A 142,056-nucleotide genomic window follows, 5' to 3' on the forward strand; every position below is an offset into this window, starting at 1 on the left:
GAGGCCTCCTGTCGCGATGAGGTGGGGAACTAGGTCTTTCTCTGTGGTCTCCACAGGGGATTCAGACATCCTTTCGTCCTGGGAGATGCAAGACGAGCCTGCATTGAAGTCACTGCAGGGATATCCGGCCTTATTTCGAGTCAGGGCATCGTGGTGTCCATTCCACTTGAGGCCGCAAACTCAGGGTCCCTCTCACATACCTAGAGCTGAGAGAAGCCTCCTCTTGAGGTGCTTGTGGTAAGGTGGTATTCCTCTGGAGTCGAAGCCAGGGACTAACCTCTCATCTCGAGTTGATTTTTAGTCCACGGAGCTCTTTTGTGTTGCTACAGTGACCTCAGGATCCCTCTAGCCTTGAAACAGTGTTCTTGGGGTTTCTCTGGAGTGCCATCAAGGAAATCAAGGCTCCTTTCATGTGTGATGTGCAACACGGAAATGCTCTGCACGCAGTGCAGGGCAATCGGGACTCATCTCGCGGCGAGGGGGAAGTCTCATGGTTTTTCTCGAGTTGCGGCGGGAACCTGGGGTATATTCTCGAGTTACGACGGGGATGGCCCTTCCACCCACGTGTTTCTTCAGCGACGTCAGGACTCCTGCCTAGTTGCGAGGGACAACTCTGGATTCTCCTCGAGGCTTGGCAGCGCAATTGGGACGCCTCTCCAGCTGAGGCGGGAGACCAAGTGTCCCTTTCCAAGTGCCACAGGAATCCTGGGACTCCTATCAAGTTTCACGAGGAGTCAGGCATCGCCTCCTTTGGAGGCACTGATCTCCGCGTACCTCTGGAGTTTTCAAAGGATGGGAGGCTATCGGTCGCGATGAGGTGGGGAACTAAGTCTTTCTCTGTGCTTTCCACAGGGGATTCAGACATCCTTTCGTCCTGGGAGATGCAAGACGAGCCTGCATTGAAGTCACTGCAGGGATATCCAGCCTTATTTCGAGTCAGGGCATCGCGGTGTCCATTCCACTTGAGGCCGCAAACTCAGGGTCCCTCTCACATACCTAGAGCTGAGAGAAGCCTCCTCTTGAGGTGCTTGTGGTAAGGTGGTATTCCTCAGGAGTCGAAGCCAGGGACTAACCTCTCATCTCGTGTTGATTCTTGGTCCACGGAGCTCTTTCTTGTTGCTACAATGACCTCAGGATCCCTCTAGCCTTGAAACAGTGTTCTTGGGGTTTCTCTGGAGTGCCATCAAGGAAATCAAGGCTCCTTTCATGTGTGATGTGCAACACGGAATTGCTCTGCACGCAGTGCAGGGGAATCGGGCCTCATCTCGCGGCGAGGGGGAAGTCTCATGGTTTTTTTCGAGATGCGGCGGGAACCTGGGGTATATTCTCGAGTTACGACGGGGATGGCCCTTCCACACACGTGTTTGTTCAGCCACGTCAGGACTCTTGCCTAGTTGCGAGACAAAACTCGGGATTCTCCTCGAGGCTTGGCAAGGCAATTGGGACGCCTCTCCAGCTGAGGCGGGAGACCAAGGGTCCCTTTCCACGTGCCACAGGAATCCTGGGACTCCTATCAAGTTTCACGAGGAGTCAGGCATCGTCTCCTTTGGAGGCACTGATCTCCGCGTACCTCTGGAGTTTTCAAAGGATGTGAGGCCTCCGGTCGCGATGAGGTGGGGAACTAGGTCTTTCTCTGTGGTCTCCACAGGGGATTCAGACATCCTTTCATCTTGGGAGATGCAAGACGAGCCTGCATTCAAGTCACTGCAGGGATATCCAGCCTTATTTCGAGTCAGGGCATCGCGGTGTCCATTCCACTTGAGGCCGCAAACTCAGGGTCCCTCTCACATACCTAGAGCTGAGAGAAGCCTCCTCTTGAGGTGCTTGGGGTAAGGTGGTATTCCTCTGGAGTCGAAGCCAGGGACTAACCTCTCATCTCGAGTTGATTTTTGGCCCACGGAGCTCTTTCGTGTTGCTACAGTGACCTCAGGATCCCTCTAGCCTTGAAAGAGTGTTCTTGGGGTTTCCCTGGATTGCCATGAAGGAAATCAAGGCTCCTTTCATGTGTGATGTGCAACACGGAATTGCTCTGCACGCAGTGCAGGGGAATCGGGTCTCATCTCGCGGCGAGGGGGAAGTCTCATGGTTTTTCTCGAGTTGCGGCGGGAACCTGGGGTATATTCTCGAGTTACGACGGGGATGGCCCTTCCACCCACGTGTTTGTTCAGCCACGTCAGGACTCCTGCCTAGTTGCGAGGGACAACTCTGGATTCTCCTCGAGGCTTGGCAGGGCAATTGGGACGCCTCTCCAGCTGAGGCGGGAGACCAAGTGTCCCTTTCCAAGTGCCACAGGAATCCTGGGACTCCTATCAAGTTTCACGAGGAGTCAGGCATTGTCTCCTTTGGAGGCACTGATCTCCGCGTACCTCTGGAGTTTTCAAAGGATGTGAGGCTATCGGTCGCGATGAGGTGGGGAACTAAGTCTTTCTCTGTGCTTTCCACAGGGGATTCAGACATCCTTTCGTCCTGGGAGATGCAAGACGAGCCTGCATTGAAGTCACTGCAGGGATATCCGGCCTTATTTCGAGTCAGGGCATCGCGGTGTCCATTCCACTTGAGACCGCAAACTCAGGGTCCCTCTCACATACCTAGAGCTGAGAGAAGCCTCCTCTTGAGGTGCTTGTGGTAAGGTGGTATTCCTCTGGAGACGAATCCAGGGACTAACCTCTCTTTTCGAGTTGATTTTTGGTCCACAGAGTTCTTTCGTGTTGCTACAGTGACCTCAGGATCCCTCTATCCTTGAAACAGTGTTCTTGGGGTTTCTCTGGAGTGCCATCAAGGAAATCAAGGCTCCTTTCATGTGTGATGTGCAAGACGGAATTGCTCTGCACGCAGTACAGGGGAATCGGGCCTCATCTCGCATCGAGGGGGAAGTCTCATGGTTTTTCTCGAGTTGCGGCGGGAACCTGGGGTATATTCTCGAGTTACGACGGGGATGGCCCTTCCACCCACGTGTTTGTTCAGCCACGTCAGGACTCCTGCCTAGTTGCGAGGGACAACTCTGGATTCTCCTCGAGGCTTGGCAGGGCAATTGGAACGCCTCTCCATCTGAGGCGGGAGACCAAGGGTCCCTTTCCACGGGCCACAAGAATCCTGGGACTCCTATCAAGTTTCACGAGGAGTCAGGCATCGTCTCCTTTGGAGGCACTGATCTCCGCGTACCTCTGGAGTTTTCAAAGGATGTGAGGCCTCCGGTCGCGATGAGGTGGGGAACTAGGTGTTTCTCTGTGGTCTCCACAGGGGATTCAGACATCCTTTCTTCTTGGGAGATGCAAGACGAGCCTGCATTGAAGTCACTGCAGGGATATCCGGCCTTATTTCGAGTCAGGGCATCGCGGTGTCCATTCCTCTTGAGGCCGCAAACTCAGGATCCCTCTCACATACCTAGGCTGAGAGAAGCCTCCTCTTGAGGTGCTTGTGGTAAGGTGGTATTCCTCTGGAGTCGAAGCCAGGGACTAACCTCTCATCTCGAGTTGATTTTTGGTCCACGGAGCTCTTTCGTGTTGCTACAGTGACCTCAGGATCCCTCTAGCCTTGAAACAGTGTTCTTGGGGTTTCTCTGGAGTGCCATCAAGGAAATCAAGGCTCCTTTCATGTGTGATGTGCAACACAAAATTGCTCTGCACGCAGTGCAGGGGAATCGGGCCTCATCTCGCGGCGAGGGGGAAGTCTCATGGTTTTTCTCGACTTGCGGCGGGAACCTGGGGTATATTCTCGAGTTACGACGGGGATGGCCCTTCCACACACGTGTTTGTTCAGCCACGTCAGGACTCTTGCCTAGTTGCGAGACACAACTCGGGATTCTCCTCGAGGCTTGGCAAGGCAATTGGGACGCCTCTCCAGCTGAGGCGGGAGACCAAGGGTCCCTTTCCACGTGCCACAGGAATCCTGGGACTCCTATCAAGTTTCACGAGGAGTCAGGCATCGTCTCCTTTGGAGGCACTGATCTCCGCGTACCTCTGGAGTTTTCAAAGGATGTGAGGCCTCCGGTCGCGATGAGGTGGGGAACTAGGTCTTTCTCTGTGGTCTCCACAGGGGATTCAGACATCCTTTCATCTTGGGAGATGCAAGACGAGCCTGCATTCAAGTCACTGCAGGGATATCCAGCCTTATTTCGCGTCAGGGCATCGCGGTGTCCATTGCACTTGAGGCCGCAAACTCAGGGTCCCTCTCACATACCTAGAGCTGAGAGAAGCCTCCTCTTGAGGTGCTTGTGGTAAGGTGGTATTCCTCTGGAGTCGAAGCCAGGGACTAACCTCTCATCTCGAGTTGATTTTTGGCCCACGGAGCTCTTTCGTGTTGCTACAGTGACCTCAGGATCCCTCTAGCCTTGAAACAGTGTTCTTGGGGTTTCTCTGGAGTGCCATGAAGGAAATCAAGGCTCCTTTCATGTGTGATGTGCAACACAGAATTGCTCTGCACGCAGTGCAGGGGAATCGGGCCTCATCTCGCGGCGAGGGGGAAGTCTCATGGTTTTTCTCGACTTGCGGCGGGAACCTGGGGTATATTCTCGAGTTACGACGGGGATGGCCCTTCCACACACGTGTTTGTTCAGCCACGTCAGGACTCTTGCCTAGTTGCGAGACACAACTCGGGATTCTCCTCGAGGCTTGGCAGGGCAATTGGAACGCCTCTCCAGCTGAGGCGGGAGACCAAGGGTCCCTTTCCACGTGCCACAGGAATCCTGGGACTCCTATCAAGTTTCACGAGGAGTCAGGCATCGTCTCCTTTGGAGGCACTGATCTCCGCGTACCTCTGGAGTTTTCAAAGGATGTGAGGCTATCGGTCGCGATGAGGTGGGGAACTAAGTCTTTCTCTGTGCTTTCCACAGGGGATTCAGACATCCTTTCGTCCTGGGAGATGCAAGACGAGCCTGCATTGAAGTCACTGCAGGGATATCCGGCCTTATTTCGAGTCAGGGCATCGCGGTGTCCATTCCACTTGGGGCCGCAAACTCAGGGTCCCTCTCACATACCTAGAGCTGAGAGAAGCCTCCTCTTGAGGTGCTTGTGGTAAGGTGGTATTCCTCTGGAGACGAATCCAGGGACTAACCTCTCTTTTCGAGTTGATTTTTGGTCCACAGAGTTCTTTCGTGTTGCTACAGTGACCTCAGGATCCCTCTATCCTTGAAACAGTGTTCTTGGTGTTTCTCTGGAGTGCCATCAAGGAAATCAAGGCTCCTTTCATGTGTGATGTGCAACACGGAATTGCTCTGCACGCAGTACAGGGGAATCGGGCCTCATCTCGCATCGAGGGGGAAGTCTCATGGTTTTTCTCGAGTTGCGGCGGGAACCTGGGGTATATTCTCGAGTTACGACGGGGATGGCCCTTCCACCCACGTGTTTGTTCAGCCACGTCAGGACTCCTGCCTAGTTGCGACGGACAACTCGGGATTCTCCTCGAGGCTTGGCAGGGCAATTGGAACGCCTCTCCAGCTGAGGCGGGAGACCATGGGTCCCTTTCCACGGGCCACAAGAATCCTGGGACTCCTATCATGTTTCACGAGGAGTCAGGCATCGTCTCCTTTGGAGGCACTGATCTCCGCGTACCTCTGGAGTTTTCAAAGGATGTGAGGCCTCCGGTCGCGATGAGGTGGGGAACTAGGTCTTTCTCTGTGGTCTCCACAGGGGATTCAGACATCCTTTCGTCCTGGGAGATGCAAGACGAGCCTGCATTGACGTCACTGCAGGGATATCCGGCCTTATTTCGAGTCAGGGCATCGCGGTGTCCATTCCACTTGAGGCCGCAAACTCAGGGTCCCTCTCACATACCTAGAGCTGAGAGAAGCCTCCTCTTGAGGTGCTTGTGTAAGGTGGTATTCCTCAGGAGTCGAAGCCAGGGACTAACCTCTCATCTCGTGTTGATTCTTGGTCCACGGAGCTCTTTCGTGTTGCTACAGTGACCTCAGGATCCCTCTAGCCTTGAAACAGTGTTCTTGGGGTTTCTCTGGAGTGCCATCAAGGAAATCAAGGCTCCTTTCATGTGTGATGTGCAAGACGGAATTGCTCTGCACGCAGTACAGGGGAATCGGGCCTCATCTCGCATCGAGGGGGAAGTCTCATGGTTTTTCTCGAGTTGCGGCAGTAACCTGGGGTATATTCTCGAGTTACGACGGGGATGGCCCTTCCATCCACGTGTTTGTTCAGCCACGTCAGGACTCCTGCCTAGTTCCGAGGGACAACTCGGGATTCTCCTTGAGGCTTGGCAGGGCAATTGGAACGCCTCTCCAGCTGAGTCGGGAGACCAAGTGTCCCTTTCCACGTGCCACAAGAATCCTGGGACTCCTATCAAGTTTCACGAGGAGTCAGGCATCGTCTCCTTTGGAGGCACTGATCTCCGCGTACCTCTGGAGTTTTCAAAGGATGTGAGGCCTCCGGTCGCGATGAGGTGGGGAACTAAGTGTTTCTCTGTGATCTCCACAGGGGATTCAGACATCCTTTCTTCTTGGGAGATGCAAGACGAGCCTGCATTGAAGTCACTGCAGGGATATCCGGCCTTATTTCGAGTCAGGGCATCGCGGTGTCCATTCCACTTGAGGCCGCAAACTCAGGATCCCTCTCACATACCTAGAGCTGAGAGAAGCCTCCTCTTGAGGTGCTTGTGGTAAGATGTTATTCCTCAGGAGTCGAAGCCAGGGACTAACCTCTCATCTCGTGTTGATTCTTGGTCCACGGAGCTCTTTCGTGTTGCTACAGTGACCTCAGGATCCCTCTAGCCTTGAAACAGTGTTCTTCGGGTTTCTCTGGAGTGCCATCAAGGAAATCAAGGCTCCTTTCATGTGTGATGTGCAACACGGAATTGCTCTGCACGCAGTGCAGGGGAATCGGGCCTCATCTCGCGGCGAGGGGGAAGTCTCATGGTTTTTCTCGAGTTGCGGCGGGAACCTGGGGTATATTCTCGAGTTACGACGGGGATGGCCCTTCCACCCACGTGTTTCTTCAGCGACGTCAGGACTCCTGCCTAGTTGCGAGGGACAACTCTGGATTCTCCTCGAGGCTTTGCAGGGCAATTGGGACGCCTCTCCAGCTGAGGCGGGAGACCAAGTGTCCCTTTCCACGTGCCACAGGAATCCTGGGTCTCGTATCAAGTTTCACGAGGAGTCAGGCATCGTCTCCTTTGGAGGCACTGATCTCCGCATACCTCTGGAGATTTTAAAGGATTTGAGGCCTCCTGTCGCGATGAGGTGGGGAACTAGGTCTTTCTCTGTGGTCTCCACAGGGGATTCAGACACCCTTTCGTCTTGGGAGATGCAAGACGAGCCTGCATTCCAGTCACTGCAGGGATATCCGGCCTTATTTCGAGTCAGGGAATCGCGGTGTCCATTCCACTTGAGGCCGCAAACTCAGGGTCCCTCTCACATACCTAGAGCTGAGAGAAGCCTCCTCTTGAGGTGCTTGTGGTAAGGTGGTATTCCTCTGGAGTCGAAGCCAGGGACTAACCTCTCATCTCGAGTTGATTTTTGGTCCACGGAGCTCTATCGTGTTGCTACAGTGACCTCAGGATCCCTCTAGCCTTGAAACAGTGTTCTTGGAGTTTCTCTGGAGTGCCATCAAGGAAATCAAGGCTCCTTTCATGTGTGATGTGCAACACAGAATTGCTCTGCACGCAGTGCAGGGGAATCGGGCCTCATCTCGCGGCGAGGGGGAAGTCTCATGGTTTTTCTCGAGTTGCGGCGGGAACCTGGGGTATATTCTCGAGTTACGACGGGGATGGCCCTTCCACCCACGTGTTTCTTCAGCGACGTCAGGACTCCTGCCTAGTTGCGAGGGACAACTCGGGATTCTCCTTGAGGCTTAGCAGGGCAATTGGGACGCCTCTCCAGCTGAGGCGGGAGACCAAGTGTCCCTTTCCAAGTGCCACAGGAATCCTGGGACTCCTATCAAGTTTCACGAGGAGTCAGGCATCGTCTCCTTTGGAGGCACTGATCTCCGCGTACCTCTGGAGTTTTCAAAGGATGTGAGGCCTCCGGTCGCGATGAGGTGGGGAACTAAGTGTTTCTCTGTGATCTCCACAGGGGATTCAGACATCCTTTCTTCTTGGGAGATGCAAGACGAGCCTGCATTGAAGTCACTGCAGGGATATCCGGCCTTATTTCGAGTCAGGGCATCGCGGTGTCCATTCCACTTGAGGCCGCAAACTCAGGATCCCTCTCACATACCTAGAGCTGAGAGAAGCCTCCTCTTGAGGTGCTTGTGGTAAGATGTTATTCCTCAGGAGTCGAAGCCAGGGACTAACCTCTCATCTCGTGTTGATTCTTGGTCCACGGAGCTCTTTCGTGTTGCTACAGTGACCTCAGGATCCCTCTAGCCTTGAAACAGTGTTCTTCGGGTTTCTCTGGAGTGCCATCAAGGAAATCAAGGCTCCTTTCATGTGTGATGTGCAACACGGAATTGCTCTGCACGCAGTGCAGGGGAATCGGGCCTCATCTCGCGGCGAGGGGGAAGTCTCATGGTTTTTCTCGAGTTGCGGCGGGAACCTGGGGTATATTCTCGAGTTACGACGGGGATGGCCCTTCCACCCACGTGTTTCTTCAGCGACGTCAGGACTCCTGCCTAGTTGCGAGGGACAACTCTGGATTCTCCTCGAGGCTTTGCAGGGCAATTGGGACGCCTCTCCAGCTGAGGCGGGAGACCAAGTGTCCCTTTCCACGTGCCACAGGAATCCTGGGTCTCGTATCAAGTTTCACGAGGAGTCAGGCATCGTCTCCTTTGGAGGCACTGATCTCCGCATACCTCTGGAGATTTTAAAGGATTTGAGGCCTCCTGTCGCGATGAGGTGGGGAACTAGGTCTTTCTCTGTGGTCTCCACAGGGGATTCAGACACCCTTTCGTCTTGGGAGATGCAAGACGAGCCTGCATTCCAGTCACTGCAGGGATATCCGGCCTTATTTCGAGTCAGGGAATCGCGGTGTCCATTCCACTTGAGGCCGCAAACTCAGGGTCCCTCTCACATACCTAGAGCTGAGAGAAGCCTCCTCTTGAGGTGCTTGTGGTAAGGTGGTATTCCTCTGGAGTCGAAGCCAGGGACTAACCTCTCATCTCGAGTTGATTTTTGGTCCACGGAACTCTATCGTGTTGCTACAGTGACCTCAGGATCCCTCTAGCCTTGAAACAGTGTTCTTGGAGTTTCTCTGGAGTGCCATCAAGGAAATCAAGGCTCCTTTCATGTGTGATGTGCAACACAGAATTGCTCTGCACGCAGTGCAGGGGAATCGGGCCTCATCTCGCGGCGAGGGGGAAGTCTCATGGTTTTTCTCGAGTTGCGGCGGGAACCTGGGGTATATTCTCGAGTTACGACGGGGATGGCCCTTCCACACACGTGTTTGTTCAGCCACGTCAGGACTCTTGCCTAGTTGCGAGACACAACTCGGGATTCTCCTCGAGGCTTGGCAGGGCAATTGTGACGCCTCTCCAGCTGACGCGGGAGACCAAGGGTCCCTTTCCACGTGCCACAGGAATCCTGGGACTCCTATTAAGTTTCACGAGGAGTCAGGCATCGTCTCCTTTGGAGGCACTGATCTCCGCGTACCTCTGGAGTTTTCAAAGGATGTGAGGCCTCCGGTCGCGATGAGGTGGGGAACTAGGTCTTTCTCTGTGGTCTCCACAGGGGATTCAGACATCCTTTCATCTTGGGAGATGCACGACGAGCCTGCATTCAAGTCACTGCAGGGATATCCAGCCTTATTTCGCGTCAGGGCATCGCGGTGTCCATTCCACTTGAGGCCGCAAACTCAGGGTCCCTCTCACATACATAGAGCTGAGAGAAGCCTCCTCTTGAGGTGCTTGTGGTAAGGTGGTATTCCTCAGGAGTCGAAGCCAGGGACTAACCTCTCATCTCGAGTTAATTTTTGGCCCACGGAGCTGTTTCGTGTTGCTACAGTGACCTCAGGATCCCTCTAGCCTTGAAACAGTGTTCTTGGGGTTTCTCTGGAGTGCCATCAAGGAAATCAAGGCTCCTTTCATGTGTGATGTGCAACACGGAATTGCTCTGCACGCAGTGCAGGGGAATCGGGCCTCATCTCGCGGCGAGGGGGAAGTCTCATGGTTTTTCTCGAGTTGCGGCGGGAACCTGGGGTATATTCTCGAGTTACGACGGGGATGGCCCTTCCACCCACGTGTTTGTTCAGCCACGTCAGGACTCCTGCCTAGTTGCGAGGGACAACTCTGGATTCTCCTCGAGGCTTGGCAGGGCAATTGGGACGCCTCTCCAGCTGAGGCGGGAGACCAAGTGTCCCTTTCCAAGTGCCACAGGAATCCTGGGACTCCTATCAAGTTTCACGAGGAGTCAGGCATCGTCTCCTTTGGAGGCACTGATCTCCGCGTACCTCTGGAGTTTTCAAAGGATGTGAGGCTATCGGTCGCGAAGAGGTGGGGAACTAAGTCTTTCTCTGTGCTTTCCACAGGGGATTCAGACATCCTTTCGTCCTGGGAGATGCAAGACGAGCCTGCATTGAAGTCACTGCAGGGATATCCGGCCTTATTTCGAGTCAGGGCATCGCGGTGTCCATTCCACTTGAGGCCGCAAACTCAGGGTCCCTCTCACATACCTAGAGCTGAGAGAAACCTCCTCTTGAGGTGCTTGTGGTAAGGTGGTATTCCTCTGGAGACGAATCCAGGGACTAACCTCTCTTTTCGAGTTGATTTTTGGTCCACAGAGTTCTTTCGTGTTGCTACAGTGACCTCAGGATCCCTCTATCCTTGAAACAGTGTTCTTGGGGTTTCTCTGGAGTGCCATCAAGGAAATCAAGGCTCCTTTCATGTGTGATGTGCAAGACGGAATTGCTCTGCACACAGTACAGGGGAATCGGGCCTCATCTCGCATCGAGGGGGAAGTCTCATGGTTTTTCTCGAGTTGCGGCGGGAACCTGGGGTATATTCTCGAGTTATGACGGGGATGGCCCTTCTACCCACGTTTTTGTTCAGCCACGTCAGGACTCCTGCCTAGTTGCGAAGGACAACTCGGGATTCTCCTCGAGGCTTGGCAGGGCAATTGGAACGCCTCTCCAGCTGAGGCGGGAGACCAAGGGTCCCTTTCCACGTGCCACAAGAATCCTGGGACTCCTATCAAGTTTCACGAGGAGTCAGGCATCGTCTCCTTTGGAGGCACTGATCTCCGCGTACCTCTGGAGTTTTCAAAGGATGTGAGGCCTCCGGTCGCGATCAGGTGGGGAACTAGGTGTTTCTCTGTGGTCTCCACAGGGGATTCAGACATCCTTTCATCTTGGGAGATGCAAGACGAGCCTGCATTCAAGTCACTGCAGGGATATTCGGCCTTATTTCGAGTCAGGGCATCGCGGTGTCAAATCCACTTGAGGCCGCAAACTCAGGGTCCCTCTCACATACCTAGAGCTGAGAGAAGCCTCCTCTTGAGGTGCTTGTGGTAAGGTGGTATTCCTCTGGAGACGAATCCAGGGACTAACCTCTCATCTCGAGTTGATTTTTGGCCCTCGGAGCTCTTTAATGTTGCTACAGTGACCTCAGGATCCCTCTAGCCTTGAAACAGTGTTCTTGGGGTTTCTCTGTAGTGCCATCAAGGAAATCAAGGCTCCTTTCATGTGTGATGTGCAACACGGAATTGCTCTGCAGGCAGTGCAGGGGAATCGGGCCTCATCTCGCGGCGAGGGGGAAGTCTCATGGTTTTTCTCGAGTTGCGGCGGGAACCTGGGGTATATTCTCGAGTTACGACGGGGATGGCCCTTCCACCCACGTGTTTCTTCAGCGACGTCAGGACTCCTGCCTAGTTGCGAGGGACAACTCTGGATTCTCCTCGAGGCTTGGCAGGGCAATTGGGACGCCTCTCCAGCTGAGGCGGGAGACCAAGTGTCCCTTTCCAAGTGCCACAGGAATCCTGGGACTCCTATCAAGTTTCACGAGGAGTCAGGCATCGTCTCCTTTGGAGGCACTGATCTCCGCGTACCTCTGGAGTTTTCAAAGGATGTGAGGCTATCGGTCGCGATGAGGTGGGGAACTAAGTCTTTCTCTGTGCTTTCCACAGGGGATTCAGACATCCTTTCGTCCTTGGAGATGCAAGACGAGCCTGCATTCAAGTCACTGCAGGGATATCCAGCCTTATTTCGAGTCAGGGCATCGCGGTGTCCATTCCACTTGAGGCCGCAAACTCAGGGTCCCTCTCACATACCTAGAGCTGAGAGAAGCCTCCTCTTAAGGTGCTTGTGGTAAGGTGGTATTCCTCTGGAGACGAATCCAGGGACTAACCTCTCTTTTCGAGTTGATTTTTGGTCCACAGAGTTCTTTCGTGTTGCTACAGTGACCTCAGGATCCCTCTATCCTTGAAACAGTGTTCTTGGGGTTTCTCTGGAGTGCCATCAAGGAAATCAAGGCTCCTTTCATGTGTGATGTGCAACACGGAATTGCTCTGCACGCAGTGCACGGGAATCGGGCCTCATCTCGCGGCGAGGGGGAAGTCTCATGGTTTTTCTCGAGTTGCGGCGGGAACCTGGGGTATATTCTCGAGTTACGACGGGGATGGCCCTTCCACCCACGTGTTTGTTCAGCCACGTCAGGACTCCTGCCTAGTTGCGAGGGACAACTCGGGATTCTCCTCGAGGCTTGGCAGGGCAATTGGAACGCCTCTCCAGCTGAGGCGGGAGACCAAGGGTCCCTTTCCACGTGCCACAAGAATCCTGGGACTCCTATCAAGTTTCACGAGGAGTCAGGCATCGTCTCCTTTGGAGGCACTGATCTCCGCGTAACTCTGGAGTTTTCAAAGGATGTGAGGCCTCCGGTCGCGATGAGGTGGGGAACTAGGTGTTTCTCTGTGGTCTCCACAGGGGATTCAGACATCCTTTCTTCTTGGGAGATGCAAGACGAGCCTGCATTCAAGTCACTGCAGGGATATCCGGCCTTATTTCGAGTCAGGGCATCGCGGTGTCCATTTCACTTGAGGCCGCAAACTCAGGGTCCCTCTCACATACCTAGAGCTGAGAGAAGCCTCCTCTTGAGGTGCTTGTGGTAAGGTGGTATTCCTCCGGAGTCGAAGCCAGGGACTAACCTCTCATCTCGCGTTGATTTTTGGCCCACGGAGCTCTTTCGTGTTGCTACAGTGACCTCAGGATTCCTCTAGCCTTGAAACAGTGTTCTTGGGGTTTCTCTGGAATGCCATCAAGGAAATCAAGGCTCCTTTCATGTGTGATGTGCAACACGGAATTGCTCTGCACGCAGTGCAGGGGAATCGGGCCTCATCTCGCGGCGAGGGGGAAGTCTCATGGTTTTTCTCGAGTTGCGGCGGGAACCTGGGGTATATTCTCGAGTTACGACGGGGATGGCCCTTCCACCCACGTGTGTGTTCAGCGACGTCAGGACTCTTGCCTAGTTGCGAGACACAACTCGGGATTCTCCTCGAGGCTTGGCAAGGCAATTGGGACGCCTCTCCAGCTGAGGCGGGAGACCAAGGGTCCCTTTCCACGTGCCACAGGAATCCTGGGACTCCTATCAAGTTTCACGAGGAGTCAGGCATCGTCTCCTTTGGAGGCACTGATCTCCGCGTACCTCTGGAGTTTTCAAAGGATGTGAGGCCTCCGGTCGCGATGAGGTGGGGAACTAGGTCTTTCTCTGTGGTCTCCACAGGGGATTCAGACATCCTTTCATCTTGGGAGATGCAAGACGAGCCTGCATTCTAGTCACTGCAGGGATATCCAGCCTCATTTCGCGTCAGGGCATCGCGGTGTCCATTCCACTTGAGGCCGCAAACTCAGGGTCTCTCTCACATACCTAGAGCTGAGAGAAGCCTCCTCTTGAGGTGCTTGTGGTAAGGTGGTATTCCTCTGGAGTCGAAACCAGGGACTAACCTCTCATCTCGAGTTGATTTTTGGCCCACGGAGCTCTTTTGTGTTGCTACAGTGACCTCAGGATCCCTCTAGCCTTGAAACAGTGCTCTTGGGGTTTCTCTGGAGTGCCATCAAGGAAATCAAGGCTCCTTTCATGTGTGATGTGCAACACGGAATTGCTCTGCACGCAGTGCAGGGGAATCGGGCCTCATCTCGCGGCGAGGGGGAAGTCTCATGGTTTTTCTCGTGTTGCGGCGGGAACCTGGGGTATATTCTCGAGTTACGACGGGGATGGCCCTTCCACCCACGTGTTTCTTCAGCGACGTCAGGACTCCTGCCTAGTTGCGAGGGACAACTCTGGATTCTCCTCGAGGCTTGGCAGGGCAATTGGGACGCCTCTCCAGCTGAGGCGGGAGACCAAGTGTCCCTTTCCAAGTGCCACAGGAATCCTGGGACTCCTATAAAGTTTCACGAGGAGTCAGGCATCGTCCCCTTTGGAGGCACTGATCTCCGCGTACCTCTGGAGTTTTCAAAGGATGTGAGGCTATCGGTCGCGATGAGGTGGGGAACTAAGTCTTTCTGTGCTTTCCACAGGGGATTCAGACATCCTTTCGTCCTGGGAGATGCAAGACGAGCCTGCATTGAAGTCACTGCAGGGATATCCGGCCTTATTTCGAGTCAGGGCATCGCGGTGTCCATTCCACTTGAGGCCGCAAACTCAGGGTCCCTCTCACATACCTAGAGCTGAGAGAAGCCTCCTCTTGAGGTGCTTGTGGTAAGGTGGTATTCCTCAGGAGTCGAAGCCAGGGACTAACCTCTCATCTCGTGTTGATTCTTGGTCCACGGAGCTCTTTCGTGTTGCTACAGTGACCTCAGGTTCCCTCTAGCCTTGAAACAGTGTTCTTGGGGTTTCTCTGGAGTGCCATCAAGGAAATCAAGGCTCCTTTCATGTGTGATGTGCAACACGGAATTGCTCTGCACGCAGTGCAGGGGAATTGGGCCTCATCTCGCGGCGAGGGGGAAGTCTCATGGTTTTTCTCGAGTTGCGGCGGGTACCTGGGGTATATTCTCGAGTTAAGACGGGGATGGCCCTTCCACACACGTGTTTGTTCAGCCTCGTCAGGACTCTTGCCTAGTTGCGAGACACAACTCGGGATTCTCCTCGAGGCTTGGCAAGGCAATTGGGACGCCTCTCCAGCTGAGGCGGGAGACCAAGGGTCCCTTTCCACGTGCCACAGGAATCCTAGGACTCCTATCAAGTTTCACGAGGAGTCAGGCATCGTCTCCTTTGGAGGCACTGATCTCCGCGTACCTCTGGAGTTTTCAAAGGATGTGAGGCCTCCGGTCGCGATGATGTGGGGAACTAGGTCTTTCTCTGTGGTCTCCACAGGGGATTCAGACATCCTTTCATCTTAGGAGATGCAAGACGAGCCTGCATTCAAGTCACTGCAGGGATATCCATCCTTATTTCGCGTCAGGGCATCGCGGTGTCCATTCCACTTGAGGCCGCAAACTCAGGGTCCCTCTCACATACCTAGAGCTGAGAGAAGCCTCCTTTTGAGGTGCTTGTGGTAAGGTGGTATTCCTCTGGAGTCGAATCCAGGGACTAACCTCTCATCTCGAGTTGATTTTTGGCCCACGGAGCTCTTTCGTGTTGCTACAGTGACCTCAGGATCCCTCTAGCCTTGAAACAGTGTTCTTGGGGTTTCTCTGGAGTGCCATCAAGGAAATCAAGGCTCCTTTCATGTGTGATGTGCAACACGGAATTGCTCTGCACGCAGTGCAGGGGAATCGGGCCTCATCTCGCGGCGAGGGGGAAGTCTCATGGTTTTTCTCGAGTTGCGGCGGGAACCTGGGGTATATTCTCGAGTTACGACGGGGATGGCCCTTCCACCCACGTGTTTCTTCAGCGACGTCAGGACTCCTGCCTTGTTGCGAGGGACAACTCTGGATTCTCCTCGAGGCTTGGCAGGGCAATTGGGACGCCTCTCCAGCTGAGGCGGGAGACCAAGTGTCCCTTTCCAAGTGCCACAGGAATCCTGGGACTCCTATCAAGTTTCACGAGGAGTCAGGCATCGTCTCCTTTGGAGGCACTGATCTCCGCGTACCTCTGGAGTTTTCAAAGGATGTGAGGCTATCGGTCGCTATGAGGTGGGGAACTAAGTTTTTCTCTGTGCTTTCCACAGGGTATTCAGACATCCTTTCGTCCTGGGAGATGCAAGACGAGCCTGCATTGAAGTCACTGCAGGGATATCCGGCCTTATTTCGAGTCAGGGCATCGCGGTGTCCATTCCACTTGAGGCCGCAAACTCAGGGTCCCTCTCACATACCTAGAGCTGAGAGAAGCCTCCTCTTGAGGTGCTTGTGGTAAGGTGGTATTCCTCTGGAGACGAATCCAGGGACTAACCTCTCTTTTCGAGTTGATTTATGGTCCACAGAGTTCTTTCGTGTTGCTACAGTGACCTCAGGATCCCTCTATCCTTGAAACACTGTTCTTGGGGTTTCTCTGGAGTGCCATCAAGGAAATCAAGGCTCCTTTCATGTGTGATGTGCAAGACGGAATTGCTCTGCACGCAGTACAGGGGAATCGGGCCTCATCTCGCATCGAGGGGGAAGTCTCATGGTTTTTCTCGAGTTGCGGCGGGAACCTGGGGTATATTCTCGAGTTACGACGGGGATGGCCCTTCCACACACGTGTGTGTTCAGCCATGTCAGGACTCCTGCCTAGTTGCGAGGGACAACTCGGGATTCTCCTCGAGGCTTGGCGGGGCAATTGGGACGCCTCTCCAGCTGAGACGGGAGACCAAGGGTCCCTTTCCACGTGCCACAGGAATCCTGGGTCTCCTATCAAGTTTCACGAGGAGTCAGGCATCGTCTCCTTTGGAGGCACTGATCTCCGCATACCTCTGGAGTTTTCAAAGGATTTGAGGCCTCCTGTCGCGATGAGGTGGGGAACTAAGTCTTTCTCTGTGGTCTCCACAGGGGATTCAGACACCCTTTCGTCTTGGGAGATGCAAGACGAGCCTGCATTCCAGTCACTGCAGGGATATCCGGCCTTATTTCGAGTCAGGGCATCGCGGTGTCCATTCCACTTGAGGCCGCAAACTCAGGGTCCCTCTCACATACCTAGAGCTGAGAGAAGCCTCCTCTTGAGGTGCTTGTGGTAAGGTGGTATTCCTCTGGAGTCGAAGCCAGGGACTAACCTCTCATCTCGAGTTGATTTTTGGTCCACGGAGCTCTTTCTTGTTGCTACAGTGACCTCAGGATCCCTCTATCCTTGAAACAGTGTTCTTGGGGTTTCTCTGGAGTGCCATGAAGGAAATCAGGCTCCTTTCATGTGTGATGTGCAACACGGAATTGCTCTGCACGCAGTGCAGGGGAATCGGGCCTCATCTCGCGGCGAGGGGGAAGTCTCATGGTTTTTCTCGAGTTGCGGCGGGAACCTGGGGTATATTCTCGAGTTACGACGGGGATGGCACTTCCACCCACGTGTTTCTTCAGCGACGTCAGGACTCCTGCCTAGTTGTGAGGGACAACTCTGGATTCTCCTCGAGGCTTGGCAGGGCAATTGGGACGCCTCTCCAGCTGAGGCGGGAGACCAAGTGTCCCTTTCCAAGTGCCACAGGAATCCTGGGACTCCTATCAAGTTTCACGAGGAGTCAGGCATCGTCTCCTTTGGAGGCACTGATCTCCGCGTACCTCTGGAGTTTTCAAAGGATGTGAGGCTATCGGTCGCGATGAGGTGGGGAACTAAGTCTTTCTGTGCTTTCCACAGGGGATTCAGACATCCTTTCGTCCTGGGAGATGCAAGACGAGCCTGCATTGAAGTCACTGCAGGGATATCCGGCCTTATTTGGAGTCAGGGCATCGCGGTGTCCATTCCACTTGAGGCCGCAAACTCAGGGTCCCTCTCACATACCTAGAGCTGAGAGAAGCCTCCTCTTGAGGTGCTTGTGGTAAGTTGGTATTCCTCTGGAGACGAATCCAGGGACTAACCTCTCTTTTCAAGTTGATTTTTGGTCCACAGAGTTCTTTCGTGTTGCTACAGTGACCTCAGGATCCCTCTATCCTTGAAACAGTGTTCTTGGGGTTTCTCTGGAGTGCCATCAAGGAAATCAAGGCTCCTTTCATGTGTGATGTGCAAGAAGGAATTGCTCTGCTCGCAGTACAGGGGAATCGGGCCTCATCTCGCATCGAGGGGGAAGTCTCATGGTTTTTCTCGAGTTGCGGCGGGAACCTGGGGTATATTCTCGAGTTACGACGGGGATGGCCCTTCCACCCACGTGTTTGTTCAGCCACGTCAGGACTCCTGCCTGGTTGCGAGGGACAACTCGGGATTCTCCTCGAGGCTTGGCAGGGCAATTGGAACGCCTCTCCAGCTGAGGCGGGAGACCAAGTGTCCCTTTCCACGTGCCACAAGAATCCTGGGACTCCTATCAAGTTTCACGAGGAGTCAGGCATCGTCTCCTTTGGAGGCACTGATCTCCGCGTACCTCTGGAGTTTTCAAAGGATGTGAGGCCTCCGGTCGCGATGAGGTGGGGAACTAGGTGTTTCTCTGTGGTCTCCACAGGGGATTCAGACATCCTTTCTTCTTGGGAGATGAAAGACGAGCCTGCATTCAAGTCACTGCAGGGATATCCAGCCTTATTTCGAGTCAGGGCATCGCGGTGTCCATTCCACTTGAGGCCGCAAACTCAGGGTCCCTCTCACATACCTAGAGCTGAGAGAAGCCTCCTCTTGAGGTGCTTGTGGTAAGGTGGTATTCCTCAGGAGTCGAAGCCAGGGACTAACCTCTCATCTCGTGTTGATTCTTGGTCCACGGAGCTCTTTCGTGTTGCTACAGTGACCTCAGGATCCCTCTAGCCTTGAAACAGTTTTCTTGGGGTTTCTCTGGAGTGCCATCAAGGAAATCAAGGCTCCTTTCATGTGTGATGTGCAACACGGAATTGCTCTGCACGCAGTGCATGGGAATCGGGCCTCATCTCGCGGCGAGGGGGAAGTCTCATGGTTTTTCTCGAGTTGCGGCGGGAACCTGGGGTATATTCTCGAGTTACGACGGGGATGGCCCTTCCACCCACGTGTTTGTTCAGCGACGTCAGGACTCCTGCCTAGTTGCGAGGGACAACTCGGGATTCTCCTAGAGGCTTTGCAGGGCAATTGGGACGCCTCTCCAGCTGGGACGGGAGACCAAGGGTCCCTTTCCACGTGCCACAGGAATCCTGGGTCTCCTATCAAGTTTCACGAGGAGTCAGGCATCGTCTCCTTTGGAGGCACTGATCTCCGCATACCTCTGGAGTTTTCAAAGGATTTGAGGCCTCCTGTCGTGATGAGGTGGGGAACTAGGTTTTTCTCTGTGGTCTCCACAGGGGATTCAGACACCCTTTCGTCTTGGGAGATGCAAGACGAGCCTGCATTCCAGTCACTGCAGGGATATCCGGCCTTATTTGGAGTCAGGGTATCGCGGTGTCCATTCCACTTGAGGCCGCAAACTCAGGGTCCCTCTCACATACCTAGAGCTGAGAGAAGCCTCCTCTTGAGGTGCTTGTGGTAAGGTGGTATTGCTCAGGAGTCGAAGCCAGGGACTAACCTCTCATCTCGAGTTGATTCTTGGTCCACGGAGTTCTTTCGTGTTGCTACAGTGACCTCAGGATCCCTCTAGCCTTGAAACAGTGTTCTTGGGGTTTCTCTGGAGTGCCATCAAGGAAATCAAGGCTCCTTTCATGTGTGATGTGCAACACGGAATTGCTCTGCACGCAGTGCAGGGGAATCGGGCCTCATCTCACGGCGAGGGGGAAGTCTCATGGTTTTTCTCGAGTTGCGGCGGGAACCTGGGGTATATTCTCGAGTTACGACGGGGATGGCCTTTCCACACACATGTGTGTTCAGCCATGTCAGGACTCCTGCCTAGTTGCGAGGGACAACTCGGGATTCTCCTCGAGGCTTTACAGGGCAATTGGGACGCCTCTCCAGCTGGGACGGGAGACCAAGGGTCCCTTTTCACGTGCCACAGGAATCCTGGGTCTCCTATCAAGTTTCACGAGGAGTCAGGCATCGCCTCCTTTGGAGGCACTGATCTCCGCATACCTCTGGAATTTTCAAAGGATTTGAGGCCTCCTGTCGCGATGAGGTGGGGAACTAGGTCTTTCTCTGTGGTCTCCACAGGGGATTCAGACACCCTTTCGTCTTGGGAGATGCAAGACGAGCCTGCATTCCAGTCACTGCAGGGATATCCGGCCTTATTTGGAGTCAGGGCATCGCGGTGTCCATTCCACTTGAGGCCGCAAACTCAGGGTCCCTCTCACATACCTAGAGCTGAGAGAAGCCTCCTCTTGAGGTGCTTGTGGTAAGGTGGTATTGCTCAGGAGTCGAAGCCAGGGACTAACCTCTCATCTCGAGTTGATTCTTGGTCCACGGAGTTCTTTCGTGTTGCTACAGTGACCTCAGGATCCCTCTAGCCTTGAAACAGTGTTCTTGGGGTTTCTCTGGAGTGCCATCAAGGAAATCAAGGCTCCTTTCATGTGTGATGTGCAACACGGAATTGCTCTGCACGCAGTGCAGGGGAATCGGGCCTCATCTCACGGCGAGGGGGAAGTCTCATGGTTTTTCTCGAGTTGCGGCGGGAACCTGGGGTATATTCTCGAGTTACGACGGGGATGGCCCTTCCACACACGTGTTTGTTCAGCCACGTCAGGACTCTTGCCTAGTTGCGAGACACAACTCGGGATTCTCCTCGAGGCTTGGCAGGGCAATTGGAACGCCTCTCCAGCTGAGGCGGGAGACCAAGGGTCCCTTTCCATGTGCCACAGGAATCCTGGGTCTCCTATCAAGTTTCACGAGGAGTCAGGCATCGTCTCCTTTGGAGGCACTGATCTCCGCGTACCTCTGGAGTTTTCAAAGGATGTGAGGCTATCGGTCGCGATGAGGTGGGGAACTAAGTCTTTCTGTGCTTTCCACAGGGGATTCAGACATCCTTTCGTCCTGGGAGATGCAAGACGAGCCTGCATTGAAGTCACTGCAGGGATATCCGGCCTTATTTGGAGTCAGGGCATCGCGGTGTCCATTCCACTTGAGGCCGCAAACTCAGGGTCCCTCTCACATACCTAGAGCTGAGAGAAGCCTCCTCTTGAGGTGCTTGTGGTAAGTTGGTATTCCTCTGGAGACGAATCCAGGGACTAACCTCTCTTTTCAAGTTGATTTTTGGTCCACAGAGTTCTTTCGTGTTGCTACAGTGACCTCAGGATCCCTCTATCCTTGAAACAGTGTTCTTGGGGTTTCTCTGGAGTGCCATCAAGGGAATCAAGGCTCCTTTCATGTGTGATGTGCAAGAAGGAATTGCTCTGCTCGCAGTACAGGGGAATCGGGCCTCATCTCGCATCGAGGGGGAAGTCTCATGGTTTTTCTCGAGTTGCGGCGGGAACCTGGGGTATATTCTCGAGTTACGACGGGGATGGCCCTTCCACCCACGTGTTTGTTCAGCCACGTCAGGACTCCTGCCTGGTTGCGAGGGACAACTCGTGATTCTCCTCGAGGCTTGGCAGGGCAATTGGAACGCCTCTCCAGCTGAGGCGGGAGACCAAGTGTCCCTTTCCACGTGCCACAAGAATCCTGGGACTCCTATCAAGTTTCACGAGGAGTCAGGCATCGTCTCCTTTGGAGGCACTGATCTCCGCGTACCTCTGGAGTTTTCAAAGGATGTGAGGCCTCCGGTCGCGATGAGGTGGGGAACTAGGTCTTTCTCTGTGGTCTCCACAGGGGATTCAGACATCCTTTCTTCTTGGGAGATGAAAGACGAGCCTGCATTCAAGTCACTGCAGGGATATCCAGCCTTATTTCGAGTCAGGGCATCGCGGTGTCCATTCCACTTGAGGCCGCAAACTCAGGGTCCCTCTCACATACCTAGAGCTGAGAGAAGCCTCCTCTTGAGGTGCTTGTGGTAAGGTGGTATTCCTCAGGAGTCAAAGCCAGGGACTAACCTCTCATCTCGTGTTGATTCTTGGTCCACGGAGCTCTTTCGTGTTGCTACAGTGACCTCAGGATCCCTCTAGCCTTGAAACAGTGTTCTTGGGGTTTCTCTGGAGTGCCATCAAGGAAATCAAGGCTCCTTTCATGTGTGATGTGCAACACGGAATTGCTCTGCACGCAGTGCATGGGAATCGGGCCTCATCTCGCGGCGAGGGGGAAGTCTCATGGTTTTTCTCGAGTTGTGGCGGGAACCTGGGGTATATTCTCGAGTGACGACGGGGATGGCCCTTCCACCCACGTGTTTGTTCAGCGACGTCAGGACTCCTGCCTAGTTGCGAGGGACAACTCGGGATTCTCCTAGAGGCTTTGCAGGGCAATTGGGACGCCTCTCCAGCTGAGACGGGAGACCAAGGGTCCCTTTCCACGTGCCACAGGAATCCTGGGTCTCCTATCAAGTTTCACGAGGAGTCAGGCATCGTCTCCTTTGGAGGCACTGATCTCCGCATACCTCTGGAGTTTTCAAAGGATTTGAGGCCTCCTGTCGCGATGAGGTGGGGAACTAGGTCTTTCTCTGTGGTCTCCACAGGGGATTCAGACACCCTTTCGTCTTGGGAGATGCAAGAGGAGCCTGCATTCCAGTCACTGCAGGGATATCCGGCCTTATTTCGAGTCAGGGCATCCCGGTGTCCATTCCACTTGAGGCCGCAAACTCAGGGTCCCTCTCACATACCTAGAGCTGAGAGAAGCCTGCTTTTGAGGTGCTTGTGGTAAGGTGGTATTCCTCTGGAGTCGAAGCCAGGGACTAACCTCTCATCTCGAGTTGATTTTTGGCCCACGGAGATCTTTCGTGTTGCTACAGTGACCTCAGGATCCCTCTAGCCTTGAAACAGTGTTCTTGGGGTTTCTCTGGAATGCCATCAAGGAAATCAAGGCTCCTTTCATGTGTGATGTGCAAGACGGAATTGCTCTGCACGCAGTGCAGGGGAATAGGGCCTCATCTCGCGGCGAGGGGGAAGTCTCATGGTTTTTCTCGAGTTGCGGCGGGAACCTGGGGTATATTCTCGAGTTACGACGGGGATGGCCCTTCCACCCACGTGTGTGTTCAGCCACGTCAGGACTCTTGCCTAGTTGCGAGACACAACTCGGGATTCTCCTCGAGGCTTGGCAAGGCAAATGGGACGCCTCTCCAGCTGAGGCGGGAGACCAAGGGTCCCTTTCCACGTGCCACAGGAATCCTGGGACTCCTATCAAGTTTCACGAGGAGTCAGGCATCGTCTCCTTTGGAGGCACTGATCTCCGCGTACCTCTGGAGTTTTCAAAGGATGTGAGGCCTCCGGTCGCGATGAGGTGGGGAACTAGGTGTTTCTCTGTGGTCTCCACAGGGGATTCAGACATCCTTTCATGTTGGGAGATGCAAGACGAGCCTGCATTCAAGTCACTGCAGGGATATTGGGCCTTATTTCGAGTCAGGGCATCGCGGTGTCAAATCCACTTGAGGCCGCAAACTCAGGGTCCCTCTCACATACCTAGAGCTGAGAGAAGCCTCCTCTTGAGGTGCTTGTGGTAAGGTGGTATTCCTCTGGAGACGAAGCCAGGGACTAACCTCTCATCTCGAGTTGATTTTTGGCCCTCGGAGCTCTTTCATGTTGCTACAGTGACCTCAGGATCCTTCTAGCCTTGAAACAGTGTTCTTGGGGTTTCTCTGTAGTGCCATCAAGGAAATCAAGGCTCCTTTCATGTGTGATGTGCAACACGGAATTGCTCTGCAGGCAGTGCAGGAGAATCGGGCCTCATCTCGCGGCGAGGGGGAAGTCTCATGGTTTTTCTCGAGTTGCGGCGGGAACCTGGGGTATATTCTCGAGTTACGACGGGGATGGCCCTTCCACCCACGTGTTTCTTCAGCGACGTCAGGACTCCTGCCTAGTTGTGAGGGACAACTCGGGATTCTCCTCGAGGCTTGGCAGGGCAATTGGGACGCCTCTCCAGCTGAGGCGGTAGACCAAGTGTCCCTTTCCAAGTGCCACAGGAATCCTGGGACTCCTATCAAGTTTCACGAGGAGTCAGGCATCGTCTCCTTTGGAGGCACTGATCTCCGCGTACCTCTGGAGTTTTCAAAGGATGTGAGGCTATCGGTCGCGATGAGGTGGGGAACTAAGTCTTTCTCTGTGCTTTGCACAGGGGATTCAGACATCCTTTCGTCCTGGGAGATGCAAGACGAGCCTGCATTGAAGTCACTGCAGGGATATCCGGCCTTATTTCGAGTCAGGGCATCGCGGTGTCCATTCCACTTGAGGCCGCAAACTCAGGGTCCCTCTCACATACCTAGAGCTGAGAGAAGCCTCCTCTTGAGGTGCTTGTGGTAAGGTGGTATTCCTCTGGAGACGAATCCAGGGACTAACCTCTATTTTCGAGTTGATTTTTGGTCCACAGAGTTCTTTCGTGTTGCTACAGTGACCTCAGGATCCCTCTATCCTTGAAACAGTGTTCTTGGGGTTTCTCTGGAGTGCCATCAAGGAAATCAAGGCTCCTTTCATGTGTGATGTGCAACACGGAATTGCTCTGCACGCAGTGCATGGGAATCGGGCCTCATCTCGCGGCGAGGGGGAAGTCTCATGGTTTTTCTCGAGTTGCGGCGGGAACCTGGGGTATATTCTCGAGTTAAGACGGGTATGGCCCTTCCACCCACGTGTTTCTTCAGCGACGTCAGGACTCCTGCCTAATTGCGAGGGACAACTCGGGATTCTCCTCGAGGCTTTGCAGGGCAATTGGGACGCCTCTCCAGCTGAGACGGGAGACCAAGGGTCCCTTTCCACGTGCCACAGGAATCCTGGGTCTCCTATCAAGTTTCACGAGGAGTCAGGCATCGTCTCCTTTGGAGGCACTGATCTCCGCATACCTCTGGAGTTTTCAAAGGATTTGAGGCCTTCTGTCGCGATGAGGTGGGGAACTAGGTCTTTCTCTGTGGTCTCCACAGGGGATTCAGACACCCTTTCGTCTTGGGAGATGCAAGAGGAGCCTGCTTTCCAGTCACTGCAGGGATATCCGGCCTTATTTCGAGTCAGGGCATCGCGGTGTCCATTCCACTTGAGGCCGCAAACTCAGGGTCCCTCTCACATACCTAGAGCTGAGAGAAGCCTGCTTTTGAGGTGCTTGTGGTAAGGTGGTATTCCTCTGGAGACTAAGCCAGGGACTAACCTCTCATCTCGAGTTGATTTTTGGTCCACGGAGCTCTTTCGTGTTGCTACAGTGACCTCAGGATCCCTCTAGCCTTGAAACAGTGTTCTTGGGGTTTCTCTGGAGTGCCATGAAGGAAATCAAGGCTCCTTTCATGTGTGATGTGCAACACAGAATTGCTCTGCAGGCAGTGCAGGGGAATCGGGCCTCATCTCGCGGCGAGGGGTAAGTCTCATGGTTTTTCTCGAGTTGCGGCGGGAACCTGGGGTATATTCTCGAGTTACGACGGGGATGGCCCTTCCACACACGTGTGTGTTCAGCCACGTCAGGACTCTTGCCTAGTTGCGAGACACAACTCGGGATTCTCCTCGAGGCTTGGCAAGGCAATTGGGACGCCTCTCCAGCTGAGGCGGGAGACCAAGGGTCCTTTTCCACGTGCCACAGGAATCCTGGGACTCCTATCAAGTTTCACGAGGAGTCAGGCATCGTCTCCTTTGGAGGCACTGATCTCCGCGTACCTCTGGAGTTTTCAAAGGATGTGAGGCTATCGGTCGCGATGAGGTGGGGAACTAAGTCTTTCTCTGTGCTTTCCACAGGGGATTCAGACATCCTTTCGTCCTGGGAGATGCAAGACGAGCCTGCATTGAAGTCACTGCAGGGATATCCGGCCTTATTTCGAGTCAGGGCATCGCGGTGTCCATTCCACTTGAGGCCGCAAACTCAGGGTCCCTCTCACATACCTAGAGCTGAGAGAAGCCTCCTCTTGAGGTGCTTGTGGTAAGGTGGTATTCCTCTGGAGACGAATCCAGGGACTAACCTCTCTTTTCGAGTTGATTTTTGGTCCACAGAGTTCTTTCGTGTTGCTACAGTGACCTCAGGATCCCTCTATCCTTGAAACAGTGTTCTTGGGGTTTCTCTGGAGTGCCATCAAGGAAATCAAGGCTCCTTTCATGTGTGATGTGCAAGACGGAATTGCTCTGCACGCAGTACCGGGGAATCGGGCCTCATCTCGCATCGAGGGGGAAGTCTCATGGTTTTTCTCGAGTTGCGGCGGGAACCTGGGGTATATTCTCGAGTTACGACGGGGATGGCCCTTCCACCCACGTGTTTGTTCAGCCACGTCAGGACTCCTGCCTAGTTGCGAAGGACAACTCGGGATTCTCCTCGAGGCTTGGCAGGGCAATTGGAACGCCTCTCCAGCTGAGGCGGGAGACCAAGGGTCCCTTTCCACGTGCCACAAGAATCCTGGGACTCCTATCAAGTTTCACGAGGAGTCAGGCATCGTCTCCTTTGGAGGCACTGATCTCCGCGTACCTCTGGAGTTTTCAAAGGATGTGAGGCCTCCGGTCGCGATGAGGTGGGGAACTAGGTGTTTCTCTGTGGTCTCCACAGGGGATTCAGACATCCTTTCATCTTGGGAGATGCAAGACGAGCCTGCATTCAATCACTGCAGGGATATTCGGCCTTATTTCGAGTCAGGGCATCGCGGTGTCAAATCCACTTGAGGCCGCAAACTCAGGGTCCCTCTCACATACCTAGAGCTGAGAGAAGCCTCCTCTTGAGGTGCTTGTGGAAAGGTGGTATTCCTCTGGAGACGAAGCCAGGGACTAACCTCTCATCTCGAGTTGATTTTTGGCCCTCGGAGCTCTTTCATGTTGCTACAGTGACCTCAGGATCCCTCTAGCCTTGAAACAGTGTTCTTGGGGTTTCTCTGGAGTGCCATCAAGGAAATCAAGGCTCCTTTCATGTGTGATGTGCAACACGGAATTGCTCTGCAGGCAGAGCAGGGGAATCGGGCCTCATCTCGAGGCGAGGGGGAAGTCTCATGGTTTTTCTCGAGTTGCGGCGGGAACCTGGGGTATATTCTCGAGTTACGACGGGGATGGCCCTTCCACCCACGTGTTTCTTCAGCGACGTCAGGACTCCTGCCTAGTTGCGAGGGACAACTCTGGATTCTCCTCGAGGCTTGACAGGGCAATTGGGATGCCTCTCCAGCTGAGGCGGGAGACCAAGGGTCCCTTTCCAAATGCCACAGGAATCCTGGGACTCCTATCAAGTTTCACGAGGAGTCAGGCATCGTCTCCTTTGGGGGCACTGATCTCCGCGTACCTCTGGAGTTTTCAAAGGATGTGAGGCTATCGGTCCCGATGAGGTGGGGACCTAAGTCTTTCTCTGTGCTTTCCACAGGGGATTCAGACATCCTTTCGTCCTGGGAAATGCAAGACGAGCCTGCACTGAAGTCACTGCAGGGATATCCGGCCTTATTTCGAGTCAGGGCATCGCGGTGTCCATTCCACTTGAGGCCGCAAACTCAGGGTCCCTCTCACATACCTAGAGCTGAGAGAAGCCTCCTCTTGAGGTGCTTGTGGTAAGGTGGTATTCCTCTGGAGACGAATCCAGGGACTAACCTCTCTTTTCGAGTTGATTTGTGGTCCACAGAGTTCTTTCGTGTTGCTACAGTGACCTCAGGATCCCTCTAGCCTTGAAACAGTGTTCTTGGGGTTTCTCTGGAGTGCCATCAAGGAAATCAAGGCTCCTTTCATGTGTGATGTGCAACGCGGAATTGCTCTGCACGCAGTACAGGGGAATCGGGCCTCATCTCGCATCGAGGGGGAAGTCTCATGGTTTTTCTCGAGTTGCGGCGGGAACCTGGGGTATATTCTCGAGTTACGACGGGGATGGCCCTTCCACCCACGTGTTTCTTCAGCGACGTCAGGACTCCTGCCTAGTTGCGAGGGACAACTCGGGATTCTCCTCGAGGCTTTGCAGGGCAATTGGGACGCCTCTCCAGCTGAGACGGGAGACCAAGGGTCCCTTTCCACATGCCACAGGAATCCTGGGTCTCCTATCAAGTTTCACGAGGAGTCAGGCATCGTCTCCTTTGGAGGCACTGATCTCCGCATACCTCTGGAGTTTTCAAAGGATTTGAGGCCTCCTGTCGCGATGAGGTGGGGAACTAGGTCTTTCTCTGTGGTCTCCACAGGGGATTCAGACACTCTTTCGTCTTGGGAGATGCAAGAGGAGCCTGCATTCCAGTCACTGCAGGGATATCCGGCCTTATTTCGAGTCAGGGCATCGCGGTGTCCATTCCACTTGAGGCCGCAAACTCAGGGTCCCTCTCACATACCTAGAGCTGAGAGAAGCCTGCTTTTGAGGTGCTTGTGGTAAGGTGGTATTCCTCTGGAGTCGAAGCCAGGGACTAACCTCTCATCTCGAGTTGATTTTTGGTCCACGGAGCTCTTTCGTGTTGCTACAGTGACCTCAGGATCCCTCTAGCCTTGAAACAGTGTTCTTGGGGTTTCTCTGGAGTGCCATGAAGGAAATCAAGGCTCCTTTCATGTGTGATGTGCAACACAGAATTGCTCTGCACGCAGTGCAGGGGAATCGGGCCTCATCTCGCGGCGAGGGGGAAGTCTCATGGTTTTTCTCGAGTTGCGGCGGGAACCTGGGGTATATTCTCGAGTTACGACGGGGTTGGCCCTTCCACCCACGTGTGTGTTCAGCCACGTCAGGACTCTTGCCTAGTTGCGAGACACAACTCGGGATTCTCCTCGAGGCTTGGCAAGGCAATTGGGACGCCTCTCCAGCTGAGGCGGGAGACCAAGGGTCCCTTTCCACGTGCCACAGGAATCCTGGGACTCCTATCAAGTTTCACGAGGAGTCAGGCATCGTCTCCTTTGGAGGCACTGATCTCCGCGTACCTCTGGAGTTTTCAAAGGATGTGAGGCTATCGGTCGCGATGAGGTGGGGAACTAAGTCTTTCTCTGTGCTTTCCACAGGGGATTCAGACATCCTTTCGTTCTGGGAGATGCAAGACGAGCCTGCATTGAAGTCACTGCAGGGATATCCGGCCTTATTTCGAGTCAGGGCATCGCGGTGTCCATTCCACTTGAGGCCGCAAACTCAGGGTCCCTCTCACATACCTAGAGCTGAGAGAAGCCTCCTCTTGAGGTGCTTGTGGTAAGGTGTTATTCCTCTGGAGACGAATCCAGGGACTAACCTCTCTTTTCGAGTAGATTTTTGGTCCACAGAGTTCTTTCGTGTTGCTACAGTGACCTCAGGATCCCTCTATCCTTGAAACAGTGTTCTTGGGGTTTCTCTGGAGTGCCATCAAGGAAATCAAGGCTCCTTTCATGTGTGATGTGCAAGACGGAATTGCTCTGCACGCAGTACAGGGGAATCGGGCCTCATCTCGCATCGAGGGGGAAGTCTCATGGTTTTTCTCGAGTTGCGGCGGGAACCTGGGGTATATTCTCGAGTTACGACGAGGATGGCCCTTCCACCCACGTGTTTGTTCAGCCACGTCAGGACTCCTGCCTAGTTGCGAAGGACAACTCGGGATTCTCCTCGAGGCTTGGCAGGGCAATTGGAACGCCTCTCCAGCTGAGGCGGGAGACCAAGGGTCCCTTTCCACGTGCCACAAGAATCCTGGGACTCCTATCAAGTTTCACGAGGAGTCAGGCATCGTCTCCTTTGGAGGCACTGATCTCCGCGTACCTCTGGAGTTTTCAAAGGATGTGAGGCCTCCGGTCGCGATGAGGTGGGGAACTAGGTGTTTCTCTGTGGTCTCCACAGGGGATTCAGACATCCTTTCATCTTGGGAGATGCAAGACGAGCCTGCATTCAAGTCACTGCAGGGATATTCGGCCTTATTTCGAGTCAGGGCATCGCGGTGTCAAATCCACTTGAGGCCACAAACTCAGGGTCCCTCTCACATACCTAGAGCTGAGAGAAGCCTCCTCTTGAGGTGCTTGTGGAAAGGTGGTATTCCTCTGGAGACGAAGCCAGGGACTAACCTCTCATCTCGAGTTGATTTTTGGCCCTCGGAGCTCTTTCATGTTGCTACAGTGACCTCAGGATCCCTCTAGCCTTGAAACAGTGTTCTTGGGGTTTCTCTGTAGTGCCATCAAGGAAATCAAGGCTCCTTTCATGTGTGATGTGCAACACGGAATTGCTCTGCAGGCAGTGCAGGGGAATCGGGCCTCATCTCGCGGCGAGGGGGAAGTCTCATGGTTTTTCTCGAGTTGCGGCGGGAACCTGGGGTATATTCTCGAGTTACGACGGGGATGGCCCTTCCACCCACGTGTTTCTTCAGCGACGTCAGGACTCCTGCCTAGTTGCGAGGGACAACTCTGGATTCTCCTCGAGGCTTGGCAGGGCAATTGGGACGCCTCTCCAGCTGAGGCGGGAGACCAAGTGTCCCTTTCCAAGTGCCACAGGAATCCTGGGACTCCTATCAAGTTTCACGAGGAGTCAGGCATCGTCTCCTTTGGAGGCACTGATCTCCGCGTACCTCTGGAGTTTTCAAAGGATGTGAGGCCTCCGGTCGCGATGAGGTGGGGAACTAGGTGTTTCTCTGTGGTCTCCACAGGGGATTCAGACATCCTTTCTTCTTGGGAGATGCAAGACGAGCCTGCATTCAAGTCACTGCAGGGATATCCGGCCTTATTTCGAGTCAGGGCATCGCGGTGTCCATTCCACTTGAGGCCGCAAACTCAGGGTCCCTCTCACATACCTAGAGCTGAGAGAAGCCTCCTCTTGAGGTGCTTGTGGTAAGGTGGTATTCCTCTGGAGTCGAAGCCAGGGACTAACCTCTCATCTCGTGTTGATTCTTGGTCCACGGAGCTCTTTCGTGTTGCTACAGTGACCTCAGGATCCCTCTAGCCTTGAAACAGTTTTCTTGGGGTTTCTCTGGAGTGCCATCAAGGAAATCAAGGCTCCTTTCATGTGTGATGTGCAACACGGAATTGCTCTGCACGCAGTGCAGGGGAATCGGGCCTCATCTCGCGGCGAGGGGGAAGTCTCATGGTTTTTCTCGAGTTGCGGCGGGAACCTGGGGTATATTCTCGAGTTAAGACGGGTATGGCCCTTCCACCCACGTGTTTCTTCAGCGACGTCAGGACTCCTGCCTAATTGCGAGGGACAACTCGGGATTCTCCTCGAGGCTTTGCAGGGCAATTGGGACGCCTCTCCAGCTGAGACGGGAGACCAAGGGTCCCTTTCCACGTGCCACAGGAATCCTGGGTCTCCTATCAAGTTTCACGAGGAGTCAGGCATCGTCTCCTTTGGAGGCACTGATCTCCGCATACCTCTGGAGTTTTCAAAGGATTTGAGGCCTCCTGTCGCGATGAGGTGGGGAACTAGGTCTTTCTCTGTGGTCTCCACAGGGGATTCAGACACCCTTTCGTCTTGGGAGATGCAAGAGGAGCCTGCATTCCAGTCACTGCAGGGATATCCGGCCTTATTTCGAGTCAGGGCATCGCGGTGTCCATTCCACTTGAGGCCGCAAACTCAGGGTCCCTCTCACATACCTAGAGCTGAGAGAAGCCTGCTTTTGAGGTGCTTGTGGTAAGGTGGTATTCCTCTGGAGTCGAAGCCAGGGACTAACCTCTCATCTCGAGTTGATTTTTGGTCCACGGAGCTCTTTCGTGTTGCTACAGTGACCTCAGGATCCCTCTAGCCTTGAAACAGTGTTCTTGGGGTTTCTCTGGAGTGCCATGAAGGAAATCAAGGCTCCTTTCATGTGTGATGTGCAACACAGAATTGCTCTGCACGCAGTGCAGGGGAATCGGGCCTCATCTCGCGGCGAGGGGGAAGTCTCATGGTTTTTCTCGAGTTGCGGCGGGAACCTGGGGTATATTCTCGAGTTACGACGGGGATGGCCCTTCCACACACGTGTGTGTTCAGCCACGTCAGGACTCTTGCCTAGTTGCGAGACACAACTCGGGATTCTTCTCGAGGCTTGGCAAGGCAATTGGGACGCCTCTCCAGCTGAGGCGGGAGACCAAGCGTCCCTTTCCACGTGCCACAGGAATCCTGGGACTCCTATCAAGTTTCACGAGGAGTCAGGCATCGTCTCCTTTGGAGGCACTGATCTCCGCGTACCTCTGGAGTTTTCAAAGGATGTGAGGCCTCCGGTCGCGATGAGGTGGGGAACTAGGTCTTTGTCTGTGGTCTCCACAGGGGATTCAGACATCCTTTCATCTTGGGAGATGCAAGACGAGCCTGCATTCAAGTCACTGCAGGGATATCCAGCCTTATTTCGCGTCAGGGCATCGCGGTGTCCATTCCACTTGAGGCCGCAAACTCAGGGTCCCTCTCACATACCTAGAGCTGAGAGAAGCCTCCTCTTGAGGTGCTTGTGGTAAGGTGGTATTCCTCTGGAGTCGAAGCCAGGGACTAACCTCTCATCTCGAGTTGATTTTTGGCCCACGGAGCTCTTTAGTGTTGCTACAGTGACCTCAGGATCCCTCTAGCCTTGAAACAGTGTTCTTGGGGTTTCTCTGGAGTGCCATCAAGGAAATCAAGGCTCCTTTCATGTGTGATGTGCAACACAGAATTGCTCTGCACGCAGTGCAGGGGAATCGGGCCTCATCTCGCGGCGAGGGGGAAGTCTCATGGTTTTTCTCGAGTTGCGGCGGGAACCTGGGGTATATTCTCGAGTTACGACGGGGATGGCCCTTCCACCCACGTGTGTGTTCAGCCACGTCAGGACTCTTGCCTAGTTGCGAGACACAACTCGGGATTCTCCTCGAGGCTTGGCAAGGCAATTGGGACGCCTCTCCAGCTGAGGCGGGAGACCAAGGGTCCCTTTCCACGTGCCACAGGAATCCTGGGACTCCTATCAAGTTTCACGAGGAGTCAGGCATCGTCTCCTTTGGAGGCACTGATCTCCGCGTACCTCTGGAGTTTTCAAAGGATGTGAGGCTATCGGTCACGATGAGGTGGGGAACTAAGTCTTTCTCTGTGCTTTCCACAGGGGATTCAGACATCCTTTCGTCCTGGGAGATGCAAGACGAGCCTGCATTGAAGTCACTGCAGGGATATCCGGCCTTATTTCGAGTCAGGGCATCGCGGTGTCCATTCCACTTGAGGCCGCAAACTCAGGGTCCCTCTCACATACCTAGAGCTGAGAGAAGCCTCCTCTTGAGGTGCTTGTGGTAAGGTGTTATTCCTCTGGAGACGAATCCAGGGACTAACCTCTCTTTTCGAGTAGATTTTTGGTCCACAGAGTTCTTTCGTGTTGCTACAGTGACCTCAGGATCCCTCTATCCTTGAAAGAGTGTTCTTGGGGTTTCTCTGGAGTGCCATCAAGGAAATCAAGGCTCCTTTCATGTGTGATGTGCAAGACGGAATTGCTCTGCACGCAGTACAGGGGAATCAGGCCTCATCTCGCATCGAGGGGGAAGTCTCATGGTTTTTCTCGAGTTGCGGCGGGAACCTGGGGTATATTCTCGAGTTACGACGAGGATGGCCCTTCCACCCACGTGTTTGTTCAGCCACGTCAGGACTCCTGCCTAGTTGCGAAGGACAACTCGGGATTCTCCTCGAGGCTTGGCAGGGCAATTGGAACGCCTCTCCAGCTGAGGCGGGAGACCAAGGGTCCCTTTCCACGTGCCACAAGAATCCTGGGACTCCTATCAAGTTTCACGAGGAGTCAGGCATCGTCTCCTTTGGAGGCACTGATCTCCGCGTACCTCTGGAGTTTTCAAAGGATGTGAGGCCTCCGGTCGCGATGAGGTGGGGAACTAGGTGTTTCTCTGTGGTCTCCACAGGGGATTCAGACATCCTTTCATCTTGGGAGATGCAAGACGAGCCTGCATTCAAGTCACTGCAGGGATATTCGGCCTTATTTCGAGTCAGGGCATCGCGGTGTCAAATCCACTTGAGGCCACAAACTCAGGGTCCCTCTCACATACCTAGAGCTGAGAGAAGCCTCCTCTTGAGGTGCTTGTGGAAAGGTGGTATTCCTCTGGAGACGAAGCCAGGGACTAACCTCTCATCTCGAGTTGATTTTTGGCCCTCGGAGCTCTTTCATGTTGCTACAGTGACCTCAGGATCCCTCTAGCCTTGAAACAGTGTTCTTGGGGTTTCTCTGTAGTGCCATCAAGGAAATCAAGGCTCCTTTCATGTGTGATGTGCAACACGGAATTGCTCTGCAGGCAGTGCAGGGGAATCGGGCCTCATCTCGCGGCGAGGGGGAAGTCTCATGGTTTTTCTCGAGTTGCGGCGGGAACCTGGGGTATATTCTCGAGTTACGACGGGGATGGCCCTTCCACCCACGTGTTTCTTCAGCGACGTCAGGACTCCTGCCTAGTTGCGAGGGACAACTCTGGATTCTCCTCGAGGCTTGGCAGGGCAATTGGGACGCCTCTCCAGCTGAGGCGGGAGACCAAGTGTCCCTTTCCAAGTGCCACAGGAATCCTGGGACTCCTATCAAGTTTCACGAGGAGTCAGGCATCGTCTCCTTTGGAGGCACTGATCTCCGCGTACCTCTGGAGTTTTCAAAGGATGTGAGGCCTCCGGTCGCGATGAGGTGGGGAACTAGGTGTTTCTCTGTGGTCTCCACAGGGGATTCAGACATCCTTTCTTCTTGGGAGATGCAAGACGAGCCTGCATTCAAGTCACTGCAGGGATATCCGGCCTTATTTCGAGTCAGGGCATCGCGGTGTCCATTCCACTTGAGGCCGCAAACTCAGGGTCCCTCTCACATACCTAGAGCTGAGAGAAGCCTCCTCTTGAGGTGCTTGTGGTAAGGTGGTATTCCTCAGGAGTCGAAGCCAGGGACTAACCTCTCATCTCGTGTTGATTCTTGGTCCACGGAGCTCTTTCGTGTTGCTACAGTGACCTCAGGATCCCTCTAGCCTTGAAACAGTTTTCTTGGGGTTTCTCTGGAGTGCCATCAAGGAAATCAAGGCTCCTTTCATGTGTGATGTGCAACACGGAATTGCTCTGCACGCAGTGCAGGGGAATCGGGCCTCATCTCGCGGCGAGGGGGAAGTCTCATGGTTTTTCTCGAGTTGCGGCGGGAACCTGGGGTATATTCTCGAGTTAAGACGGGTATGGCCCTTCCACCCACGTGTTTCTTCAGCGACGTCAGGACTCCTGCCTAATTGCGAGGGACAACTCGGGATTCTCCTCGAGGCTTGGCAGGGCAATTGGGACGCCTCTCCAGCTGAGACGGGAGACCAAGGGTCCCTTTCCACGTGCCACAGGAATCCTGGGTCTCCTATCAAGTTTCACGAGGAGTCAGGCATCGTCTCCTTTGGAGGCACTGATCTCCGCATACCTCTGGAGTTTTCAAAGGATTTGAGGCCTCCTGTCGCGATGAGGTGGGGAACTAGGTCTTTCTCTGTGGTCTCCACAGGGGATTCAGACACCCTTTCGTCTTGGGAGATGCAAGAGGAGCCTGCATTCCAGTCACTGCAGGGATATCCGGCCTTATTTCGAGTCAGGGCATCGCGGTGTCCATTCCACTTGAGGCCGCAAACTCAGGGTCCCTCTCACATACCTAGAGCTGAGAGAAGCCTGCTTTTGAGGTGCTTGTGGTAAGGTGGTATTCCTCTGGAGTCGAAGCCAGGGACTAACCTCTCATCTCGAGTTGATTTTTGGTCCACGGAGCTCTTTCGTGTTGCTACAGTGACCTCAGGATCCCTCTAGCCTTGAAACAGTGTTCTTGGGGTTTCTCTGGAGTGCCATGAAGGAAATCAAGGCTCCTTTCATGTGTGATGTGCAACACAGAATTGCTCTGCACGCAGTGCAGGGGAATCGGGCCTCATCTCGCGGCGAGGGGGAAGTCTCATGGTTTTTCTCGAGTTGCGGCGGGAACCTGGGGTATATTCTCGAGTTACGACGGGGATGGCCCTTCCACCCACGTGTGTGTTCAGCCACGTCAGGACTCTTGCCTAGTTGCGAGACACAACTCGGGATTCTCCTCGAGGCTTGGCAAGGCAATTGGGACGCCTCTCCAGCTGAGGCGGGAGACCAAGGGTCCCTTTCCACGTGCCACAGGAATCCTGGGACTCCTATCAAGTTTCACGAGGAGTCAGGCATCGTCTCCTTTGGAGGCACTGATCTCCGCGTACCTCTGGAGTTTTCAAAGGATGTGAGGCTATCGGTCGCGATGAGGTGGGGAACTAAGTCTTTCTCTGTGCTTTCCACAGGGGATTCAGACATCCTTTCGTCCTGGGAGATGCAAGACGAGCCTGCATTGAAGTCACTGCAGGGATATCCGGCCTTATTTCGAGTCAGGGCATCGCGGTGTCCATTCCACTTGAGGCCGCAAACTCAGGGTCCCTCTCACATACCTAGAGCTGAGAGAAGCCTCCTCTTGAGGTGCTTGTGGTAAGGTGTTATTCCTCTGGAGACGAATCCAGGGACTAACCTCTCTTTTCGAGTAGATTTTTGGTCCACAGAGTTCTTTCGTGTTGCTACAGTGACCTCAGGATCCCTCTATCCTTGAAAGAGTGTTCTTGGGGTTTCTCTGGAGTGCCATCAAGGAAATCAAGGCTCCTTTCATGTGTGATGTGCAACACGGAATTGCTCTGCACGCAGTACAGGGGAATCAGGCCTCATCTCGCATCGAGGGGGAAGTCTCATGGTTTTTCTCGAGTTGCGGCGGGAACCTGGGGTATATTCTCGAGTTACGACGGGGATGGCTCTTCCACCCACGTGTTTGTTCAGCCACGTCAGGACTCCTGCCTAGTTGCGAAGGACAACTCGGGATTCTCCTCGAGGCTTGGCAGGGCAATTGGAACGCCTCTCCAGCTGAGGCGGGAGACCAAGGGTCCCTTTCCACGTGCCACAAGAATCCTGGGACTCCTATCAAGTTTCACGAGGAGTCAGGCATCGTCTCCTTTGGAGGCACTGATCTCCGCGTACCTCTGGAGTTTTCAAAGGATGTGAGGCCTCCGGTCGCGATGAGGTGGGGAACTAGGTGTTTCTCTGTGGTCTCCACAGGGGATTCAGACATCCTTTCATCTTGGGAGATGCAAGACGAGCCTGCATTCAAGTCACTGCAGGGATATTCGGCCTTATTTCGAGTCAGGGCATCGCGGTGTCAAATCCACTTGAGGCCGCAAACTCAGGGTCCCTCTCACATACCTAGAGCTGAGAGAAGCCTCCTCTTGAGGTGCTTGTGGTAAGGTGGTATTCCTCTGGAGACGAAGGCAGGGACTAACCTCTCATCTCGAGTTGATTTTTGGCCCTCGGAGCTCTTTCATGTTGCTACAGTGACCTCAGGATCCCTCTAGCCTTGAAACAGTGTTCTTGGGGTTTCTCTGTAGTGCCATCAAGGAAATCAAGGCTCCTTTCATGTGTGATGTGCAACACGGAATTGCTCTGCAGGCAGTGCTGGGGAATCGGGCCTCATCTCGCGACGAGGGGGAAGTCTCATGGTTTTTCTCGAGTTGCGGCGGGAACCTGGGGTATATTCTCGAGCTACGACGGGGATGGCCCTTCCACCCACGTGTTTCTTCAGCGACGTCAGGACTCCTGCCTAGTTGCGAGGGACAACTCTGGATTCTCCTCGAGGCTTGGCAGGGCAATTGGGACGCCTCTCCAGCTGAGGCGGGAGACCAAGTGTCCCTTTCCAAGTGCCACAGGAATCCTGGGACTCCTATCAAGTTTCACGAGGAGTCAGGCATCGTCTCCTTTGGAGGCACTGATCTCCGCGTACCTCTGGAGTTTTCAAAGGATGTGAGGCTATCGGTCGCGATGAGGTGGGGAACTAAGTCTTTCTCTGTGCTTTGCACAGGGGATTCAGACATCCTTTCGTCCTGGGAGATGCAAGACGAGCCTGCATTGAAGTCACTGCAGGGATATCCGGCCTTATTTTGAGTCAGGGCATCGCGGTGTCCATTCCACTTGAGGCCGCAAACTCAGGGTCCCTCTCACATACCTAGAGCTGAGAGAAGCCTCCTCTTGAGGTGCTTGTGGTAAGGTGGTATTCCTCTGGAGACGAATCCAGGGACTAACCTCTCTTTTCGAGTTGATTTTTGGTCCACAGAGTTCTTTCGTGTTGCTACAGTGACCTCAGGATCCCTCTATCCTTGAAACAGTGTTCTTGGGGTTTCTCTGGAGTGCCATCAAGGAAATCAAGGCTCCTTTCATGTGTGATGTGCAAGACGGAATTGCTCTGCACGCAGTACAGGGGAATCGGGCCTCATCTCGCATCGAGGGGGAAGTCTCATGGTTTTTCTCGAGTTGCGGCGGGAACCTGGGGTATATTCTCGAGTTACGACGGGGATGGCCCTTCCACCCACGTGTTTGTTCAGCCACGTCCGGACTCCTGCCTGGTTGCGAGGGACAACTCGGGATTCTCCTCGAGGCTTGGCAGGGCAATTGGAACGCCTCTCCAGCTGAGGCGGGAGACCAAGTGTCCCTTTCCACGTGCCACAAGAATCCTGGGACTCCTATCAAGTTTCACGAGGAGTCAGGCATCGTCTCCTTTGGAGGCACTGATCTCCGCGTACCTCTGGAGTTTTCAAAGGATGTGAGGCCTCCGGTCGCGATGAGGTGGGGAACTAGGTGTTTCTCTGTGGTCTCCACAGGGGATTCAGACATCCTTTCTTCTTGGGAGATGCAAGACGAGCCTGCATTGAAGTCACTGCAGGGATATCCGGCCTTATTTCGAGTCAGGGCATCGCGGTGTCCATTCCACTTGAGGCCGCAAACTCAGGGTCCCTCTCACATACCTAGAGCTGAGAGAAGCCTCCTCTTGAGGTGCTTGTGGTAAGGTGGTATTCCTCAGGAGTCGAAGCCAGGGACTAACCTCTCATCTCGTGTTGATTCTTGGTCCACGGAGCTCTTTCGTGTTGCTACAGTGACCTCAGGATCCCTCTAGCCTTGAAACAGTTTTCTTGGGGTTTCTCTGGAGTGCCATGAAGGAAATCAAGGCTCCTTTCATGTGTGATGTGCAACACGGAATTGCTCTGCACGCAGTGCATCGGAATCGGGCCTCATCTCGCGGCGAGGGGGAAGTCTCATGGTTTTTCTCGAGTTGCGGCGGGAACCTGGGGTATATTCTCGAGTTAAGACGGGTATGGCCCTTCCACCCACGTGTTTCTTCAGCGACGTCAGGACTCCTGCCTAATTGCGAGGGACAACTCGGGATTCTCCTCGAGGCTTTGCAGGGCAATTGGGATGCCTCTCCAGCTGAGACGGGAGACCAAGGGTCCCTTGCCACATGCCACAGGAATCCTGGGTCTCCTATCAAGTTTCACGAGGAGTCAGGCATCGTCTCCTTTGGAGGCACTGATCTCCGCATACCTCTGGAGTTTTCAAAGGATTTGAGGCCTCCTGTCGCGATGAGGTGGGGAACTAGGTCTTTCTCTGTGGTCTCCACAGGGGATTCAGACACCCTTTCGTCTTGGGAGATGCAAGAGGAGCCTGCATTCCAGTCACTGCAGGGATATCCGGCCTTATTTCGAGTCAGGGCATCGCGGTGTCCATTCCACTTGAGGCCGCAAACTCAGGGTCCCTCTCACATACCTAGAGCTGAGAGAAGCCTGCTTTTGAGGTGCTTGTGGTAAGGTGGTATTCCTCTGGAGTCGAAGCCAGGGACTAACCTCTCATCTCGAGTTGATTTTTGGTCCACGGAGCTCTTTCGTGTTGCTACAGTGACCTCAGGATCCCTCTAGCCTTGAAACAGTGTTCTTGGGGTTTCTCTGGAGTGCCATGAAGGAAATCAAGGCTCCTTTCATGTGTGATGTGCAACACAGAATTGCTCTGCACGCAGTGCAGGGGAATCGGGCCTCATCTCGCGGCGAGGGGGAAGTCTCATGGTTTTTCTCGAGTTGCGGCGGGAACCTGGGGTATATTCTCGAGTTACGACGGGGATGGCCCTTCCACACACGTGTGTGTTCAGCCACGTCAGGACTCTTGCCTAGTTGCGAGACACAACTCGGGATTCTCCTCGAGGCTTGGCAAGGCAATTGTGACGCCTCTCCAGCTGAGGCGGGAGACCAAGGGTCCCTTTCCACGTGCCACAGGAATCCTGGGACTCCTATCAAGTTTCACGAGGAGTCAGGCATCGTCTCCTTTGGAGGCACTGATCTCCGCGTACCTCTGGAGTTTTCAAAGGATGTGAGGCCTCCGGTCGCGATGAGGTGGGGAACTAGGTCTTTGTCTGTGGTCTCCACAGGGGATTCAGACATCCTTTCATCTTGGGAGATGCAAGACGAGCCTGCCTTCAAGTCACTGCAGGGATATCCAGCCTTATTTCGCGTCAGGGCATCGCGGTGTCCATTCCACTTGAGGCCGCAAACTCAGGGTCCCTCTCACATACCTAGAGCTGAGAGAAGCCTCCTCTTGAGGTGCTTGTGGTAAGGTGGTATTCCTCTGGAGTCGAAGCCAGGGACTAACCTCTCATCTCGAGTTGATTTTTGGTCCACGGAGCTCTTTAGTGTTGCTACAGTGACCTCAGGATCCCTCTAGCCTTGAAACAGTGTTCTTGGGGTTTCTCTGGAGTGCCATGAAGGAAATCAAGGCTCCTTTCATGTGTGATGTGCAACACGGAATTGCTCTGCACGCAGTGCAGGGGAATCGGGCCTCATCTCGCGGCGAGGGGGAAGTCTCATGGTTTTTCTCGAGTTGCGGCGGGAACCTGGGGTATATTCTCGAGTTACGACGGGGATGGCCCTTCCACCCACGTGTTTGTTCAGCCACGTCAGGACTCCTGCCTAGTTGCGAGGGACAACTCGGGATTCTCCTCGAGGCTTTATAGGGCAATTGGGACGCCTCTCCAGCTGGGACGGGAGACCAAGGGTCCCTTTCCACGTGCCACAGGAATCCTGGGTCTCCTATCAAGTTTCACGAGGAGTCAGGCATCGTCTCCTTTGGAGGCACTGATCTCCGCATACCTCTGGAGTTTTCAAAGGATTTGAGGTCTCCTGTCGCGATGAGGTGGGGAACTAGGTATTTCTCTGTGGTCTCCACAGGGGATTCAGACACCCTTTCGTCTTGGGAGATGCAAGACGAGCCTGCATTCCAGTCACTGCAGGGATATCCGGCGTTATTTGGAGTCAGGGCATCGCGGTGTCCATTCCACTTGAGGCCGCAAACTCAGGGTCCCTCTCACATACCTAGAGCTGAGAGAAGCCTCCTCTTGAGGTGCTTGTGGTAAGGTGGTATTGCTCAGGAGTCGAAGCCAGGGACTAACCTCTCATCTCGAGTTGATTCTTGGTCCACGGAGTTCTTTCGTGTTGCTACAGTGACCTCAGGATCCCTCTAGCCTTGAAACAGTGTTCTTGGGGTTTCTCTGGAGTGCCATCAAGGAAATCAAGGCTCCTTTCATGTGTGATGTGCAACACGGAATTGCTCTGCACGCAGTGCAGGGGAATCGGGCCTCATCTCACGGCGAGGGGGAAGTCTCATGGTTTTTCTCGAGTGGCGGCGGGAACCTGGGGTATATTCTCGAGTTACGACGGGGATGGCCCTTCCACACACGTGTTTGTTCAGTCACGTCAGGACTCTTGCCTAGTTGCGAGACACAACTCGGGATTCTCCTCGAGGCTTGGCAAGGCAATTGGGACGCCTCTCCAGCTGAGGCGGGAGACCAAGGGTCCCTTTCCACGTGCCACAGGAATCCTGGGACTCCTATCAAGTTTCACGAGGAGTCAGGCATCGTCTCCTTTGGAGGCACTGATCTCCGCGTACCTCTGGAGTTTTCAAAGGATGTGAGGCCTCCGGTCGCGATGATGTGGGGAACTAGGTCTTTCTCTGTGGTCTCCACAGGGGATTCAGACATCCTTTCATCTTGGGAGATGCAAGACGAGCATGCATTCAAGTCACTGCAGGGATATCCAGCCTTATTTCACGTCAGGGCATCGCGGTGTCCATTCCACTTGAGGCCGCAAACTCAGGGTCCCTCTCACATACCTAGAGCTGAGAGAAGCCTCCTCTTGAGGTGCTTGTGGTAAGGTGGTATTCCTCTGGAGTCGAAGCCAGGGACTAACCTCTCATCTCGAGTTGATTTTTGGCCCACGGAGCTCTTTCGTGTTGCTACAGTGACCTCAGGATCCCTCTAGCCTTGAAACAGTGTTCTTGGGGTTTCTCTGGAGTGCCATCAAGGAAATCAAGGATCCTTTCATGTGTGATGTGCAACACGAAATTGCTCTGCACGCAGTGCAGGGGAATCGGGCCTCATCTCGCGGCGAGGGGGAAGTCTCATGGTTTTTCTCGAGTTGCGGCGGGAACCTGGGGTATATTCTCGAGTTACGACGGGGATGGCCCTTCCACCCACGTGTTTGTTCAGCCACGTCAGGACTCCTGCCTAGTTGCGAGGGACAACTCGGGATTCTCCTCGAGGCTTGGCAGGGCAATTGGGACGCCTCTCCAGCTGAGGCGGGAGACCAAGTGTCCCTTTCCAAGTGCCACAGGAATCCTGGGACTCCTATCAAGTTTCACGAGGAGTCAGGCATCGTCTCCTTTGGAGGCACTGATCTCCGCGTACCTCTGGAGTTTTCAAAGGATGTGAGGCTATCGGTCGCGATGAGGTGGGGAACTAAGTTTTTCTCTGTGCTTTCCACAGGGGATTCAGACATCCTTTCGTCCTTGGAGATGCAAGACGAGCCTGCATTGAAGTCACTGCAGGGATATCCGGCCTTATTTCGAGTCAGGGCATCGCGGTGTCCATTCCACTTGAGGCCGCAAACTCAGGGTCCCTCTCACATACCTAGAGCTGAGAGAAGCCTCCTCTTGAGGTGCTTGTGGTAAGGTGGTATTCCTCTGGAGACGAATCCAGGGACTAACCTCTCTTTTCGAGTTGATTTTTGGTCCACAGAGTTCTTTCGTGTTGCTACAGTGACCTCAGGATCCCTCTAGCCTTGAAACAGTGTTCTTGGGGTTTCTCTGGAGTGCCATCAAGGAAATCAAGGCTCCTTTCATGTGTGATGTGCAAGACGGAATTGCTCTGCACGCAGTACAGGGGAATCGGGCCTCATCTCGCATCGAGAGGGAAGTCTCATGGTTTTTCTCGAGTTGCGGCGGGAACCTGGAGTATATTCTCGAGTTACAACGGGGATGACCCTTCCACACACGTGTGTGTTCAGCCATGTCAGGACTCCTGCCTAGTTGCGAGGGACAACTCGGGATTCTCCTCGAGGCTTGGCAGGGCAATTGGGACGCCTCTCCAGCTGAGACGGGAGACCCAGGGTCCCTTTCCACGTGCCACAGGAATCCTGGGTCTCCTATCAAGTTTCACGAGGAGTCAGGCATCGTCTCCTTTGGAGGCACTGATCTCCGCATACCTCTGGAGTTTTCAAAGGATTTGAGGCCTCCTGTCGCGATGAGGTGGGGAACTAGGTCTTTCTCTGTGGTCTCCACAGGGGATTCAGACACCCTTTCGTCTTGGGAGATGCAAGACGAGCCTGAATTCCAGTCACTGCAGGGATATCCGGCCTTATTTCGAGTCAGGGCATCGCGGTGTCCATTCCACTTGAGGCCGCAAACTCAGGGTCCCTCTCACATACCTAGAGTTGAGAGAAGCCTCCTCTTGAGGTGCTTGTGGTAAGGTGGTATTCCTCTGGAGTCGAAGCCAGGGACTATCCTCTCATCTCGAGTTGATTTTTGGTCCACGGAGCTCTTTCGTGTTGCTACAGTGACCTCAGGATCCCTCTATCCTTGAAACAGTGTTCTTGGGGTTTCTCTGGAGTGCCATGAAGGAAATCAAGGCTCCTTTCATGTGTGATGTGCAACACAGAATTGCTCTGCACGCAGTGCAGGGGAATCGGGCCTGATCTCGCGGCGAGGGGGAAGTCTCATGGTTTTTCTCGAGTTGCGGCGGGAACCTGGGGTATATTCTCGAGTTACGACGGGGATGGCCCTTCCACACACGTGTCTGTTCAGCCATGTCAGGACTCCTGCCTAGTTGCGAGGGACAACTCGGGATTCTCCTCGAGGCTTGGCAGGGCAATTGGGACGCCTCTCCAGCTGAGACGGGAGACCAAGGGTCCCTTTCCACGTGCCACAGGAATCCTGGGTCTCCTATCAAGTTTCACGAGGAGTCAGGCATCGCCTCCTTTGGAGGCACTGATCTCCGCATACCTCTGGAGTTTTCAAAGGATTTGAGGCCTCCTGTCGCGATGAGGTGGGGAACTAGGTCTTTCTCTGTGGTCTCCACAGGGGATTCAGACACCCTTTCGTCTTGGGAGATGCAAGACGAGCCTGCATTCCAGTCACTGCAGGGATATCCGGCCTTATTTCGAGTCAGGGCATCGCGGTGTCCATTCCACTTGAGGCCGCAAACTCAGGGTCCCTCTCACATACCTAGAGCTGAGAGAAGCCTCCTCTTGAGGTGCTTGTGGTAAGGTGGTATTCCTCTGGAGTCGAAGCCAGGGACTATCCTCTCATCTCGAGTTGATTTTTGGTCCACGGAGCTCTTTCGTGTTGCTACAGTGACCTCAGGATCCCTCTAGCCTTGAAACAGTGTTCTTGGGGTTTCTCTGGAGTGCCATGAAGGAAATCAAGGCTCCTTTCATGTGTGATGTGCAACACAGAATTGCTCTGCACGCAGTGCAGGGGAATCGGGCCTCATCTCGCGGCGAGGGGGAAGTCTCATGGTTTTTCTCGAGTTGCGGCGGGAACCTGGGGTATATTCTCGAGTTACGACAGGGATGGCCCTTCCACACACGTGTTTGTTCAGCCACGTCAGGACTCTTGCCTAGTTGCGAGACACAACTCGGTATTCTCCTCGAGGCTTGGCAAGGCAATTGGGACGCCTCTCCAGCTGAGGCGGGAGACCAAGTGTCCCTTTCCAAGTGCCACAGGAAACCTGGGACTCCTATCAAGTTTCACGAGGAGTCAGGCATCGTCTCCTTTGGAGGCACTGATCTCCGCATACCGCTGGAGTTTTCAAAGGATGTGAGGCCTCCGGTCGCGATGAGGTGGGGAACTAGGTCTTTCTCTGTGGTCTCCACAGGGGATTCAGACATCCTTTCATCTTGGGAGATGCAAGACGAGCCTGAATTCAAGTCACTGCAGGGATATCCAGCCTTATTTCGCGTCAGGGCATCGCGGTGTCCATTCCACTTGAGGCCGCAAACTCAGGGTCCCTCTCACATACCTAGAGCTGAGAGAAGCCTCCTCTTGAGGTGCTTGTGGTAAGGTGGTATTCCTCTGGAGTCGAAGCCAGGGACTAACCTCTCATCTCGAGTTGATTTTTGGCAAACGGAGCTCTTTCATGTTGCTACAGTGACCTCAGGATCCCTCTAGCCTTGAAACAGTGTTCTTGGGGTTTCTCTGGAGTGCCATGAAGGAAATCAAGGCTCCTTTCATGTGTGATGTGCAACACGGAATTGCTCTGCAGGCAGTGCAGGGGAATCGGGCCTCATCTCCCGGCGAGGGGGAAGTCTCATGGTTTTTCTCGAGTTGCGGCGGGAACCTGGGGTATATTCTCGAGTTACGACGGGGATGGCACTTCCACCCACGTGTTTCTTCAGCGACGTCAGGACTCCTGCCTAGTTGTGAGGGACAACTCTGGATTCTCCTCGAGGCTTGGCAGGGCAATTGGGACGCCTCTCCAGCTGAGGCGGGAGACCAAGTGTCCCTTTCCAAGTGCCACAGGAAACCTGGGACTCCTATCAAGTTTCACGAGGAGTCAGGCATCGTTTCCTTTGGAGGCACTGATCTCCGCATACCTCTGGAGTTTTCAAAGGATGTGAGGCTATCGGTCGCGATGAGGTGGGGAACTAAGTCTTTCTCTGTGCTTTCCACAGGGGATTCAGACATCCTTTCGTCCTGGGAGATGCAAGACGAGCCTGCATTGAAGTCACTGCAGGGTTATCCGGCCTTATTTCGAGTCAGGGCATCGCAGTGTCCATTCCACTTAAGGCTGCAAACTCAGGGTCCCTCTCACATACCTAGAGCTGAGAGAAGCCTCCTCTTGAGGTGCTTGTGGTAAGGTGGTATTCCTCTGGAGACGAATCCAGGGACTAACCTCTCTTTTCGAGTTGATTTGTGGTCCACAGAGTTCTTTCGTGTTGCTACAGTGACCTCAGGATCCCTCTATCCTTGAAACAGTGTTGTTGGGGTTTCTCTGGAGTGCCATCAAGGAAATCAAGGCTCCTTTCATGTGTGATGTGCAAGACGGAATTGCTCTGCACGCAGTACAGGGGAATCGGGCCTCATCTCGCATCGAGGGGGAAGTCTCATGGTTTTTCTCGAGTTGCGGCGGGAACCTGGGGTATATTCTCGAGTTACGACGGGGATGGCCCTTCCACCCACGTGTTTGTTCAGCCACGTCAGGACTCCTGCCTAGTTGCGAGGGACAACTCGGGATTCTCCTCGAGGCTTTACAGGGCAATTGGGACGCCTCTCCAGCTGGGACGGGAGACCAAGGGTCCCTTTCCACGTGCCACAGGAATCCTGGGTCTCCTATCAAGTTTCACGAGGAGTCAGGCATCGTCTCCTTTGGAGGCACTGATCTCCGCATACCTCTGGAGTTTTCAAAGGATTTGAGGCCTCCTGTCGCGATGAGGTGGGGAACTAGGTCTTTCTCTGTGGTCTCCACAGGGGATTCAGACACTCTTTCGTCTTGGGAGATGCAAGACGAGCCTGCATTCCAGTCACTGCAGGGATATCCGGCCTTATTTGGAGTCAGGGCATCGCGGTGTCCATTCCACTTGAGGCCGCAAACTCAGGGTCCCTCTCACATACCTAGAGCTGAGAGAAGCCTCCTCTTGAGGTGCTTGTGGTAAGGTGGTATTGCTCAGGAGTCGAAGCCAGGGACTAACCTCTCATCTCGACTTGATTCTTGGTCCACGGAGTTCTTTCGTGTTGCTACAGTGACCTCAGGATCCCTCTAGCCTTGAAACAGTGTTCTTGGGGTTTCTCTGGAGTGCCATCAAGGAAATCAAGGCTCCTTTCATGTGTGATGTGCAACACGGAATTGCTCTGCACGCAGTGCAGGGGAATCGGGCCTCATCTCACGGCGAGGGGGAAGTCTCATGGTTTTTCTCGAGTTGCGGCGGGAACCTGGGGTATATTCTCGAGTTACGACGGGGATGGCCCTTCCACACACGTGTTTGTTCAGCCACGTCAGGACTCTTGCCTAGTTGCGAGACACAACTCGGGATTCTCCTCGAGGCTTGGCAAGGCAATTGGGACGCCTCTCCAGCTGAGGCGGGAGACCAAGGGTCCCTTTCCACGTGCCACAGGAATCCTGGGACTCCTATCAAGTTTCACGAGGAGTCAGGCATCGTCTCCTTTGGAGGCACTGATCTCCGCGTACCTCTGGAGTTTTCAAAGGATGTGAGGCCTCCGGTCGCGATGATGTGGGGAACTAGGTCTTTCTCTGTGGTCTCCACAGGGGATTCAGACATCCTTTCATCTTGGGAGATGCAAGACGAGCATGCATTCAAGTCACTGCAGGGATATCCAGCCTTATTTCGCGTCAGGGCATCGCGGTGTCCATTCCACTTGAGGCCGCAAACTCAGGGTCCCTCTCACATACCTAGAGCTGAGAGAAGCCTCCTCTTGAGGTGCTTGTGGTAAGGTGGTATTCCTCTGGAGTCGAAGCCAGGGACTAACCTCTCATCTCGAGTTGATTTTTGGCAAACGGAGCTCTTTCATGTTGCTACAGTGACCTCAGGATCCCTCTAGCCTTGAAACAGTGTTCTTGGGGTTTCTCTGGAGTGCCATCAAGGAAATCAAGGATCCTTTCATGTGTGATGTGCAACACGGAATTTCTCTGCACGCAGTGCAGGGGAATCGGGCCTCATCTCGCGGCGAGGGGGAAGTCTCATGGTTTTTCTCGAGTTGCGGCGGGAACCTGGGGTATATTCTCGAGTTACGACGGGGATGGCCCTTCCACCCACGTGTTTCTTCAGCGACGTCAGGACTCCTGCCTTGTTGCGAGGGACAACTCTGGATTCTCCTCGAGGCTTGGCAGGGCAATTGGGACGCCTCTCCAGCTGAGGCGGGAGACCAAGTGTCCCTTTCCAAGTGCCACAGGAATCCTGGGACTCCTATCAAGTTTCACGAGGAGTCAGGCATCGTCTCCTTTGGAGGCACTGATCTCCGCGTACCTCTGGAGTTTTCAAAGGATGTGAGGCTATCGGTCGCGATGAGGTGGGGAACTAAGTTTTTCTCTGTGCTTTCCACAGGGGATTCAGACATCCTTTCGTCCTGGGAGATGCAAGACGAGCCTGCATTGAAGTCACTGCAGGGATATCCGGCCTTATTTCGAGTCAGGGCATCGCGGTGTCCATTCCACTTGAGGCCGCAAACTCAGGGTCCCTCTCACATACCTAGAGCTGAGAGAAGCCTCCTCTTGAGGTGCTTGTGGTAAGGTGGTATTCCTCTGGAGACGAATCCAGGGACTAACCTCTCTTTTCGAGTTGATTTTTGGTCCACAGAGTTCTTTCGTGTTGCTACAGTGACCTCAGGATCCCTCTAGCCTTGAAACAGTGTTCTTGGGGTTTCTCTGGAGTGCCATCAAGGAAATCAAGGCTCCTTTCATGTGTGATGTGCAAGACGGAATTGCTCTGCACGCAGTACAGGGGAATCGGGCCTCATCTCGCATCGAGAGGGAAGTCTCATGGTTTTTCTCGAGTTGCGGCGGGAACCTGGGGTATATTCTCGAGTTACGACGGGGATGACCCTTCCACACACGTGTGTGTTCAGCCATGTCAGGACTCCTGCCTAGTTGCGAGGGACAACTCGGGATTCTCCTCGAGGCTTGGCAGGGCAATTGGGACGCCTCTCCAGCTGAGACGGGAGACCCAGGGTCCCTTTCCACGTGCCACAGGAATCCTGGGTCTCCTATCAAGTTTCACGAGGAGTCAGGCATCGTCTCCTTTGGAGGCACTGATCTCCGCATACCTCTGGAGTTTTCAAAGGATTTGACGCCTCCTGTCGCGATGAGGTGGGGAACTAGGTCTTTCTCTGTGGTCTCCACAGGGGATTCAGACACCCTTTCGTCTTGGGAGATGCAAGACGAGCCTGCATTCCAGTCACTGCAGGGATATCCGGCCTTATTTCGAGTCAGGGCATCGCGGTGTCCATTCCACTTGAGGCCGCAAACTCAGGGTCCCTCTCACATACCTAGAGCTGAGAGAAGCCTCCTCTTGAGGTGCTTGTGGTAAGGTGGTATTCCTCTGGAGTCGAAGCCAGGGACTATCCTCTCATCTCGAGTTGATTTTTGGTCCAAGGAGCTCTTTCGTGTTGCTACAGTGACCTCAGGATCCCTCTAGCCTTGAAACAGTGTTCTTGGGGTTTCTCTGGAGTGCCATGAAGGAAATCAAGGCTCCTTTCATGTGTGATGTGCAACACAGAATTGCTCTGCACGCAGTGCAGGGGAATCGGGCCTCATCTCGCGGCGAGGGGGAAGTCTCATGGTTTTTCTCGAGTTGCGGCGGGAACCTGGGGTATATTCTCGAGTTACGACGGGGATGGCCCTTCCACCCACGTGTTTCTTCAGCCACGTCAGGACTCTTGCCTAGTTGCGAGACACAACTCGGGATTCTCCTCGAGGCTTGGCAAGGCAATTGGGACGCCTCTCCAGCTGAGGCGGGAGACCAAGGGTCCCTTTCCACGTGCCACAGGAAACCTGGGACTCCTATCAAGTTTCACGAGGAGTCAGGCATCGTCTCCTTTGGAGGCACTGATCTCCGCATACCTCTGGAGTTTTCAAAGGATGTGAGGCCTCCGGTCGCGATGAGGTGGGGAACTAGGTCTTTCTCTGTGGTCTCCACAGGGGATTCAGACATCCTTTCATCTTGGGAGATGCAAGACGAGCCTGCATTCAAGTCACTGCAGGGATATCCAGCCTTATTTCACGTCAGGGCATCGCGGTGTCCATTCCACTTGAGGCCGCAAACTCAGGGTCCCTCTCACATACCTAGAGCTGAGAGAAGCCTCCTCTTGAGGTGCTTGTGGTAAGGTGGTATTCCTCTGGAGACGAATCCAGGGACTAACCTCTCTTTTCGAGTTGATTTTTGGTCCACAGAGTTCTTTCGTGTTGCTACAGTGACCTCAGGATCCCTCTAGCCTTGAAACAGTGTTCTTGGGGTTTCTCTGGAGAGCCATCAAGGAAATCAAGGCTCCTTTCATGTGTGATGTGCAAGACGGAATTGCTCTGCACGCAGTACAGGGGAATCGGGCCTCATCTCGCATCGACGGGGAAGTCTCATGGTTTTTCTCGAGTTGCGGCGGGAACCTGGGGTATATTCTCGAGTTAAGACGGGGATGGCCCTTCCACCCACGTGTTTGTTCAGCCACGTCAGGACTCCTGCCTAGTTGCGAGGGACAACTCGGGATTCTCCTCGAGGCTTGGCACGGCAATTGGAACGCCTCTCCAGCTGAGGCGGGAGACCAAGGGTCCCTTTCCACGTGCCACAAGAATCCTGGGACTCCTATCAAGTTTCACGAGGAGTCAGGCATCGTCCCCTTTGGAGGCACTGATCTCCGCGTAACTCTGGAGTTTTCAAAGGATGTGAGGCCTCCGGTCGCGATGAGGTGGGGAACTAGGTCTTTCTCTGTGGTCTCCACAGGGGATTCAGACATCCTTTCTTCTTGGGAGATGCAAGACGAGCCTGCATTCAAGTCACTGCAGGGATATCCGGCCTTATTTCGAGTCAGGGCATCGCGGTGTCCATTCCACTTGAGGCCGCAAACTCAGGGTCCCTCTCACATACCTAGAGCTGAGAGAAGCCTCCTCTTGAGGTGCTTGTGGTAAGGTGGTATTCCTCTGGAGTCGAAGCCAGGGACTAACCTCTCATCTCGTGTTGATTCTTGGTCCACGGAGCTCTTTCTTGTTGCTACAGTGACCTCAGGATCCCTCTAGCCTTGAAACAGTGTTCTTGGGGTTTCTCTGGAGTGCCATGAAGGAAATCAAGGCTCCTTTCATGTGTGATGTGCAACACGGAATTGCTCTGCACGCAGTGCCGGGGAATCGGGCCTCATCTCGCGGCGAGGGGGAAGTCTCATGGTTTTTCTCGAGTTGCGGCGAGAACCTGGGGTATATTCTCGAGTTACGACGGGGATGGCCTTTCCACACACATTTGTGTTCAGCCATGTCAGGACTCCTGCCTAGTTGCGAGGGACAACTCGGGATTCTCCTCGAGGCTTTACAGGGCAATTGGGACGCCTCTCCAGCTGAGACGGGAGACCAAGGGTCCCTTTCCACGTGCCACAGGAATCCTGGGTCTCCTATCAAGTTTCACGAGGAGTCAGGCATCGTCTCCTTTGGAGGCACTGATCTCCGCATACCTCTGGAGTTTTCAAAGGATTTGAGGCCTCCTGTCGCGATGAGGTGGGGAACTAGGTATTTCTCTGTGGTCTCCACAGGGGATTCAGACACCCTTTCGTCTTGGGAGATGCAAGACGAGCCTGCATTCCAGTCACTGCAGGGATATCCGGCCTTATTTGGAGTCAGGGCATCGCGGTGTCCATTCCACTTGAGGCCGCAAACTCAGGGTCCCTCTCACATACCTAGAGCTGAGAGAAGCCTCCTCTTGAGGTGCTTGTGGTAAGGTGGTATTGCTCAGGAGTCGAAGCCAGGGACTAACCTCTCATCTCGAGTTGATTCTTGGTCCACGGAGTTCTTTCGTGTTGCTACAGTGACCTCAGGATCCCTCTAGCCTTGAAACAGTGTTCTTGGGGTTTCTCTGGAGTGCCATCAAGGAAATCAAGGCTCCTTTCATGTGTGATGTGCAACACGGAATTGCTCTGCACGCAGTGCAGGGGAATCGGGCCTCATCTCACGGCGAGGGGGAAGTCTCATGGTTTTTCTCGAGTTGCGGCGGGAACCTGGGGTATATTCTCGAGTTACGACGGGGATGGCCCTTCCACACACGTGTTTGTTCAGCCACGTCAGGACTCTTGCCTAGTTGCGAGACAAAACTCGGGATTCTCCTCGAGGCTTGGCAGGGCAATTGGAACGCCTCTCCAGCTGAGGCGGGAGACCAAGGGTCCCTTTCCACGTGCCACAAGAATCCTGGGACTCCTATCAAGTTTCACGAGGAGTCAGGCATCGTCTCCTTTGGAGGCACTGATCTCCGCATACCTCTGGAGTTTTCAAAGGATGTGAGGCCTCCGGTCGCGATGAGGTGGGGAACTAGGTGTTTCTCTGTGGTCTCCACAGGGGATTCAGACATCCTTTCATCTTGGGAGATGCAAGACGAGCCTGCATTCAAGTCACTGCAGGGATATTCGAGCTTATTTCGAGTCAGGGCATCGCGGTGTCAAATCCACTTGAGGCCGCAAACTCAGGGTCCCTCTCACATACCTAGAGCTGAGAGAAGCCTCCTCTTGAGGTGCTTGTGGTAAGGTGGTATTCCTCAGGAGTCGAAGCCAGGGACTAACCTCTCATCTCGAGTTGATTTTTGGCCCTCGGAGCTCTTTCATGTTGCTACAGTAACCTCAGGATCCCTCTAGCCTTGAAACAGTGTTCTTGGGGTTTCTCTGTAGTGCCATCAAGGAAATCAAGGCTCCTTTCATGTGTGATGTGCAACACGGAATTGCTCTGCAGGCAGTGCAGGAGAATCGGGCCTCATCTCGCGGCGAGGGGGAAGTCTCATGGTTTTTCTCGAGTTGCGGCGGGAACCTGGGGTATATTCTCGAGTTACGACGGGGATGGCCCTTCCACCCACGTTTTTCTTCAGCGACGTCAGGACTCCTGCCTAGTTGCGAGGGACAACTCTGGATTCTCCTCGAGGCTTGGCAGGGCAATTGGGACGCCTCTCCAGCTGAGGCGGGAGACCAAGTGTCCCTTTCCAAGTGCCACAGGAATCCTGGGACTCCTATCAAGTTTCACGAGGAGTCAGGCATCGTCTCCTTTGGAGGCACTGATCTCCGCGTACCTCTGGAGTTTTCAAAGGATGTGAGGCTATCGGTCTCGATGAGGTGGGGAACTAAGTCTTTCTCTGTGCTTTGCACAGGGGATTCAGACATCCTTTCGTCCTGGGAGATGCAAGACGAGCCTGCATTGAAGTCACTGCAGGGATATCCGGCCTTATTTCGAGTCAGGGCATCGCGGTGTCCATTCCACTTGAGGCCGCAAACTCAGGGTCCCTCTCACATACCTAGAGCTGAGAGAAGCCTCCTCTTGAGGTGCTTGTGGTAAGGTGGTATTCCTCTGGAGACGAATCCAGGGACTAACCTCTCTTTTCGAGTTGATTTTTGGTCCACAGAGTTCTTTCGTGTTGCTACAGTGACCTCAGGATCCCTCTATCCTTGAAACAGTGTTCTTGGGGTTTCTCTGGAGTGCCATCAAGGAAATCAAGGCTCCTTTCATGTGTGATGTGCAAGACGGAATTGCTCTGCACGCAGTACAGGGGAATCGGGCCTCATCTCGCATCGAGGGGGAAGTCTCATGGTTTTTCTCGAGTTGCGGCGGGAACCTGGGGTATATTCTCGAGTTACGACGGGGATGGCCCTTCCACGCACGTGTTTGTTCAGCCACGTCAGGACTCCTGCCTAGTTGCGAGGGACAACTCGGGATTCTCCTCGAGGCTTGGCACGGCAATTGGAACGCCTCTCCAGCTGAGGCGGGAGACCAAGGGTCCCTTTCCACGTGCCACAAGAATCCTGGGACTCCTATCAAGTTTCACGAGGAGTCAGGCATCGTCTCCTTTGGAGGCACTGATCTCCGCGTAACTCTGGAGTTTTCAAAGGATGTGAGGCCTCCGGTCGCGATGAGGTGGGGAACTAGGTGTTTCTCTGTGGTCTCCACAGGGGATTAAGACATCCTTTCTTCTTGGGAGATGCAAGACGAGCCTGCATTCAAGTCATTGCAGGGATATCCGGCCTTATTTCGAGTCAGGGCATCGCGGTGTCCATTCCACTTGAGGCCGCAAACTCAGGGTCCCTCTCACATACCTAGAGCTGAGAGAAGCCTCCTCTTGAGGTGCTTGTGGTAAGGTGGTATTCCTCTGGAGTCGAAGCCAGGGACTAACCTCTCTTCTCGAGTTGATTTTTGGCCCACGGAGCTCTTTCGTGTTGCTACAGTGACCTCAGGATCCCTCTAGCCTTGAAACAGTGTTCTTGGGGTTTCTGTGGAATGCCATCAAGGAAATCAAGGCTCCTTTCATGTGTGATGTGCAAGACGGAATTGCTCTGCACGCAGTGCGGGGGAATCGGGCCTCATCTCGCGGCGAGGGGGAAGTCTCATGGTTTTTCTCGAGTTGCGGCGGGAACCTGGGGTATATTCTCGAGTTACGACGGGGATGGCCCTTCCACCCACGTGTTTGTTCAGCCACGTCAGGACTCTTGCCTAGTTGCGAGACACAACTCGGGATTCTCCTCGAGGCTTGGCAAGGCAATTGGGACGCCTCTCCAGCTGAGGCGGGAGACCAAGGGTCCCTTTCCACGTGCCACAGGAATCCTGGGACTCCTATCAAGTTTCACGAGGAGTCAGGCATCGTCTCCTTTGGAGGCACTGATCTCCGCGTACCTCTGGAGTTTTCAAAGGATGTGAGGCCTCCGGTCGCGATGAGGTGGGGAACTAGGTCTTTCTCTGTGGTCTCCACAGGGGATTCAGACATCCTTTCATCTTGGGAGATGCAAGACGAGCCTGCATTCAAGTCACTGCAGGGATATCCAGCCTTATTTCGCGTCAGGGCATCGCGGTGTCCATTCCACTTGAGGCCGCAAACTCAGGGTCCCTCTCACATACCTAGAGCTGAGAGAAGCCTCCTCTTGAGGTGCTTGTGGTAAGGTGGTATTCCTCTGGAGTCGATGCCAGGGAATAACCTCTCATCTCGAGTTGATTTTTGGCCCACGGAGCTCTTTTGTGTTGCTACAGTGACCTCAGGATCCCTCTAGCCTTGAAACAGTGCTCTTGGGGTTTCTCTGGAGTGCCATCAAGGAAATCAAGGCTCCTTTCATGTGTGATGTGCAACACGGACTTGCTCTGCAGGCAGTGCAGGGGAATCGGGCCTCATCTCGCGGCGAGGGGGAAGTCTCATGGTTTTTCTCGAGTTGCGGCGGGAACCTGGGGTATATTCTCGAGTTACGATGGGGATGGCCCTTCCACCCACGTGTTTCTTCAGCGACGTCAGGACTCCTGCCTAGTTGCGAGGGACAACTCTGGATTCTCCTCGAGGCTTGGCAGGGCAATTGGGACGCCTCTCCAGCTGAGGCGGGAGACCAAGTGTCCCTTTCCAAGTGCCACAGGAATCCTGGGACTCCTATCAAGTTTCACGAGGAGTCAGGCATCGTCTCCTTTGGAGGCACTGATCTCCGCGTACCTCTGGAGTTTTCAAAGGATGTGAGGCTATCGGTCGCGATGAGGTGGGGAACTAAGTCTTTCTGTGCTTTCCACAGGGGATTCAGACATCCTTTCGTCCTGGGAGATGCAAGACGAGCCTGCATTGAAGTCACTGCAGGGATATCCGGCCTTATTTCGAGTCAGGGCATCGCGGTGTCCATTCCACTTGAGGCCGCAAACTCAGGGTCCCTCTCACATACCTAGAGCTGAGAGAAGCCTCCTCTTGAGGTGCTTGTGGTAAGGTGGTATTCCTCTGGAGACGAATCCAGGGACTAACCTCTCTTTTCAAGTTGATTTTTGGTCCACAGAGTTCTTTCGTGTTGCTACAGTGACCTCAGGATCCCTCTATCCTTGAAACAGTGTTCTTGGGGTTTCTCTGGAGTGCCATCAAGGAAATCAAGGCTCCTTTCATGTGTGATGTGCAACACGGAATTGCTCTGCAGGCAGTGCAGGGGAATCGGGCCTCATCTCGCATCGAGGGGGAAGTCTCATGGTTTTTCTCGAGTTGCGGCGGGAACCTGGGGTATATTCTCGAGTTACGACGGGGATGGCCCTTCCACCCACGTGTTTGTTCAGCCACGTCAGGACTCCTGCCTGGTTGCGAGGGACAACTCGGGATTCTCCTCGAGGCTTGGCAGGGCAATTGGAACGCCTCTCCAGCTGAGGCGGGAGACCAAGTGTCCCTTTCCACGTGCCACAAGAATCCTGGGACTCCTATCAAGTTTCACGAGGAGTCAGGCATCGTCTCCTTTGGAGGCACTGATCTCCGCGTACCTCTGGAGTTTTCAAAGGATGTGAGGCCTCCGGTCGCGATGAGGTGGGGAACTAGGTGTTTCTCTGTGGTCTCCACAGGGGATTCAGACATCCTTTCTTCTTGGGAGATGCAAGACGAGCCTGCATTCAAGTCACTGCAGGGATATCCGGCCTTATTTCGAGTCAGGGCATCGCGGTGTCCATTCCACTTGAGGCCGCAAACTCAGGGTCCCTCTCACATACCTAGAGCTGAGAGAAGCCTCCTCTTGAGGTGCTTGTGGTAAGGTGGTATTCCTCAGGAGTCGAAGCCAGGGACTAACCTCTCATCTCGTGTTGATTCTTGGTCCACGGAGCTCTTTCGTGTTGCTACAGTGACCTCAGGATCCCTCTAGCCTTGAAACAGTTTTCTTGGGGTTTCTCTGGAGTGCCATCAAGGAAATCAAGGCTCCTTTCATGTGTGATGTGCAACACGGAATTGCTCTGCACGCAGTGCATGGGAATCGGGCCTCATTTCGCGGCGAGGGGGAAGTCTCATGGTTTTTCTCGAGTTGCGGCGGGAACCTGGGGTATATTCTCGAGTTAAGACGGGTATGGCCCTTCCACCCACGTGTTTCTTCAGCGACGTCAGGACTCCTGCCTAGTTGCGAGGGACAACTCGGGATTCTCCTCGAGGCTTTGCAGGGCAATTGGGACGCCTCTCCAGCTGAGACGGGAGACCAAGGGTCCCTTTCCACGTGCCACAGGAATCCTGGGTCTCCTATCAAGTTTCACGAGGAGTCAGGCATCGTCTCCTTTGGAGGCACTGATCTCCGCATACCTCTGGAGTTTTCAAAGGATTTGAGGCCTCCTGTCACGATGAGGTGGGGAACTAGGTCTTTCTCTGTGGTCTCCACAGGGGATTCAGACACCCTTTCATCCTGGGAGATGCAAGACGAGCCTGCATTCCAGTCACTGCAGGGATATCCGGCCTTATTTCAAGTCAGGGCATCGCGGTGTCCATTCCACTTGAGGCCGCAAACTCAGGGTCCCTCTCACATACCTAGAGCTGAGAGAAGCCTGCTTTTGAGGTGCTTGTGGTAAGGTGGTATTCCTCTGGAGTCGAAACCAGGGACTAACCTCTCATCTCGTGTTGATTCTTGGTCCACGGAGCTCTTTTGTGTTGCTACAGTGACCTCAGGATCCCTCTAGCCTTGAAACAGTGTTCTTGGGGTTTCTCTGGAGTGCCATCAAGGAAATTAAGGCTCCTTTCATGTGTGATGTGCAACACGGAATTGCTCTGCACGCAGTGCAGGGGAATCGGGCCTCATCTCGCGGCGAGGGGGAAGTCTCATGGTTTTTCTCGAGTTGCGGCGGGAACCTGGGGTATATTCTCGAGTTACGATGGGGATGGCCCTTCCACCCACGTGTGTGTTCAGCCACGTCAGGACTCTTGCCTAGTTGCGAGACACAACTCGGGATTCTCCTCGAGGCTTGGCAAGGCAATTGGGACGCCTCTCCAGCTGAGGCGGGAGACCAAGGGTCCCTTTCCACGTGCCACAGGAATCCTGGGACTCCTATCAAGTTTCACGAGGAGTCAGGCATCGTCTCCTTTGGAGGCACTGATCTCCGCGTACCTCTGGAGTTTTCAAAGGATGTGAGGCCTCCGGTCGCGATGAGGTGGGGAACTAGGTCTTTGTCTGTGGTCTCCACAGGGGATTCAGACATCCTTTCATCTTGGGAGATGCAAGACGAGCCTGCATTCAAGTCACTGCAGGGATATCCAGCCTTATTTCGCGTCAGGGCATCGCGGTGTCCATTCCACTTGAGGCCGCAAACTCAGGGTCCCTCTCACATACCTAGAGCTGAGAGAAGCCTCCTCTTGAGGTGCTTGTGGTAAGGTGGTATTCCTCTGGAGTCGAAGCCAGGGACTAACCTCTCATCTCGAGTTGATTTATGGTCCACGGAGCTCTTTCGTGTTGCTACAGTGACCTCAGGATCCCTCTAGCCTTGAAACAGTGTTCTTGGGGTTTCTCTGGAGTGCCATGAAGGAAATCAAGGCTCCTTTCATGTGTGATGTGCAACACAGAATTGCTCTGCACGCAGTGCAGGGGAATCGGGCCTCATCTCGCGGCGAGGGGGAAGTCTCATGGTTTTTCTCGAGTTGCGGCGGGAACCTGGGGTATATTCTCGAGTTACGACGGGGATGGCCCTTCCACACACGTGTTTGTTCAGCCACGTCAGGACTCCTGCCTAGTTGCGAGGGACAACTCGGGATTCTCCTCGATGCTTGGCAGGGCAATTGGAACGGCTCTCCAGCTGAGGCGGGAGACCAAGGGTCCCTTTCCACGTGCCACAAGAATCCTGGGACTCCTATCAAGTTTCACGAGGAGTCAGGCATCGTCTCCTTTGGAGGCACTGATCTCCGCGTACCTCTGGAGTTTTCAAAGGATGTGAGGCCTCCGGTCGCGATGAGGTGGGGAACTAGGTCTTTCTCTGTGGTCTCCACAGGGGATTCAGACATCCTTTCTTCTTGGGAGATGCAAGACGAGCCTGCATTCAAGTCACTGCAGGGATATCCGGCCTTATTTCAAGTCAGGGCATCGCGGTGTCCATTCCACTTGAGGCCGCAAACTCAGGATCCCTCTCACATACCTAGAGCTGAGAGAAGCCTCCTCTTGAGGTGCTTGTGGTAAGGTGGTATTCCTCAGGAGTCGAAGCCAGGGACTAACCTCTCATCTCGTGTTGATTCTTGGTCCACGGAGCTCTTTCGTGTTGCTACAGTGACCTCAGGATCCCTCTAGCCTTGAAACAGTGTTCTTGGGGTTTCTCTGGAGTGCCATGAAGGAAATCAAGGCTCCTTTCATGTGTGATGTGCAACACGGAATTGCTCTGCACGCAGTGCCGGGGAATCGGGCCTCATCTCGCGGCGAGGGGGAAGTCTCATGGTTTTTCTCGAGTTGCGGCGGGAACCTGGGGTATATTCTCGAGTTACGACGGGGATGGCCCTTCCACCCACGTGTGTGTTCAGCCACGTCAGGACTCTTGCCTAGTTGCGAGACACAACTCGGGATTCTCCTCGAGGCTTGGCAAGGCAATTGGGACGCCTCTCCAGCTGAGGCGGGAGACCAAGGGTCCCTTTCCACGTTCCACAGGAATCCTGGAACTCCTATCAAGTTTCACGAGGAGTCAGGCATCGTCTCCTTTGGAGGCACTGATCTCCGCGTACCTCTGGAGTTTTCAAAGGATGTGAGGCCTCCTGTCGCGATGAGGTGGGGAACTAAGTCTTTCTCTGTGCTTTGCGCAGGGGATTCAGACATCCTTTCGTCCTGGGAGATGCAAGACGAGCCTGCATTGAAGTCACTGCAGGGATATCCGGCCTTATTTCGAGTCAGGGCATCGCGGTGTCCATTCCACTTGAGGCCGCAAACTCAGGGTCCCTCTCACATACCTAGAGCTGAGAGAAGCCTCCTCTTGAGGTGCTTGTGGTAAGGTGGTATTCCTCTGGAGACGAATCCAGGGACTAACCTCTCTTTTCGAGTTGATTTGTGGTCCACGGAGTTCTTTCGTGTTGCTACAGTGACCTCAGGATCCCTCTATCCTTGAAACAGTGTTCTTGGGGTTTCTCTGGAGTGCCATCAAGGAAATCAAGGCTCCTTTCATGTGTGATGTGCAAGACGGAATTGCTCTGCACGCAGTACAGGGGAATCGGGCCTCATCTCGCATCGAGGGGGAAGTCTCATGGTTTTTCTCGAGTTGCGGCGGGAACCTGGGGTATATTCTCGAGTTACGACGGGGATGGCCCTTCCACCCACGTGTTTGTTCAGCCACGTCAGGACTCCTGCCTGGTTGCGAGGGACAACTCGGGATTCTCCTCGAGGCTTGGCACGGCAATTGGGACGCCTCTCCAGCTGGGACGGGAGACCAAGTGTCCCTTTCCACGTGCCACAAGAATCCTGGGACTCCTATCAAGTTTCACGAGGAGTCAGGCATCGTCTCCTTTGGAGGCACTGATCTCCGCGTACCTCTGGAGTTTTCAAAGGATGTGAGGCCTCCTGTCGCGATGAGGTGGGGAACTAGGTCTTTCTCTGTGGTCTCCACAGGGGATTCAGACATCCTTTCTTCTTGGGAGATGCAAGACGAGCCTGCATTCAAGTCACTGCAGGGATATCCGGCCTTATTTCGAGTCAGGGCATCGCGGTGTCCATTCCACTTGAGGCCGCAAACTCAGGGTCCCTCTCACATACCTAGAGCTGAGAGAAGCCTCCTCTTGAGGTGCTTGTGGTAAGGTGGTATTCCTCTGGAGTCGAAGCCAGGGACTAACCTCTCATCTCGTGTTGATTCTTGGTCCACGGAGCTCTTTCGTGTTGCTACAGTGACCTCAGGATCCCTCTAGCCTTGCAACAGTTTTCTTGGGGTTTCTCTGGAGTGCCATCAAGGAAATCAAGGCTCCTTTCATGTGTGATGTGCAACACGGAATTGCTCTGCACGCAGTGCATGGGAATCGGGCCTCATCTCGCGGCGAGGGGGAAGTCTCATGGTTTTTCTCGAGTTGCGGCCGGAACCTGGGGTATATTCTCGAGTTAAGACGGGTATGGCCCTTCCACCCACGTGTTTCTTCAGCGACGTCAGGACTCCTGCCTAGTTGCGAGGGACAACTCGGGATTCTCCTCGAGGCTTTGCAGGGCAATTGGGACGCCTCTCCAGCTGAGACGGGAGACCAAGGGTCCCTTTCCACGTGCCACAGGAATCCTGGGTCTCCTATCAAGTTTCACGAGGAGTCAGGCATCGTCTCCTTTGGAGGCACTGATCTCCGCATACCTCTGGAGTTTTCAAAGGATTTGAGGCCTCCTGTCGCGATGAGGTGGGGAACTAGGTCTTTCTCTGTGGTCTCTACAGGGGATTCAGACACCCTTTCGTCTTGGGAGATGCAAGACGAGCCTGCATTCCAGTCACTGCAGGGATATCCGGCCTTATTTCGAGTCAGGGCATCGCGGTGTCCATTCCACTTGAGGCCGCAAACTCAGGGTCCCTCTCACATACCTAGAGCTGAGAGAAGCCTGCTTTTGAGGTGCTTGTGGTAAGGTGGTATTCCTCTGGAGTCGAAGCCAGGGACTAACCTCTCATCTCGAGTTGATTTTTGGTCCACGGAGCTCTTTCGTGTTGCTACAGTGACCTCAGGATCCCTCTAGCCTTGAAACAGTGTTCTTGGGGTTTCTCTGGAGTGCCATGAAGGAAATCATGGCTCCTTTCATGTGTGATGTGCAACACAGAATTGCTCTGCACGCAGTGCAGGGGAATCGGGCCTCATCTCGCGGCGAGGGGGAAGTCTCATGGTTTTTCTCGAGTTGCGGCGGGAACCTGGGGTATATTCTCGAGTTACGACGGGGATGGCCCTTCCACACACGTGTGTGTTCAGCCACGTCAGGACTCTTGCCTAGTTGCGAGACACAACTCGGGATTCTCCTCGAGGCTTGGCAAGGCAATTGGGACGCCTCTCCAGCTGAGGCGGGAGACCAAGGGTCCCTTTCCACGTGCCACAGGAATCCTGGGACTCCTATCAAGTTTCACGAGGAGTCAGGCATCGTCTCCTTTGGAGGCACTGATCTCCGCGTACCTCTGGAGTTTTCAAAGGATGTGAGGCCTCCGGTCGCGATGAGGTGGGGAACTAGGTCTTTGTCTGTGGTCTCCACAGGGGATTCAGACATCCTTTCATCTTGGGAGATGCAAGACGAGCCTGCATTCAAGTCACTGCAGGGATATCCAGCCTTATTTCGAGTCAGGGCATCGCGGTGTCCATTCCACTTGAGGCCGCAAACTCAGGGTCCCTCTCACATACCTAGAGCTGAGAGAAGCCTCCTCTTGAGGTGCTTGTGGTAAGGTGGTATTCCTCTGGAGTCGAAGCCAGGGACTAACCTCTCATCTCGAGTTGATTTTTGGCCCACGGAGCTCTTTAGTGTTGCTACAGTGACCTCAGGATCCCTCTAGCCTTGAAACAGTGTTCTTGGGGTTTCTCTGGAGTGCCATCAAGGAAATCAAGGCTCCTTTCATGTGTGATGTGCAACACGGAATTGCTCTGCACGCAGTGCAGGGGAATCGGGCCTCATCTCGCGGCGAGGGGGAAGTCTCATGGTTTTTCTCGAGTTGCGGCGGGAACCTGGGGTATATTCTCGAGTTACGACGGGGATGGCCCTTCCACCCACGTGTTTCTTCAGCGACGTCAGGACTCCTGCCTAGTTGCGAGGGACAACTCGGGATTCTCCTCGAGGCTTGACAGGGCAATTGGGACGCCTCTCCAGCTGAGGCGGGAGACCAAGTGTCCCTTTCCAAATGCCACAGGAATCCTGGGACTCCTATCAAGTTTCACGAGGAGTCAGGCATCGTCTCCTTTGGAGGCACTGATCTCCGCGTACCTCTGGAGTTTTCAAAGGATGTGAGGCTATCGGTCGCGATGAGGTGGGGAACTAAGTCTTTCTCTGTGCTTTCCACAGGGGATTCAGACATCCTTTCGTCCTGGGAGATGCAAGACGAGCCTGCATTGAAGTCACTGCAGGGATATCCGGCCTTATTTCGAGTCAGGGCATCGCGGTGTCCATTCCACTTGAGGCCGCAAACTCAGGGTCCCTCTCACATACCTAGAGCTGAGAGAAGCCTCCTCTTGAGGTGCTTGTGGTAAGGTGGTATTCCTCTGGAGACGAATCCAGGGACTAACCTCTCTTTTCGAGTTGATTTTTGGTCCACAGAGTTCTTTCGTGTTGCTACAGTGACCTCAGGATCCCTCTATCCTTGAAACAGTGTTCTTGGGGTTTCTCTGGAGTGCCATCAAGGAAATCAAGGCTCCTTTCATGTGTGATGTGCAAGACGGAATTGCTCTGCACGCAGTACAGGGGAATCGGGCCTCATCTCGCATCGAGGGGGAAGTCTCATGGTTTTTCTCGAGTTGCGGCGGGAACCTGGGGTATATTCTCGAGTTACGACGGGGATGGCCCTTCCACACACGTGTTTGTTCAGCCACGTCAGGACTCCTGCCAAGTTGCGAGGGACAACTCGGGATTCTCCTCGAGGCTTGGCACGGCAATTGGAACGCCTCTCCAGCTGAGGCGGGAGACCAAGGGTCCCTTTCCACGTGCCACAAGAATCCTGGGACTCCTATCAAGTTTCACGAGGAGTCAGGCATCGTCTCCTTTGGAGGCACTGATCTCCGCGTACCTCTGGAGTTTTCAAAGGATGTGAGGCCTCCTGTCGCGATGAGGTGGGGAACTAGGTCTTTCTCTGTGGTCTCCACAGGGGATTCAGACATCCTTTCGTCTTGGGAGATGCAAAACGAGCCTGCATTCAAGTCACTGCAGGGATATCCGGCCTTATTTTGAGTCAGGGCATCGCGGTGTCAAATCCACTTGAGGCCGCAAACTCAGGGTCCCTCTCACATACCTAGAGCTGAGAGAAGCCTCCTCTTGAGGTGCTTGTGGTAAGGTGGTATTCCTCTGGAGTCGAAGCCAGGGACTAACCTCTCATCTCGAGTTGATTTTTGGCGCACGGAGCTCTTTCGTGTTGCTACAGTGACCTCAGGATCCCTCTAGCCTTGAAACAGTGTTCTTGGGGTTTCTCTGGAGTGCCATCAAGGAAATCAAGGCTCCTTTCATGTGTGATGTGCAACACGGAATTGCTCTGCACGCAGTGCAGGGGAATCGGGCCTCATCTCGCGGCGAGGGGGAAGTCTCATGGTTTTTCTCGAGTTGCGGCGGGAACCTGGGGTATATTCTCGAGTTACGACGGGGATGGCCCTTCCACCCACGTGTTTCTTCAGCGACGTCAGGACTCCTGCCTAGTTGCGAGGGACAACTCGGGATTCTCCTCGAGCCTTGACAGGGCAATTGGGACGCCTCTCCAGCTGAGGCGGGAGACCAAGTGTCCCTTTCCAAATGCCACAGGAATCCTGGGACTCCTATCAAGTTTCACGAGGAGACAGGCATCGTCTCCTTTGGAGGCACTGATCTCCGCGTACCTCTGGAGATTTCAAAGGATGTGAGGCTATCGGTCGCGATGAGGTGGGGAACTAAGTCTTTCTCTGTGCTTTCCACAGGGGATTCAGACATCCTTTCGTCCTGGGAGATGCAAGACGAGCCTGCATTGAAGTCACTGCAGGGATATCCGGCCTTATTTCGAGTCAGGGCATCGCGGTGTCCATTCCACTTGAGGCCGCAAACTCAGCGTCCCTCTCACATACCTAGAGCTGAGAGAAGCCTCCTCTTGAGGTGCTTGTCGTAAGGTGTTATTCCTCTGGAGACGAATCCAGGGACTAACCTCTCTTTTCGAGTTGATTTTTGGTGCACAGAGTTCTTTCGTGTTGCTACAGTGACCTCAGGATCCCTCTAGCCTTGAAACAGTGTTCTTGGGGTTTCTCTGGAGTGCCATCAAGGAAATCAAGGCTCCTTTCATGTGTGATGTGCAAGACGGAATTGCTCTGCACGCAGTACAGGGGAATCGGGCCTCATCTCGCATCGAGGGGGAAGTCTCATGGTTTTTCTCGAGTTGCGGCGGGAACCTGGGGTATATTCTCGAGTTACGACGGGGATGGCCCTTCCACACACGTGTTTGTTCAGCCACGTCAGGACTCTTGCCTAGGTGCGAGACACAACTGGGGATTCTTCTCGAGGCTTGGCAAGTCAATTGGGACGCCTCTCCAGCTGAGGCGGGAGACCAAGGGTCCCTTTCCACGTGCCACAGGAATCCTGGGACTCCTATCAAGTTTCACGAGGAGTCAGGCATCGTCTCCTTTGGAGGCACTGATCTCCGCGTACCTCTGGAGTTTTCAAAGGATGTGAGGCCTCCGGTCGCGATGAGGTGGGGAACTAGGTCTTTCTCTGTGGTCTCCACAGGGGATTCAGACATCCTTTCATCTTGGGAGATGCAAGACGTGCCTGCATTCAAGTCACTGCAGGGATATCCAGCCTTATTTCACGTCAGGGCATTGCGGTGTCCATTCCACTTGAGGCCGCAAACTCAGGGTCCCTCTCACATACCTAGAGCTGAGAGAAGCCTCCTCTTGAGGTGCTTGTGGTAAGGTGGTATTCCTCTGGAGTCGAAGCCAGGGACTAACCTCTCATCTCGAGTTGATTTTTGGCCCACGGAGCTCTTTCGTGTTGCTACAGTGACCTCAGGATCCCTCTAGCCTTGAAACAGTGTTCTTGGGGTTTCTCTGGAGTGCCATGAAGGAAATCATGGCTCCTTTCATGTGTGATGTGCAACACAGAATTGCTCTGCACGCAGTGCAGGGGAATCGGGCCTCATCTCGCGGCGAGGGGGAAGTCTCATGGTTTTTCTCGAGTTGCGGCGGGAACCTGGGGTATATTCTCGAGTTACGACGGGGATGGCCCTTCCACACACGTGTGTGTTCAGCCACGTCAGGACTCTTGCCTAGTTGCGAGACACAACTCGGGATTCTCCTCGAGGCTTGGCAAGGCAATTGGGACGCCTCTCCAGCTGAGGCGGGAGACCAAGGGTCCCTTTCCACGTGCCACAGGAATCCTGGGACTCCTATCAAGTTTCACGAGGAGTCAGGCATCGTCTCCTTTGGAGGCACTGATCTCCGCGTACCTCTGGAGTTTTCAAAGGATGTGAGGCCTCCGGTCGCGATGAGGTGGGGAACTAGGTCTTTGTCTGTGGTCTCCACAGGGGATTCAGACATCCTTTCATCTTGGGAGATGCAAGACGAGCCTGCATTCAAGTCACTGCAGGGATATCCAGCCTTATTTCGCGTCAGGGCATCGCGGTGTCCATTCCACTTGAGGCCGCAAACTCAGGGTCCCTCTCACATACCTAGAGCTGAGAGAAGCCTCCTCTTGAGGTGCTTGTGGTAAGGTGGTATTCCTCTGGAGTCGAAGCCAGGGACTAACCTCTCATCTCGAGTTGATTTTTGGCCCACGGAGCTCTTTAGTGTTGCTACAGTGACCTCAGGATCCCTCTAGCCTTGAAACAGTGTTCTTGGGGTTTCTCTGGAGTGCCATCAAGGAAATCAAGGCTCCTTTCATGTGTGATGTGCAACACGGAATTGCTCTGCACGCAGTGCAGGGGAATCGGGCCTCATCTCGCGGCGAGGGGGAAGTCTCATGGTTTTTCTCGAGTTGCGGCGGGAACCTGGGGTATATTCTCGAGTTACGACGGGGATGGCCCTTCCACCCACGTGTTTCTTCAGCGACGTCAGGACTTCTGCCTAGTTGCGAGGGACAACTCGGGATTCTCCTCGAGGCTTTGCAGGGCAATTGGGACGCCTCTCCAGCTGAGACGGGAGACCAAGTGTCCCTTTCCACGTGCCACAGGAATCCTGGGTCTCCTATCAAGTTTCACGAGGAGTCAGGCATCGTCTCCTTTGGAGGCACTGATCTCCGCATACCTCTGGAGTTTTCAAAGGATTTGAGGCCTCCTGTCGCGATGAGGTGGGGAACTAGGTCTTTCTCTGTGGTCTCCACAGGGGATTCAGACACCCTTTCGTCTTGGGAGATGCAAGACGAGCCTGCATTGAAGTCACTGCAGGGATATCCGGCCTTATTTCGAGTCAGGGCATCGCGGTGTCCATTCCACTTGAGGCCGCAAACTCAGGGTCCCTCTCACATACCTAGAGCTGAGAGAAGCCTCCTCTTGAGGTGCTTGTGGTAAGGTGGTATTCCTCTGGAGTCGAAGCCAGGGACTAACCTCTCATCTCGAGTTGATTTTTTGTCCACGGAGCTCTTTCGTGTTGCTACAGTGACCTCAGGATCCCTCTATCCTTGAAACAGTGTTCTTGGGGTTTCTCTGGAGTGCCATGAAGGAAATCAAGGCTCCTTTCATGTGTGATGTGCAACACAGAATTGCTCTGCACGCAGTGCAGGGGAATCGGGCCTCATCTCGCGGCAAGGGGGAAGTCTCATGGTTTTTCTCGAGTTGCGGCGGGAACCTGGGGTATATTCTCAAGTTACGACGGGGATGGCCCTTCCACACACGTGTGTGTTCAGCCACGTCAGGACTCCTGCCTAGTTGCGAGGGACAACTCGGGATTCTCCTCGAGGCTTGGCAAGGCAATTGGAACGCCTCTCCAGCTGAGGCGGGAGACCAAGGGTCCCTTTCCACGTGCCACAAGAATCCTGGGACTCCTATCAAGTTTCACGAGGAGTCAGGCATCGTCTCCTTTGGAGGCACTGATCTCCGCGTACCTCTGGAGTTTTCAAAGGATGTGAGGCCTCCGGTCGCGATGAGGTGGGGAACTAGGTGTTTCTCTGTGGTCTCCACAGGGGATTCAGACATCCTTTCTTCTTAGGGAGATGCAAGACGAGCCTGCATTCAAGTCACTGCAGGGATATCCGGCCTTATTTTGAGTCAGGGCATCGCGGTGTCAAATCCACTTGAGGCCGCAAACTCAGGGTCCCTCTCACATACCTAGAGCTGAGAGAAGCCTCCTCTTGAGGTGCTTGTGGTAAGGTGGTATTCCTCTGGAGTCGAAGCCACGGACTAACCTCTCATCTCGAGTTGATTTTTTGTCCACGGAGCTCTTTCGTGTTGCTACAGTGACCTCAGGATCCCTCTAGCCTTGAAACAGTGTTCTTGGGGTTTCTCTGGAGTGCCATCAAGGAAATCAAGGCTCCTTTCATGTGTGATGTGCAACACGGAATTGCTCTGCACGCAGTGCAGGGGAATCGGGCCTCATCTCGCGGCGAGGGGGAAGTCTCATGGTTTTTCTCGAGTTGCGGCGGGAACCTGGGGTATATTCTCGAGTTACGACGGGGATGGCCCTTCCACCCACGTGTTTCTTCAGCGACGTCAGGACTCCTGCCTAGTTGCGAGGGACAACTCGGGATTCTCCTCGAGGCTTGACAGGGCAATTGGGACGCCTCTCCAGCTGAGGCGGGAGACCAAGTGTCCCTTTCCAAATGCCACAGGAATCCTGGGACTCCTATCAAGTTTCACGAGGAGTCAGGCATCGTCTCCTTTGGAGGCACTGATCTCCGCGTACCTCTGGAGTTTTCAAAGGATGTGAGGCTATCGGTCGCGATGAGGTGGGGAACTAAGTCTTTCTCTGTGCTTTCCACAGGGGATTCAGACATCCTTTCGTCCTGGGAGATGCAAGACGAGCCTGCATTGAAGTCACTGCAGGGATATCCGGCCTTATTTCGAGTCAGGGCATCGCGGTGTCCATTCCACTTGAGGCCGCAAACTCAGGGTCCCTCTCACATACCTAGAGCTGAGAGAAGCCTCCTCTTGAGGTGCTTGTGGTAAGGTGGTATTCCTCTGGAGACGAATCCAGGGACTAACCTCTCTTTTCGAGTTGATTTTTGGTCCACAGAGTTCTTTCGTGTTGCTACAGTGACCTCAGGATCCCTCTATCCTTGAAACAGTGTTCTTGGGGTTTCTCTGGAGTGCCATCAAGGAAATCAAGGCTCCTTTCATGTGTGATGTGCAAGACGGAATTGCTCTGCACGCAGTACAGGGGAATCGGGCCTCATCTCGCATCGAGGGGGAAGTCTCATGGTTTTTCTCGAGTTGCGGCGGGAACCTGGGGTATATTCTCGAGTTACGACGGGGATGGCCCTTCCACACACGTGTTTGTTCAGCCACGTCAGGACTCCTGCCTAGTTGCGAGGGACAACTCGGGATTCTCCTCGAGGCTTGGCACGGCAATTGGAACGCCTCTCCAGCTGAGGCGGGAGACCAAGGGTCCCTTTCCACGTGCCACAAGAATCCTGGGACTCCTATCAAGTTTCACGAGGAGTCAGGCATCGTCTCCTTTGGAGGCACTGATCTCCGCGTACCTCTGGAGTTTTCAAAGGATGTGAGGCCTCCGGTCGCGATGAGGTGGGGAACTAGGTGTTTCTCTGTGGTCTCCACAGGGGATTCAGACATCCTTTCTTCTTGGGAGATGCAAGACGAGCCTGCATTCAAGTCACTGCAGGGATATCCGGCCTTATTTTGAGTCAGGGCATCGCGGTGTCAAATCCACTTGAGGCCGCAAACTCAGGGTCCCTCTCACATACCTAGAGCTGAGAGAAGCCTCCTCTTGAGGTGCTTGTGGTAAGGTGGTATTCCTCTGGAGTCGAAGCCAGGGACTAACCTCTCATCTCGAGTTGATTTTTGGCGCACGGAGCTCTTTCGTGTTGCTACAGTGACCTCAGGATCCCTCTAGCCTTGAAACAGTGTTCTTGGGGTTTCTCTGGAGTGCCATCAAGGAAATCAAGGCTCCTTTCATGTGTGATGTGCAACACGGAATTGCTCTGCACGCAGTGCAGGGGAATCGGGCCTCATCTCGCGGCAAGGGGGAAGTCTCATGGTTTTTCTCGAGTTGCGGCGGGAACCTGGGGTATATTCTCGAGTTACGACGGGGATGGCCCTTCCACCCACGTGTTTCTTCAGCGACGTCAGGACTCCTGCCTAGTTGCGAGGGACAACTCGGGATTCTCCTCGAGCCTTGACCGGGCAATTGGGACGCCTCTCCAGCTGAGGCGGGAGACCAAGTGTCCCTTTCCAAATGCCACAGGAATCCTGGGACTCCTATCAAGTTTCACGAGGAGACAGGCATCGTCTCCTTTGGAGGCACTGATCTCCGCGTACCTCTGGAGATTTCAAAGGATGTGAGGCTATCGGTCGCGATGAGGTGGGGAACTAAGTCTTTCTCTGTGCTTTCCACAGGGGATTCAGACATCCTTTCGTCCTGGGAGATGCAAGACGAGCCTGCATTGAAGTCACTGCAGGGATATCCGGCCTTATTTCGAGTCAGGGCATCGCGGTGTCCATTCCACTTGAGGCGGCAAACTCAGCGTCCCTCTCACATACCTAGAGCTGAGAGAAGCCTCCTCTTGAGGTGCTTGTCGTAAGGTGGTATTCCTCTGGAGACGAATCCAGGGACTAACCTCTCTTTTCGAGTTGATTTTTGGTCCACAGAGTTCTTTCGTGTTGCTACAGTGACCTCAGGATCCCTCTAGCCTTGAAACAGTGTTCTTGGGGTTTCTCTGGAGTGCCATCAAGGAAATCAAGGCTCCTTTCATGTGTGATGTGCAAGACGGAATTGCTCTGCACGCAGTACAGGGGAATCGGGCCTCATCTCGCATCGAGGGGGAAGTCTCATGGTTTTTCTCGAGTTGCGGCGGGAACCTGGGGTATATTCTCGAGTTACGACGGGGATGGCCCTTCCACACACGTGTTTGTTCAGCCACGTCAGGACTCTTGCCTAGGTGCGAGACACAACTGGGGATTCTTCTCGAGGCTTGGCAAGGCAATTGGGACGCCTCTCCAGCTGAGGCGGGAGACCAAGGGTCCCTTTCCACGTGCCACAGGAATCCTGGGACTCCTATCAAGTTTCACGAGGAGTCAGGCATCGTCTCCTTTGGAGGCACTGATCTCCGCGTACCTCTGGAGTTTTCAAAGGATGTGAGGCCTCCGGTCGCGATGAGGTGGGGAACTAGGTCTTTCTCTGTGGTCTCCACAGGGGATTCAGACATCCTTTCATCTTGGGAGATGCAAGACGTGCCTGCATTCAAGTCACTGCAGGGATATCCAGCCTTATTTCACGTCAGGGCATTGCGGTGTCCATTCCACTTGAGGCCGCAAACTCAGGGTCCCTCTCACATACCTAGAGCTGAGAGAAGCCTCCTCTTGAGGTGCTTGTGGTAAGGTGGTATTCCTCTGGAGTCGAAGCCAGGGACTAACCTCTCATCTCGAGTTGATTTTTGGTCCACGGAGCTCTTTTGTGTTGCTACAGTGACCTCAGGATCCCTCTAGCCTTGAAACAGTGTTCTTGGGGTTTCTCTGGAGTGCCATGAAGGAAATCAAGGCTCCTTTCATGTGTGATGTGCAACACGGAATTGCTCTGCACGCAGTGCATGGGAATCTTGCCTCATCTCGCGGCGAGGGGGAAGTCTCATGGTTTTTCTCGAGTTGCGACGGGAACCTGGGGTATATTCTCCAGTTACGACGGGGATGGCCCTTCCACACACGTGTTTGTTCAGCCACGTCAGGACTCTTTCCTAGTTGCGAGACACAACTCGGGATTCTCCTCGAGGCTTGGCAACGCAATTGGGACGCCTCTCCAGCTGAGGCGGGAGACCAAGGGTCCCTTTCCACGTGCCACAGGAATCCTGGGACTCCTATCAAGTTTCACAAGGAGTCAGGCATCGTCTCCTTTGGAGGCACTGATCTCCGCGTACCTCTGGAGTTTTCAAAGGATGTGAGGCCTCCGGTCGCGATGAGGTGGGAAACTAGGTGTTTCTCTGTGGTCTCCACAGGGGATTCAGACATCCTTTCTTCTTGGGAGATGCAAGACGAGCCTGCATTCAAGTCACTGCAGGGATATCCGGCCTTATTTCGAGTCAGGGCATCGCGGTGTCCATTCCACTTGAGGCCGCAAACTCAGGATCCCTCTCACATACCTAGAGCTGAGAGAAGCCTCCTCTTGAGGTGCTTGTGGTAAGGTGGTATTCCTCAGGAGTCGAAGCCAGGGACTAACCTCTCATCTCGTGTTGATTCTTGGTCCACGGAGCTCTTTCGTGTTGCTACAGTGACCTCAGGATCCCTCTAGCCTTGAAACAGTGTTCTTGGGGTTTCTCTGGAGTGCCATGAAGGAAATCAAGGCTCCTTTCATGTGTGATGTGCAACACGGAACTGCTCTGCACGCAGTGCAGGGGAATCGGGCCTCATCTCGCGGCGAGGGGGAAGTCTCATGGTTTTTCTCGAGTTGCGGCGGGAACCTGGGGTATATTCTCGAGTTACGACGGGGATGGCCCTTCCACCCACGTGTTTGTTCAGCCACGTCAGGACTCCTGCCTAGTTGCGAGGGACAACTCGGGATTCTCCGCTAGGCTTATCAGGGCAATTGGGACGCCTCTCCAGCTGAGACGGGAGACCAAGGGTCCCTTTCCACGTGCCACAGGAATCCTGGGTCTCCTATCAAGTTTCACGAGGAGTCAGGCATCGTCTCCTTTGGAGGCACTGATCTCCGCATACCTCTGGAGTTTTCAAAGAATTTGAGGCCTCCTGTCGCGATGAGGTGGGGAACTAGGTCTTTCTCTGTGGTCTCCACAGGGGATTCAGACACCCTTTCGTCTTGGGAGATGCAAGACGAGCCTGCATTCCAGTCACTGCAGGTATATCCGGCCTTATTTCGAGTCAGGGCATCGCGGTGTCCATTCCACTTGACGCCGCAAACTCAGGGTCCCTCTCACATACCTAGAGCTGAGAGAAGCCTCCTCTTGAGGTGCTTGTGGTAAGGTGGTATTCCTCTGGAGTCGAAGCCAGGGACTAACCTCTCATCTCGAGTTGATTTTTGGTCCACGGAGCTCTTTCATGTTGCTACAGTGACCTCAGGATCCCTCTAGCCTTGAAACAGTGTTCTTGGGGTTTCTCTGGAGTGCCATCAAGGAAATCAAGGCTCCTTTCATGTGTGATGTGCAACACAGAATTGCTCTGCACGCAGTGCAGGGGAATCGGGCCTCATCTCGCGGCGAGGGGGAAGTCTCATGGTTTTTCTCGAGTTGCGGCGGGAACCTGGGGTATATTTTCGAGTTACGACGGGGATGGCCCTTCCACCCACGTGTGTGTTCAGCCACGTCAGGACTCTTGCCTAGTTGCGAGACACAACTCGGGATTCTCCTCGAGGCTTGGCAAGGCAATTGGGACGCCTCTCCAGCTGAGGCGGGAGACCAAGGGTCCCTTTCCACGTGCCACAGGAATCCTGGGACTCCTATCAAGTTTCACGAGGAGTCAGGCATCGTCTCCTTTGGAGGCACTGATCTCCGCGTACCTCTGGAGTTTTCAAAGGATGTGAGGCCTCCGGTTGCGATGAGGTGGGGAACTAGGTCTTTCTCTGTGGTCTCCACAGGGGGTTCAGACATCCTTTCATCTTGGGAGATGCAAGACGAGCCTGCATTCAAGTCACTGCAGGGATATCCAGCCTTATTTCGCGTCAGGGCATCGCGGTGTCCATTCCACTTGAGGCCGCAAACTCAGGGACCCTCTCACATACCTAGAGCTGAGAGAAGCCTCCTCTTGAGGTGCTTGTGGTAATGTGGTATTCCTCAGGAGTCGAAGCCAGGGACTAACCTCTCATCTCGAGTTGAATTTTGGCCCACGGAGCTCTTTCGTGTTGCTACAGTGACCTCAGGATCCCTCTAGCCTTGAAACAGTGTTCTTGGGGTTTCTCTGGAGTGCCATCAAGGAAATCAAGGCTCCTTTCATGTGTGATGTGCAACACGGAATTGCTCTGCACGCAGTGCAGGGGAATCGGGCCTCATCTCGCAGCGAAGGGGAAGTCTCATGGTTTTTCTCGAGTTGCGGCGGGAACCTGGGGTATATTCTCGAGTTACGACGGGGATGGCCCTTCCACCCACGTGTTTCTTCAGCGACGTCAGGACTCCTGCCTAGTTGCGAGGGACAACTCTGGATTCTCCTCGAGGCTTGGCAGGGCAATTGGGACGCCTCTCCAGCTGAGGCGGGAGACCAAGTGTCCCTTTCCAAATGCCACAGGTATCCTGGGACTCCTATCGAGTTTCACGAGGAGTCAGGCATCGTCTCCTTTGGAGGCACTGATCTCCGCGTACCTCTGGAGTTTTCAAAGGATGTGAGGCTATCGGTCGCGATGAGGTGGGGAACTAAGTCTTTCTCTGTGCTTTCCACAGGGGATTCAGACATCCTTTCGTCTTGGGAGATGCAAGACGAGCCTGCATTGAAGTCACTGTAGGGATAACCGGCCTTATTTCGAGTCAGGGCATCGCGGTGTCCATTCCACTTGAGGCCGCAAACTCAGGGTCCCTCTCACATACCTAGAGCTGAGAGAAGCCTCCTCTTGAGGTGCTTGTGGTAAGGTGGTATTCCTCTGGAGACGAATCCAGGGACTAACCTCTCTTTTCGAGTTGATTTTTGGTCCACAGAGTTCTTTTGTGTTCCTACAGTGACCTCAGGATCCCTCTATCCTTGAAACAGTGTTCTTGGGGTTTCTCTGGAGTGCCATCAAGGAAATCAAGGCTCCTTTCATGTGTGATGTGCAACACAGAATTGCTCTGCACGCAGTGCAGGGGAATCGGGCCTCATCTCGTGGCGAGGGGGAAGTCTCATGGTTTTTCTCGAGTTGCGGCGGGAACCTGGGGTATATTCTCGAGTTACGACGGGGATGGCCCTTCCACCCACGTGTTTGTTCAGCCACGTCAGGACTCCTGCCTAGTTGCGAGGGACAACTCGGGATTCTCCTCGAGGCTTGGCAGGGCAATTGGAACGCCTCTCCAGCTGAGGCGGGAGACCAAGGGTCCCTTTCCACGTGCCAAAAGAATCCTGGGACTCCTATCAATTTTCACGAGGAGTCAGGCATCGTCTCCTTTGGAGGCACTGATCTCCGCGTACCTCTGGAGTTTTCAAAGGATGTGAGGCCTCCGGTCGCGATGAGGTGGGAAACTAGGTGTTTCTCTGTGGTCTCCACAGGGGATTCAGACATCCTTTCTTCTTGGGAGATGCAAGACGAGCCTGCATTCAAGTCACTGCAGGGATATCCGGCCTTATTTCGAGTCAGGGCATCGCGGTGTCCATTCCACTTGAGGCCGCAAACTCAGGATCCCTCTCACATACGTAGAGCTGAGAGAAGCCTCCTCTTGAGGTGCTTGTGGTAAGGTGGTATTCCTCAGGAGTCGAAGCCAGGGACTAACCTCTCATCTCGTGTTGATTCTTGGTCCACGGAGCTCTTTCCTGTTGCTACAGTGACCTCAGGATCCCTCTAGCCTTGAAACAGTGTTCTTGGGGTTTCTCTGGAGTGCCATGAAGGAAATCAAGGCTCCTTTCATGTGTGATGTGCAACACGGAAATGCTCTGCACGCAGTCCAGGGGAATCGGGCCTCATCTCGCGGCGAGGGGGATGTCTCATGGTTTTTCTCGAGTTGCGGCGGGAACCTGGGGTATATTCTCGAGTTACGACGGGGATGGCCCTTCCACCCACGTGTTTGTTCAGCCACGTCAGGACTCCTGCCTAGTTGCGAGGGACAACTCGGGATTCTCCTCGAGGCTTTGCAGGGCAATTGGGACGCCTCTCCAGCTGAGACGGGAGACCAAGGGTCCCTTTCCACGTGCCACAGGAATCCTGGGTCTCCTATCAAGTTTCACGAGGAGTCAGGCATCGTCTCCTTTGGAGGCACTGATCTCCGCATACCTCTGGAGTTTTCAAAGAATTTGAGGCCTCCTGTCGCGATGAGGTGGGGAACTAGGTCTTTCTCTGTGATCTCCACAGGGGATTCAGACACCCTTTCGTCTTGGGAGATGCAAGACGAGCCTGCATTCCAGTCACTGCAGGGATATCCGGCCTTATTTCGAGTCAGGGCATCGCGGTGTCCATTCCACTTGACGCCGCAAACTCAGGGTCCCTCTCACATACCTAGAGCTGAGAGAAGCCTCCTCTTGAGGTGCTTGTGGTAAGGTGGTATTCCTCTGGAGTCGAAGCCAGGGACTAACCTCTCATCTCGAGTTGATTTTTGGTCCACGGAGCTCTTTCCTGTTGCTACAGTGACCTCAGGATCCCTCTAGCCTTGAAACAGTGTTCTTGGGGTTTCTCTGGAGTGCCATCAAGGAAATCAAGGCTCCTTTCATGTGTGATGTGCAACACAGAATTGCTCTGCACGCAGTGCAGGGGAATCGGGCCTCATCTCGCGGCGAGGGGGAAGTCTCATGGTTTTTCTCGAGTTGCGGCGGGAACCTGGGGTATATTCTCGAGTTACGACGGGGATGGCCCTTCCACCCACGTGTGTGTTCAGCCACGTCAGGACTCTTGCCTAGTTGCGAGACACAACTCGAGATTCTCCTCGAGGCTTGGCAAGGCAATTGGGACGCCTCTCCAGCTGAGGCGGGAGACCAAGGGTCCCTTTCCACGTGCCACAGGAATCCTGGGACTCCTATCAAGTTTCACGAGGAGTCAGGCATCGTCTCCTTTGGAGGCACTGATCTCTGCGTACCTCTGGAGTTTTCAAAGGATGTGAGGCCTCCGGTTGCGATGAGGTGGGGAAAAAGGTCTTTCTCTGTGGTCTCCACAGGGGATTCAGACATCCTTTCATCTTGGGAGATGCAAGACGAGCCTGCATTCAAGTCACTGCAGGGATATCCAGCTTTATTTCGCGTCAGGGCATCGCGGTGTCCATTCCACTTGAGGCCGCAAACTCAGGGACCCTCTCACATACCTAGAGCTGAGAGAAGCCTCCTCTTGAGGTGCTTGTGGTAATGTGGTATTCCTCTGGAGTCGAAGACAGGGACTAACCTCTCATCTCGAGTTGAATTTTGGCCCACGGAGCTCTTTCGTGTTGCTACAGTGACCTCAGGATCCCTCTAGCCTTGAAACAGTGTTCTTGGGGTTTCTCTGGAGTGCCATCAAGGAAATCAAGGCTCCTTTCATGTGTGATGTGCAACACGGAATTGCTCTGCACGCAGTGCAGGGGAATCGGGCCTCATCTCGCGGCGAAGGGGAAGTCTCATGGTTTTTCTCGAGTTGCGGCGGGAACCTGGGGTATATTCTCGAGTTACGACGGGGATGGCCCTTCCACCCACGTGTTTCTTCAGCGACGTCAGGACTCCTGCCTAGTTGCGAGGGACAACTCGGGATTCTCCTCGAGGCTTTGCAGGGCAATTGGGACGCCTCTCCAGCTCAGGCGGGAGACCAAGGGTCCCTTTCCAAGTGCCACAGGAATCCTGGGACTCCTATCAAGTTTCACGAGGAGTCAGGCATCGTCTCCTTTGGAGGCACTGATCTCCGCGTACCTCTGAAGTTTTCAAAGGATGTGAGGCGTCCGGTCGCGATTAGGTGGGGAACTAGGTCTTTCTCTGTGGTCTCCACAGGGGATTCAGACATCCTTTCGTCTTGGGAGATGCAAGACGAGCCTGCATTCCAGGCACTGCAGGGATATCCGGCCTTATTTCGAGTCAGGGCATCGCGGTGTCCATTCCACTTGAGGCCACAAACTCAGGGTCCCTCTCACATACCTAGAGCTGAGAGAAGCCTCCTCTTGAGGTGCTTGTGGTAAGGTGGTATTCCTCTGGAGACGAATCCAGGGACTAACCTCTCTTTTCGAGTTGATTTTTGGTCCACAGAGTTCTTTCCTGTTGCTACAGTGACCTCAGGATCCCTCTATCCTTGAAACAGTGCTCTTGGGGTTTCTCTGGAGTCCCATCAAGGAAATCAAGGCTCCTTTCATGTGTGATGTGCAAGACGGAATTGCTCTGCACACAGTACAGGGGAATCGGGCCTCATCTCGCATCGAGGGGGAAGTCTCATGGTTTTTCTCGAGTGGCGGCGGGAACCTGGGGTATATTCTCGAGTTACGACGGGGATGGCCCTTCCACCCACGTGTGTGTTCAGCCACGTCAGGACTCTTGCCTAGTTGCGAGACACAACTCGGGATTCTTCTCGAGGCTTGGCAAGGCAATTGGGACGCCTCTCCAGCTGAGGCGGGAGACCAAGGGTCCCTTTCCACGTGCCACAGGAATCCTGGGACTCCTATCAAGTTTCACGAGGAGTCAGGCATCGTATCCTTTGGAGGCACTGATCTCCGCGTACCTCTGGAGTTTTCAAATGATGTGAGGCCTCCGGTCGCGATGAGGTGGGGAACTAGGTGTTTCTCTGTGGTCTCCACAGGGGATTCAGACATCCTTTCATCTTGGGAGATGCAAGACGAGCCTGCATTCAAGTCACTGCAGGGATATCCAGCCTTATTTCGCGTCAGGGCATCGCGGTGTCCATTCCACTTGAGGCCGCAAACTCAGGGCCCCTCTCACATACCTAGAGCTGAGAGAAGCCTCCTCTTGAGGTGCTTGTGGTAAGGTGGTATTCCTCTGGAGACGAATCCAGGGACTAACCTCTCTTTTCGAGTTGATTTTTGGTCCACAGAGTTCTTTCAGTTTGATACAGTGACCTCAGGATCCCTCTATCCTTGAAACAGTGTTCTTGGGGTTTCTCTGGAGTGCCATCAAGGAAATCAAGGCTCCTTTCATGTGTGATGTGCAAGACGAAATTGCTCTGCACGCAGTACAGGGGAATCGGGCCTCATCTCGCATCGAGGGGGAAGTCTCATGGTTTTTCTCGAGTTGCGGCGGGAACCTGGGGTATATTCTCGAGTTACGACGGGGATGGCCCTTCCACACACGTGTTTGTTCAGCCACGTCAGGACTCTTGCCTAGGTGCGAGACACAACTGGGGATTCTTCTCAAGGCTTGGCAAGTCAATTGGGACGCCTCTCCAGCTGAGGCGGGAGACCAAGGGTCCCTTTCCACGTGCCACAAGAATCCTGGGACTCCTATCAAGTTTCACGAGGAGTCAGGCATCGTCTCCTTTGGAGGCACTGATCTCCGCGTACCTCTGGAGTTTTCAAAGGATGTGAGGCCTCCTGTCGCGATGAGGTGGGGAACTAGGTCTTTCTCTGTGGTCTCCACAGGGGATTCAGACATCCTTTCGTCTTGGGAGATGCAAGACGAGCCTGCATTCAAGTCACTGCAGGGATATCCGGCCTTATTTCGAGTCAGGGCATCGCGGTGTCCATTCCACTTGAGGCCGCAAACTCAGGGTCCCTCTCACATACCTAGAGCTGAGAGAAGCCTCCTCTTGAGGTGCTTGTGGTAAGGTGGTATTCCTCTGGAGTCGAAGCCAGGGACTAACCTCTCATCTCGAGTTGATTTTTGGTCCACGGAGCTCTTTCGTGTTGCTACAGTGACCTCAGGATCCCTCTAGCCTTGAAACAGTGTTCTTGGGGTTTCTCTGGAGTGCCATCAAGGAAATCAAGGCTCCTTTCATGTGTGATGTGCAACACAGAATTGCTCTGCACGCAGTGCAGGGGAATCGGGCCTCATCTCGCGGCGAGGGGGAAGTCTCATGGTGTTTCTCGAGTTGCGACGGGAACCTGGGGTATATTCTCGAGTTACGACGGGGATGGCCCTTCCACACACGTGTGTGTTCAGCCACGTCAGGACTCTTGCCTAGTTGCGAGACACAACTCGGGATTCTCCTCGAGGCTTGGCAAGGCAATTGGGACGCCTCTCCAGCTGAGGCGGGAGACCAAGTGTCCCTTTCCACGTGCCACGGGAATCCTGGGACTCCTATCAAGTTTCACGAGGAGTCAGGGATCGTCTCCTTTGGAGGCACTGATCTCCGCGTACCTCTGGAGTTTTCAAAGGATATGAGGCTATCAGTCGCGATGAGGTGGGGAACTAAGTCTTTCTCTGTGCTTTCCACAGGGGATTCAGACATCCTTTCCTCCTGGGAGATGCAAGACGAGCCTGCATTGAAGTCACTGCAGGGATATCCGGCCTTATTTCGAGTCAGGGCATCGCGGTGTCCATTCCACTTGAGGCCGCAAACTCAGGGTCCCTCTCACATACCTAGAGCTGAGAGAAGCCTCCTCTTGAGGTGCTTGTGGTAAGGTGGTATTCCTCTGGAGACGAATCCAGGGACTAACCTCTCTTTTCGAGTTGATTTTTGGTCCACAGAGTTCTTTCGTGTTGCTACAGTGACCTCAGGATGCCTCTATCCTTGAAACAGTGTTCTTGGGGTTTCTCTGGAGTGCCATCAAGGAAATCAAGGCTCCTTTCATGTGTGATGTGCAAGACGGAATTGCTCTGCACGCAGTACAGGGGAATCGGGCCTCATCTCGCATCGAGGGGGAAGTCTCATGGTTTTTCTCGAGTTGCGGTGGAAACCTGGGGTATATTCTCGAGTTACGATGGGGATTGCCCTTCAACCCACGTGTTTGTTCAGCCACGTCAGGACTCCTGCCTAGTTGCGAGGGACAACTCGGGATTCTCCTCGAGGCTTGGCAGGGCAATTGGAACGCCTCTCCAGCTGAGGCGGGAGACCAAGGGTCCCTTTCCATGTGCCACAAGAATCCTGGGACTCCTATCAAGTTTCACGAGGTGTCAGGCATCGTCTCCTTTGGAGGCACTGATCTCCGCGTACCTCTGGAGTTTTCAAAGGATGTGAGGCCTCCGGTCGCGATGAGGTGGGGAACTAGGTGTTTCTCTGTGGTCTCCACAGGGGATTCAGACATCCTTTCTTCTTGGGAGATGCAAGACGAGCCTGCATTCAAGTCACTGCAGGGATATCCGGCCTTATTTCGAGTCAGGGCATCGCGGTGTCCATTCCACTTGAGGCCGCAAACTCAGGATCCCTCTCACATACCTAGAGCTGAGAGGAGCCTCCTCTTGAGGTACTTGTGGTAAGGTGGTATTCCTCAGGAGTCGAAGCCAGGGACTAACCTCTCATCTCGTGTTGATTCTTGGTCCACGGAGCTCTTTCATGTTGCTACAGTGACCTCAGGATCCCTCTAGCCTTGAAACAGTGTTCTTGGGGTTTCTCTGGAGTGCCATGAAGGAAATCAAGGCTCCTTTCATGTGTGATGTGCAACACAGAATTGCTCTGCACGCAGTGCAGGGAAATTGGGCCTCATCTCACGGCGAGGGGGAAGTCTCATGGTTTTTCTCGAGTTGCGGCGGGAACCTGGGGTATATTCTCGAGTTACGACGGGGATGGCCCTTCCACCCACGTGTGTGTTCAGCCATGTCAGGACTCCTGCCTAGTTGCGAGGGACAACTCGGGATTCTCCTCGAGGCTTTGCAGGGCAATTGGGACGCCTCTCCAGCTGAGACGGGAGACCAAGGGTCCCTTTCCACGTGCCATAGGAATCCTGGGTCTCCTATCAAGTTTCACGAGGAGTCAGGCATCGTCTCCTTTGGAGGCACTGATCTCCGCATACCTCTGGAGTTTTCAAAGGATTTGAGGCCTCCTGTCGCGATGAGGTGGGGAACTAGGTCTTTCTCTGTGGTCTCCACAGGGGATTCAGACACCCTTTCGTCTTGGGAGATGCAAGACAAGCCTGCATGCCAGTCACTGCAGGGATATCCGGCCTTATTTCGAGTCAGGGCATCTCGGTGTCCATTCCACTTGAGGCCGCAAACTCAGGGTCCCTCTCACATACCTAGAGCTGAGAGAAGCCTCCTCTTGAGGTGCTTGTGGTAAGGTGGTATTCCTCTGGAGTCGAAGCCAGGGACTAACCTCTCATCTCGAGTTGATTTTTGGTCCACAGTGCTCTTTCGTGTTGCTACAGTGACCTCACGATCCCTCTATCCTTGAAACAGTGTTCTTAGGGTTTCTCTGGAGTGCCATGAAGGTAATCAAGGCTCCTTTCATGTGTGATGTGCAACACAGAATTGCTCTGCACGCAGTGCAGGGGAATCGGGCCTCATCTCGCGGCGAGGGGGAAGTCTCATGGTTTTTCTCGAGTTGCGGCGGGAACCTGGGGTATATTCTCGAGTTACGACGGTGATGGCCCTTCCACACACATGTTTGTTCAGCCACGTCAGGACTCTTGCCTAGTTGCGAGACACAACTCGGGATTCTCCTCGAGGCTTGGCAAGGCAATTGGGACGCCTCTCCAGCTGAGGCAGGAGACCAAGGGTCCCTTTCCACGTGCCACAGGAATCCTGGGACTCCTATCAAGTTTCACGAGGAGTCAGGCATCGTCTCCTTTGGAGGCACTGAGCTCCGCGTACCTCTGGAATTTTCAAAGGATGTGAGGCCTCCAGTCGCGATGAGGTGGGGAACTAGGTCTTTCTCTGTGGTCTCCACAGGGGATTCAGACATCCTTTCATCTTGGGAGATGCAAGACGAGCCTGCATTCAAGTCACTGCAGGAATATCCAGCCTTATTTCGCGTCAGGGCATCGCGGTGTCCATTCCACTTGAGGCCGTAAACTCAGGGTCCCTCTCACATACCTAGAGCTGAGAGAAGCCTCCTCTTGAGGTGCTTGTGGTAAGGTGGTATTCCTCAGGAGTCGAAGCCAGGGACTAACCTCTCATCTCGTGTTGATTCTTGGTCCACGGAGCTCTTTCATGTTGCTACAGTGACCTCAGGATCCCTCTAGCCTTGAAACAGTGTTCTTGGGGTTTCTCTGGAGTGCCATCAAGGAAATCAAGGCTCCTTTCATGTGTGATGTGCAACACGGAATTGCTCTGCACGCAGTGCAGGGGAATCGGGCCTCATCTCGCGGCGAGGGGGAAGTCTCATGGTTTTTCTCGAGTTGTGGCGGAAACCTGGGGTATATTCTCGAGTTACGACGGGGATGGCCCTTCCACACACGTGTTTCTTCAGCGACGTCAGGACTCCTGCCTAGTTGCGAGGGACAACTCGGGATTCTCCTCGAGGCTTGGCAGGGCAATTGGGACGCCTCTCCAGCTGAGACGGGAGACCAAGGGTCCCTTTCCACGTTCCACAGGAATCCTGGGTCTCCTATGAAGTTTCACGAGGAGTCAGGCATCGTCTCCTTTGGAGGCACTGATCTCCGCATACCTCTGGTGTTTTCAAAGGATTTGAGGCCTCCTGTCGCGATGAGGTGGGGAACTAAGTCTTTCTCTGTGCTTTCCACAGGGGATTCAGACATCCTTTCGTCCTGGGAGATGCAAGACGAGCCTGCATTGAAGTCACTGCATGGATATCCGGCCTTATTTCGAGTCAGGGCATCGCGGTGTCCATTCCACTTGAGGCCGCAAACTCAGGGTCCCTCTCACATACCTAGAGCTGAGAGAAGCCTCCTCTTGAGGTGCTTGTGGTAAGGTGGTATTAATCTGGAGACGAATCCAGGGACTAACCTCTCTTTTCGAGTTGATTTTTGGTCCACAGAGTTCTTTCGTGTTGCTACAGTGACCTCAGGATCCCTCTATCCTTGAAACAGTGTTCTTGGGGTTTCTCTGGAGTGCCATGAAGGAAATCAAGGCTCCTTTCATGTGTGATGTGCAAGACAGAATTGCTCTGCACGCAGTACAGGGGAATCGGGCCTCATCTCGCATCGAGGGGGAAGTCTCATGGTTTTTCTCGAGTTGCGGCGGGAACCTGGGGTATATTCTCGAGTTACGACTGGGATGGCCCTTCCACCCACGTGTTTGTTCAGCCACGTCAGGACTCCTGCCGAGTTGCGAAGGACAACTCTGGATTCTCCTCGAGGCTTGGCAGGGCAATTGGAACGCCTCTCCAGCTGAGGCGGGAGACCAAGCGTCCCTTTCCAAGTGCCACAAGAATCCTGGGACTCCTATCAAGTTTCACGAGGAGTCAGGCATCGTCTCCTTTGGAGGCACTGATCTCCGCGTACCTCTGGAGTTTTCAAAGGATATGAGGCCTGCGGTCGCGATGAGGTGGGGAATTAGGTGTTTCTCTGTGGTCTCCACAGGGGATTCAGACATCCTTTCTTCTTGGGAGATGCAAGACGAGCCTGCATTCAAGTCACTGCAGGGATATCCGGCCTTATTTCGAGTCAGGGCATCGCGGTGTCCATTCCACTTGAGGCCGCAAACTCAGGGTCCCTCTCACATAACTAGAGCTGAGAGAAGCCTCCTCTTGAGGTGCTTGTGGTAAGGTGGTATTCCTCTGGAGACGAATCCAGGGACTAACCTCTCTTTTCGAGTTGATTTTTGGTCCACAGAGTTCTTTTGTGTTCCTACAGTGACCTCAGGATCCCTCTATCCTTGAAACAGTGTTCTTGGGGTTTCTCTGGAGTGCCATCAAGGAAATCAAGGCTCCTTTCATGTGTGATGTGCAACACAGAATTGCTCTGCACGCAGTGCAGGGGAATCGGGCCTCATCTCGTGGCGAGGGGGAAGTCTCATGGTTTTTCTCGAGTTGCGGCGGGAACCTGGGGTATATTCTCGAGTTACGACGGGGATGGCCCTTCCACCCACGTGTTTGTTCAGCCACGTCAGGACTCCTGCCTAGTTGCGAGGGACAACTCGGGATTCTCCTCGAGGCTTGGCAGGGCAATTGGAACGCCTCTCCAGCTGAGGCGGGAGACCAAGGGTCCCTTTCCACGTGCCAAAAGAATCCTGGGACTCCTATCAATTTTCACGAGGAGTCAGGCATCGTCTCCTTTGGAGGCACTGATCTCCGCGTACCTCTGGAGTTTTCAAAGGATGTGAGGCCTCCGGTCGCGATGAGGTGGGAAACTAGGTGTTTCTCTGTGGTCTCCACAGGGGATTCAGACATCCTTTCTTCTTGGGAGATGCAAGACGAGCCTGCATTCAAGTCACTGCAGGGATATCCGGCCTTATTTCGAGTCAGGGCATCGCGGTGTCCATTCCACTTGAGGCCGAAAACTCAGGATCCCTCTCACATACGTAGAGCTGAGAGAAGCCTCCTCTTGAGGTGCTTGTGGTAAGGTGGTATTCCTCAGGAGTCGAAGCCAGGGACTAACCTCTCATCTCGTGTTGATTCTTGGTCCACGGAGCTCTTTCCTGTTGCTACAGTGACCTCAGGATCCCTCTAGCCTTGAAACAGTGTTCTTGGGGTTTCTCTGGAGTGCCATGAAGGAAATCAAGGCTCCTTTCATGTGTGATGTGCAACACGGAAATGCTCTGCACGCAGTCCAGGGGAATCGGGCCTCATCTCGCGGCGAGGGGGAAGTCTCATGGTTTTTCTCGAGTTGCGGCGGGAACCTGGGGTATATTCTCGAGTTACGACGGGGATGGCCCTTCCACCCACGTGTTTGTTCAGCCACGTCAGGACTCCTGCCTAGTTGCGAGGGACAACTCGGGATTCTCCTCGAGGCTTTGCAGGGCAATTGGGACGCCTCTCCAGCTGAGACGGGAGACCAAGGGTCCCTTTCCACGTGCCACAGGAATCCTGGGTCTCCTATCAAGTTTCACGAGGAGTCAGGCATCGTCTCCTTTGGAGGCACTGATCTCCGCATACCTCTGGAGTTTTCAAAGAATTTGAGGCCTCCTGTCGCGATGAGGTGGGGAACTAGGTCTTTCTCTGTGATCTCCACAGGGGATTCAGACACCCTTTCGTCTTGGGAGATGCAAGACGAGCCTGCATTCCAGTCACTGCAGGGATATCCGGCCTTATTTCGAGTCAGGGCATCGCGGTGTCCATTCCACTTGACGCCGCAAACTCAGGGTCCCTCTCACATACCTAGAGCTGAGAGAAGCCTCCTCTTGAGGTGCTTGTGGTAAGGTGGTATTCCTCTGGAGTCGAAGCCAGGAACTAACCTCTCATCTCGAGTTGATTTTTGGTCCACGGAGCTCTTTCCTGTTGCTACAGTGACCTCAGGATCCCTCTAGCCTTGAAACAGTGTTCTTGGGGTTTCTCTGGAGTGCCATCAAGGAAATCAAGGCTCCTTTCATGTGTGATGTGCAACACAGAATTGCTCTGCACGCAGTGCAGGGGAATCGGGCCTCATCTCGCGGCGAGGGGGAAGTCTCATGGTTTTTCTCGAGTTGCGGCGGGAACCTGGGGTATATTTTCGAGTTACGACGGGGATGGCCCTTCCACCCACGTGTGTGTTCAGCCACGTCAGGACTCTTGCCTAGTTGCGAGACACAACTCGAGATTCTCCTCGAGGCTTGGCAAGGCAATTGGGACGCCTCTCCAGCTGAGGCGGGAGACCAAGGGTCCCTTTCCACGTGCCACAGGAATCCTGGGACTCCTATCAAGTTTCACGAGGAGTCAGGCATCGTCTCCTTTGGAGGCACTGATCTCTGCGTACCTCTGGAGTTTTCAAAGGATGTGAGGCCTCCGGTTGCGATGAGGTGGGGAACTAGGTCTTTCTCTGTGGTCTCCACAGGGGATTCAGACATCCTTTCATCTTGGGAGATGCAAGACGAGCCTGCATTCAAGTCACTGCAGGGATATCCAGCTTTATTTCGCGTCAGGGCATCGCGGTGTCCATTCCACTTGAGGCCGCAAACTCAGGGACCCTCTCACATACCTAGAGCTGAGAGAAGCCTCCTCTTGAGGTGCTTGTGGTAATGTGGTATTCCTCTGGAGTCGAAGCCAGGGACTAACCTCTCATCTCGAGTTGAATTTTGGCCCACGGAGCTCTTTCGTGTTGCTACAGTGACCTCAGGATCCCTCTAGCCTTGAAACAGTGTTCTTGGGGTTTCTCTGGAGTGCCATCAAGGAAATCAAGGCTCCTTTCATGTGTGATGTGCAACACGGAATTGCTCTGCACGCAGTGCAGGGGAATCGGGCCTCATCTCGCGGCGAAGGGGAAGTCTCATAGTTTTTCTCGAGTTGCGGCGGGAACCTGGGGTATATTCTCGAGTTACGACGGGGATGGCCCTTCCACCCACGTGTTTCTTCAGCGACGTCAGGACTCCTGCCTAGTTGCGAGGGACAACTCTGGATTCTCCTCGAGGCTTGGCAGGGCAATTGGGACGCCTCTCCAGCTCAGGCGGGAGACCAAGGGTCCCTTTCCAAGTGCCACAGGAATCCTGGGACTCCTATCAAGTTTCACGAGGAGTCAGGCATCGTCTCCTTTGGAGGCACTGATCTCCGCGTACCTCTGAAGTTTTCAAAGGATGTGAGGCGTCCGGTCGCGATTAGGTGGGGAACTAGGTCTTTCTCTGTGGTCTCCACAGGGGATTCAGACATCCTTTCGTCTTGGGAGATGCAAGACGAGCCTGCATTCCAGGCACTGCAGGGATATCCGGCCTTATTTCGAGTCAGGGCATCGCGGTGTCCATTCCACTTGAGGCCGCAAACTCAGGGTCCCTCTCACATACCTAGAGCTGAGAGAAGCCTCCTCTTGAGGTGCTTGTGGTAAGGTGGTATTCCTCTGGAGACGAATCCAGGGACTAACCTCTCTTTTCGAGTTGATTTTTGGTCCACAGAGTTCTTTCGTGTTGCTACAGTGACCTCAGGATCCCTCTATCCTTGAAACAGTGCTCTTGGGGTTTCTCTGGAGTCCCATCAAGGAAATCAAGGCTCCTTTCATGTGTGATGTGCAAGACGGAATTGCTCTGCACACAGTACAGGGGAATCGGGCCTCATCTCGCATCGAGGGGGAAGTCTCATGGTTTTTCTCGAGTGGCGGCGGGAACCTGGGGTATATTCTCGAGTTACGACGGGGATGACCCTTCCACCCACGTGTGTGTTCAGCCACGTCAGGACTCTTGCCTAGTTGCGAGACACAACTCGGGATTCTTCTCGAGGCTTGGCAAGGCAATTGGGACGCCTCTCCAGCTGAGGCGGGAGACCAAGGGTCCCTTTCCACGTGCCACAGGAATCCTGGGACTCCTATCAAGTTTCACGAGGAGTCAGGCATCGTATCCTTTGGAGGCACTGATCTCCGCGTACCTCTGGAGTTTTCAAATGATGTGAGGCCTCCGGTCGCGATGAGGTGGGGAACTAGGTGTTTCTCTGTGGTCTCCACAGGGGATTCAGACATCCTTTCATCTTGGGAGATGCAAGACGAGCCTGCATTCAAGTCACTGCAGGGATATCCAGCCTTATTTCGAGTCAGGGCATCGCGGTGTCCATTCCACTTGAGGCCGCAAACTCAGGGCCCCTCTCACATACCTAGAGCTGAGAGAAGCCTCCTCTTGAGGTGCTTGTGGTAAGGTGGTATTCCTCTGGAGACGAATCCAGGGACTAACCTCTCTTTTCGAGTTGATTTTTGGTCCACAGAGTTCTTTCAGTTTGATACAGTGACCTCAGGATCCCTCTATCCTTGAAACAGTGTTCTTGGGGTTTCTCTGGAGTGCCATCAAGGAAATCAAGGCTCCTTTCATGTGTGATGTGCAAGACGGAATTGCTCTGCACGCAGTACAGGGGAATCGGGCCTCATCTCGCATCGAGGGGGAAGTCTCATGGTTTTTCTCGAGTTGCGGCGGGAACCTGGGGTATATTCTCGAGTTACGACGGGGATGGCCCTTCCACACACGTGTTTGTTCAGCCACGTCAGGACTCTTGCCTAGGTGCGAGACACAACTGGGGATTCTTCTCAAGGCTTGGCAAGTCAATTGGGACGCCTCTCCAGCTGAGGCGGGAGACCAAGGGTCCCTTTCCACGTGCCACAAGAATCCTGGGACTCCTATCAAGTTTCACGAGGAGTCAGGCATCGTCTCCTTTGGAGGCACTGATCTCCGCGTACCTCTGGAGTTTTCAAAGGATGTGAGGCCTCCTGTCGCGATGAGGTGGGGAACTAGGTCTTTCTCTGTGGTCTCCACAGGGGATTCAGACATCCTTTCGTCTTGGGAGATGCAAGACGAGCCTGCATTCAAGTCACTGCAGGGATATCCGGCCTTATTTCGAGTCAGGGCATCACGGTGTCCATTCCACTTGAGGCCGCAAACTCAGGGTCCCTCTCACATACCTAGAGCTGAGAGAAGCCTCCTCTTGAGGTGCTTGTGGTAAGGTGGTATACCTCTGGAGTCGAAGCCAGGGACTAACCTCTCATCTCGAGTTGATTTTTGGTCCACGGAGCTCTTTCGTGTTGCTACAGTGACCTCAGGATCCCTCTAGCCTTGAAACAGTGTTCTTGGGGTTTCTCTGGAGTGCCATCAAGGAAATCAAGGCTCCTTTCATGTGTGATGTGCAACACAGAATTGCTCTGCACGCAGTGCAGGGGAATCGGGCCTCATCTCGCGGCGAGGGGGAAGTCTCATGGTGTTTCTCGAGTTGCGACGGGAACCTGGGGTATATTCTCGAGTTACGACGGGGATGGCCCTTCCACACACGTGTGTGTTCAGCCACGTCAGGACTCTTGCCTAGTTGCGAGACACAACTCGGGATTCTCCTCGAGGCTTGGCAAGGCAATTGGGACGCCTCTCCAGCTGAGGCGGGAGACCAAGTGTCCCTTTCCACGTGCCACGGGAATCCTGGGACTCCTATCAAGTTTCACGAGGAGTCAGGGATCGTCTCCTTTGGAGGCACTGATCTCCGCGTACCTCTGGAGTTTTCAAAGGATATGAGGCTATCAGTCGCGATGAGGTGGGGAACTAAGTCTTTCTCTGTGCTTTCCACAGGGGATTCAGACATCCTTTCCTCCTGGGAGATGCAAGACGAGCCTGCATTGAAGTCACTGCAGGGATATCCGGCCTTATTTCGAGTCAGGGCATCGCGGTGTCCATTCCACTTGAGGCCGCAAACTCAGGGTCCCTCTCACATACCTAGAGCTGAGAGAAGCCTCCTCTTGAGGTGCTTGTGGTAAGGTGGTATTCCTCTGGAGACGAATCCAGGGACTAACCTCTCTTTTCGAGTTGATTTTTGGTCCACAGAGTTCTTTCGTGTTGCTACAGTGACCTCAGGATGCCTCTATCCTTGAAACAGTGTTCTTGGGGTTTCTCTGGAGTGCCATCAAGGAAATCAAGGCTCCTTTCATGTGTGATGTGCAAGACGGAATTGCTCTGCACGCAGTACAGGGGAATCGGGCCTCATCTCGCATCGAGGGGGAAGTCTCATGGTTTTTCTCGAGTTGCGGTGGAAACCTGGGGTATATTCTCGAGTTACGACGGGGATTGCCCTTCAACCCACGTGTTTGTTCAGCCACGTCAGGACTCCTGCCTAGTTGCGAGGGACAACTCGGGATTCTCCTCGAGGCTTGGCAGGGCAATTGGAACGCCTCTCCAGCTGAGGCGGGAGACCAAGGGTCCCTTTCCATGTGCCACAAGAATCCTGGGACTCCTATCAAGTTTCACGAGGTGTCAGGCATCGTCTCCTTTGGAGGCACTGATCTCCGCGTACCTCTGGAGTTTTCAAAGGATGTGAGGCCTCCGGTCGCGATGATGTGGGGAACTAGGTGTTTCTCTGTGGTCTCCACAGGGGATTCAGACATCCTTTCTTCTTGGGAGATGCAAGACGAGCCTGCATTCAAGTCACTGCAGGGATATCCGGCCTTATTTCGAGTCAGGGCATCGCGGTGTCCATTCCACTTGAGGCCGCAAACTCAGGATCCCTCTCACATACCTAGAGCTGAGAGGAGCCTCCTCTTGAGGTACTTGTGGTAAGGTGGTATTCCTCAGGAGTCGAAGCCAGGGACTAACCTCTCATCTCGTGTTGATTCTTGGTCCACGGAGCTCTTTCGTGTTGCTACAGTGACCTCAGGATCCCTCGAGCCTTGAAACAGTGTTCTTGGGGTTTCTCTGGAGTGCCATGAAGGAAATCAAGGCTCCTTTCATGTGTGATGTGCAACACAGAATTGCTCTGCACGCAGTGCAGGGAAATTGGGCCTCATCTCACGGCGAGGGGGAAGTCTCATGGTTTTTCTCGAGTTGCGGCGGGAACCTGGGGTATATTCTCGAGTTACGACGGGGATGGCCCTTCCACCCACGTGTGTGTTCAGCCATGTCAGGACTCCTGCCTAGTTGCGAGGGACAACTCGGGATTCTCCTCGAGGCTTTGCAGGGCAATTGGGACGCCTCTCCAGCTGAGACGGGAGACCAAGGGTCCCTTTCCACGTGCCATAGGAATCCTGGGTCTCCTATCAAGTTTCACGAGGAGTCAGGCATCGTCTCCTTTGGAGGCACTGATCTCCGCATACCTCTGGAGTTTTCAAAGGATTTGAGGCCTCCTGTCGCGATGAGGTGGGGAACTAGGTCTTTCTCTGTGGTCTCCACAGGGGATTCAGACACCCTTTCGTCTTGGGAGATGCAAGACAAGCCTGCATGCCAGTCACTGCAGGGATATCCGGCCTTATTTCGAGTCAGGGCATCTCGGTGTCCATTCCACTTGAGGCCGCAAACTCAGGGTCCCTCTCACATACCTAGAGCTGAGAGAAGCCTCCTCTTGAGGTGCTTGTGGTAAGGTGGTATTCCTCTGGAGTCGAAGCCAGGGACTAACCTCTCATCTCGAGTTGATTTTTGGTCCACAGTGCTCTTTCGTGTTGCTACAGTGACCTCAGGATCCCTCTATCCTTGAAACAGTGTTCTTAGGGTTTCTCTGGATTGCCATGAAGGTAATCAAGGCTCCTTTCATGTGTGATGTGCAACACAGAATTGCTCTGCACGCAGTGCAGGGGAATCGGGCCTCATCTCGCGGCGAGGGGGGAAGTCTCATGGTTTTTCTCGAGTTGCGGCGGGAACCTGGGGTATATTCTCGAGTTACGACGGGGATGGCCCTTCCACCCACGTGTTTGTTCAGCCACGTCAGGACTCTTGCCTAGTTGCGAGACACAACTCGGGATTCTCCTCGAGGCTTGGCAAGGCAATTGGGACGCCTCTCCAGCTGAGGCGGGAGACCAAGGGTCCCTTTCCACGTGCCACAGGAATCCTGGGACTCCTATCAAGTTTCACGAGGAGTCAGGCATCGTCTCCTTTGGAGGCACTGATCTCCGCGTACCTCTGGAGTTTTCAAAGGATGTGAGGCCTCCGGTCGCGATGAGGTGGGGAACTAGGTCTTTCTCTGTGGTCTCCACAGGGGATTCAGACATCCTTTCATCTTGGGAGATGCAAGACGAGCCTGCATTCAAGTCACTGCAGGGATATCCAGCCTTATTTCGCGTCAGGGCATCGCGGTGTCCATTCCACTTGAGGCCGCAAACTCAGGGTCCCTCTCACATACCTAGAGCTGAGAGAAGCCTCCTCTTGAGGTGCTTGTGGTAAGGTGGTATTCCTCTGGAGTCGAAGCCAGGGAATAACCTCTCATCTCGAGTTGATTTTTGGCCCACGGAGCTCTTTTGTGTTGCTACAGTGACCTCAGGATCCCTCTAGCCTTGAAACAGTGCTCTTGGGGTTTCTCTGGAGTGCCATCAAGGAAATCAAGGCTCCTTTCATGTGTGATGTGCAACACGGACTTGCTCTGCAGGCAGTGCAGGGGAATCGGGCCTCATCTCGCGGCGAGGGGGAAGTCTCATGGTTTTTCTCGAGTTGCGGCGGGAACCTGGGGTATATTCTCGAGTTACGATGGGGATGGCCCTTCCACCCACGTGTTTCTTCAGCGACGTCAGGACTCCTGCCTAGTTGCGAGGGACAACTCTGGATTCTCCTCGAGGCTTGGCAGGGCAATTGGGACGCCTCTCCAGCTGAGGCGGGAGACCAAGTGTCCCTTTCCAAGTGCCACAGGAATCCTGGGACTCCTATCAAGTTTCACGAGGAGTCAGGCATCGTTTCCTTTGGAGGCACTGATCTCCGCGTACCTCTGGAGTTTTCAAAGGATGTGAGGCTATCGGTCGCGATGAGGTGGGGAACTAAGTCTTTCTGTGCTTTCCACAGGGGATTCAGACATCCTTTCGTCCTGGGAGATGCAAGACGAGCCTGCATTGAAGTCACTGCAGGGATATCCGGCCTTATTTCGAGTCAGGGCATCGCGGTGTCCATTCCACTTGAGGCCGCAAACTCAGGGTCCCTCTCACATACCTAGAGCTGAGAGAAGCCTCCTCTTGAGGTGCTTGTGGTAAGGTGGTATTCCTCTGGAGACGAATCCAGGGACTAACCTCTCTTTTCGAGTTGATTTTTGGTCCACAGAGTTCTTTCGTGTTGCTACAGTGACCTCAGGATCCCTCTATCCTTGAAACAGTGTTCTTGGGGTTTCTCTGGAGTGCCATCAAGGAAATCAAGGCTCCTTTCATGTGTGATGTGCAACACGGAATTGCTCTGCAGGCAGTGCAGGGGAATCGGGCCTCATCTCGCATCGAGGGGGAAGTCTCATGGTTTTTCTCGAGTTGCGGCGGGAACCTGGGGTATATTCTCGAGTTACGACGGGGATGGCCCTTCCACCCACGTGTTTGTTCAGCCACGTCAGGACTCCTGCCTGGTTGCGAGGGACAACTCGGGATTCTCCTCGAGGCTTGGCAGGGCAATTGGAACGCCTCTCCAGCTGAGGCGGGAGACCAAGTGTCCCTTTCCACGTGCCACAAGAATCCTGGGACTCCTATCAAGTTTCACGAGGAGTCAGGCATCGTCTCCTTTGGAGGCACTGATCTCCGCGTACCTCTGGAGTTTTCAAAGGATGTGAGGCCTCCGGTCGCGATGAGGTGGGGAACTAGGTGTTTCTCTGTGGTCTCCACAGGGGATTCAGACATCCTTTCTTCTTGGGAGATGCAAGACGAGCCTGCATTCAAGTCACTGCAGGGATATCCGGCCTTATTTCGAGTCAGGGCATCGCGGTGTCCATTCCACTTGAGGCCGCAAACTCAGGGTCCCTCTCACATACCTAGAGCTGAGAGAAGCCTCCTCTTGAGGTGCTTGTGGTAAGGTGGTATTCCTCAGGAGTCGAAGCCAGGGACTAACCTCTCATCTCGTGTTGATTCTTGGTCCACGGAGCTCTTTCGTGTTGCTACAGTGACCTCAGGATCCCTCTAGCCTTGAAACAGTGTTCTTGGGGTTTCTCTGGAGTGCCATCAAGGAAATCAAGGCTCCTTTCATGTGTGATGTGCAACACGGAATTGCTCTGCACGCAGTGCATGGGAATCGGGCCTCATTTCGCGGCGAGGGGGAAGTCTCATGGTTTTTCTCGAGTTGCGGCGGGAACCTGGGGTATATTCTCGAGTTAAGACGGGTATGGCCCTTCCACCCACGTGTTTCTTCAGCGACGTCAGGACTCCTGCCTAGTTGCGAGGGACAACTCGGGATTCTCCTCGAGGCTTTGCAGGGCAATTGGGACGCCTCTCCAGCTGAGACGGGAGACCAAGGGTCCCTTTCCACGTGCCACAGGAATCCTGGGTCTCCTATCAAGTTTCACGAGGAGTCAGGCATCGTCTCCTTTGGAGGCACTGATCTCCGCATACCTCTGGAGTTTTCAAAGGATTTGAGGCCTCCTGTCACGATGAGGTGGGGAACTAGGTCTTTCTCTGTGGTCTCCACAGGGGATTCAGACACCCTTTCATCCTGGGAGATGCAAGACGAGCCTGCATTCCAGTCACTGCAGGGATATCCGGCCTTATTTCAAGTCAGGGCATCGCGGTGTCCATTCCACTTGAGGCCGCAAACTCAGGGTCCCTCTCACATACCTAGAGCTGAGAGAAGCCTGCTTTTGAGGTGCTTGTGGTAAGGTGGTATTCCTCTGGAGTCGAAACCAGGGACTAACCTCTCATCTCGTGTTGATTCTTGGTCCACGGAGCTCTTTTGTGTTGCTACAGTGACCTCAGGATCCCTCTAGCCTTGAAACAGTGTTCTTGGGGTTTCTCTGGAGTGCCATCAAGGAAATCAAGGCTCCTTTCATGTGTGATGTGCAACACGGAATTGCTCTGCACGCAGTGCAGGGGAATCGGGCCTCATCTCGCGGCGAGGGGGAAGTCTCATGGTTTTTCTCGAGTTGCGGCGGGAACCTGGGGTATATTCTCGAGTTACGATGGGGTTGGCCCTTCCACCCACGTGTGTGTTCAGCCACGTCAGGACTCTTGCCTAGTTGCGAGACACAACTCGGGATTCTCCTCGAGGCTTGGCAAGGCAATTGGGACGCCTCTCCAGCTGAGGCGGGAGACCAAGGGTCCCTTTCCACGTGCCACAGGAATCCTGGAACTCCTATCAAGTTTCACGAGGAGTCAGGCATCGTCTCCTTTGGAGGCACTGATCTCCGCGTACCTCTGGAGTTTTCAAAGGATGTGAGGCCTCCGGTCGCGATGAGGTGGGGAACTAGGTCTTTGTCTGTGGTCTCCACAGGGGATTCAGACATCCTTTCATCTTGGGAGATGCAAGACGAGCCTGCATTCAAGTCACTGCAGGGATATCCAGCCTTATTTCGCGTCAGGGCATCGCGGTGTCCATTCCACTTGAGGCCGCAAACTCAGGGTCCCTCTCACATACCTAGAGCTGAGAGAAGCCTCCTCTTGAGGTGCTTGTGGTAAGGTGGTATTCCTCTGGAGTCGAAGCCAGGGACTAACCTCTCATCTCGAGTTGATTTATGGTCCACGGAGCTCTTTCGTGTTGCTACAGTGACCTCAGGATCCCTCTAGCCTTGAAACAGTGTTCTTGGGGTTTCTCTGGAGTGCCATGAAGGAAATCAAGGCTCCTTTCATGTGTGATGTGCAACACAGAATTGCTCTGCACGCAGTGCAGGGGAATCGGGCCTCATCTCGCGGCGAGGGGGAAGTCTCATGGTTTTTCTCGAGTTGCGGCGGGAACCTGGGGTATATTCTCGAGTTACGACGGGGATGGCCCTTCCACACACGTGTTTGTTCAGCCACGTCAGGACTCCTGCCTAGTTGCGAGGGACAACTCGGGATTCTCCTCGATGCTTGGCAGGGCAATTGGAACGGCTCTCCAGCTGAGGCGGGAGACCAAGGGTCCCTTTCCACGTGCCACAAGAATCCTGGGACTCCTATCAAGTTTCACGAGGAGTCAGGCATCGTCTCCTTTGGAGGCACTGATCTCCGCGTACCTCTGGAGTTTTCAAAGGATGTGAGGCCTCCGGTCGCGATGAGGTGGGGAACTAGGTCTTTCTCTGTGGTCTCCACAGGGGATTCAGACATCCTTTCTTCTTGGGAGATGCAAGACGAGCCTGCATTCAAGTCACTGCAGGGATATCCGGCCTTATTTCAAGTCAGGGCATCGCGGTGTCCATTCCACTTGAGGCCGCAAACTCAGGATCCCTCTCACATACCTAGAGCTGAGAGAAGCCTCCTCTTGAGGTGCTTGTGGTAAGGTGGTATTCCTCAGGAGTCGAAGCCAGGGACTAACCTCTCATCTCGTGTTGATTCTTGGTCCACGGAGCTCTTTCGTGTTGCTACAGTGACCTCAGGATCCCTCTAGCCTTGAAACAGTGTTCTTGGGGTTTCTCTGGAGTGCCATGAAGGAAATCAAGGCTCCTTTCATGTGTGATGTGCAACACGGAATTGCTCTGCACGCAGTGCCGGGGAATCGGGCCTCATCTCGCGGCGAGGGGGAAGTCTCATGGTTTTTCTCGAGTTGCGGCGGGAACCTGGGGTATATTCTCGAGTTACGACGGGGATGGCCCTTCCACCCACGTGTGTGTTCAGCCACGTCAGGACTCTTGCCTAGTTGCGAGACACAACTCGGGATTCTCCTCGAGGCTTGGCAAGGCAATTGGGACGCCTCTCCAGCTGAGGCGGGAGACCAAGGGTCCCTTTCCACGTTCCACAGGAATCCTGGAACTCCTATCAAGTTTCACGAGGAGTCAGGCATCGTCTCCTTTGGAGGCACTGATCTCCGCGTACCTCTGGAGTTTTCAAAGGATGTGAGGCCTCCTGTCGCGATGAGGTGGGGAACTAAGTCTTTCTCTGTGCTTTGCGCAGGGGATTCAGACATCCTTTCGTCCTGGGAGATGCAAGACGAGCCTGCATTGAAGTCACTGCAGGGATATCCGGCCTTATTTCGAGTCAGGGCATCGCGGTGTCCATTCCACTTGAGGCCGCAAACTCAGGGTCCCTCTCACATACCTAGAGCTGAGAGAAGCCTCCTCTTGAGGTGCTTGTGGTAAGGTGGTATTCCTCTGGAGACGAATCCAGGGACTAACCTCTCTTTTCGAGTTGATTTGTGGTCCACGGAGTTCTTTCGTGTTGCTACAGTGACCTCAGGATCCCTCTATCCTTGAAACAGTGTTCTTGGGGTTTCTCTGGAGTGCCATCAAGGAAATCAAGGCTCCTTTCATGTGTGATGTGCAAGACGGAATTGCTCTGCACGCAGTACAGGGGAATCGGGCCTCATCTCGCATCGAGGGGGAAGTCTCATGGTTTTTCTCGAGTTGCGGCGGGAACCTGGGGTATATTCTCGAGTTACGACGGGGATGGCCCTTCCACCCACGTGTTTGTTCAGCCACGTCAGGACTCCTGCCTGGTTGCGAGGGACAACTCGGGATTCTCCTCGAGGCTTGGCACGGCAATTGGGACGCCTCTCCAGCTGGGACGGGAGACCAAGTGTCCCTTTCCACGTGCCACAAGAATCCTGGGACTCCTATCAAGTTTCACGAGGAGTCAGGCATCGTCTCCTTTGGAGGCACTGATCTCCGCGTACCTCTGGAGTTTTCAAAGGATGTGAGGCCTCCTGTCGCGATGAGGTGGGGAACTAGGTCTTTCTCTGTGGTCTCCACAGGGGATTCAGACATCCTTTCTTCTTGGGAGATGCAAGACGAGCCTGCATTCAAGTCACTGCAGGGATATCCGGCCTTATTTCGAGTCAGGGCATCGCGGTGTCCATTCCACTTGAGGCCGCAAACTCAGGGTCCCTCTCACATACCTAGAGCTGAGAGAAGCCTCCTCTTGAGGTGCTTGTGGTAAGGTGGTATTCCTCTGGAGTCGAAGCCAGGGACTAACCTCTCATCTCGTGTTGATTCTTGGTCCACGGAGCTCTTTCGTGTTGCTACAGTGACCTCAGGATCCCTCTAGCCTTGCAACAGTTTTCTTGGGGTTTCTCTGGAGTGCCATCAAGGAAATCAAGGCTCCTTTCATGTGTGATGTGCAACACGGAATTGCTCTGCACGCAGTGCATGGGAATCGGGCCTCATCTCGCGGCGAGGGGGAAGTCTCATGGTTTTTCTCGAGTTGCGGCCGGAACCTGGGGTATATTCTCGAGTTAAGACGGGTATGGCCCTTCCACCCACGTGTTTCTTCAGCGACGTCAGGACTCCTGCCTAGTTGCGAGGGACAACTCGGGATTCTCCTCGAGGCTTTGCAGGGCAATTGGGACGCCTCTCCAGCTGAGACGGGAGACCAAGGGTCCCTTTCCACGTGCCACAGGAATCCTGGGTCTCCTATCAAGTTTCACGAGGAGTCAGGCATCGTCTCCTTTGGAGGCACTGATCTCCGCATACCTCTGGAGTTTTCAAAGGATTTGAGGCCTCCTGTCGCGATGAGGTGGGGAACTAGGTCTTTCTCTGTGGTCTCTACAGGGGATTCAGACACCCTTTCGTCTTGGGAGATGCAAGACGAGCCTGCATTCCAGTCACTGCAGGGATATCCGGCCTTATTTCGAGTCAGGGCATCGCGGTGTCCATTCCACTTGAGGCCGCAAACTCAGGGTCCCTCTCACATACCTAGAGCTGAGAGAAGCCTGCTTTTGAGGTGCTTGTGGTAAGGTGGTATTCCTCTGGAGTCGAAGCCAGGGACTAACCTCTCATCTCGAGTTGATTTTTGGTCCACGGAGCTCTTTCGTGTTGCTACAGTGACCTCAGGATCCCTCTAGCCTTGAAACAGTGTTCTTGGGGTTTCTCTGGAGTGCCATGAAGGAAATCATGGCTCCTTTCATGTGTGATGTGCAACACAGAATTGCTCTGCACGCAGTGCAGGGGAATCGGGCCTCATCTCGCGGCGAGGGGGAAGTCTCATGGTTTTTCTCGAGTTGCGGCGGGAACCTGGGGTATATTCTCGAGTTACGACGGGGATGGCCCTTCCACACACGTGTGTGTTCAGCCACGTCAGGACTCTTGCCTAGTTGCGAGACACAACTCGGGATTCTCCTCGAGGCTTGGCAAGGCAATTGGGACGCCTCTCCAGCTGAGGCGGGAGACCAAGGGTCCCTTTCCACGTGCCACAGGAATCCTGGGACTCCTATCAAGTTTCACGAGGAGTCAGGCATCGTCTCCTTTGGAGGCACTGATCTCCGCGTACCTCTGGAGTTTTCAAAGGATGTGAGGCCTCCGGTCGCGATGAGGTGGGGAACTAGGTCTTTGTCTGTGGTCTCCACACGGGATTCAGACATCCTTTCATCTTGGGAGATGCAAGACGAGCCTGCATTCAAGTCACTGCAGGGATATCCAGCCTTATTTCGCGTCAGGGCATCGCGGTGTCCATTCCACTTGAGGCCGCAAACTCAGGGTCCCTCTCACATACCTAGAGCTGAGAGAAGCCTCCTCTTGAGGTGCTTGTGGTAAGGTGGTATTCCTCTGGAGTCGAAGCCAGGGACTAACCTCTCATCTCGAGTTGATTTTTGGCCCACGGAGCTCTTTAGTGTTGCTACAGTGACCTCAGGATCCCTCTAGCCTTGAAACAGTGTTCTTGGGGTTTCTCTGGAGTGCCATCAAGGAAATCAAGGCTCCTTTCATGTGTGATGTGCAACACGGAATTGCTCTGCACGCAGTGCAGGGGAATCGGGCCTCATCTCGCGGCGAGGGGGAAGTCTCATGGTTTTTCTCGAGTTGCGGCGGGAACCTGGGGTATATTCTCGAGTTACGACGGGGATGGCCCTTCCACCCACGTGTTTCTTCAGCGACGTCAGGACTCCTGCCTAGTTGCGAGGGACAACTCGGGATTCTCCTCGAGGCTTGACAGGGCAATTGGGACGCCTCTCCAGCTGAGGCGGGAGACCAAGTGTCCCTTTCCAAATGCCACAGGAATCCTGGGACTCCTATCAAGTTTCACGAGGAGTCAGGCATCGTCTCCTTTGGAGGCACTGATCTCCGCGTACCTCTGGAGTTTTCAAAGGATGTGAGGCTATCGGTCGCGATGAGGTGGGGAACTAAGTCTTTCTCTGTGCTTTCCACAGGGGATTCAGACATCCTTTCGTCCTGGGAGATGCAAGACGAGCCTGCATTGAAGTCACTGCAGGGATATCCGGCCTTATTTCGAGTCAGGGCATCGCGGTGTCCATTCCACTTGAGGCGGCAAACTCAGGGTCCCTCTCACATACCTAGAGCTGAGAGAAGGCTCCTCTTGAGGTGCTTGTGGTAAGGTGGTATTCCTCTGGAGACGAATCCAGGGACTAACCTCTCTTTTCGAGTTGATTTTTGGTCCACAGAGTTCTTTCGTGTTGCTACAGTGACCTCAGGATCCCTCTATCCTTGAAACAGTGTTCTTGGGGTTTCTCTGGAGTGCCATCAAGGAAATCAAGGCTCCTTTCATGTGTGATGTGCAAGACGGAATTGCTCTGCACGCAGTACAGGGGAATCGGGCCTCATCTCGCATCGAGGGGGAAGTCTCATGGTTTTTCTCGAGTTGCGGCGGGAACCTGGGGTATATTCTCGAGTTACGACGGGGATGGCCCTTCCACACACGTGTTTGTTCAGCCACGTCAGGACTCCTGCCAAGTTGCGAGGGACAACTCGGGATTCTCCTCGAGGCTTGGCACGGCAATTGGAACGCCTCTCCAGCTGAGGCGGGAGACCAAGGGTCCCTTTCCACGTGCCACAAGAATCCTGGGACTCCTATCAAGTTTCACGAGGAGTCAGGCATCGTCTCCTTTGGAGGCACTGATCTCCGCGTACCTCTGGAGTTTTCAAAGGATGTGAGGCCTCCGGTCGCGATGAGGTGGGGAACTAGGTGTTTCTCTGTGGTCTCCACAGGGGATTCAGACATCCTTTCTTCTTGGGAGATGCAAGACGAGCCTGCATTCAAGTCACTGCAGGGATATCCGGCCTTATTTTGAGTCAGGGCATCGCGGTGTCAAATCCACTTGAGGCCGCAAACTCAGGGTCCCTCTCACATACCTAGAGCTGAGAGAAGCCTCCTCTTGAGGTGCTTGTGGTAAGGTGGTATTCCTCTGGAGTCGAAGCCAGGGACTAACCTCTCATCTCGAGTTGATTTTTGGCGCACGGAGCTCTTTCGTGTTGCTACAGTGACCTCAGGATCCCTCTAGCCTTGAAACAGTGTTCTTGGGGTTTCTCTGGAGTGCCATCAAGGAAATCAAGGCTCCTTTCATGTGTGATGTGCAACACGGAATTGCTCTGCACGCAGTGCAGGGGAATCGGGCCTCATCTCGCGGCAAGGGGGAAGTCTCATGGTTTTTCTCGAGTTGCGGCGGGAACCTGGGGTATATTCTCGAGTTACGACGGGGATGGCCCTTCCACCCACGTGTTTCTTCAGCGACGTCAGGACTCCTGCCTAGTTGCGAGGGACAACTCGGGATTCTCCTCGAGCCTTGACAGGGCAATTGGGACGCCTCTCCAGCTGAGGCGGGAGACCAAGTGTCCCTTTCCAAATGCCACAGGAATCCTGGGACTCCTATCAAGTTTCACGAGGAGACAGGCATCGTCTCCTTTGGAGGCACTGATCTCCGCGTACCTCTGGAGATTTCAAAGGATGTGAGGCTATCGGTCGCGATGAGGTGGGGAACTAAGTCTTTCTCTGTGCTTTCCACAGGGGATTCAGACATCCTTTCGTCCTGGGAGATGCAAGACGAGCCTGCATTGAAGTCACTGCAGGGATATCCGGCCTTATTTCGAGTCAGGGCATCGCGGTGTCCATTCCACTTGAGGCCGCAAACTCAGCGTCCCTCTCACATACCTAGAGCTGAGAGAAGCCTCCTCTTGAGGTGCTTGTGGTAAGGTGGTATTCCTCTGGAGACGAATCCAGGGACTAACCTCTCTTTTCGAGTTGATTTTTGGTCCACAGAGTTCTTTCGTGTTGCTACAGTGACCTCAGGATCCCTCTAGCCTTGAAACAGTGTTCTTGGGGTTTCTCTGGAGTGCCATCAAGGAAATCAAGGCTCCTTTCATGTGTGATGTGCAAGACGGAATTGCTCTGCACGCAGTACAGGGGAATCGGGCCTCATCTCGCATCGAGGGGGAAGTCTCATGGTTTTTCTCGAGTTGCGGCGGGAACCTGGGGTATATTCTCGAGTTACGACGGGGATGGCCCTTCCACACACGTGTTTGTTCAGCCACGTCAGGACTCTTGCCTAGGTGCGAGACACAACTGGGGATTCTTCTCGAGGCTTGGCAAGTCAATTGGGACGCCTCTCCAGCTGAGGCGGGAGACCAAGGGTCCCTTTCCACGTGCCACAGGAATCCTGGGACTCCTATCAAGTTTCACGAGGAGTCAGGCATCGTCTCCTTTGGAGGCACTGATCTCCGCGTACCTCTGGAGTTTTCAAAGGATGTGAGGCCTCCGGTCGCGATGAGGTGGGGAACTAGGTCTTTCTCTGTGGTCTCCACAGGGGATTCAGACATCCTTTCATCTTGGGAGATGCAAGACGTGCCTGCATTCAAGTCACTGCAGGGATATCCAGCCTTATTTCACGTCAGGGCATTGCGGTGTCCATTCCACTTGAGGCCGCAAACTCAGGGTCCCTCTCACATACCTAGAGCTGAGAGAAGCCTCCTCTTGAGGTGCTTGTGGTAAGGTGGTATTCCTCTGGAGTCGAAGCCAGGGACTAACCTCTCATCTCGAGTTGATTTTTGGTCCACGGAGCTCTTTCGTGTTGCTACAGTGACCTCAGGATCCCTCTAGCCTTGAAACAGTGTTCTTGGGGTTTCTCTGGAGTGCCATGAAGGAAATCATGGCTCCTTTCATGTGTGATGTGCAACACAGAATTGCTCTGCACGCAGTGCAGGGGAATCGGGCCTCATCTCGCGGCGAGGGGGAAGTCTCATGGTTTTTCTCGAGTTGCGGCGGGAACCTGGGGTATATTCTCGAGTTACGACGGGGATGGCCCTTCCACACACGTGTGTGTTCAGCCACGTCAGGACTCTTGCCTAGTTGCGAGACACAACTCGGGATTCTCCTCGAGGCTTGGCAAGGCAATTGGGACGCCTCTCCAGCTGAGGCGGGAGACCAAGGGTCCCTTTCCACGTGCCACAGGAATCCTGGGACTCCTATCAAGTTTCACGAGGAGTCAGGCATCGTCTCCTTTGGAGGCACTGATCTCCGCGTACCTCTGGAGTTTTCAAAGGATGTGAGGCCTCCGGTCGCGATGAGGTGGGGAACTAGGTCTTTGTCTGTGGTCTCCACAGGGGATTCAGACATCCTTTCATCTTGGGAGATGCAAGACGAGCCTGCATTCAAGTCACTGCAGGGATATCCAGCCTTATTTCGCGTCAGGGCATCGCGGTGTCCATTCCACTTGAGGCCGCAAACTCAGGGTCCCTCTCACATACCTAGAGCTGAGAGAAGCCTCCTCTTGAGGTGCTTGTGGTAAGGTGGTATTCCTCTGGAGTCGAAGCCAGGGACTAACCTCTCATCTCGAGTTGATTTTTGGCCCACGGAGCTCTTTAGTGTTGCTACAGTGACCTCAGGATCCCTCTAGCCTTGAAACAGTGTTCTTGGGGTTTCTCTGGAGTGCCATCAAGGAAATCAAGGCTCCTTTCATGTGTGATGTGCAACACGGAATTGCTCTGCACGCAGTGCAGGGGAATCGGGCCTCATCTCGCGGCGAGGGGGAAGTCTCATGGTTTTTCTCGAGTTGCGGCGGGAACCTGGGGTATATTCTCGAGTTACGACGGGGATGGCCCTTCCACCCACGTGTTTCTTCAGCGACGTCAGGACTTCTGCCTAGTTGCGAGGGACAACTCGGGATTCTCCTCGAGGCTTTGCAGGGCAATTGGGACGCCTCTCCAGCTGAGACGGGAGACCAAGTGTCCCTTTCCACGTGCCACAGGAATCCTGGGTCTCCTATCAAGTTTCACGAGGAGTCAGGCATCGTCTCCTTTGGAGGCACTGATCTCCGCATACCTCTGGAGTTTTCAAAGGATTTGAGGCCTCCTGTCGCGATGAGGTGGGGAACTAGGTCTTTCTCTGTGGTCTCCACAGGGGATTCAGACACCCTTTCGTCTTGGGAGATGCAAGACGAGCCTGCATTGAAGTCACTGCAGGGATATCCGGCCTTATTTCGAGTCAGGGCATCGCGGTGTCCATTCCACTTGAGGCCGCAAACTCAGGGTCCCTCTCACATACCTAGAGCTGAGAGAAGCCTCCTCTTGAGGTGCTTGTGGTAAGGTGGTATTCCTCTGGAGTCGAAGCCAGGGACTAACCTCTCATCTCGAGTTGATTTTTTGTCCACGGAGCTCTTTCGTGTTGCTACAGTGACCTCAGGATCCCTCTATCCTTGAAACAGTGTTCTTGGGGTTTCTCTGGAGTGCCATGAAGGAAATCAAGGCTCCTTTCATGTGTGATGTGCAACACAGAATTGCTCTGCACGCAGTGCAGGGGAATCGGGCCTCATCTCGCGGCAAGGGGGAAGTCTCATGGTTTTTCTCGAGTTGCGGCGGGAACCTGGGGTATATTCTCCAGTTACGACGGGGATGGCCCTTCCACACACGTGTTTGTTCAGCCACGTCAGGACTCCTGCCTAGTTGCGAGGGACAACTCGGGATTCTCCTCGAGGCTTGGCAAGGCAATTGGAACGCCTCTCCAGCTGAGGCGGGAGACCAAGGGTCCCTTTCCACGTGCCACAAGAATCCTGGGACTCCTATCAAGTTTCACGAGGAGTCAGGCATCGTCTCCTTTGGAGGCACTGATCTCCGCGTACCTCTGGAGTTTTCAAAGGATGTGAGGCCTCCGGTCGCGATGAGGTGGGGAACTAGGTGTTTCTCTGTGGTCTCCACAGGGGATTCAGACATCCTTTCTTCTTAGGGAGATGCAAGACGAGCCTGCATTCAAGTCACTGCAGGGATATCCGGCCTTATTTTGAGTCAGGGCATCGCGGTGTCAAATCCACTTGAGGCCGCAAACTCAGGGTCCCTCTCACATACCTAGAGCTGAGAGAAGCCTCCTCTTGAGGTGCTTGTGGTAAGGTGGTATTCCTCTGGAGTCGAAGCCAGGGACTAACCTCTCATCTCGAGTTGATTTTTTGTCCACGGAGCTCTTTCGTGTTGCTACAGTGACCTCAGGATCCCTCTAGCCTTGAAACAGTGTTCTTGGGGTTTCTCTGGAGTGCCATCAAGGAAATCAAGGCTCCTTTCATGTGTGATGTGCAACACGGAATTGCTCTGCACGCAGTGCAGGGGAATCGGGCCTCATCTCGCGGCGAGGGGGAAGTCTCATGGTTTTTCTCGAGTTGCGGCGGGAACCTGGGGTATATTCTCGAGTTACGACGGGGATGGCCCTTCCACCCACGTGTTTCTTCAGCGACGTCAGGACTCCTGCCTAGTTGCGAGGGACAACTCGGGATTCTCCTCGAGGCTTGACAGGGCAATTGGGACGCCTCTCCAGCTGAGGCGGGAGACCAAGTGTCCCTTTCCAAATGCCACAGGAATCCTGGGACTCCTATCAAGTTTCACGAGGAGTCAGGCATCGTCTCCTTTGGAGGCACTGATCTCCGCGTACCTCTGGAGTTTTCAAAGGATGTGAGGCTATCGGTCGCGATGAGGTGGGGAACTAAGTCTTTCTCTGTGCTTTCCACAGGGGATTCAGACATCCTTTCGTCCTGGGAGATGCAAGACGAGCCTGCATTGAAGTCACTGCAGGGATATCCGGCCTTATTTCGAGTCAGGGCATCGCGGTGTCCATTCCACTTGAGGCGGCAAACTCAGGGTCCCTCTCACATACCTAGAGCTGAGAGAAGCCTCCTCTTGAGGTGCTTGTGGTAAGGTGGTATTCCTCTGGAGACGAATCCAGGGACTAACCTCTCTTTTCGAGTTGATTTTTGGTCCACAGAGTTCTTTCGTGTTGCTACAGTGACCTCAGGATCCCTCTAGCCTTGAAACAGTGTTCTTGGGGTTTCTCTGGAGTGCCATCAAGGAAATCAAGGCTCCTTTCATGTGTGATGTGCAAGACGGAATTGCTCTGCACGCAGTACAGGGGAATCGGGCCTCATCTCGCATCGAGGGGGAAGTCTCATGGTTTTTCTCGAGTTGCGGCGGGAACCTGGGGTATATTCTCGAGTTACGACGGGGATGGCCCTTCCACACACGTGTTTGTTCAGCCACGTCAGGACTCCTGCCAAGTTGCGAGGGACAACTCGGGATTCTCCTCGAGGCTTGGCACGGCAATTGGAACGCCTCTCCAGCTGAGGCGGGAGACCAAGGGTCCCTTTCCACGTGCCACAAGAATCCTGGGACTCCTATCAAGTTTCACGAGGAGTCAGGCATCGTCTCCTTTGGAGGCACTGATCTCCGCGTACCTCTGGAGTTTTCAAAGGATGTGAGGCCTCCGGTCGCGATGAGGTGGGGAACTAGGTGTTTCTCTGTGGTCTCCACAGGGGATTCAGACATCCTTTCTTCTTGGGAGATGCAAGACGAGCCTGCATTCAAGTCACTGCAGGGATATCCGGCCTTATTTTGAGTCAGGGCATCGCGGTGTCAAATCCACTTGAGGCCGCAAACTCAGGGTCCCTCTCACATACCTAGAGCTGAGAGAAGCCTCCTCTTGAGGTGCTTGTGGTAAGGTGGTATTCCTCTGGAGTCGAAGCCAGGGACTAACCTCTCATCTCGAGTTGATTTTTGGCGCACGGAGCTCTTTCGTGTTGCTACAGTGACCTCAGGATCCCTCTAGCCTTGAAACAGTGTTCTTGGGGTTTCTCTGGAGTGCCATCAAGGAAATCAAGGCTCCTTTCATGTGTGATGTGCAACACGGAATTGCTCTGCACGCAGTGCAGGGGAATCGGGCCTCATCTCGCGGCAAGGGGGAAGTCTCATGGTTTTTCTCGAGTTGCGGCGGGAACCTGGGGTATATTCTCGAGTTACGACGGGGATGGCCCTTCCACCCACGTGTTTCTTCAGCGACGTCAGGACTCCTGCCTAGTTGCGAGGGACAACTCGGGATTCTCCTCGAGCCTTGACAGGGCAATTGGGACGCCTCTCCAGCTGAGGCGGGAGACCAAGTGTCCCTTTCCAAATGCCACAGGAATCCTGGGACTCCTATCAAGTTTCACGAGGAGACAGGCATCGTCTCCTTTGGAGGCACTGATCTCTGCGTACCTCTGGAGATTTCAAAGGATGTGAGGCTATTGGTCGCGATGAGGTGGGGAACTAAGTCTTTCTCTGTGCTTTCCACAGGGGATTCAGACATCCTTTCGTCCTGGGAGATGCAAGACGAGCCTGCATTGAAGTCACTGCAGGGATATCCGGCCTTATTTCGAGTCAGGGCATCGCGGTGTCCATTCCACTTGAGGCGGCAAACTCAGCGTCCCTCTCACATACCTAGAGCTGAGAGAAGCCTCCTCTTGAGGTGCTTGTCGTAAGGTGGTATTCCTCTGGAGACGAATCCAGGGACTAACCTCTCTTTTCGAGTTGATTTTTGGTCCACAGAGTTCTTTCGTGTTGCTACAGTGACCTCAGGATCCCTCTAGCCTTGAAACAGTGTTGTTGGGGTTTCTCTGGAGTGCCATCAAGGAAATCAAGGCTCCTTTCATGTGTGATGTGCAAGACGGAATTGCTCTGCACGCAGTACAGGGGAATCGGGCCTCATCTCGCATCGAGGGGGAAGTCTCATGGTTTTTCTCGAGTTGCGGCGGGAACCTGGGGTATATTCTCGAGTTACGACGGGGATGGCCCTTCCACACACGTGTTTGTTCAGCCACGTCAGGACTCTTGCCTAGGTGCGAGACACAACTGGGGATTCTTCTCGAGGCTTGGCAAGTCAATTGGGACGCCTCTCCAGCTGAGGCGGGAGACCAAGGGTCCCTTTCCACGTGCCACAGGAATCCTGGGACTCCTATCAAGTTTCACGAGGAGTCAGGCATCGTCTCCTTTGGAGGCACTGATCTCCGCGTACCTCTGGAGTTTTCAAAGGATGTGAGGCCTCCGGTCGCGATGAGGTGGGGAACTAGGTCTTTCTCTGTGGTCTCCACAGGGGATTCAGACATCCTTTCATCTTGGGAGATGCAAGACGTGCCTGCATTCAAGTCACTGCAGGGATATCCAGCCTTATTTCACGTCAGGGCATTGCGGTGTCCATTCCACTTGAGGCCGCAAACTCAGGGTCCCTCTCACATACCTAGAGCTGAGAGAAGCCTCCTCTTGAGGTGCTTGTGGTAAGGTGGTATTCCTCTGGAGTCGAAGCCAGGGACTAACCTCTCATCTCGAGTTGATTTTTGGTCCACGGAGCTCTTTTGTGTTGCTACAGTGACCTCAGGATCCCTCTAGCCTTGAAACAGTGTTCTTGGGGTTTCTCTGGAGTGCCATGAAGGAAATCAAGGCTCCTTTCATGTGTGATGTGCAACACGGAATTGCTCTGCACGCAGTGCATGGGAATCTTGCCTCATCTCGCGGCGAGGGGGAAGTCTCATGGTTTTTCTCGAGTTGCGACGGGAACCTGGGGTATATTCTCCAGTTACGACGGGGATGGCCCTTCCACACACGTGTTTGTTCAGCCACGTCAGGACTCTTTCCTAGTTGCGAGACACAACTCGGGATTCTCCTCGAGGCTTGGCAACGCAATTGGGACGCCTCTCCAGCTGAGGCGGGAGACCAAGGGTCCCTTTCCACGTGCCACAGGAATCCTGGGACTCCTATCAAGTTTCACAAGGAGTCAGGCATCGTCTCCTTTGGAGGCACTGATCTCCGCGTACCTCTGGAGTTTTCAAAGGATGTGAGGCCTCCGGTCGCGATGAGGTGGGAAACTAGGTGTTTCTCTGTGGTCTCCACAGGGGATTCAGACATCCTTTCTTCTTGGGAGATGCAAGACGAGCCTGCATTCAAGTCACTGCAGGGATATCCGGCCTTATTTCGAGTCAGGGCATCGCGGTGTCCATTCCACTTGAGGCCGCAAACTCAGGATCCCTCTCACATACCTAGAGCTGAGAGAAGCCTCCTCTTGAGGTGCTTGTGGTAAGGTGGTATTCCTCAGGAGTCGAAGCCAGGGACTAACCTCTCATCTCGTGTTGATTCTTGGTCCACGGAGCTCTTTCGTGTTGCTACAGTGACCTCAGGATCCCTCTAGCCTTGAAACAGTGTTCTTGGGGTTTCTCTGGAGTGCCATGAAGGAAATCAAGGCTCCTTTCATGTGTGATGTGCAACACGGAACTGCTCTGCACGCAGTGCAGGGGAATCGGGCCTCATCTCGCGGCGAGGGGGAAGTCTCATGGTTTTTCTCGAGTTGCGGCGGGAACCTGGGGTATATTCTCGAGTTACGACGGGGATGGCCCTTCCACCCACGTGTTTGTTCAGCCACGTCAGGACTCCTGCCTAGTTGCGAGGGACAACTCGGGATTCTCCGCTAGGCTTATCAGGGCAATTGGGACGCCTCTCCAGCTGAGACGGGAGACCAAGGGTCCCTTTCCACGTGCCACAGTAATCCTGGGTCTCCTATCAAGTTTCACGAGGAGTCAGGCATCGTCTCCTTTGGAGGCACTGATCTCCGCATACCTCTGGAGTTTTCAAAGATTTTGAGGCCTCCTGTCGCGATGAGGTGGGGAACTAGGTCTTTCTCTGTGGTCTCCACAGGGGATTCAGACACCCTTTCGTCTTGGGAGATGCAAGACGAGCCTGCATTCCAGTCACTGCAGGTATATCCGGCCTTATTTCGAGTCAGGGCATCGCGGTGTCCATTCCACTTGACGCCGCAAACTCAGGGTCCCTCTCACATACCTAGAGCTGAGAGAAGCCTCCTCTTGAGGTGCTTGTGGTAAGGTGGTATTCCTCTGGAGTCGAAGCCAGGGACTAACCTCTCATCTCGAGTTGATTTTTGGTCCACGGAGCTCTTTCGTGTTGCTACAGTGACCTCAGGATCCCTCTAGCCTTGAAACAGTGTTCTTGGGGTTTCTCTGGAGTGCCATCAAGGAAATCAAGGCTCCTTTCATGTGTGATGTGCAACACAGAATTGCTCTGCACGCAGTGCAGGGGAATCGGGCCTCATCTCGCGGCGAGGGGGAAGTCTCATGGTTTTTCTCGAGTTGCGGCGGGAACCTGGGGTATATTTTCGAGTTACGACAGGGATGGCCCTTCCACCCACGTGTGTGTTCAGCCACGTCAGGACTCTTGCCTAGTTGCGAGACACAACTCGGGATTCTCCTCGAGGCTTGGCAAGGCAATTGGGACGCCTCTCCAGCTGAGGCGGGAGACCAAGGGTCCCTTTCCACGTGCCACAGGAATCCTGGGACTCCTATCAAGTTTCACGAGGAGTCAGGCATCGTCTCCTTTGGAGGCACTGATCTCCGCGTACCTCTGGAGTTTTCAAAGGATGTGAGGCCTCCGGTTGCGATGAGGTGGGGAACTAGGTCTTTCTCTGTGGTCTCCACAGGGGATTCAGACATCCTTTCATCTTGGGAGATGCAAGACGAGCCTGCATTCAAGTCACTGCAGGGATATCCAGCCTTATTTCGCGTCAGGGCATCGCGGTGTCCATTCCACTTGAGGCCGCAAACTCAGGGACCCTCTCACATACCTAGAGCTGAGAGAAGCCTCCTCTTGAGGTGCTTGTGGTAATGTGGTATTCCTCAGGAGTCGAAGCCAGGGACTAACCTCTCATCTCGAGTTGAATTTTGGCCCACGGAGCTCTTTCGTGTTGCTACAGTGACCTCAGGATCCCTCTAGCCTTGAAACAGTGTTCTTGGGGTTTCTCTGGAGTGCCATCAAGGAAATCAAGGCTCCTTTCATGTGTGATGTGCAACACGGAATTGCTCTGCACGCAGTGCAGGGGAATCGGGCCTCATCTCGCAGCGAAGGGGAAGTCTCATGGTTTTTCTCGAGTTGCGGCGGGAACCTGGGGTATATTCTCGAGTTACGACGGGGATGGCCCTTCCACCCACGTGTTTCTTCAGCGACGTCAGGACTCCTGCCTAGTTGCGAGGGACAACTCTGGATTCTCCTCGAGGCTTGGCAGGGCAATTGGGACGCCTCTCCAGCTGAGGCGGGAGACCAAGTGTCCCTTTCCAAATGCCACAGGTATCCTGGGACTCCTATCGAGTTTCACGAGGAGTCAGGCATCGTCTCCTTTGGAGGCACTGATCTCCGCGTACCTCTGGAGTTTTCAAAGGATGTGAGGCTATCGGTCGCGATGAGGTGGGGAACTAAGTCTTTCTCTGTGCTTTCCACAGGGGATTCAGACATCCTTTCGTCTTGGGAGATGCAAGACGAGCCTGCATTGAAGTCACTGTAGGGATAACCGGCCTTATTTCGAGTCAGGGCATCGCGGTGTCCATTCCACTTGAGGCCGCAAACTCAGGGTCCCTCTCACATACCTAGAGCTGAGAGAAGCCTCCTCTTGAGGTGCTTGTGGTAAGGTGGTATTCCTCTGGAGACGAATCCAGGGACTAACCTCTCTTTTCGAGTTGATTTTTGGTCCACAGAGTTCTTTTGTGTTCCTACAGTGACCTCAGGATCCCTCTATCCTTGAAACAGTGTTCTTGGGGTTTCTCTGGAGTGCCATCAAGGAAATCAAGGCTCCTTTCATGTGTGATGTGCAACACAGAATTGCTCTGCACGCAGTGCAGGGGAATCGGGCCTCATCTCGTGGCGAGGGGGAAGTCTCATGGTTTTTCTCGAGTTGCGGCGGGAACCTGGGGTATATTCTCGAGTTACGACGGGGATGGCCCTTCCACCCACGTGTTTGTTCAGCCACGTCAGGACTCCTGCCTAGTTGCGAGGGACAACTCGGGATTCTCCTCGAGGCTTGGCAGGGCAATTGGAACGCCTCTCCAGCTGAGGCGGGAGACCAAGGGTCCCTTTCCACGTGCCAAAAGAATCCTGGGACTCCTATCAATTTTCACGAGGAGTCAGGCATCGTCTCCTTTGGAGGCACTGATCTCCGCGTACCTCTGGAGTTTTCAAAGGATGTGAGGCCTCCGGTCGCGATGAGGTGGGAAACTAGGTGTTTCTCTGTGGTCTCCACAGGGGATTCAGACATCCTTTCTTCTTGGGAGATGCAAGACGAGCCTGCATTCAAGTCACTGCAGGGATATCCGGCCTTATTTCGAGTCAGGGCATCGCGGTGTCCATTCCACTTGAGGCCGCAAACTCAGGATCCCTCTCACATACGTAGAGCTGAGAGAAGCCTCCTCTTGAGGTGCTTGTGGTAAGGTGGTATTCCTCAGGAGTCGAAGCCAGGGACTAACCTCTCATCTCGTGTTGATTCTTGGTCCACGGAGCTCTTTCCTGTTGCTACAGTGACCTCAGGATCCCTCTAGCCTTGAAACAGTGTTCTTGGGGTTTCTCTGGAGTGCCATGAAGGAAATCAAGGCTCCTTTCATGTGTGATGTGCAACACGGAAATGCTCTGCACGCAGTCCAGGGGAATCGGGCCTCATCTCGCGGCGAGGGGGAAGTCTCATGGTTTTTCTCGAGTTGCGGCGGGAACCTGGGGTATATTCTCGAGTTACGACGGGGATGGCCCTTCCACCCACGTGTTTGTTCAGCCACGTCAGGACTCCTGCCTAGTTGCGAGGGACAACTCGGGATTCTCCTCGAGGCTTTGCAGGGCAATTGGGACGCCTCTCCAGCTGAGACGGGAGACCAAGGGTCCCTTTCCACGTGCCACAGGAATCCTGGGTCTCCTATCAAGTTTCACGAGGAGTCAGGCATCGTCTCCTTTGGAGGCACTGATCTCCGCATACCTCTGGAGTTTTCAAAGAATTTGAGGCCTCCTGTCGTGATGAGGTGGGGAACTAGGTCTTTCTCTGTGATCTCCACAGGGGATTCAGACACCCTTTCGTCTTGGGAGATGCAAGACGAGCCTGCATTCCAGTCACTGCAGGGATATCCGGCCTTATTTCGAGTCAGGGCATCGCGGTGTCCATTCCACTTGAGGCCGCAAACTCAGGGTCCCTCTCACATACCTAGAGCTGAGAGAAGCCTCCTCTTGAGGTGCTTGTGGTAAGGTGGTATTCCTCTGGAGTCGAAGCCAGGGACTAACCTCTCATCTCGAGTTGATTTTTGGTCCACGGAGCTCTTTCCTGTTGCTACAGTGACCTCAGGATCCCTCTAGCCTTGAAACAGTGTTCTTGGGGTTTCTCTGGAGTGCCATCAAGGAAATCAAGGCTCCTTTCATGTGTGATGTGCAACACAGAATTGCTCTGCACGCAGTGCAGGGGAATCGGGCCTCATCTCGCGGCGAGGGGGAAGTCTCATGGTTTTTCTCGAGTTGCGGCGGGAACCTGGGGTATATTTTCGAGTTACGACGGGGATGGCCCTTCCACCCACGTGTGTGTTCAGCCACGTCAGGACTCTTGCCTAGTTGCGAGACACAACTCGAGATTCTCCTCGAGGCTTGGCAAGGCAATTGGGACGCCTCTCCAGCTGAGGCGGGAGACCAAGGGTCCCTTTCCACGTGCCACAGGAATCCTGGGACTCCTATCAAGTTTCACGAGGAGTCAGGCATCGTCTCCTTTGGAGGCACTGATCTCTGCGTACCTCTGGAGTTTTCAAAGGATGTGAGGCCTCCGGTTGCGATGAGGTGGGGAAAAAGGTCTTTCTCTGTGGTCTCCACAGGGGATTCAGACATCCTTTCATCTTGGGAGATGCAAGACGAGCCTGCATTCAAGTCACTGCAGGGATATCCAGCTTTATTTCGCGTCAGGGCATCGCGGTGTCCATTCCACTTGAGGCCGCAAACTCAGGGACCCTCTCACATACCTAGAGCTGAGAGAAGCCTCCTCTTGAGGTGCTTGTGGTAATGTGGTATTCCTCTGGAGTCGAAGACAGGGACTAACCTCTCATCTCGAGTTGAATTTTGGCCCACGGAGCTCTTTCGTGTTGCTACAGTGACCTCAGGATCCCTCTAGCCTTGAAACAGTGTTCTTGGGGTTTCTCTGGAGTGCCATCAAGGAAATCAAGGCTCCTTTCATGTGTGATGTGCAACACGGAATTGCTCTGCACGCAGTGCAGGGGAATCGGGCCTCATCTCGCGGCGAAGGGGAAGTCTCATGGTTTTTCTCTAGTTGCGGCGGGAACCTGGGGTATATTCTCGAGTTACGACGGGGATGGCCCTTCCACCCACGTGTTTCTTCAGCGACGTCAGGACTCCTGCCTAGTTGCGAGGGACAACTCTGGATTCTCCTCGAGGCTTGGCAGGGCAATTGGGACGCCTCTCCAGCTCAGGCGGGAGACCAAGGGTCCCTTTCCAAGTGCCACAGGAATCCTGGGACTCCTATCAAGTTTCACGAGGAGTCAGGCATCGTCTCCTTTGGAGGCACTGATCTCCGCGTACCTCTGAAGTTTTCAAAGGATGTGAGGCGTCCGGTCGCGATTAGGTGGGGAACTAGGTCTTTCTCTGTGGTCTCCACAGGGGATTCAGACATCCTTTCGTCTTGGGAGATGCAAGACGAGCCTGCATTCCAGGCACTGCAGGGATATCCGGCCTTATTTCGAGTCAGGGCATCGCGGTGTCCATTCCACTTGAGGCCGCAAACTCAGGGTCCCTCTCACATACCTAGAGCTGAGAGAAGCCTCCTCTTGAGGTGCTTGTGGTAAGGTGGTATTCCTCTGGAGACGAATCCAGGGACTAACCTCTCTTTTCGAGTTGATTTTTGGTCCACAGAGTTCTTTCGTGTTGCTACAGTGACCTCAGGATCCCTCTATCCTTGAAACAGTGCTCTTGGGGTTTCTCTGGAGTCCCATCAAGGAAATCAAGGCTCCTTTCATGTGTGATGTGCAAGACGGAATTGCTCTGCACACAGTACAGGGGAATCGGGCCTCATCTCGCATCGAGGGGGAAGTCTCATGGTTTTTCTCGAGTGGCGGCGGGAACCTGGGGTATATTCTCGAGTTACGACGGGGATGGCCCTTCCACCCACGTGTGTGTTCAGCCACGTCAGGACTCTTGCCTAGTTGCGAGACACAACTCGGGATTCTTCTCGAGGCTTGGCAAGGCAATTGGGACGCCTCTCCAGCTGAGGCGGGAGACCAAGGGTCCCTTTCCACGTGCCACAGGAATCCTGGGACTCCTATCAAGTTTCACGAGGAGTCAGGCATCGTATCCTTTGGAGGCACTGATCTCCGCGTACCTCTGGAGTTTTCAAATGATGTGAGGCCTCCGGTCGCGATGAGGTGGGGAACTAGGTGTTTCTCTGTGGTCTCCACAGGGGATTCAGACATCCTTTCATCTTGGGAGATGCAAGACGAGCCTGCATTCAAGTCACTGCAGGGATATCCAGCCTTATTTCGAGTCAGGGCATCGCGGTGTCCATTCCACTTGAGGCCGCAAACTCAGGGCCCCTCTCACATACCTAGAGCTGAGAGAAGCCTCCTCTTGAGGTGCTTGTGGTAAGGTGGTATTCCTCTGGAGACGAATCCAGGGACTAACCTCTCTTTTCGAGTTGATTTTTGGTCCACAGAGTTCTTTCAGTTTGATACAGTGACCTCAGGATCCCTCTATCCTTGAAACAGTGTTCTTGGGGTTTCTCTGGAGTGCCATCAAGGAAATCAAGGCTCCTTTCATGTGTGATGTGCAAGACGAAATTGCTCTGCACGCAGTACAGGGGAATCGGGCCTCATCTCGCATCGAGGGGGAAGTCTCATGGTTTTTCTCGAGTTGCGGCGGGAACCTGGGGTATATTCTCGAGTTACGACGGGGATGGCCCTTCCACACACGTGTTTGTTCAGCCACGTCAGGACTCTTGCCTAGGTGCGAGACACAACTGGGGATTCTTCTCAAGGCTTGGCAAGTCAATTGGGACGCCTCTCCAGCTGAGGCGGGAGACCAAGGGTCCCTTTCCACGTGCCACAAGAATCCTGGGACTCCTATCAAGTTTCACGAGGAGTCAGGCATCGTCTCCTTTGGAGGCACTGATCTCCGCGTACCTCTGGAGTTTTCAAAGGATGTGAGGCCTCCTGTCGCGATGAGGTGGGGAACTAGGTCTTTCTCTGTGGTCTCCACAGGGGATTCAGACATCCTTTCGTCTTGGGAGATGCAAGACGAGCCTGCATTCAAGTCACTGCAGGGATATCCGGCCTTATTTCGAGTCAGGGCATCACGGTGTCCATTCCACTTGAGGCCGCAAACTCAGGGTCCCTCTCACATACCTAGAGCTGAGAGAAGCCTCCTCTTGAGGTGCTTGTGGTAAGGTGGTATTCCTCTGGAGTCGAAGCCAGGGACTAACCTCTCATCTCGAGTTGATTTTTGGTCCACGGAGCTCTTTCGTGTTGCTACAGTGACCTCAGGATCCCTCTAGCCTTGAAACAGTGTTCTTGGGGTTTCTCTGGAGTGCCATCAAGGAAATCAAGGCTCCTTTCATGTGTGATGTGCAACACAGAATTGCTCTGCACGCAGTGCAGGGGAATCGGGCCTCATCTCGCGGCGAGGGGGAAGTCTCATGGTGTTTCTCGAGTTGCGACGGGAACCTGGGGTATATTCTCGAGTTACGACGGGGATGGCCCTTCCACACACGTGTGTGTTCAGCCACGTCAGGACTCTTGCCTAGTTGCGAGACACAACTCGGGATTCTCCTCGAGGCTTGGCAAGGCAATTGGGACGCCTCTCCAGCTGAGGCGGGAGACCAAGTGTCCCTTTCCACGTGCCACGGGAATCCTGGGACTCCTATCAAGTTTCACGAGGAGTCAGGGATCGTCTCCTTTGGAGGCACTGATCTCCGCGTACCTCTGGAGTTTTCAAAGGATATGAGGCTATCAGTCGCGATGAGGTGGGGAACTAAGTCTTTCTCTGTGCTTTCCACAGGGGATTCAGACATCCTTTCCTCCTGGGAGATGCAAGACGAGCCTGCATTGAAGTCACTGCAGGGATATCCGGCCTTATTTCGAGTCAGGGCATCGCGGTGTCCATTCCACTTGAGGCCGCAAACTCAGGGTCCCTCTCACATACCTAGAGCTGAGAGAAGCCTCCTCTTGAGGTGCTTGTGGTAAGGTGGTATTCCTCTGGAGACGAATCCAGGGACTAACCTCTCTTTTCGAGTTGATTTTTGGTCCACAGAGTTCTTTCGTGTTGCTACAGTGACCTCAGGATGCCTCTATCCTTGAAACAGTGTTCTTGGGGTTTCTCTGGAGTGCCATCAAGGAAATCAAGGCTCCTTTCATGTGTGATGTGCAAGACGGAATTGCTCTGCACGCAGTACAGGGGAATCGGGCCTCATCTCGCATCGAGGGGGAAGTCTCATGGTTTTTCTCGAGTTGCGGTGGAAACCTGGGGTATATTCTCGAGTTACGATGGGGATTGCCCTTCAACCCACGTGTTTGTTCAGCCACGTCAGGACTCCTGCCTAGTTGCGAGGGACAACTCGGGATTCTCCTCGAGGCTTGGCAGGGCAATTGGAACGCCTCTCCAGCTGAGGCGGGAGACCAAGGGTCCCTTTCCATGTGCCACAAGAATCCTGGGACTCCTATCAAGTTTCACGAGGTGTCAGGCATCGTCTCCTTTGGAGGCACTGATCTCCGCGTACCTCTGGAGTTTTCAAAGGATGTGAGGCCTCCGGTCGCGATGAGGTGGGGAACTAGGTGTTTCTCTGTGGTCTCCACAGGGGATTCAGACATCCTTTCTTCTTGGGAGATGCAAGACGAGCCTGCATTCAAGTCACTGCAGGGATATCCGGCCTTATTTCGAGTCAGGGCATCGCGGTGTCCATTCCACTTGAGGCCGCAAACTCAGGATCCCTCTCACATACCTAGAGCTGAGAGGAGCCTCCTCTTGAGGTACTTGTGGTAAGGTGGTATTCCTCAGGAGTCGAAGCCAGGGACTAACCTCTCATCTCGTGTTGATTCTTGGTCCACGGAGCTCTTTCGTGTTGCTACAGTGACCTCAGGATCCCTCTAGCCTTGAAACAGTGTTCTTGGGGTTTCTCTGGAGTGCCATGAAGGAAATCAAGGCTCCTTTCATGTGTGATGTGCAACACAGAATTGCTCTGCACGCAGTGCAGGGAAATTGGGCCTCATCTCACGGCGAGGGGGAAGTCTCATGGTTTTTCTCGAGTTGCGGCGGGAACCTGGGGTATATTCTCGAGTTACGACGGGGATGGCCCTTCCACCCACGTGTGTGTTCAGCCATGTCAGGACTCCTGCCTAGTTGCGAGGGACAACTCGGGATTCTCCTCGAGGCTTTGCAGGGCAATTGGGACGCCTCTCCAGCTGAGACGGGAGACCAAGGGTCCCTTTCCACGTGCCATAGGAATCCTGGGTCTCCTATCAAGTTTCACGAGGAGTCAGGCATCGTCTCCTTTGGAGGCACTGATCTCCGCATACCTCTGGAGTTTTCAAAGGATTTGAGGCCTCCTGTCGCGATGAGGTGGGGAACTAGGTCTTTCTCTGTGGTCTCCACAGGGGATTCAGACACCCTTTCGTCTTGGGAGATGCAAGACAAGCCTGCATGCCAGTCACTGCAGGGATATCCGGCCTTATTTCGAGTCAGGGCATCTCGGTGTCCATTCCACTTGAGGCCGCAAACTCAGGGTCCCTCTCACATACCTAGAGCTGAGAGAAGCCTCCTCTTGAGGTGCTTGTGGTAAGGTGGTATTCCTCTGGAGTCGAAGCCAGGGACTAACCTCTCATCTCGAGTTGATTTTTGGTCCACAGTGCTCTTTCGTGTTGCTACAGTGACCTCACGATCCCTCTATCCTTGAAACAGTGTTCTTAGGGTTTCTCTGGAGTGCCATGAAGGTAATCAAGGCTCCTTTCATGTGTGATGTGCAACACAGAATTGCTCTGCACGCAGTGCAGGGGAATCGGGCCTCATCTCGCGGCGAGGGGGAAGTCTCATGGTTTTTCTCGAGTTGCGGCGGGAACCTGGGGTATATTCTCGAGTTACGACGGTGATGGCCCTTCCACACACATGTTTGTTCAGCCACGTCAGGACTCTTGCCTAGTTGCGAGACACAACTCGGGATTCTCCTCGAGGCTTGGCAAGGCAATTGGGACGCCTCTCCAGCTGAGGCAGGAGACCAAGGGTCCCTTTCCACGTGCCACAGGAATCCTGGGACTCCTATCAAGTTTCACGAGGAGTCAGGCATCGTCTCCTTTGGAGGCACTGATCTCCGCGTACCTCTGGAATTTTCAAAGGATGTGAGGCCTCCAGTCGCGATGAGGTGGGGAACTAGGTCTTTCTCTGTGGTCTCCACAGGGGATTCAGACATCCTTTCATCTTGGGAGATGCAAGACGAGCCTGCATTCAAGTCACTGCAGGAATATCCAGCCTTATTTCGCGTCAGGGCATCGCGGTGTCCATTCCACTTGAGGCCGTAAACTCAGGGTCCCTCTCACATACCTAGAGCTGAGAGAAGCCTCCTCTTGAGGTGCTTGTGGTAAGGTGGTATTCCTCAGGAGTCGAAGCCAGGGACTAACCTCTCATCTCGTGTTGATTCTTGGTCCACGGAGCTCTTTCATGTTGCTACAGTGACCTCAGGATCCCTCTAGCCTTGAAACAGTGTTCTTGGGGTTTCTCTGGAGTGCCATCAAGGAAATCAAGGCTCCTTTCATGTGTGATGTGCAACACGGAATTGCTCTGCACGCAGTGCAGGGGAATCGGGCCTCATCTCGCGGCGAGGGGGAAGTCTCATGGTTTTTCTCGAGTTGTGGCGGAAACCTGGGGTATATTCTCGAGTTACGACGGGGATGGCCCTTCCACACACGTGTTTCTTCAGCGACGTCAGGACTCCTGCCTAGTTGCGAGGGACAACTCGGGATTCTCCTCGAGGCTTGGCAGGGCAATTGGGACGCCTCTCCAGCTGAGACGGGAGACCAAGGGTCCCTTTCCACGTTCCACAGGAATCCTGGGTCTCCTATGAAGTTTCACGAGGAGTCAGGCATCGTCTCCTTTGGAGGCACTGATCTCCGCATACCTCTGGTGTTTTCAAAGGATTTGAGGCCTCCTGTCGCGATGAGGTGGGGAACTAAGTCTTTCTCTGTGCTTTCCACAGGGGATTCAGACATCCTTTCGTCCTGGGAGATGCAAGACGAGCCTGCATTGAAGTCACTGCATGGATATCCGGCCTTATTTCGAGTCAGGGCATCGCGGTGTCCATTCCACTTGAGGCCGCAAACTCAGGGTCCCTCTCACATACCTAGAGCTGAGAGAAGCCTCCTCTTGAGGTGCTTGTGGTAAGGTGGTATTAATCTGGAGACGAATCCAGGGACTAACCTCTCTTTTCGAGTTGATTTTTGGTCCACAGAGTTCTTTCGTGTTGCTACAGTGACCTCAGGATCCCTCTATCCTTGAAACAGTGTTCTTGGGGTTTCTCTGGAGTGCCATGAAGGAAATCAAGGCTCCTTTCATGTGTGATGTGCAAGACAGAATTGCTCTGCACGCAGTACAGGGGAATCGGGCCTCATCTCGCATCGAGGGGGAAGTCTCATGGTTTTTCTCGAGTTGCGGCGGGAACCTGGGGTATATTCTCGAGTTACGACTGGGATGGCCCTTCCACCCACGTGTTTGTTCAGCCACGTCAGGACTCCTGCCGAGTTGCGAAGGACAACTCTGGATTCTCCTCGAGGCTTGGCAGGGCAATTGGAACGCCTCTCCAGCTGAGGCGGGAGACCAAGCGTCCCTTTCCACGTGCCACAAGAATCCTGGGACTCCTATCAAGTTTCACGAGGAGTCAGGCATCGTCTCCTTTGGAGGCACTGATCTCCGCGTACCTCTGGAGTTTTCAAAGGATATGAGGCCTGCGGTCGCGATGAGGTGGGGAATTAGGTGTTTCTCTGTGGTCTCCACAGGGGATTCAGACATCCTTTCTTCTTGGGAGATGCAAGACGAGCCTGCATTCAAGTCACTGCAGGGATATCCGGCCTTATTTCGAGTCAGGGCATCGCGGTGTCCATTCCACTTGAGGCCGCAAACTCAGGGTCCCTCTCACATAACTAGAGCTGAGAGAAGCCTCCTCTTGAGGTGCTTGTGGTAAGGTGGTATTCCTCTGGAGACGAATCCAGGGACTAACCTCTCTTTTCGAGTTGATTTTTGGTCCACAGAGTTCTTTTGTGTTCCTACAGTGACCTCAGGATCCCTCTAGCCTTGAAACAGTGTTCTTGGGGTTTCTCTGGAGTGCCATCAAGGAAATCAAGGCTCCTTTCATGTGTGATGTGCAACACAGAATTGCTCTGCACGCAGTGCAGGGGAATCGGGCCTCATCTCGTGGCGAGGGGGAAGTCTCATGGTTTTTCTCGAGTTGCGGCGGGAACCTGGGGTATATTCTCGAGTTACGACGGGGATGGCCCTTCCACCCACGTGTTTGTTCAGCCACGTCAGGACTCCTGCCTAGTTGCGAGGGACAACTCGGGATTCTCCTCGAGGCTTGGCAGGGCAATTGGAACGCCTCTCCAGCTGAGGCGGGAGACCAAGGGTCCCTTTCCACGTGCCAAAAGAATCCTGGGACTCCTATCAATTTTCACGAGGAGTCAGGCATCGTCTCCTTTGGAGGCACTGATCTCCGCATACCTCTGGAGTTTTCAAAGGATGTGAGGCCTCCGGTCGCGATGAGGTGGGAAACTAGGTGTTTCTCTGTGGTCTCCACAGGGGATTCAGACATCCTTTCTTCTTGGGAGATGCAAGACGAGCCTGCATTCAAGTCACTGCAGGGATATCCGGCCTTATTTCGAGTCAGGGCATCGCGGTGTCCATTCCACTTGAGGCCGCAAACTCAGGATCCCTCTCACATACGTAGAGCTGAGAGAAGCCTCCTCTTGAGGTGCTTGTGGTAAGGTGGTATTCCTCAGGAGTCGAAGCCAGGGACTAACCTCTCATCTCGTGTTGATTCTTGGTCCACGGAGCTCTTTCCTGTTGCTACAGTGACCTCAGGATCCCTCTAGCCTTGAAACAGTGTTCTTGGGGTTTCTCTGGAGTGCCATGAAGGAAATCAAGGCTCCTTTCATGTGTGATGTGCAACACGGAAATGCTCTGCACGCAGTCCAGGGGAATCGGGCCTCATCTCGCGGCGAGGGGGAAGTCTCATGGTTTTTCTCGAGTTGCGGCGGGAACCTGGGGTATATTCTCGAGTTACGACGGGGATGGCCCTTCCACCCACGTGTTTGTTCAGCCACGTCAGGACTCCTGCCTAGTTGCGAGGGACAACTCGGGATTCTCCTCGAGGCTTTGCAGGGCAATTGGGACGCCTCTCCAGCTGAGACGGGAGACCAAGGGTCCCTTTCCACGTGCCACAGGAATCCTGGGTCTCCTATCAAGTTTCACGAGGAGTCAGGCATCGTCTCCTTTGGAGGCACTGATCTCCGCATACCTCTGGAGTTTTCAAAGAATTTGAGGCCTCCTGTCGCGATGAGGTGGGGAACTAGGTCTTTCTCTGTGATCTCCACAGGGGATTCAGACACCCTTTCGTCTTGGGAGATGCAAGACGAGCCTGCATTCCAGTCACTGCAGGGATATCCGGCCTTATTTCGAGTCAGGGCATCGCGGTGTCCATTCCACTTGACGCCGCAAACTCAGGGTCCCTCTCACATACCTAGAGCTGAGAGAAGCCTCCTCTTGAGGTGCTTGTGGTAAGGTGGTATTCCTCTGGAGTCGAAGCCAGGGACTAACCTCTCATCTCGAGTTGATTTTTGGTCCACGGAGCTCTTTCCTGTTGCTACAGTGACCTCAGGATCCCTCTAGCCTTGAAACACTGTTCTTGGGGTTTCTCTGGAGTGCCATCAAGGAAATCAAGGCTCCTTTCATGTGTGATGTGCAACACAGAATTGCTCTGCACGCAGTGCAGGGGAATCGGGCCTCATCTCGCGGCGAGGGGGAAGTCTCATGGTTTTTCTCGAGTTGCGGCGGGAACCTGGGGTATATTTTCGAGTTACGACGGGGATGGCCCTTCCACCCACGTGTGTGTTCAGCCACGTCAGGACTCTTGCCTAGTTGCGAGACACAACTCGAGATTCTCCTCGAGGCTTGGCAAGGCAATTGGGACGCCTCTCCAGCTGAGGCGGGAGACCAAGGGTCCCTTTCCACGTGCCACAGGAATCCTGGGACTCCTATCAAGTTTCACGAGGAGTCAGGCATCGTCTCCTTTGGAGGCACTGATCTCTGCGTACCTCTGGAGTTTTCAAAGGATGTGAGGCCTCCGGTTGCGATGAGGTGGGGAACTAGGTGTTTCTCTGTGGTCTCCACAGGGGATTCAGACATCCTTTCATCTTGGGAGATGCAAGACGAGCCTGCATTCAAGTCACTGCAGGGATATCCAGCTTTATTTCGCGTCAGGGCATCGCGGTGTCCATTCCACTTGAGGCCGCAAACTCAGGGACCCTCTCACATACCTAGAGCTGAGAGAAGCCTCCTCTTGAGGTGCTTGTGGTAATGTGGTATTCCTCTGGAGTCGAAGCCAGGGACTAACCTCTCATCTCGAGTTGAATTTTGGCCCACGGAGCTCTTTCGTGTTGCTACAGTGACCTCAGGATCCCTCTAGCCTTGAAACAGTGTTCTTGGGGTTTCTCTGGAGTGCCATCAAGGAAATCAAGGCTCCTTTCATGTGTGATGTGCAACACGGAATTGCTCTGCACGCAGTGCAGGGGAATCGGGCCTCATCTCGCGGCGAAGGGGAAGTCTCATGGTTTTTCTCGAGTTGCGGCGGGAACCTGGGGTATATTCTCGAGTTACGACGGGGATGGCCCTTCCACCCACGTGTTTCTTCAGCGACGTCAGGACTCCTGCCTAGTTGCGAGGGACAACTCTGGATTCTCCTCGAGGCTTGGCAGGGCAATTGGGACGCCTCTCCAGCTCAGGCGGGAGACCAAGGGTCCCTTTCCAAGTGCCACAGGAATCCTGGGACTCCTATCAAGTTTCACGAGGAGTCAGGCATCGTCTCCTTTGGAGGCACTGATCTCCGCGTACCTCTGAAGTTTTCAAAGGATGTGAGGCGTCCGGTCGCGATTAGGTGGGGAACTAGGTCTTTCTCTGTGGTCTCCACAGGGGATTCAGACATCCTTTCGTCTTGGGAGATGCAAGACGAGCCTGCATTCCAGGCACTGCAGGGATATCCGGCCTTATTTCGAGTCAGGGCATCGCGGTGTCCATTCCACTTGAGGCCGCAAACTCAGGGTCCCTCTCACATACCTAGAGCTGAGAGAAGCCTCCTCTTGAGGTGCTTGTGGTAAGGTGGTATTCCTCTGGAGACGAATCCAGGGACTAACCTCTCTTTTCGAGTTGATTTTTGGTCCACAGAGTTCTTTCGTGTTGCTACAGTGACCTCAGGATCCCTCTATCCTTGAAACAGTGCTCTTGGGGTTTCTCTGGAGTCCCATCAAGGAAATCAAGGCTCCTTTCATGTGTGATGTGCAAGACGGAATTGCTCTGCACACAGTACAGGGGAATCGGGCCTCATCTCGCATCGAGGGGGAAGTCTCATGGTTTTTCTCGAGTGGCGGCGGGAACCTGGGGTATATTCTCGAGTTACGACGGGGATGGCCCTTCCACCCACGTGTGTGTTCAGCCACGTCAGGACTCTTGCCTAGTTGCGAGACACAACTCGGGATTCTTCTCGAGGCTTGGCAAGGCAATTGGGACGCCTCTCCAGCTGAGGCGGGAGACCAAGGGTCCCTTTCCACGTGCCACAGGAATCCTGGGACTCCTATCAAGTTTCACGAGGAGTCAGGCATCGTATCCTTTGGAGGCACTGATCTCCGCGTACCTCTGGAGTTTTCAAATGATGTGAGGCCTCCGGTCGCGATGAGGTGGGGAACTAGGTGTTTCTCTGTGGTCTCCACAGGGGATTCAGACATCCTTTCATCTTGGGAGATGCAAGACGAGCCTGCATTCAAGTCACTGCAGGGATATCCAGCCTTATTTCGAGTCAGGGCATCGCGGTGTCCATTCCACTTGAGGCCGCAAACTCAGGGCCCCTCTCACATACCTAGAGCTGAGAGAAGCCTCCTCTTGAGGTGCTTGTGGTAAGGTGGTATTCCTCTGGAGACGAATCCAGGGACTAACCTCTCTTTTCGAGTTGATTTTTGGTCCACAGAGTTCTTTCAGTTTGATACAGTGACCTCAGGATCCCTCTATCCTTGAAACAGTGTTCTTGGGGTTTCTCTGGAGTGCCATCAAGGAAATCAAGGCTCCTTTCATGTGTGATGTGCAAGACGGAATTGCTCTGCACGCAGTACAGGGGAATCGGGCCTCATCTCGCATCGAGGGGGAAGTCTCATGGTTTTTCTCGAGTTGCGGCGGGAACCTGGGGTATATTCTCGAGTTACGACGGGGATGGCCCTTCCACACACGTGTTTGTTCAGCCACGTCAGGACTCTTGCCTAGGTGCGAGACACAACTGGGGATTCTTCTCAAGGCTTGGCAAGTCAATTGGGACGCCTCTCCAGCTGAGGCGGGAGACCAAGGGTCCCTTTCCACGTGCCACAAGAATCCTGGGACTCCTATCAAGTTTCACGAGGAGTCAGGCATCGTCTCCTTTGGAGGCACTGATCTCCGCGTACCTCTGGAGTTTTCAAAGGATGTGAGGCCTCCTGTCGCGATGAGGTGGGGAACTAGGTCTTTCTCTGTGGTCTCCACAGGGGATTCAGACATCCTTTCGTCTTGGGAGATGCAAGACGAGCCTGCATTCAAGTCACTGCAGGGATATCCGGCCTTATTTCGAGTCAGGGCATCACGGTGTCCATTCCACTTGAGGCCGCAAACTCAGGGTCCCTCTCACATACCTAGAGCTGAGAGAAGCCTCCTCTTGAGGTGCTTGTGGTAAGGTGGTATACCTCTGGAGTCGAAGCCAGGGACTAACCTCTCATCTCGAGTTGATTTTTGGTCCACGGAGCTCTTTCGTGTTGCTACAGTGACCTCAGGATCCCTCTAGCCTTGAAACAGTGTTCTTGGGGTTTCTCTGGAGTGCCATCAAGGAAATCAAGGCTCCTTTCATGTGTGATGTGCAACACAGAATTGCTCTGCACGCAGTGCAGGGGAATCGGGCCTCATCTCGCGGCGAGGGGGAAGTCTCATGGTGTTTCTCGAGTTGCGACGGGAACCTGGGGTATATTCTCGAGTTACGACGGGGATGGCCCTTCCACACACGTGTGTGTTCAGCCACGTCAGGACTCTTGCCTAGTTGCGAGACACAACTCGGGATTCTCCTCGAGGCTTGGCAAGGCAATTGGGACGCCTCTCCAGCTGAGGCGGGAGACCAAGTGTCCCTTTCCACGTGCCACGGGAATCCTGGGACTCCTATCAAGTTTCACGAGGAGTCAGGGATCGTCTCCTTTGGAGGCACTGATCTCCGCGTACCTCTGGAGTTTTCAAAGGATATGAGGCTATCAGTCGCGATGAGGTGGGGAACTAAGTCTTTCTCTGTGCTTTCCACAGGGGATTCAGACATCCTTTCCTCCTGGGAGATGCAAGACGAGCCTGCATTGAAGTCACTGCAGGGATATCCGGCCTTATTTCGAGTCAGGGCATCGCGGTGTCCATTCCACTTGAGGCCGCAAACTCAGGGTCCCTCTCACATACCTAGAGCTGAGAGAAGCCTCCTCTTGAGGTGCTTGTGGTAAGGTGGTATTCCTCTGGAGACGAATCCAGGGACTAACCTCTCTTTTCGAGTTGATTTTTGGTCCACAGAGTTCTTTCGTGTTGCTACAGTGACCTCAGGATGCCTCTATCCTTGAAACAGTGTTCTTGGGGTTTCTCTGGAGTGCCATCAAGGAAATCAAGGCTCCTTTCATGTGTGATGTGCAAGACGGAATTGCTCTGCACGCAGTACAGGGGAATCGGGCCTCATCTCGCATCGAGGGGGAAGTCTCATGGTTTTTCTCGAGTTGCGGTGGAAACCTGGGGTATATTCTCGAGTTACGATGGGGATTGCCCTTCAACCCACGTGTTTGTTCAGCCACGTCAGGACTCCTGCCTAGTTGCGAGGGACAACTCGGGATTCTCCTCGAGGCTTGGCAGGGCAATTGGAACGCCTCTCCAGCTGAGGCGGGAGACCAAGGGTCCCTTTCCATGTGCCACAAGAATCCTGGGACTCCTATCAAGTTTCACGAGGTGTCAGGCATCGTCTCCTTTGGAGGCACTGATCTCCGCGTACCTCTGGAGTTTTCAAAGGATGTGAGGCCTCCGGTCGCGATGATGTGGGGAACTAGGTGTTTCTCTGTGGTCTCCACAGGGGATTCAGACATCCTTTCTTCTTGGGAGATGCAAGACGAGCCTGCATTCAAGTCACTGCAGGGATATCCGGCCTTATTTCGAGTCAGGGCATCGCGGTGTCCATTCCACTTGAGGCCGCAAACTCAGGATCCCTCTCACATACCTAGAGCTGAGAGGAGCCTCCTCTTGAGGTACTTGTGGTAAGGTGGTATTCCTCAGGAGTCGAAGCCAGGGACTAACCTCTCATCTCGTGTTGATTCTTGGTCCACGGAGCTCTTTCGTGTTGCTACAGTGACCTCAGGATCCCTCTAGCCTTGAAACAGTGTTCTTGGGGTTTCTCTGGAGTGCCATGAAGGAAATCAAGGCTCCTTTCATGTGTGATGTGCAACACAGAATTGCTCTGCACGCAGTGCAGGGAAATTGGGCCTCATCTCACGGCGAGGGGGAAGTCTCATGGTTTTTCTCGAGTTGCGGCGGGAACCTGGGGTATATTCTCGAGTTACGACGGGGATGGCCCTTCCACCCACGTGTGTGTTCAGCCATGTCAGGACTCCTGCCTAGTTGCGAGGGACAACTCGGGATTCTCCTCGAGGCTTTGCAGGGCAATTGGGACGCCTCTCCAGCTGAGACGGGAGACCAAGGGTCCCTTTCCACGTGCCACAGGAATCCTGGGTCTCCTATCAAGTTTCACGAGGAGTCAGGCATCGTCTCCTTTGGAGGCACTGATCTCCGCATACCTCTGGAGTTTTCAAAGGATTTGAGGCCTCCTGTCGCGATGAGGTGGGGAACTAGGTCTTTCTCTGTGGTCTCCACAGGGGATTCAGACACCCTTTCGTCTTGGGAGATGCAAGACAAGCCTGCATGCCAGTCACTGCAGGGATATCCGGCCTTATTTCGAGTCAGGGCATCTCGGTGTCCATTCCACTTGAGGCCGCAAACTCAGGGTCCCTCTCACATACCTAGAGCTGAGAGAAGCCTCCTCTTGAGGTGCTTGTGGTAAGGTGGTATTCCTCTGGAGTCGAAGCCAGGGACTAACCTCTCATCTCGAGTTGATTTTTGGTCCACAGTGCTCTTTCGTGTTGCTACAGTGACCTCAGGATCCCTCTATCCTTGAAACAGTGTTCTTAGGGTTTCTCTGGATTGCCATGAAGGTAATCAAGGCTCCTTTCATGTGTGATGTGCAACACAGAATTGCTCTGCACGCAGTGCAGGGGAATCGGGCCTCATCTCGCGGCGAGGGGGAAGTCTCATGGTTTTTCTCGAGTTGCGGCGGGAACCTGGGGTATATTCTCGAGTTACGACGGTGATGGCCCTTCCACACACATGTTTGTTCAGCCACGTCAGGACTCTTGCCTAGTTGCGAGACACAACTCGGGATTCTCCTCGAGGCTTGGCAAGGCAATTGGGACGCCTCTCCAGCTGAGGCAGGAGACCAAGTGTCCCTTTCCACGTGCCACAGGAATCCTGGGACTCCTATCAAGTTTCACGAGGAGTCAGGCATCGTCTCCTTTGGAGGCACTGATCTCCGCGTACCTCTGGAATTTTCAAAGGATGTGAGGCCTCCAGTCGCGATGAGGTGGGGAACTAGGTCTTTCTCTGTGGTCTCCACAGGGGATTCAGACATCCTTTCATCTTGGGAGATGCAAGACGAGCCTGCATTCAAGTCACTGCAGGAATATCCAGCCTTATTTCGCGTCAGGGCATCGCGGTGTCCATTCCACTTGAGGCCGTAAACTCAGGGTCCCTCTCACATACCTAGAGCTGAGAGAAGCCTCCTCTTGAGGTGCTTGTGGTAAGGTGGTATTCCTCAGGAGTCGAAGCCAGGGACTAACCTCTCATCTCGTGTTGATTCTTGGTCCACGGAGCTCTTTCATGTTGCTACAGTGACCTCAGGATCCCTCTAGCCTTGAAACAGTGTTCTTGGGGTTTCTCTGGAGTGCCATCAAGGAAATCAAGGCTCCTTTCATGTGTGATGTGCAACACGGAATTGCTCTGCACGCAGTGCAGGGGAATCGGGCCTCATCTCGCGGCGAGGGGGAAGTCTCATGGTTTTTCTCGAGTTGTGGCGGAAACCTGGGGTATATTCTCGAGTTACGACGGGGATGGCCCTTCCACACACGTGTTTCTTCAGCGACGTCAGGACTCCTGCCTAGTTGCGAGGGACAACTCGGGATTCTCCTCGAGGCTTGGCAGGGCAATTGGGACGCCTCTCCAGCTGAGACGGGAGACCAAGGGTCCCTTTCCACGTTCCACAGGAATCCTGGGTCTCCTATGAAGTTTCACGAGGAGTCAGGCATCGTCTCCTTTGGAGGCACTGATCTCCGCATACCTCTGGTGTTTTCAAAGGATTTGAGGCCTCCTGTCGCGATGAGGTGGGGAACTAAGTCTTTCTCTGTGCTTTCCACAGGGGATTCAGACATCCTTTCGTCCTGGGAGATGCAAGACGAGCCTGCATTGAAGTCACTGCATGGATATCCGGCCTTATTTCGAGTCAGGGCATCGCGGTGTCCATTCCACTTGAGGCCGCAAACTCAGGGTCCCTCTCACATACCTAGAGCTGAGAGAAGCCTCCTCTTGAGGTGCTTGTGTTAAGGTGGTATTAATCTGGAGACGAATCCAGGGACTAACCTCTCTTTTCGAGTTGATTTTTGGTCCACAGAGTTCTTTCGTGTTGCTACAGTGACCTCAGGATCCCTCTATCCTTGAAACAGTGTTCTTGGGGTTTCTCTGGAGTGCCATGAAGGAAATCAAGGCTCCTTTCATGTGTGATGTGCAAGACAGAATTGCTCTGCACGCAGTACAGGGGAATCGGGCCTCATCTCGCATCGAGGGGGAAGTCTCATGGTTTTTCTCGAGTTGCGGCGGGAACCTGGGGTATATTCTCGAGTTACGACTGGGATGGCCCTTCCACCCACGTGTTTGTTCAGCCACGTCAGGACTCCTGCCGAGTTGCGAAGGACAACTCGGGATTCTCCTCGAGGCTTGGCAGGGCAATTGGAACGCCTCTCCAGCTGAGGCGGGAGACCAAGCGTCCCTTTCCACGTGCCACAAGAATCCTGGGACTCCTATCAAGTTTCACGAGGAGTCAGGCATCGTCTCCTTTGGAGGCACTGATCTCCGCGTACCTCTGGAGTTTTCAAAGGATATGAGGCCTGCGGTCGCGATGAGGTGGGGAATTAGGTGTTTCTCTGTGGTCTCCACAGGGGATTCAGACATCCTTTCTTCTTGGGAGATGCAAGACGAGCCTGCATTCAAGTCACTGCAGGGATATCCGGCCTTATTTCGAGTCAGGGCATCGCGGTGTCCATTCCACTTGAGGCCGCAAACTCAGGATCCCTCTCACATACGTAGAGCTGAGAGAAGCCTCCTCTTGAGATGCTTGTGGTAAGGTGGTATTCCTCAGGAGTCGAAGCCAGGGACTAACCTCTCATCTCGTGTTGATTCTTGGTCCACGGAGCTCTTTCATGTTGCTACAGTGACCTCAGGATCCCTCTAGCCTTGAAACAGTGTTCTTGGGGTTTCTCTGGAGTGCCATCAAGGAAATCAAGGCTCCTTTCATGTGTGATGTGCAACACGGAATTGCTCTGCACGCAGTGCAGGGGAATCGGGCCTCATCTCGTGGCGAGGGGGAAGTCTCATGGTTTTTCTCGAGTTGCGGCGGGAACCTGGGGTATATTCTCGAGTTACGACGGGGATGGCCCTTCCACACACGTGTTTCTTCAGCGACGTCAGGACTCCTGCCTAGTTGCGAGGGACAACTCGGGATTCTCCTCGAGGCTTTGCAGGGCAATTGGGACGCCTCTCCAGCTGAGACGGGAGACCAAGGGTCCCTTTCCACGTTCCACAGGAATCCTGGGTCTCCTATCAAGTTTCACGAGGAGTCAGGCATCGTCTCCTTTGGAGGCACTGATCTCCGCATACCTCTGGAGTTTTCAAAGGATTTGAGGCCTCCTGTCGCGATGAGGTGGGGAACTAGGTCTTTCTCTGTGGTCTCCACAGGGAATTCAGACACCCTTTCGTCTTGGGAGATGCAAGACGAGCCTGCATTCCAGTCACTGCAGGGATATCCGGCCTTATTTCGAGTCAGGGCATCGCGGTGTCCATTCCACTTGAGGCCGCAAACTCAGGGTCCCTCTCACATACCTAGAGCTGAGAGAAGCCTCCTCTTGAGGTGCTTGTGGTAAGTTGGTATTCCTCTGGAGTCGAAGCCAGGGACTAACCTCTCATCTCGAGTTGATTTTTGGCCCACGGAGCTCTTTCGTGTTGCTACAGTGACCTCAGGATCCCTCTAGCCTTGAAACAGTGTTCTTGGGGTTTCTCTGGAGTGCCATCAAGGAAATCAAGGCTCCTTTCATGTGTGATGTGCAAGACGGAATTGCTCTGCACGCAGTACAGGGGAATCGGGCCTCATCTCGCATCGAGGGGGAAGTCTCATGGTTTTTCTCGAGTTGCCGCGGGAACCTGGGGTATATTCTCGAGTTACGACGGGGATGGCCCTTCCACCCACGTGTTTGTTCAGCCACGTCAGGACTCCTGCCTAGTTGCGAGGGACAACTCGGGATTCTCCTCGAGGCTTGGCACGGCAATTGGAACGCCTCTCCAGCTGAGGCGGGAGACCAAGGGTCCCTTTCCACGTTCCACAAGAATCCTGGGACTCCTATCAAGTTTCACGAGGAGTCAGGCATCGTCTCCTTTGGAGGCACTGATCTCCGCGTACCTCTGGAGTTTTCAAAGGATGTGAGGCCTCCGGTCGCGATGAGGTGGGGAACTAGGTGTTTCTCTGTGGTCTCCACAGGGGTATCAGACATCCTTTCTTCTTGGGAGATGCAAGACGAGCCTGCATTCCAGTCACTGCAGGGATATCCGGCCTTATTTCGAGTCAGGGCATCGCGGTGTCCATTCCACTTGAGGCCGCAAACTCAGGGTCCCTCTCACATACCTAGAGCTGAGAGAAGCCTCCTCTTGAGGTGCTTGTGGTAAGGTGGTATTCCTCTGGATTCGAAGCCAGGGACTAACCTCTCATCTCGAATTGATTTTTGGCCCACGGAGCTCTTTCGTGTTGCTACAGTTACCTCAGGATCCCTCTAGCCTTGAAACAGTGTTCTTGGGGTTTCTCTGGAGTGCCATCAAGGAAATCAAGGCTCCTTTCATGTGTGATGTGCAACACGGAATTGCTCTGCACGCAGTGCAGGGGAATCGGGCCTCATCTCGCGGCGAGGGGGAAGTCTCATGGTTTTTCTCGAGTTACGGCGGGAACCTGGGGTATATTCTCGAGTTACGACGGGGATGGCCCTTCCACCCACGTGTTTCTTCAGCGACGTCAGGACTCCTGCCTAGTTGCGAGGGACAACTCGGGATTTTCCTCGAGGCTTGGCAGAGCAATTGGGACGCTTCTCCAGCTGAGACGGGAGACCAAGGGTCCCTTTCCACATGCCACAGGAATCCTGGGTCTCCTATCAAGTTTCACGAGGAGTCAGGCATCGTCTCCTTTGGAGGCACTGATCTCCGCGTACCTCTGAAGTTTTCAAAGGATGTGAGGCGTCCGGTCGCGATGAGGTGGGGAACTAGGTCTTTCTCTGTGGTCTCCACAGGGGATTCAGACATCCTTTCGTCTTGGGAGATGCAAGACGAGCCTGCATTCCAGGCACTGCAGGGATATCCGGCCTTATTTCGAGTCAGGGCATCGCGGTGTCCATTCCACTTGAGGCCGCAAACTCAGGGTCCCTCTCACATACCTAGAGCTGAGAGAAGCCTCCTCTTGAGGTGCTTGTGGTAAGGTGGTATTCCTCTGGAGACGAATCCAGGGACTAACCTCTCTTTTCGAGTTGATTTTTGGTCCACAGAGTTCTTTCGTGTTGCTACAGTGACCTCAGGATCCCTCTATCCTTGAAACAGTGCTCTTGGGGTTTCTCTGGAGTCCCATCAAGGAAATCAAGGCTCCTTTCATGTGTGATGTGCAAGACGGAATTGCTCTGCACGCAGTACAGGGGAATCGGGCCTCATCTCGCATCGAGGGGGAAATTTCATGGTTTTTCTCGAGTGGCGGCTGGAACCTGGGGTATATTCTCGAGTTACGACGGGGATGGCCCTTCCACCCACGTGTGTGTTCAGCCACGTCAGGACTCTTGCCTAGTTGCGAGACACAACTCGGGATTCTCCTCGAGGCTTGGCAAGGCAATTGGGACGCCTCTCCAGCTGAGGCGGGAGACCAAGGGTCCCTTTCCACGTGCCACAGGAATCCTGGGACTCCTATCAAGTTTCACGAGGAGTCAGGCATCGTATCCTTTGGAGGCACTGATCTCCGCGTACCTCTGGAGTTTTCAAATGATGTGAGGCCTCCGGTCGCGATGAGGTGGGGAACTAGGTCTTTCTCTGTGGTCTCCACAGGGGATTCAGACATCCTTTCATCTTGGGAGATGCAAGACGAGCCTGCATTCAAGTCACTGCAGGGATATCCAGCCTTATTTCGAGTCAGGGCATCGCGGTGTCCATTCCACTTGAGGCCGCAAACTCAGGGTCCCTCTCACATACCTAGAGCTGAGAGAAGCCTCCTCTTGAGGTGCTTGTGGTAAGGTGGTATTCCTCTGGAGACGAATCCAGGGACTAACCTCTCTTTTCGAGTTGATTTTTGGTCCACAGAGTTCTTTCATGTTGATACAGTGACCTCAGGATCCCTCTATCCTTGAAACAGTGTTCTTGGGGTTTCTCTGGAGTGCCATCAAGGAAATCAAGGCTCCTTTCATGTGTGATGTGCAAGACGGAATTGCTCTGCACGCAGTACAGGGGAATCGGGCCTCATCTCGCATCGAGGGGGAAGTCTCATGGTTTTTCTCGAGTTGCGGTGGGAACCTGGGGTATATTCTCGAGTTACGACGGGGATGGCCCTTCCACACACGTGTTTGTTCAGCCACGTCAGGACTCTTGCCTAGGTGTGAGACACAACTGGGGATTCTTCTCAAGGCTTGGCAAGTCAATTGGGACGCCTCTCCAGCTGAGGCGGGAGACCAAGGGTCCCTTTCCACGTGCCACAAGAATCCTGGGACTCCTATCAAGTTTCACGAGGAGTCAGGCATCGTCTCCTTTGGAGGCACTGATCTCCGCGTACCTCTGGAGTTTTCAAAGGATGTGAGGCCTCCTGTCGCGATGAGGTGGGGAACTAGGTCTTTCTCTGTGGTCTCCACAGGGGATTCAGACATCCTTTCGTCTTGGGAGATGCAAAACGAGCCTGCATTCAAGTCACTGCAGGGATATCCGGCCTTATTTCGAGTCAGGGCATCGCGGTGTCCATTCCACATGAGGCCGCAAACTCAGGGTCCCTCTCACATACCTAGAGCTGAGAGAAGCCTCCTCTTGAGGTGCTTGTGGTAAGGTGGTATACCTCTGGAGTCGAAGCCAGGGACTAACCTCTCATCTCGAGTTGATTTTTGGCCCACGGAGCTCTTTCGTGTTGCTACAGTGACCTCAGGATCCCTCTAGCCTTGAAACAGTGTTCTTGGGGTTTCTCGGGAGTGCCATGAAGGAAATCAAGGCTCCTTTCATGTGTGATGTGCAACACAGAATTGCTCTGCACGCAGTGCAGGGGAATCGGGCCTCATCTCGCGGCGAGCGGGAAGTCTCATGGTGTTTCTCGAGTTGCGGCGGGAACCTGGGGTATATTCTCGAGTTACGACGGGGATGGCCCTTCCACACACGTGTGTGTTCAGCCACGTCAGGACTCTTGCCTAGTTGCGAGACACAACTCGGGATTCTCCTCGAGGCTTCGCAAGGCAATTGGGACGCCTCTCCAGCTGAGGCGGGAGACCAAGGGTCCCTTTCCACGTGCCACAAGAATCCTGGGACTCCTATCAAGTTTCACGAGGTGTCAGGCATCGTCTCCTTTGGAGGCACTGATCTCCGCGTACCTCTGGAGTTTTCAAAGGATGTGAGGCCTCCGGTCGCGATGATGTGGGGAACTAGGTGTTTCTCTGTGGTCTCCACAGGGGATTCAGACATCCTTTCTTCTTGGGAGATGCAAGACGAGCCTGCATTCAAGTCACTGCAGGGATATCCGGCCTTATTTCGAGTCAGGGCATCGCGGTGTCCATTCCACTTGAGGCCGCAAACTCAGGATCCCTCTCACATACCTAGAGCTGAGAGGAGCCTCCTCTTGAGGTACTTGTGGTAAGGTGGTATTCCTCAGGAGTCGAAGCCAGGGACTAACCTCTCATCTCGTGTTGATTCTTGGTCCACGGAGCTCTTTCGTGTTGCTACAGTGACCTCAGGATCCCTCTAGCCTTGAAACAGTGTTCTTGGGGTTTCTCTGGAGTGCCATGAAGGAAATCAAGGCTCCTTTCATGTGTGATGTGCAACACAGAATTGCTCTGCACGCAGTACAGGGGAATCGGGCCTCATCTCGCATCGAGGGGGAAATTTCATGGTTTTTCTCGAGTGGCGGCTGGAACCTGGGGTATATTCTCGAGTTACGACGGGGATGGCCCTTCCACCCACGTGTGTGTTCAGCCACGTCAGGACTCTTGCCTAGTTGCGAGACACAACTCGGGATTCTCCTCGAGGCTTGGCAAGGCAATTGGGACGCCTCTCCAGCTGAGGCGGGAGACCAAGGGTCCCTTTCCACGTGCCACAGGAATCCTGGGACTCCTATCAAGTTTCACGAGGAGTCAGGCATCGTATCCTTTGGAGGCACTGATCTCCGCGTACCTCTGGAGTTTTCAAATGATGTGAGGCCTCCGGTCGCGATGAGGTGGGGAACTAGGTCTTTCTCTGTGGTCTCCACAGGGGATTCAGACATCCTTTCATCTTGGGAGATGCAAGACGAGCCTGCATTCAAGTCACTGCAGGGATATCCAGCCTTATTTCGAGTCAGGGCATCGCGGTGTCCATTCCACTTGAGGCCGCAAACTCAGGGTCCCTCTCACATACCTAGAGCTGAGAGAAGCCTCCTCTTGAGGTGCTTGTGGTAAGGTGGTATTCCTCTGGAGACGAATCCAGGGACTAACCTCTCTTTTCGAGTTGATTTTTGGTCCACAGAGTTCTTTCATGTTGATACAGTGACCTCAGGATCCCTCTATCCTTGAAACAGTGTTCTTGGGGTTTCTCTGGAGTGCCATCAAGGAAATCAAGGCTCCTTTCATGTGTGATGTGCAAGACGGAATTGCTCTGCACGCAGTACAGGGGAATCGGGCCTCATCTCGCATCGAGGGGGAAGTCTCATGGTTTTTCTCGAGTTGCGGTGGGAACCTGGGGTATATTCTCGAGTTACGACGGGGATGGCCCTTCCACACACGTGTTTGTTCAGCCACGTCAGGACTCTTGCCTAGGTGTGAGACACAACTGGGGATTCTTCTCAAGGCTTGGCAAGTCAATTGGGACGCCTCTCCAGCTGAGGCGGGAGACCAAGGGTCCCTTTCCACGTGCCACAAGAATCCTGGGACTCCTATCAAGTTTCACGAGGAGTCAGGCATCGTCTCCTTTGGAGGCACTGATCTCCGCGTACCTCTGGAGTTTTCAAAGGATGTGAGGCCTCCTGTCGCGATGAGGTGGGGAACTAGGTCTTTCTCTGTGGTCTCCACAGGGGATTCAGACATCCTTTCGTCTTGGGAGATGCAAAACGAGCCTGCATTCAAGTCACTGCAGGGATATCCGGCCTTATTTCGAGTCAGGGCATCGCGGTGTCCATTCCACATGAGGCCGCAAACTCAGGGTCCCTCTCACATACCTAGAGCTGAGAGAAGCCTCCTCTTGAGGTGCTTGTGGTAAGGTGGTATACCTCTGGAGTCGAAGCCAGGGACTAACCTCTCATCTCGAGTTGATTTTTGGTCCACGGAGCTCTTTCGTGTTGCTACAGTGACCTCAGGATCCCTCTAGCCTTGAAACAGTGTTCTTGGGGTTTCTCTGGAGTGCCATGAAGGAAATCAAGGCTCCTTTCATGTGTGATGTGCAACACAGAATTGCTCTGCACGCAGTGCAGGGGAATCGGGCCTCATCTCGCGGCGAGCGGGAAGTCTCATGGTGTTTCTCGAGTTGCGGCGGGAACCTGGGGTATATTCTCGAGTTACGACGGGGATGGCCCTTCCACACACGTGTGTGTTCAGCCACGTCAGGACTCTTGCCTAGTTGCGAGACACAACTCGGGATTCTCCTCGAGGCTTCGCAAGGCAATTGGGACGCCTCTCCAGCTGAGGCGGGAGACCAAGGGTCCCTTTCCACGTGCCAAGGGAATCCTGGGACTCCTATCAAGTTTCACGAGGAGTCAGGCATCGTCTCCTTTGGAGGCACTGATCTCCGCGTACCCCTGGAGTTTTCAAAGGATATGAGGCTATCAGTCGCGATGAGGTGGGGAACTAAGTCTTTCTCTGTGCTTTCCACAGGGGATTCAGACATCCTTTCCTCCTGGGAGATGCAAGACGAGCCTGCATTGAAGTCACTGCAGGGATATCCGGCCTTATTTCGAGTCAGGGCATCGCGGTGTCCATTCCACTTGAGGCCGCAAACTCAGGGTCCCTCTCACATACCTAGAGCTGAGAGAAGCCTCCTCTTGAGGTGCTTGTGGTAAGGTGGTATTCCTCTGGAGACGAATCCAGGGACTAACCTCTCTTTTCGAGTTGATTTTTGGTCCACAGAGTTCTTTCGTGTTGCTACAGTGACCTCAGGATGCCTCTATCCTTGAAACAGTGTTCTTGGGGTTTCTCTGGAGTGCCATCAAGGAAATCAAGGCTCCTTTCATGTGTGATGTGCAAGACGGAATTGCTCTGCACGCAGTACAGGGGAATCGGGCCTCATCTCGCATCGAGGGGGAAGTCTCATGGTTTTTCTCGAGTTGCGGTAGAAACCTGGGGTATATTCTCGAGTTACGACGGGGATGGCCCTTCCACCCACGTGTTTGTTCAGCCACGTCAGGACTCCTGCCTAGTTGCGAGGGACAACTCGGGATTCTCCTCGAGGCTTGGCAGGGCAATTGGAACGCCTCTCCAGCTGAGGCGGGAGACCAAGGGTCCCTTTCCATGTGCCACAAGAATCCTGGGACTCCTATCAAGTTTCACGAGGTGTCAGGCATCGTCTCCTTTGGAGGCACTGATCTCCGCGTACCTCTGGAGTTTTCAAAGGATGTGAGGCCTCCGGTCGCGATGATGTGGGGAACTAGGTGTTTCTCTGTGGTCTCCACAGGGGATTCAGACATCCTTTCTTCTTGGGAGATGCAAGACGAGCCTGCATTCAAGTCACTGCAGGGATATCCGGCCTTATTTCGAGTCAGGGCATCGCGGTGTCCATTTCACTTGAGGCCGCAAACTCAGGATCCCTCTCACATACCTAGAGCTGAGAGAAGCCTCCTCTTGAGGTGCTTGTGGTAAGGTGGTATTCCTCAGGAGTCGAAGCCAGGGACTAACCTCTCATCTCGTGTTGATTCTTGGTCCACGGAGCTCTTTCGTGTTGCTACAGTGACCTCAGGATCCCTCTAGCCTTGAAACAGTGTTCTTGGGGTTTCTCTGGAGTGCCATGAAGGAAATCAAGGCTCCTTTCATGTGTGATGTGCAACACAGAATTGCTCTGCACGCAGTGCAGGGGAATTGGGCCTCATCTCACGGCGAGGGGGAAGTCTCATGGTTTTTCTCGAGTTGCGGCGGGAACCTGGGGTATATTCTCGAGTTACGACGGGGATGGCCCTTCCACACACGTGTGTGTTCAGCCATGTCAGGATTCCTGCCTAGTTGCGAGGGACAACTCGGGATTCTCCTCGAGGCTTTGCAGGGCAATTGGGACGCCTCTCCAGCTGAGACGGGAGACCAAGGGTCCCTTTCCACGTGCCATAGGAATCCTGGGTCTCCTATCAAGTTTCACGAGGAGTCAGGCATCGTCTCCTTTGGAGGCACTGATCTCCGCATACCTCTGGAGTTTTCAAAGGATTTGAGGCCTCCTGTCGCGATGAGGTGGGGAACTAGGTCTTTCTCTGTGGTCTCCACAGGGGATTCAGACACCCTTTCGTCTTGGGAGATGCAAGACGAGCCTGCATTCCAGTCACTGCAGGGATATCCGGCCTTATTTCGAGTCAGGGCATCTCGGTGTCCATTCCACTTGAGGCCGCAAACTCAGGGTCCCTCTCACATACCTAGAGCTGAGAGAAGCCTCCTCTTGAGGTGCTTGTGGTAAGGTGGTATTCCTCTGGAGTCGAAGCCAGGGACTAACCTCTCATCTCGAGTTGATTTTTGGTCCACAGTGCTCTTTCGTGTTGCTACAGTGACCTCAGGATCCCTCTAGCCTTGAAACAGTGTTCTTGGGGTTTCTCTGGAGTGCCATGAAGGTAATCAAGGCTCCTTTCATGTGTGATGTGCAACACAGAATTGCTCTGCACGCAGTGCAGGGGAATCGGGCCTCATCTCGCGGCGAGGGGGAAGTCTCATGGTTTTTCTCGAGTTGCGGCGGGAACCTGGGGTATATTCTCGAGTTACGACGGGGATGGCCCTTCCACACACATGTTTGTTCAGCCACGTCAGGACTCTTGCCTAGTTGCGAGACACAACTCGGGATTCTCCTCGAGGCTTGGCAAGGCAATTGGGACGCCTCTCCAGCTGAGGCGGGAGACCAAGGGTCCCTTTCCAAGTGCCACAGGAATCCTGGGACTCCTATCAAGTTTCACGAGGAGTCAGGCATCGTCTCCTTTGGAGGCACTGATCTCCGCGTACCTCTGGAATTTTCAAAGGATGTGAGGCCTCCGGTCGCGATGAGGTGGGGAACTAGGTGTTTCTCTGTGGTCTCCACAGGGGATTCAGACATCCTTTCATCTTGGGAGATGCAAGACGAGCCTGCATTCAAGTCACTGCAGGGATATCCAGCCTTATTTCGCGTCAGGGCATCGCGGTGTCCATTCCACTTGAGGCCGTAAACTCAGGGTCCCTCTCACATACCTAGAGCTGAGTGAAGCCTCCTCTTGAGGTGCTTATGGTAAGGTGGTATTCCTCAGGAGTCGAAGCCAGGGACTAACCTCTCATCTCGTGTTGATTCTTGGTCCACGGAGCTCTTTCATGTTGCTACAGTGACCTCAGGATCCCTCTAGCCTTGAAACACTGTTCTTGGGGTTTCTCTGGAGTGCCATGAAGGAAATCAAGGCTCCTTTCATGTGTGATGTGCAACACGGAATTGCTCTGCACGCAGTGCAGGGGAATCGGGCCTCATCTCGCGGCGAGGGGGAAGTCTCATGGTTTTTCTCGAGTTGCGGCGGGAACCTGGGGTATATTCTCGAGTTACGACGGGGATGGCCCTTCCACACACGTGTTTCTTCAGCGACGTCAGGACTCCTGCCTAGTTGCGAGGGACAACTCGGGATTCTCCTCGAGGCTTTGCAGGGCAATTGGGACGCCTCTCCAGCTGAGACGGGAGACCAAGGGTCCCTTTCCACGTTCCACAGGAATCCTGGGTCTCCTATCAAGTTTCACGAGGAGTCAGGCATCGTCTCCTTTGGAGGCACTGATCTCCGCATACCTCTGGAGTTTTCAAAGGATTTGAGGCCTCCTGTCGCGATGAGGTGGGGAACTAGGTCTTTCTCTGTGGTCTCCACAGGGGATTCAGACACCCTTTCGTCTTGGGAGATGCAAGACGAGCCTGCATTCCAGTCACTGCAGGGATATCCGGCCTTATTTCGAGTCAGGGCATCGCGGTGTCCTTTCCACTTGAGGCCGCAAACTCAGGGTCCCTCTCACATACCTAGAGCTGAGAGAAGCCTCCTCTTGAGGTGATTGTGGTAAGGTGGTATTCCTCTGGAGTCGAAGCCAGGGACTAACCTCTCATCTCGAGTTGATTCTTGGTCCACGGAGTTCTTTCGTGTTGCTACAGTGACCTCAGGATCCCTCTAGCCTTGAAACAGTGTTCTTGGGGTTTCTCTGGAGTGCCATCAAGGAAATCAAGGCTCCTTTCATGTGTGATGTGCAACACGGAATTGCTCTGCACGCAGTGCAGGGGAATCGGGCCTCATCTCGCGGCGAGGGGGAAGTCTCATGGTTTTTCTCAAGTTGCGGCGGGAACCTGGGGTATATTCTCGAGTTATGACGGGGATGGCCCTTCCACCCACGTGTTTGTTCAGCCACGTCAGGACTCCTGCCTAGTTGCGAGGGACAACTCTGGATTCTCCTCGAGGCTTGGCAGGGCAATTGGGACCCCTCTCCAGCTCAGGCGGGAGACCAAGTGTCCCTTTCCAAGTGCCACAGGAATCCTGGGACTCCTATCAAGTTTCACGAGGAGTCAGGCATCGTCTCCTTTGGAGGCACTGATCTCCGCGTACCTCTGGAGTTTTCAAAGGATGTGAGGCTATCGGTCGCGATGAGGTGGGGAACTAAGTCTTTCTCTGTGCTTTCCACAGGGAATTCAGACATCCTTTCGTCCTGGGAGATGCAAGACGAGCCTGCATTGAAGTCACTGCAGGGATATCCGGCCTTATTTCGAGTCAGGGCATCGCGGTGTCCATTCCACTTGAGGCCGCAAACTCAGGGTCCCTCTCACATACCTAGAGCTGAGAGAAGCCTCCTCTTGAGGTGCTTGTGGTAAGGTGGTATTCCTCTGGAGACGAATCCAGGGACTAACCTCTCTTTTCGAGTTGATTTTTGGTCCACAGAGTTCTTTCGTGTTGCTACAGTGACCTCAGGATCCCTCTATCCTTGAAACAGTGTTCTTGGGGTTTCTCTGGAGTGCCATCAAGGAAATCAAGGCTCCTTTCATGTGTGATGTGCAAGACAGAATTGCTCTGCACGCAGTACAGGGGAATCGGGCCTCATCTCGCATCGAGGGGGAAGTCTCATGGTTTTTCTCGAGTTGCAGCGGGAACCTGGGGTATATTCTCGAGTTACGACTGGGATGGCCCTTCCACCCACGTGTTGGTTCAGCCACGTCAGGACTCCTGCCGAGTTGCAAAGGACAACTCTGGATTCTCCTCGAGGCTTGGCAGGGCAATTGGAACGCCTCTCCAGCTGAGGCGGGAGACCAAGCGTCCCTTTCCACGTGCCACAAGAATCCTGGGACTCCAATCAAGTTTCACGAGGAGTCAGGCATCGTCTCCTTTGGAGGCACTGATCTCCGCGTACCTCTGGAGTTTTCAAAGGATGTGAGGCCTCCGGTCGCGATGAGGTGGGGAACTAGGTGTTTCTCTGTGCTTTCCACAGGGGTATCAGACATCCTTTCTTCTTGGGAGATGCAAGACGAGCCTGCATTCCAGTCACTGCAGGGATATCCGGCCTTATTTCGAGTCAGGGCATCGCGGTGTCCATTCCACTTGAGGCCGCAAACTCAGGGTCCCTCTCACATACCTAGAGCTGAGAGAAGCCTCCTCTTGAGGTGCTTGTGGTAAGGTGGTATTCCTCTGGATTCGAAGCCAGGGACTAACCTCTCATCTCGAGTTGATTTTTGGCCCACGGAGCTCTTTCGTGTTGCTACAGTGACCTCAGGATCCCTCTAGCCTTGAAACAGTGTTCTTGGGGTTTCTCTGGAGTGCCATCAAGGAAATCAAGGCTCCTTTCATGTGTGATGTGCAACACGGAATTGCTCTGCACGCAGTGCAGGGGAATCGGGCCTCATCTCGCGGCGAGGGGGAAGTCTCATGGTTTTTCTCGAGTTGCGGCGGGAACCTGGGGTATATTCTCGAATTACGACGGGGATGGCCCTTCCACACACGTGTTTCTTCAGCGACGTCAGGACTCCTGCCTAGTTGCGAGGGACAACTCGGGATTCTCCTCGAGGCTTGGCAGGGCAATTGGGACGCCTCTCCAGCTGAGACGGGAGACCAAGGGTCCCTTTCCACATGCCACAGGAATCCTGGGTCTCCTATCAAGTTTCACGAGGAGTCAGGCATCGTCTCCTTTGGAGGCACTGATCTCCGCGTACCTCTGAAGTTTTCAAAGGATGTGAGGCGTCCGGTCGCGATGAGGTGGGGAACTAGGTCTTTCTCTGTGGTCTCCACAGGGGATTCAGACATCCTTTCGTCTTGGGAGATGCAAGACGAGCCTGCATTCCAGGCACTGCAGGGATATCCGGCCTTATTTCGAGTCAGGGCATCGCGGTGTCCATTCCACTTGAGGCCGCAAACTCAGGGTCCCTCTCACATACCTAGAGCTGAGAGAAGCCTCCTCTTGAGGTGCTTGTGGTAAGGTGGTATTCCTCTGGAGACGAATCCAGGGACTAACCTCTCTTTTCGAGTTGATTTTTGGTCCACAGAGTTCTTTCGTGTTGCTACAGTGACCTCAGGATCCCTCTATCCTTGAAACAGTGCTCTTGGGGTTTCTCTG

The sequence above is a fragment of the Cervus elaphus genome, chromosome 26 (genome assembly GCF_910594005.1).
Source record: "Cervus elaphus chromosome 26, mCerEla1.1, whole genome shotgun sequence".
NCBI lineage: Eukaryota > Metazoa > Chordata > Mammalia > Artiodactyla > Cervidae > Cervus > Cervus elaphus.